Here is a 121,896-nt window from a genome sequence, read left to right as displayed (position 1 = left end):
CTCATATACAGGATCTGCTTATAGGGGGGAGTGCTGCCTCATATACAGGATCTGCCTATGGGGGGGAGTGCTGCCTTATATACAGTATCTGCCTATGGGGGGAGTGCTGCCTCATATACAGTATCTGCCTATAGGGGGAGAGTGCTGCCTCATATACAGGATCTGCCTATAGGGGGGGAGTGCTGCCTCATATACAGGATCTGCCTATAGGGGGGGAGTGCTGCCTCATATACAGGATCTGCCTATAGGGGGGGAGTGCTGCCTCATATACAGTATCTGCCTATAGGGGAGGGAGTGCTGCCTCATATACAGGATCTGCCTATAGGGGGGGAGTGCTGCCTCATATACAGTATCTGCCTATAGGGGGGGAGTGCTGCCTTATATACAGGATCTGCCTATAGGGGGGAGTGCTGCCTCATATACAGGATCTGCCTATAGGGGGGAGTGCTGCCTCATATACAGTATCTGCCTATGGGGGGGGGAGTGCTGCCTCATATACAGGATCTGCCTATAGGGGAGGGAGTGCTGCCTCATATACAGTATCTGCCTATAGGGGGGAGTGCTGCCTCATATACAGTATCTGCCTATAGGGGGGAGTGCTGCCTCATATACAGTATCTGCCTATAAAGGGGAGTACTGCCTCATATACAGTATCTGCCTATAGGGGGGAGTGCTGCATTATATACAGCATCTGCCTATGGGGGAGGGAGTGCTGCCTTATATACAGTATCTGCCTTAAGGGGAGGGAGTGCTGCCTTATATACAGTATCTGCCTATAGGAGGGGAGTGCTGCCTTATATACAGTATCTGCCTATGGGGGGAGTGCTGCCTTATATACAGGATCTGCCTATAGGGGGGGAGTTCTGCCTCATATACAGGATCTGCCTATATGGGGGGACTGCTGCCTTATTCTACAGGATCTGCCTATGGGGTGGTGCTGCCTTATAATACAGGGTCTGCCTATGGGGGGTGCTTTAAACTACAGGGTCTGCCTATAGGGGTGCTGCCTTGTGCTATATTGAGGACTATCTGGCACATTTACTATATGGCGGTTATCTATGGGGCCATCATACAGTGTGGGGATTACAGTGTTGGAGCCATCAAACAGTTTGAAGGCTACTAAGGTGTCAGTATACTGTGTGGGTGGTATTATACCATTAGGGGGCATTATACTGTGTATAGGGGAGCTGAACGGGGGGGAGACTCGGGAAATTATTAAATTTAAAGTGGGCACTTATTGTAATAGGGGAACTCAGGTTACTGTGACTATCAAAGGGGCACACAGAGGGCATTATTACTTTCTAGGGGGCAAAATGTGGGCTCTGTTTTCTAGGGCACTTGCACCCGGCATTACTATATTATAGAGGGGTGCTTTAGAATTTAGAGGGTACAGAGAACCACAGAGTAGGTGCAGTAATAGGGTCACATACGGCAGCAGAGGCTCAGTATTGGGGTATCAGGTGCAGTAATAGGGACACATACGGCAGCAGCGGAGCGGCTCTGTATTGGGGTATTAGGTGCAGAGGGACACATACGGCAGCAGCTCAGTATTTGGGTATCAGGAGCAGTAATAGGGACACATACGGCAGCAGCGGCTCAGTATCAGGGTATCAGGTGCCGTAATGGGGACACATACAGCAGCAGCGGCTCAGTATTGGGGTATCAGGGGCAGTGATAGGGACACATACGGCAGCAGCGGCTCAGTATTGGGGTATCAGGTGCAGTAATAGAGACACATACGGCAGCAGCGGCTCAGTATTGGGGTATCAGGTGCAGTAATAGAAACACATACGGCAGCAGCGGCTCTGTATTGGGGTATCAGGTGCAGAGGGACACATACGGCAGCAGCGGCTCAATATCAGGGTATCAGGTGCAGTAATAGAGACACATACGGCAGCAGCGGCTCAGTATTGGGGTAGCAGGTGTAGTAATAGGGACACATACGGCAGCAGCGGCTCAGTATTGGGGTAGCAGGTGTAGTAATAGAGACACATACGGCAGCAGCGGCTCAGTATTGGGGTAGCAGGTGTAGTAATAGAGACACATACGGCAGCAGCGGCTCAGTATTGGGGTATCAGGTGCAGTAATAGAGACACATACGGCAGCAGCGGCTCAGTATTGGGGTATCAGGTGCAGTAATAGGGACACATACGGCAGCAGCGGCTCAGTATTGGGGTAGCAGGTGTAGTAATAGAGACACATACGGCAGCAGCGGCTCAGTATTGGGGTAGCAGGTGTAGTAATAGAGACACATACGGCAGCAGCGGCTCAGTATTGGGGTATCAGGTGCAGTAATAGGGACACATACGGCAGCAGCGGCTCAGTATTGGGGTAGCAGGTGTAGTAATAGAGACACATATGGCAGCAGTGGCTCAGTATTGGGGTATCAGGTGTAGTAATAGAGACACATACGGCAGCAGCGGCTCAGTATTGGGATATGAGGTGTAGTAATAGAGACACATACGGCAGCAGTGGCTCAGTATTGGGGTATCAGGTGCAGTAATAGGGACACATACGGCAGCAGTGGCTCAGTATTGGGGTATCAGGTGCAGTAATAGGGTCACATACGGCAGCAGCGGCTCAGTATTGTGGTATGAGGTGTAGTAATAGGGACACATACGGCAGCAGTGGCTCAGTATTGGGGTATGAGGTGTAGTAATAGGGTCACATACGGCAGCAGCGGCTCAGTATTGTGGTATGAGGTGTAGTAATAGGGTCACATACGGCAGCAGCGGCTCAGTATTGTGGTATGAGGTGTAGTAATAGGGACACATACGGCAGCAGCGGCTCAGTATTGGGGTATCAGCAGGATGAGGGGTTTGTGCAAGTTGGGAATAGATGGTGATGGCTGGAATGTGAGAAGTGAAATGTGTCTTTGTTGTTTTCTCTGCAGACGAGTTGTAGCTGGAAGAAGTTGTCATGTCGGTCTGGGCCAGATGGAAAAGACGGGAAAAGTGACGGTTCCATTATAAAGAACGTCAATAGTAAGTCATTATCTATAAGTGTGCTGTGATCTCTTATATGTTCTGTAGGACTGGTATCTACCACTGACCATATGGCGGTAATATCCATGTTGGTCGTTATATAGAGATTATCTTCAGTAATAGCGCGGTCATCTGCTGAGGTTCTCCACTATTAGGGGGCGTCATCGAGTTGTAATCAAGGTTACCTGGTTAGGGGCCCACTCAGCTTCGCCCCCCTGGACCGAAACCCTAGCTACGCCTCTGCTTACCCCATATATTACAGAGCTGATCCCGGGTTTATTGACAGTGGTGCCCTCCATTCTTTGTCTTACCCCATATATTACAGAGCTGATCCCGGATTTATTGACAGTGGTGCCCTCCGTTCTTTGTCTTACACTATATATTACAGAGCTGATCCCAGGTTTATTGACAGTGGTGCCCTCCGTTCTTTGTCTTACCCCATATATTACAGAGCTGATCCCGGGTTTATTGACAGTGGTGCCCTCCATTCTTTGTCTTACCCTAAATATTACAGAGCTGATCCTGGGTTTATTGACAGTGGTGCCCTCCGTTCTCTTTGTCTTACCCCATATATTACAGAGCTGATCCTGGGTTTATTGACAGTGGTGCCCTCCGTACTTTGTCTTACCCCATATATTACAGAGCTGATCCTGGGTTTATTGACAGTGGTGCCCTCCGTTCTTTGTCTTACCCTATATATTACAGAGCTGATTCCAGGTTTATTGACAGTGGTGCCCTCCGTTCTTTGTCTTACCCCATATATTACAGAGCTGATCCCGGGTTTATTGACAGTGGTGCCCTCCATTCTTTGTCTTACCCTAAATATTACAGAGCTGATCCTGGGTTTATTGACAGTGGTGCCCTCCGTTCTCTTTGTCTTACCCCATATATTACAGAGCTGATCCTGGGTTTATTGACAGTGGTGCCCTCCGTTCTTTGTCTTACCCTATATATTACAGAGCTGATCCCAGGTTTATTGACAGTGGTGCCCTCCGTTCTTTGTCTTACCCTATATATTACAGAGCTGATCCTGGGTTTATTGACAGTGGTGCCCTCCATTCTCTTTGTCTTACCCCATCTATTACAGAGCTGATCCTGGGTTTATTGACAGTGGTGCCCTCCATTCTCTTTGTCTTACCCCATATATTACAGAGCTGATCCTGGGTTTATTGACAGTGGTGCCCTCCATTCTCTTTGTCTTACCCCATATATTACAGAGCTGATCCTGGGTTTATTGACAGTGGTGCCCTCCATTCTCTTTGTCTTACCCCATCTATTACAGAGCTGATCCTGGGTTTATTGACAGTGGTGCCCTCCATTCTCTTTGTCTTACCCCATATATTACAGAGCTGATCCTGGGTTTATTGACAGTGGTGCCCTCCATTCTCTTTGTCTTACCCCATATATTACAGAGCTGATCCTGGGTTTATTGACAGTGGTGCCCTCCATTCTCTTTGTCTTACCCCATCTATTACAGAGCTGATCCCGGGATTATTGACAGTGGTGCCCTCCGTTCTTTGTCTTACCCCATCTATTACAGAGCTGATCCTGGGTTTATTGACAGTGGTGCCCTCCATTCTCTTTGTCTTACCCCATATATTACAGAGATGATCCCGGGATTATTGACAGTGGTGCCCTCCGTTCTTTGTCTTACCCCATATATTACAGAGCTGATCCCGGGTTTATTGACAGTGGTGCCCTCCGTTTTTTGTCTTACCCTATATATTGCAGAGCTGATCCCGGGATTATTGACAGTGGTGCCCTCCGTTCTTTGTCTTACCCCATATATTACAGAGCTGATCCTGGGATTATTGACAGTGATGCCCTCCGTTCTTTAACTTACCCTATATATCACAGAGCTGATCCTGGGATTATTGACAGTGGTGCCCTCCGTTCTTTGTCTTACCCCATATATTACAGAGCTGATCCTGGGTTTATTGACAGTGGTGCCCTCCGTTCTCTTTGTCTTACCCCATATATTACAGAGCTGATCCTGGGTTTATTGACAGTGGTGCCCTCCGTTCTCTTTGTCTTACCCCATATATTACAGAGCTGATCCTGGGTTTATTGACAGTGGTCCCCTCCGTTCTTTGTCTTACCCTATATATTACAGAGCTGATCCTGGGTTTATTGACAGTGGTGCCCTCCGTTCTTTGTCTTACCCCATATATTACAGAGCTGATCCTGGGTTTATTGACAGTGGTGCCCTCCGTTCTTTGTCTTACCCCATATATTACAGAGCTGATCCTGGGTTTATTGACAGTGGTGCCCTCCGTTCTTTGTCTTACCCTATATATTACAGAGCTGATCCCGGGTTTATTGACAGTGGTGCCCTCCGTTCTTTGTCTTATCCTATATATTACAGAGCTGATCCTGGGTTTATTGACAGTGGTGCCCTCCATTCTCTTTGTCTTACCCCATATATTACAGAGCTGATCCTGGGTTTATTGACAGTGGTGCCCTCCATTCTCTTTGTCTTACCCCATCTATTACAGAGCTGATCCCGGGATTATTGACAGTGGTGCCCTCCATTCTCTTTGTCTTACCCCATCTATTACAGAGCTGATCCTGGGTTTGACAGTGGTGCCCTCCATTCTCTTTGTCTTACCCCATATATTACAGAGATTATCCCGGGATTATTGACAGTGGTGCCTTCCGTTCTTTGTCTTACCCCATATATTACAGAGCTGATCCTGGGTTTATTGACAGTGGTGCCATCCGTTTTTTTGTCTTACCCTATATATTACAGAGCTGATCCTGGGATTATTGACAGTGGTGCCCTCCGTTCTTTAACTTACCCTATATATTACAGAGCTGATCCTGGGATTATTGACAGTGGTGCCCTCCGTTCTTTGTCTTACCCCATATATTACAGAGCTGATCCTGGGATTATTGACAGTGGTGCCCTCCGTTCTTTGTCTTACCCCATATATTACAGAGCTGATCCTGGGATTATTGACAGTGGTGCCCTCCGTTCTTTGTCTTACCCCATATATTACAGAGCTGATCCTGGGATTATTGACAGTGGTGCCCTCCGTTCTTTAACTTACCCTATATATTACAGAGCTGATCCTGGGATTATTGACAGTGGTGCCCTCCGTTCTTTGTCTTACCCCATATATTACAGAGCTGATCCTGGGATTATTGACAGTGGTGACCTCCGTTCTTTAACTTACCCTATATATTACAGAGCTGATCCTGGGATTATTGAGAGTGGTGCCCTCCGTTCTTTGTCTTACCCCATATATTACAGAGCTGATCCTGGGTTTATTGACAGTGGTGCCCTCCGTTCTTTGTCTTACCCCATCTATTACAGAGCTGATCCTGGGTTTATTGACAGTGGTGCCCTCCGTTCTTTGTCTTACCCCATCTATTACAGAGCTGATCCTGGGTTTATTGACAGTGGTGCCCTCCGTTCTTTGTCTTACCCCATCTATTACAGAGCTGATCCTGGGTTTATTGACAGTGGTGCCCTCTGTTCTTTGTCTTACCCCATCTATTACAGAGCTGATCCTGGGATTATTGACAGTGGTGACCTCCGTTCTTTAACTTACCCTATATATTACAGAGCTGATCCTGGGATTATTGAGAGTGGTGCCCTCCGTTCTTTGTCTTACCCCATATATTACAGAGCTGATCCTGGGTTTATTGACAGTGGTGCCCTCCGTTCTTTGTCTTACCCCATCTATTACAGAGCTGATCCTGGGATTATTGACAGTGGTGCCCTCCGTTCTTTGTCTTACCCCATATATTACAGAGCTGATCCTGGGATTATTGAGAGTGGTGCCCTCCGTTCTTTGTCTTACCCCATATATTACAGAGCTGATCCTGGGTTTATTGACAGTGGTGCCCTCCGTTCTTTGTCTTACCCTATATATTACAGAGCTGATCCCGGGTTTATTGACAGTGGTGCCCTCCGTTCTTTGTCTTATCCTATATATTACAGAGCTGATCCTGGGTTTATTGACAGTGGTGCCCTCCATTCTCTTTGTCTTACCCCATATATTACAGAGCTGATCCTGGGTTTATTGACAGTGGTGCCCTCCATTCTCTTTGTCTTACCCCATCTATTACAGAGCTGATCCCGGGATTATTGACAGTGGTGCCCTCCATTCTCTTTGTCTTACCCCATCTATTACAGAGCTGATCCTGGGTTTGACAGTGGTGCCCTCCATTCTCTTTGTCTTACCCCATATATTACAGAGATTATCCCGGGATTATTGACAGTGGTGCCTTCCGTTCTTTGTCTTACCCCATATATTACAGAGCTGATCCTGGGTTTATTGACAGTGGTGCCATCCGTTTTTTTGTCTTACCCTATATATTACAGAGCTGATCCTGGGATTATTGACAGTGGTGCCCTCCGTTCTTTAACTTACCCTATATATTACAGAGCTGATCCTGGGATTATTGACAGTGGTGCCCTCCGTTCTTTGTCTTACCCCATATATTACAGAGCTGATCCTGGGATTATTGACAGTGGTGCCCTCCGTTCTTTGTCTTACCCCATATATTACAGAGCTGATCCTGGGATTATTGACAGTGGTGCCCTCCGTTCTTTGTCTTACCCCATATATTACAGAGCTGATCCTGGGATTATTGACAGTGGTGCCCTCCGTTCTTTAACTTACCCTATATATTACAGAGCTGATCCTGGGATTATTGACAGTGGTGCCCTCCGTTCTTTGTCTTACCCCATATATTACAGAGCTGATCCTGGGATTATTGACAGTGGTGACCTCCGTTCTTTAACTTACCCTATATATTACAGAGCTGATCCTGGGATTATTGAGAGTGGTGCCCTCCGTTCTTTGTCTTACCCCATATATTACAGAGCTGATCCTGGGTTTATTGACAGTGGTGCCCTCCGTTCTTTGTCTTACCCCATCTATTACAGAGCTGATCCTGGGTTTATTGACAGTGGTGCCCTCCGTTCTTTGTCTTACCCCATCTATTACAGAGCTGATCCTGGGTTTATTGACAGTGGTGCCCTCCGTTCTTTGTCTTACCCCATCTATTACAGAGCTGATCCTGGGTTTATTGACAGTGGTGCCCTCTGTTCTTTGTCTTACCCCATCTATTACAGAGCTGATCCTGGGATTATTGACAGTGGTGACCTCCGTTCTTTAACTTACCCTATATATTACAGAGCTGATCCTGGGATTATTGAGAGTGGTGCCCTCCGTTCTTTGTCTTACCCCATATATTACAGAGCTGATCCTGGGTTTATTGACAGTGGTGCCCTCCGTTCTTTGTCTTACCCCATCTATTACAGAGCTGATCCTGGGATTATTGACAGTGGTGCCCTCCGTTCTTTGTCTTACCCCATATATTACAGAGCTGATCCTGGGATTATTGAGAGTGGTGCCCTCCGTTCTTTGTCTTACCCCATATATTACAGAGCTGATCCTGGGTTTATTGACAGTGGTGCCCTCCGTTCTTTGTCTTACCCCATCTATTACAGAGCTGATCCCGGGTTTATTGACAGTGGTGCCCTCCGTTCTTTGTCTTACCCCATATAATACAGAGCCTCGGGACTTGGCTAGAGGCAGCTTTACCTGGAGGTATCAAATTGATGAGCAGCTGTCCAGCGGCGCTAAGAGACTGTTCTCCACCTGTACAGTCCCTGATGAAAGGACATGGCAGAGGTTTTCTCCACTTCTTGCTACTTTTCCTTCTAATTCCTTTTTTCTTGATGTTACATATCACTTGTGTTATCATGTGTTTTTGCTGTGCACTTGACATGAGTAGATAAAGCCTTGTGACCTGCAGCTGATAGTGCAGCCTGATGAGCCCTGGGGAGGAGGCTAAAGAGCAGGTAGTGGGGTGAACCCTGTTCTCCTCAGTGGGGCTCATCCTCCTGATAACACGAGGGTGAACTTTACCCACGGTGACTTGTATGAGTCCCTCACATTGTCGGGCTGCAGAGGAGGAAGGCAGAGTAAGGAGGAGGCCCCAGAAGGACAGCTCCTCCCAGCCTGGTGCCTGCTGCTACCCTGTCAGTGCCTCCAGTCAGCCTGCCCCTCAATGGTTAACCAGGGGCGGGGAGTGAGGAGGCGAAAGGTTGGTCCAGGGACTTTGCTACGTGTCTCCCTCTCCTTTTATACCTCCTTGCTCCGCTGCTGGAGCCACTGTCCTCCTGAGGCTCCGCTCCTGGCTCCTTCCTCTCCAGAAGTCTCACCAGCCCAGCTCCTGCCATCATGTCCAAACCGGTAGGAAACTTTGCCAGCTGTAGTTGTGGATGCCCAGCTCCTCCTGACTCCACAGCTCCTCCTGACTCCTGTGCTGCCCGCACGATCCAGCGCTGGGTCTTGTGATCAGGAGTCAGGACTTCTTCTCTGGTACACTGGGGCTGTGCCACTCACTCCCCTGCTCCGGAGTACTGTGTCTTTAAATCTGAAAGTAGGCTGCTAAGTAATGATTGACAGATTGGGTCTTTTAAGATGTTCTGCAGCAGCAGTTGATTTTTTCTGCTGTAAATATTTTGATTCTGTCTTCCTTCAGTGTTAGGTCAGTTTTTGCTTCGTGATCATTTTTAGGAAAGATGGGTGACCACCATATATATGAGCTGCATCACTTGTGCCATTTATCACCTAATTCAAATGATTTGCCATTCATTCAGGCTTCTCGGAAAGCTGGGTGATCATCTCTGCTGGATCTTACATGTCCGGCCAAAAAAAACATATGTAGTGATAAAATACAAGGGACGATTATGTTTACTGTAGATCATTTAACACAGAAAGAAAAGTCTGAAGGGTGCTGAGAGGGCAACATGGGAAACTGTTAGGGTAATTCATTATTTGCAAATATTTCATGGACTGTCATTATTGTAGTCTTCTGTAAGTGTGGGGTCAGACGGGTGTATTTTAAGGTCTATATACTCACTGCGATGCCTGGACTGACGTATATACTCACTGCGATGCCTGGGCTGACGTATATACTCACTGCAATGCCTGGGCTGACGTATATACTCACTGCAATGCCTGGGCTGATCCATATACTCACTGCAATGCCTGGGCTGACCATATACTCACTGCAATGCCTGGACTGATGTATATACTCACTGCGATGCCTGGACTGACGTATATACTCACTGCGATGCCTGGGCTGACGTATATACTCACTGCAATGCCTGGGCTGACCCATATACTCACTGCAATGCCTGGGCTGACCCATATACTTACTGCAATGCCTGGGCTGACCCATATACTCACTGTGATGCCTGGGCTGACGTATATACTCACTGCAATGCCTGGGCTGACCCATATACTCACTGCAATGCCTCGGCTTACCCATATACTCACTGTGATGCCTGGACTGATGTATATACTCACTGGAATGCCTGGGCTGACCCATATACTCACTGCAATGCCTGGACTGATGTATATACTCACTGCGATGCCTGGACTGACCTATATACTCACTGCAATTCCCGGACTGACCTATATACTCACTGCAATGCCTGGACTGACCTATATACTCACTGCAATTCCCGGACTGACCTATATACTCTCTGCAATGCCTGGACTGACGTATATACTCACTGTAATGCCCAGTCTGACCTATATACTCACTGCAATGCCTGAGCTGACCTATATACTCACTGCAATGCCTGCGCTGATCTGTATACTTACTGCGATGCCTGGACTGACCTATATACTCACTGCAATGCCTGCGCTGATCTGTATACTCACTGCAATGCCCGGACTGACCTATATACTCACTGAAATGCCTGAGCTGACCTGTATACTTACTGCGATGCCCGGACTTACCTATATACTCACTGCAATGCCCGGATTGACCTATATACTCACTGCAATGCCTGGACTGACCTATATACTCACTGCAATTCCCGGACTGACCTATATACTCACTGCAATGCCTGGACTGACCTATATACTCACTGCAATTCCCGGACTGACCTATATACTCTCTGCAATGCCTGGACTGACGTATATACTCACTGTAATGCCCAGTCTGACCTATATACTCACTGCAATGCCTGAGCTGACCTGTATACTCACTGCAATGCCCGGACTGACCTATATACTCACTGCAATGCCTGCGCTGATCTGTATACTCACTGCAATGCCCGGACTGACCTATATACCTATACTGACCTATACCTATATCCCTCACCTACTGTATCCTCACCCATCCCTTGTAGATTGTGAGCCCTCGCGGGCAGGGTCCTCTCTCCTCCTGTACCAGTTGTGACTTGTATTTTTCAAGATTATTGTACTTGTTTTATTATGTATACCCCTCCTCACATGTAAAGCGCCATGGAATAAATGGCGCTATAATAATGCTATGCGATTACTGCGATGCCCGGACTGACCTATATACTCACTGCAATGCCTGAGCTGACCATGGACTTCCAAACCTGAACTTAGAGCCTCATATACACATAAAAGGATGTAAGTTCAGGTCGGAGGTCCCACATCAGGTCCTGCATTGGAAACTGTATGTGTGAATTTGACCTCAGGCCCCTTTCTGATTTGCTCCCACAAGTTCCATCTGTGTTTTTTTTTTTTGTTGCTTGGATTGAACACATACTCATTTGGATGCGCAGACCCCCTACGGGTCTATGTATTGGAAAACTGGATGTGTTAATCCGGCCTTGGGCTTGTTTCTCACATCTGATATTTTTATTCCTCTTCTATTTGTGGTTTTCACATCAAGAAGACCTATCCATCATAGTCTGTAGGGCTGTTCACACATCATTTTCGCACGTCTCCATTTTTTTGTGTTGGTGTTTTTTTTAAGACATTCAATCCGCCCCCCAAAAAATGGAGACGTCCATTTTTCATCCTAGTCGATAACCAACGCAGTCTTTCCCAGTTTCAAGTGCTTCTCCAATCCTCTTCTCACGCACGGTATTGAAATACCAACTTTCCAGATCACAGAGTGTTGTGTGAATCGGAAGTAAACCAGGGAAGACGGCGGTAAGTATTTTCGTGGCACTACACTACACCCATAGTTAGACATGTTTAGTAGATCACATAGACTGTTATATGTGAAACGGAAGACGCTTTTACAATGTGAGTCTATGGAGTGTAAGAACGAGGCTCCATAACTTTATATTGTGACGAAAGCGACTTCTGGTTCTTACATAAACCCCTGGGTGATCCATAGAGTCAAAATTTGAGTGACATAAGTGAGAAGAGGATTAGAGCTGAGCTGTAAACCAGGGAAGACGGCGATCGGTAAGTATTTTCATTGCACCACACTACACAGGTATTTAGACAAGTTTAGCAAGTATTTTCTTGGGACTGATTCTTGATAAAACACTTATTTCTCAATGCTTGCCATTTCTTCATTTTCTTGATTTCTTTGGTAATTTCCAGTTACAGTTGACTTTCATAGTTCATAAATTCTGTAGACCATTTCTATAAGATAGGGCTAGATGAGGATGTTGGTATGCAGCACTAGTTGTCAATGGAAACACCTTAACCCTTTAAAATGCTCATAGTGGTCAAATGCATGGACAGTGTAGTGCAAACAACTATGACACATGTTACAAGATGGGCCTTCAAAAACCATAATGATAAAAATGTATAAAAATTACAGTTTATCACCTACACTTAGAATAGATCTTGCGTTATGGGTCATTGGGATGCACCAATCACAGGAATAAGGTCCGTATTCTTTGGTTTGAATCCCAGACGTAGCTGAGTACAGAACATGGTTATCTTCATCACTCACATAGTCAATGCGTAATAGTCACCTGACATATCATGTTCATGAAGACTGGTGACTCAGCTTTGGTTTATGTTACTGTATTCCTTTCACGTTACCCAAATGTAGACATACATGTGTAGGGCGACATATTAAGGAATTCCATTACATTTACTTATCTACTTTCTGATTATCTGACTTGCTTCCTCAAAAAGTAGGGTAATGCCATGATAAGATCTCAGGAAGGTTGACATTCCAAGCCAAATCTGTCAACTAAATGCTGAATTTAGTCTATTACGGTATACGGTATTTAATTATTTTTAGAGCACCATTGATTCAATGCGCAATGAACAAACGAACAATGACAGACTGGTGCAGAAAGGAGAGGGCCCTACGCTTGTGGGCTTAGTCTACAGGGTAATGGGGAAGGAGACAGTACTTTGCAGCAGCTCCGATCGTGGTGAGGTGGCAGGTGGTCATTGCAGGCTGTAAACTGCCCATACACTTAAGAACCAAATTATTGTGTGGACATTTTATTGGGCATTCATATCTCAGACATTCATGGGAGACAGTTCACGGCAATATCTAATTCTCTCGTCTGGCCACACTAGGATGAGACTTTGGACACAGATACGTTGGCTGCTCTGCTACCCTCTCTCCATGTCTCCAATACAAATGTATACGAGTTACATCCTTTTGTGGCCAAAGCAGGGAGATGTAAATGTCTTACATGGACATAAACAAAGAACAGTAGACAAACAAAGAATATATAACCTGTAGACACAGGAGATCTGCCAGTGGAAGGTGTGATAAGAGAAAAATTCAATTGACAAGTTTGTAGGAGCTTCTCACTCTGTTTGGCAGAACCTACAGAGATGAGTGGTGTTACCTGGTCACTGCTTCTCCACATGAATGGAGCAGCTCCCATGTGTGACCACGGCTCCATTCAAGTGGGGAACTCGGAACTGCTGTTTTTCAATAATGGTGGACCCCAAGCAATTTTGCAATGTATCATCTATTGGTTACAACCCCATCAAAATGATCAAACCACTCATTATTTGTTGTTGGTTTAAAACATCCTTCTGGTCCAACAGCTATTCCACCCGACATCGGCCACATGTACATGTGTTTTCCATAGGCTGAGAACATAGTACCAGGCTTGTTGAAAACAGGAATTTTGAGTTGGGACATCCCTATACACATTATTTAATGGATTTGGTTGACATTCACCTTCTGATGTGTATGGCCACCTATAGTGTGCAGACACATCATCTGTACGTGGTCAGCTGTGTCCTAGTAGACTAGTGCAGCTTATGACTGGCCCATTGTTTGTCTTTTTTGTTCTTTTTCCTCATTTACATTGAATCCATGGGGAACAGGAATGATAACATTTCTCTGCCTGGAGGGATGTAATGTGGGCTTTACACATTTGGACTTTAGGTGGAATTTACAGACTTCCTAGAAGTAGTGTTTGTTTAGTGGGCATAGCTGAATACATTGTATAGACTGACAAGCTTGCTAAAGGCTGGAAAACTAGAGACCTTTGTTAAAAGTACTATCTGAAATAGTTTGATAAGCATGCGATTGTCTTAAATGTCCTATTAATAGGGTTTTCTTGCTCCTCATAATACTATCCTGCAGGGTCCGCGCCCATATAGTGGTCAGAGCAGGGGGCTATGCTATGACGCTCGCATGTCTCCTTTATAGGAGATAACACTCTTGATATTCATGATACACAATAAAATAATCAGATTATCACGATTAAACCTCACTTGTTTGAAATCATAAATGATTGACACGGAAGAGCATCATTAAAGGGACACTGTCACCTGGATTTGGAGGGAACAATCTTCAGCCATGGAGGCGGGGTTTTTGGGTGTTTGATTCACCCTTTCCTTACCCGCTGGCTGCATGCTGGCTGCAATATTGGATTGAAGTTCATTCTCTGTCCTCCATAGTATACGCCTGCGCAAGGCAAGATTTCCTTGCGCAGGTGTGTACTACGGAGGACAGAGAATGAACTTCAATCCAATATTGCAGCCTGCATGCAGCCAGTGGGTAAGGAAAGGGTGAATCAAAAACCCCAAAACCCCGCCTCCATGGCTGAAGATTGTTCCCTCCAAATTCAGGTGACAGTGTCCCTTTAACCTTCAGGAGAGTACAGGTTACCATTTACTATAGCCTGTATTCAGCGTGTATTAGGAAATTGCTATATGTGCGGATGGTATAAATATCCTTATGCTCTGACTTTATGAGAATTTGTATAGTAATTTATATTTACTATGCCACCAAGTGTAAATCATTGTGAAGTGTAGTTCAGTGGGACAGGAACTCTGCAAAGTCCATGACATGGTCTCCTCTCCATATGTCATATACTACACGTAGGCCGCTAAAATGCTCATATTTTTATTATATTATAGGTTTAACACTGCTAAATATTTCAAGTTTCATGTAGAGAGGTAAGCATCATTGTTCAAGAAAGGCTATGAGGGCCTCTCGAAAAGAGAACCTGTCTTTGTTGCCCGTAGCAACTAATCGTAGCTCTGCTTTCAAATTACCAGAGCAGTTCCAAAAATGAAAACTGAACTTCGGTTATTATAGCAACATAGACATTTTTTTCCCTCATTGGATGGATTCACACATCTGTGTGTCATGGTCCGTGATGAACAGACTGGTCGCAGGTCTCCAGACTTGAACTTGGCAGTCTAATATACAACTGAGAGGCTGCTGATTTGGGGTCAGGATGCCCTCAGTGGGTCCACGCTTCACGGTCAGTGGTCGCGGGGCCGTGGAGTTGGTAAGCCAAACCTCCGACTCCTACTCCTCAATTTCCATGACACCGACTCCACCAAAATGGGCTCCAACTCCACGACTCCGACTCCACGGCCCTGCATGCTCGGGATGTGATACATGGTTGAGTGAATAAAGCCTAAGACATTTTTGATAAATTAGGCCCAATATCTTTTAAATGTAGACATCGGGAATAGAGGCCGCAGCAGAAGCCGTCACTGAACGGGAATATCCAGCGCATCAGTTCTCAGCGGCTCCTGACTCTTAACCTACATTTCTTGGCCTTCACATATTATTTACATGATGGCTGGTGACTCAACTTTGATTTATTTTAATGTATTCCTACTACTTTACCCGAATGTAGACATTCATGTGTAGGTCGACATATTAAGGAATTCCATGACATGTACATTTCAACTTTCTGATCATCCAACTTGTTTCCTGGAAAAGTAGGGTAATGCCATGAGAAGATCTCAGGAAAGTTCACATTAGTGAGGATGACCCACCATTGCATAAATACTATATGGATGGCAAAAATACATCATACAACGACATTAGATCATACCAGGATGTGTGCACCACCATAATATTCTGCACACAAAAAAGAAAAACTATTAAATTATGCAGTATAAATTGAACGTCATACCTAAGTTTTCACATGATGATGGCATGACAATAGACGTGAGCAAATAGACTTTCACTTTCCCAGAGCAACGTTCACTTAAAAACGATATCTGGGATTCTGTATATAATATATATATTTATATATCTCCCTAAAAAGAATGTGCCTAAGCACTAAAAGGTAGGCTTCTTCTCGAAGGGGTGTGACTACCATGCTGACTGGCAGCTGGCTTCCCAAGCTAGGCAGCCGGAATCTGGTGTAAGGCCGGTTTCACACGTCAGTGGCTCCGGTACGTGAGGTGACAGTTTCCTCACGTAATGGAGCCACTGACACACGTAGACACATTGAAATCAATGCATCTGTGCAGATGTCATTGATTTTTTGCGGACCGTGTCTCCGTGTGCCAAACACGGAGACATGTCAGTGTTCGTGGGAGCACACGGATTACACGGACCCATTAAAGTCAATGGGTCCGTGTAAAACACGTACCGCACACGGACGTTGTCCGTGTGCAGTCCGTGTACCGTGCAGGAGACAGCGCTACAGTAAGCGCTGTTCCCCCCCACTGGTGCTGAAGCCGCCATTGATATCTTCTCTGCAGCAGCGTTTGCTGTAGAGAAGATATGAATATTCCTTTTTTTTTTGTTTCTCGTGTTTACAATAAAGATCCATGTCCCAAGCCCCCTCCCACCCCCTGTGCGCCCGCCCGCTGTTCTTAAAATACTCACCCGGCTCCCTCGCTGGCTGGCGCTGCTTCCTGTCCTGGCCGCACCTTCTACTGTATGAGCGGTCACGTGGGGCCGCTCCTTTACAGTAATGAATATGCGGCTCCACCCCTATGGAGCTGTCTGTGCCGGCGAAAATGGTGCTGGGCAAAACAGGCATGTAGGTAGCAACTACTTGTCTGTTTGCGCTTAGGCACTTTTTTTTATTATTTTTTACAAAGTCCTGGATATTTCCTTTAATGGTGTATTCACATCTCAAAGATCCTATCCTAACATGTAGTAGGTGTAGTAATAATAATTATACTATTAGCAAATAGCATCAATTAGAAAATTAGTATAGTTCTTCTGATAACGTATGTCATTTACCCAATGTGCAGGGCATTGCAGTAGCTTAGGTGTCCATGGTCACTAGCAACTAAACTAACTGTCACTGTATGAGTGGTAGTCATAACCATGGATACCTAAGCTACTGCAATGCCCTGCACATGGGGTAAGCAACATAGGTTTTCAGGAGAACTATACTACATTTCTAATGTTATTTGTTAATATTTATACTACATATTGGGATAGGATCTTGTAGATGGGAATACCCCTTAAGTATTTTGTCAGCCAGACCTGAGAGAACTTCTTTAATTCATCAAGAACCTCTTTGACTTGTGGGCCTAGTGATCACAACAGAAGCCCAGGTTGCCAGCATTCCAGGGCTGTCTGAGGAAGTTTATATTGACTGGTCCGATTGCTACAGAGTACTGACGAGGACTCATAGATAGTCATGGATTCTCTACAGGGCTATCTTTATGGTAAGGCCTCAGATTATCACAGCACAAAAGCATTACCAAAATGTGGTCCCTGCAGTGAATGTGGAAATGTTTCATGATTTCATCCACCGTGTGATCTGGATGACTGACATTAGTCGGAATGAACCCAGTTTGGGAATCTCCTCACAATTACTGTAATTAATAGAAATCTGGAGACAAGTTGTAATCACAGAACTCCTACATGGTCCACTGAATGCTGCTATACTTGGATCTTTATACGTCCGTCATCGGCTCTCAGGCAGTGAAATACCCCGTTGTGGACATATTAATGTCAGCACGACGCTGTGTAAACGAGAGCATTCAGTCTAGGTGGGTCTCTCAGAGAAGTTGGAAAGTAATTGACACCGTTTCATATAAAGACTCTTTGTCACATCATATTTGGCACTGAGGAAAGGCAGCAGCCAGGTACACAGAAAGGAATTAAAAGCCAGCATGTTCAGTGGAGGATTAGGGGAGTACAAAGTAGAAGTCTTTGATCAGGGTAATTATATTTGTAAAGTTACTAAAAATACAGGGTTCCATAGGCACATAAGCCAGGATGCATGAGGCACTCACTGGGTTCAATATTTTTACAATTTACATCTACAAATCTTGACATCTTTAAAAAAATTGTACAACTTGTGAATATATAGGTTTATGTATATATCTTTGTGGTTAAAGGGAATCTGTCACCCCTGGGATGTACGGGTATAAGACCTATTAATATGGGCATACAGGTAATAGAATTGTGACACTAGTCTTACCTGTAGGCCTCATATTAATTGTCTTGTTGCTAAGAAATGTTATATTCTGTCTGTATGCTAATGTTTCTTCCAGCCTCTGGGCCATGCGGTGCCTGGAAGCAATTCCTGCCTCCTGTCTTCATTGTAATATTACCCCTCCCATCAGCGTCAGTTACGGCCCCGGAATCCCGCACCTGCGCCCTGCACTCCCTCAGGAATACATACCTCATCCTCCCTTCTATGGGCACTGCATTCAGGGATCTTCTGCGCAGGCGATGGAGACTTCCGCTCTTCACCCTCCCTCCATACATAGTCATCGCTATGTACACATGGTGCCTAGTGATGATGGGCAGGGAGGCAGTGGGAAGAACATATTATCGGTGCGCACACCGGAGGTCACAGAGACTCGCCTGCGCAGAAGATCCCTGAATGCCGCAACACAGAATGGAGGATGAGGTATGTATTTCTGAGGGGGAGTGCAGGGCGCAGGTGCGGGAATCCGAAGCCATAACTGACGTGCATGGGAGGGGGGTAGTATTACAATGAAGACAGGAGGCAGGGATCTCTGGGGTGTGCGGTGCCTGGAAGAAATCATTACAGAATATAACATTTCTCAGCATCAAGACGATTATTATGAGGCATGCAGATAGAAATGTTACACTAGTCCTACAGTATTACCTGTATGCCCATATTAATAAAGAATAAAGAAAAGATATAGTAAAATATTTTCCAAAATGTGAGGGGTGTACTCACTTTTGTGAGATACTGTAAATGTGCAGAACGAAGTCTATGTAGTAGTCAGGAGATAGCGATGCATATATATCTAGATGCAATAATGAATAAAATTCAACAATTAATGCTCAGTTTGTCAGCATAAAATGACTGTTCAAACCGAGCGCAGCACCTTGTGGGGTACGTGCCCTAATGGAAGTCATACCTTTAGTGTCCAAATCTGTTGCTTTATTCAAAAATACAAATGAGATGCTCCACCAGTACAGTCGCACGGGGCCCAAGAGGTAAAGGGGTCGACTACCACCTCCAAAGCAGCACGCAGCTTCTATCCCAGCATTTAAATAAATGGTGTACTATGATGCACTTTTGGACTGAAAAGGGGCCCATTTATTGTACTTTCACAAAGCACATCTTCAGTCTGTGTCCACCCCTGCACCCTATCAGTTGGAGGAAATGTCTTTCCCACTGCTCCCTGCCAGGAGATTGAATTGATAGAAATGCACCACCGATTGCAAGGGACGCTGCCAAATTTCTACAAACAATACATATTGTGGTTTTACCCAATGACCGCACTGCCTCATACTAGACAAATGCTGAGAACTACTTGAGTATTGTCAAGACAAGAGGTTTATTTGCCAATCTACTTTGCTTGTTTTCCTTGTTCCTGTTGTATTTGCTTAGCTGCTGTGAATCGGGTATCGGGTCATTGCCAAACATCTTTGATTTCCTAGAATGAAGAGTTTTGACTTTCACTTGGGAAGAATATAGAAGCCATCACCAGTAAAGACCCAGGCAAACCCTGACACTGATAAGGGGCATTGTTGCTCCATGGTGCTGTCATTGGGGGTAGTAATGTGGAGGTTAGACCAGGAGGTAGTGGTGGGAAATGTGATCGTGTGGGCAGGCAAAAGGGCCCAACTCAACCCTTAACGACAAGTCAAAGAGCGGCAATCCGGGGCTGAGGTCGGAATAACAGCAATTGGGAGGCTCCTGGACCTCACACCCCCAACAGGATTTCTTCTAAAAGTGTTTGGGCTGGTGAGATATGGGGATGACCCCAAGGGACTCTTAAGGTACCGTCACACTCAGCAACTTTGCAACGAGAACGACAACAATCTGTGACGTTGCAGCGTCCTGGATAGCGATCTCGTTGTGTTTGACATGCAGCAGCGATCTGGATCCCACTGTGCCATCGCTGGTCGGAGCTAGAAGTCCAGAACTTTATTTCGTTGCCAGGTCAGCATGTATCGTCATGTTTGACATCAAAAGCAACGACGCCAGCAACGAGCACAGGGCCCCTAGATGTGTGTCGGATCGGTACACTCCGGCTGTTTGACATGGAGCTAACAACCAGCGAGAATGGGAAGTGAGTCGCCGTTACGTCACTGGATCACTCCTGCATCGTTCTGGAGTTGCTGTGTTTGACGTCTCTACAGCGACCAAAACAGCGACGCTCCAGCGATCTAGTTTAGGTCGGCTCGTTGTCTATATCGCTGCAGCGTCGCTGAGTGTGACGGTACCTTAACAGTTATTAAGGTCTTAGAGACCAGAAGATCCTACAGTCCTATCTGGTGGGAAGTCACAGAAGAGTTGAGTTTATGGCTCCGGTAGTGGACTGTACATAGAGCGGTAATGTCTGTGCCGTACTACGGAGCTGCACCTACCAATGCTCCTTCAAAAATGTTCTCTAAGGAGACTGAACAACTTTTTATTTTTTTTAATGAATAATTACAATTACAATGAAAATCTAGTTTCCTAATTTTTTTCCCCAAGATTCTAGTGTATCTGCAGAACAGATGTACATAACGCCATTTCCTACAGACTTGTCTGTACACATGGATTTGGTTTCCAAATTATTAACATTTTGGAGCGGATATTGAGGCACGTGCTTCACAAATTGCTTTATTTCAGTGCTGCAGTCAATCTGTACGTAATAGGAAGCAGCTTGTTGTTTTGTTTTTTTTTTTACTTTGGACTAATGGAAACCCCATGAAATCAAAGTCTTATCTTGTAGGTGTGAAACGTTTCTGATAGTATCACGTAATGCCTTTATCGAGATAGAACATAATGATGAAACGTGAATTATAAATCAATTACTGGGGAAATAAAAAATAACATAATATCAATGTGAAACTATTGTACGATAATTCAGGACGGCTGCACTTCAGAGAATTGTTCTGATTGGGTTCAGTTGTCACAATTACCAATTTATTGGATTTCCCAAATCTAATATATAATTGCCTAGAATACTACTTCCTGCAATTTGTGCCAACTTCCGTGGCTTTGTCCGGAGCTAATGTCCGGAGCTAATGTCCGGAGCTAATGTCCGGAGATAAGTGACGTCAACAGTGTCCAGTGTCTGATTGGTTGCCGCCTGCTGCAAGCGACCAATCAGAAACGTGCCGTACTGTGACACACTCCGCCCGCCATTTTGGTGTGATTTTTGAATTTTTACCTCACAGCAAGTTTCTACTGCGTGGAGGCGGGCCCAGTGACGTTGCTCTTCAAGCTCCTGCCGAATTTCGTCAAAAAAATGATAATACCATTTACCAAAACTATATATATTTAGTTGTGAAGTCACACCAATTTTGAACTTTTGTTTGGTGTTTTCTCCATATACTGCCTATTATTTTTGTTCTTTCTTACTATTATTTATTAATTGTATTATTCTTACATTTGAATAAATAAAGTATATATGGATTCTAGACTCCCGATTCTTTAGAATCGGGCTGCCATCTAGTTTAGAATAAAGGTAGTTGAGGCTTCTGTATGTTCATCTACTGATTGGCCAACACCATATATATTTTACTAAAATCAACATGCTAACAGCAAAGAAATGTTTCTCTACTGTGAATTTAATGGAAAGCCTGCTAGATTATGAGCCAAGTCCATATTCGCGAGTGCACATCCAACAATGCTGACAACTGCAAGGAGCATTTTATGATATCGTTCATGAGTTGTCACTAGGATGTAGTGAAATAAAGGACTAATGCCTGTGCGTTATGGTGAACTCGGTCACAATTTTTTTTTTAAGCTACACAAATTAGCTTCCCATAAGCGTTCATTCATTCATTCATTCATTCATTCATTCATTCATTCAGTAAAATCTTGACAGCTCTGCAGCTTACTGGGCTCCAAAACTGGCATTTCAACTTACGGTAACTGTAATTTTTGCACAGTCCTAGGATAGTATGGGGTTAAACCTATAGTTATAGTTATTCTCTTACCACAATAAGGCTACATTCACACAATGAGCTTTTGATGCTGCAGAATTTCTGCACCTATTATTTAAATTATGCTACTTACGGTTTCTCATTGTTTTTTAACGTGCATTTCTCACATTTTTTGCTTAAGGTTTTTGTCTCTTGTTCATATGTCACGCTCGGTTTTTGATACTTCCTGTTATTATTTGGCTTTGACACAACTTTATTGATATACGGTAGTTAAGTGCAGATCGCATGCGTTTTTGATGCGAAACACCCTAAAACCGCATGTACGTTTTATTTATTTATTATTATTATTTTATTATTATTGAGTACTCTCAAAATAAATTGACATTTGAAACACATGCTGCAGGTCTGGTTACACATTACAAGGGAAGTAACAGACCAAGAAGATAATAAAATATAAGAAATTTTATTAAATATGATTAAAAGACAAAAATGCAATTCATATGTAAATGTATACAGAACAAGGGGAAACACGGCAAAATGGACCTAAGGCAATTCACAAAATGTAAATAAATGTAAAGAAGTAGATCACTAAATACATATGCACCAGCAGGCTCTGGATAACAAAGCATGAATGACCACGGATGAAATACAACAATGGCTCATATAAAAAGTCCCAACACACTGTGTAGATAGTCAAAAAAAGGCCACAAGTGTCTGTGGATGACAAATAGAGGTAGATGTGTCTTAATTAAAGACTACTATGATGTACTAGACGAGGGGCCATGTAGTTATACCCATATATGGTACTAGTGTAAATAAGAAGTATAGGACTGTGTCAGCTATCCGGTAACCACATAGGTCCGGAATAAAGTGTCAGTGCATAGTGCAAATAACGCAGAAGGCAATATCAATCCATATGGGAGCCATACTAAAAAGATCATAAGTAAGGTATCAGCGCTGCATGCATACCTGCTGGTGAGGGGATTTGCCGTGGGACAGGATAACCCCGACGCGCGTTTCGCAACGTGGCTTCTTCCAGGGGGTCGTGATGGTATGTGGGACACAGTGCGGTCTTATAGAGTGCGGCGGTTGTTATGGCGCTGGCGTCCATCAGTCACAGAACAGGAAGCGGCGGGTCCGGCGTCCCACGTGATCAAGTCCCGCCCAACTCCAACGCGTCAGAGAGGTGGGGAACAAGAAGACGCTAAGGGACACGTTGCCACGGCAACCCGAGGAGGCCGATAGACACGAGCGCACTACGCAGCACCCACAGAGCACCAATGAAAGGCTGCAGATAAGTGTGGGGGAATACCGGAAGTATGGAGGCTGAATGAATGCAGGGAGGTGGCCAAATACTGAAAGGAATGTGTATACAATGAAAAGCTGCAAATGAGTCTGATGAGATACCGGAGGTGTAAGACCTAAATGAATGCAGAGAGGTAACCAGATACTGAAAGGAGTGTGTGCTCAAAGTGAAATAAGGGAAAGATATTGTATATCCTATATTACTGTTAACACTTTAACCCTATGTGTATTTTACACATAGTTTTGCACCTTACATGCATATTAGCATTCCACTCCCCTTCACCCTTGGTACTAATCATAGTGTTGCCTTCTCTTTTTTCACTTAGTACACCCTCCTTTGCATATCTGCCAGTCATGTCCAATCTGGCACATACCCCTTTCCCTTATTTCACTTTGAGCACACACTCCTTTCAGTATCTGGTTACCTCCCTGCATTCATTTAGGTCTTACACCTCCGGTATCTCATCAGACTCATTTGCAGCTTTTCATTGTATACACATTCCTTTCAGTATTTGGCCACCTCCCTGCATTCATTCAGCCTCCATACTTCCGGTATTCTCCCACACTTATCTGCAGCCTTTCATTGGTGCTCTGTGGGTGCTGCGTAGTGCGCTCGTGTCTATCGGCCTCCTCGGGTTGCCATGGCAACGTGTCCCTTAGCGTCTTCTTGTTCCCCACCTCTCTGACGCGTTGGAGTTGGGCGGGTGTTATGGCTGGCAATCAGGCAACACAGCGTGCAGTAATCAGCGCACATACAGAGATCTGGCAATAACCAAAAACAATAGGACAAGCTCTGAGACGTGGAATCTCTGTAGACTGCAGTACCTGATCTATCCTCACACAACTATAAGCAGCAGTGGATTGCGCCTATAACTACCTATGCAACTCGGCACTGCCTGAGGAGCTGACTAGCCTGAAGATAGAAATACAAGCCTGACTTACCTCAGAGAAATACCCCAAAGGAATAGGCAGCCCCCCACATATAATGACTGTTAGCAAGATGAAAAGACAAACGTAGGAATGAAATAGATTCAGCAAAGTGAGGCCCGATATTCTAGACAGAGCGAGGATAGCAAAGAGAACTATGCAGTCTACAAAAAACCCTAAAACGAAAACCACGCAAAGGGGCAAAAAGACCCACCGTGCCGAACTAACAGCACGGCGGTGCACCCCTTTGCTTCTCAGAGCTTCCAGCAAAAGTTAATAGCAAGCTGGACAGAAAAAACAGAAAACAAACTAGAAGCACTTATCTAGCAGAGCAGCAGGCCCAAGGAAAGATGCAGTAGCTCAGATCCAACACTGGAACATTGACAAGGAGCAAGGAAGACAGACTCAGGTGGAGCTAAATAGCAAGGCAGCCAACGAGCTCACCAAAACACCTGAGGGAGGAAGCCCAGAGACTGCAATACCACTTGTGACCACAGAAGTGAACTCAGCCACAGAATTCACAACAGTACCCCCCCCTTGAGGAGGGGTCACCGAACCCTCACCAGAACCCCCAGGCCGACCAGGATGAGCCACATGAAAGGCACGAACAAGATCTGGGGCATGGACATCAGAGGCAAAAACCCAGGAATTATCTTCCTGAGCATAACCCTTCCATTTGACCAGATACTGGAGTTTCCGTCTAGAGACACGAGAATCCAAAATCTTCTCCACAATATACTCCAATTCCCCCTCCACCAAAACAGGGGCAGGAGGCTCCACAGATGGAACCATAGGTGCCACGTATCTCCTCAACAACGACCTATGGAATACATTATGTATGGAAAAGGAGTCTGGGAGGGTCAGACGAAAAGACACCGGATTGAGAATCTCAGAAATCCTATACGGACCAATAAAACGAGGTTTAAATTTAGGAGAGGAAACCTTCATAGGAATATGACGAGAAGATAACCAAACCAGATCCCCAACACGAAGTCGGGGTCCCACACGGCGTCTGCGATTAGCGAAAAGCTGAGCCTTCTCCTGGGACAAGGTCAAATTGTCCACCACCTGAGTCCAGATCTGCTGCAACCTGTCCACCACAGAATCCACACCAGGACAGTCCGAAGACTCAACCTGTCCTGAAGAGAAACGAGGATGGAACCCAGAATTGCAGAAAAATGGAGAGACCAAGGTAGCCGAGCTGGCCCGATTATTAAGGGCGAACTCAGCCAACGGCAAAAATGACACCCAATCATCCTGGTCAGCGGAAACAAAACATCTCAGATATGTTTCCAAGGTCTGATTGGTTCGTTCGGTCTGGCCATTAGTCTGAGGATGGAAGGCCGAGGAGAAAGATAGGTCAATGCCCATGCTACCACAAAAGGCTCGCCAGAACCTCGAGACAAACTGGGAACCTCTGTCAGAAACAATATTCTCAGGAATGCCATGTAAACGAACCACATGCTGGAAGAACAAAGGCACCAAATCAGAGGAGGAAGGCAATTTAACCAAGGGCACCAGATGGACCATTTTAGAAAAGCGATCACAGACCACCCAAATGACCGACATTTTTTGAGAAACGGGAAGGTCAGAAATGAAATCCATCGAAATATGTGTCCAAGGCCTCTTCGGGACCGGCAAGGGCAAAAGCAACTCACTGGCACGTGAACAGCAGGGCTTAGCCCTAGCACAAATGCCACAGGACTGCACAAAAGCACGCACATCCCGTGACAGAGATGGCCACCAGAAGGATCTAGCAACCAACTCCCTGGTACCAAAGATTCCTGGATGACCGGCCAGCACCGAACAATGAAGTTCAGAGATAACTTTACTAGTCCACCTATCAGGGACGAACAGTTTCTCGGCCGGACAACGATCAGGTTTATTAGCCTGAAATTTCTGCAACACTCTCCGCAAATCAGGGGAGATGGCAGACACAATGACTCCTTCCTTGAGGATACTCGCCGGCTCAGATAACCCCGGAGAGTCGGGCACAAAACTCCTAGACAGAGCATCCGCCTTCACATTTTTAGAGCCCGGAAGGTATGAAACCACAAAATCAAAACGAGCAAAAAATAACGACCAACGGGCCTGTCTAGGATTCAAGCGCTTGGCAGACTCAAGATAAGTAAGGTTCTTATGATCAGTCAAAACCACCACGCGATGCTTAGCACCCTCCAGCCAATGACGCCACTCCTCGAATGCCCACTTCATGGCCAGCAACTCTCGGTTGCCCACATCATAATTACGCTCAGCAGCAGAAAATTTCCTGGAAAAGAAAGCACATGGTTTGAACACTGAGCAACCAGAACCTCTCTGTGACAAAACCGCCCCTGCACCAATCTCAGAAGCATCAACCTCGACCTGGAACGGAAGAGAAACATCAGGTTGACACAACACAGGGGCACAGCAAAAACGACGCTTCAACTCCTGAAAAGCTTCCACGGCAGCAGAAGACCAATTAACCAAATCAGCACCCTTCTTGGTCAAATCGGTCAATGGTCTGGCAATGCTAGAAAAATTACAGATGAAGCGACGATAAAAATTAGCAAAGCCCAGGAATTTCTGCAGACTTTTTAGAGATGTCGGCTGAGTCCAATCCTGGATGGCCTGAACCTTAACCGGATCCATCTCGATAGTAGAAGGGGAAAAGATGAACCCCAAAAATGAAACTTTCTGCACACCGAAGAGACACTTTGATCCCTTCACGAACAAGGAATTAGCACGCAGTACCTGGAAAACCATTCTGACTTGCTTCACATGAGACTCCCAATCATCTGAGAAGATCAAAATGTCATCCAAGTAAACAATCAAGAATTTATCCAGATACTCACGGAAAATGTCATGCATAAAAGACTGAAAAACAGATGGAGCATTGGCAAGTCCGAACGGCATCACCAGATACTCAAAATGACCCTCGGGCGTATTAAATGCCGTTTTCCATTCATCTCCTTGCCTGATTCTCACCAGATTATACGCACCACGAAGATCTATCTTGGTGAACCAACTAGCCCCCTTAATCCGAGCAAACAAGTCAGAAATCAATGGCAAGGGATACTGAAACTTAACAGTGATCTTATTAAGAAGGCGGTAATCAATACACGGTCTTAGCGAACCATCCTTCTTGGCTACAAAAAAGAACCCTGCTCCCAATGGTGACGACGATGGGCGAATATGTCCCTTCTCCAGGGACTCCTTCACATAACTGCGCATAGCGGTGTGTTCAGGTACGGACAAATTAAATAAACGACCCTTAGGGAATTTACTACCAGGAATCAAATCGATAGCACAATCACAATTCCTATGCGGAGGTAGGGCATCAGACTTGGACTCTTCAAATACATCCTGAAAGTCCGACAAGAACTCTGGGATGTCAGAAGGAATGGATGACGAAATAGACAAAAATGGAACATCACCATGTACTCCCTGACAACCCCAGCTGGTTACCGACATAGAGTTCCAATCCAATACTGGATTATGGGTTTGTAGCCATGGCAACCCCAACACGACCACATCATGCAAATTATGCAGTACCAGAAAGCGAATAACTTCCTGATGTGCAGGAGCCATGCACATGGTCAGCTGGGCCCAGTACTGAGGCTTATTCTTGGCCAAAGGTGTAGCATCAATTCCTCTCAACGGAATAGGACACCGCAAAGGCTCCAAGAAAAATCCACAACGTTTAGCATAATCCAAATCCATCAGATTCAGGGCAGCGCCTGAATCCACAAACGCCATGACAGAATACGATGACAAAGAGCACATTAAGGTAATGGACAAAAGGAATTTGGACTGTACAGTACCAATAACGGCAGAGCTATCGAACCGCCTAGTGCGTTTAGGACAATTAGAAATAGCATGAGTAGAATCACCACAATAGAAACACAGTCTGTTCAGACGTCTGTGTTCTTGCCGTTCTACTTTAGTCATAGTCCTGTCGCACTGCATAGGCTCAGGTTTACTCTCAGACAATACCGCCAGATGGTGCACAGATTTACGCTCGCGCAAGCGACGACCGATCTGAATGGCCAAGGACATGGACTCATTCAAACCAGCAGGCATAGGAAATCCCACCATTACATCCTTAAGAGCTTCAGAGAGACCCTTTCTGAACAAAGCCGCTAGTGCAGATTCATTCCACAGAGTGAGTACTGACCACTTTCTAAATTTCTGACAATATACTTCTATATCATCCTGACCCTGGCATAAAGCCAGCAGATTTTTCTCAGCCTGATCCACTGAATTAGGCTCATCGTAAAGCAATCCGAGCGCCAGGAAAAACGCATCGACACTACTCAATGCAGGGTCTCCTGGCGCAAGAGAAAACGCCCAGTCCTGTGGGTCGCCGCGCAAAAAAGAAATAATAATCAAAACCTGTTGAATAGGATTACCAGAAGAATGAGGTTTCAAGGCCAAAAATAGCTTACAATTATTTCTGAAGCTCAGGAACTTAGTTCTGTCACCAAAAAACAAATCAGGAATCGGAATTCTTGGTTCTAGCATCGATTTCTGATCAATAGTATCTTGAATCTTTTGTACATTTACAACGAGATTATCCATTGAGGAGCACAGAGCCTGAATATCCATGTCCACAGCTGTGTCCTGAAGCACTCTAATGTCTAGGGGAAAAAAAAGACTGAAGACAGAGCTAAGAAAAAAAAATGATGTCAGGATTTCTTTTTTCCCTCTATTGGGAATCATTGGTGTGGCTCCTTGTACTGTTATGGCTGGCAATCAGGCAACACAGCGTGCAGTAATCAGCGCACATACAGAGATCTGGCAATAACCAAAAACAATAGGACAAGCTCTGAGACGTGGAATCTCTGTAGACTGCAGTACCTGATCTATCCTCACACAACTATAAGCAGCAGTGGATTGCGCCTATAACTACCTATGCAACTCGGCACTGCCTGAGGAGCTGACTAGCCTGAAGATAGAAATACAAGCCTGACTTACCTCAGAGAAATACCCCAAAGGAATAGGCAGCCCCCCACATATAATGACTGTTAGCAAGATGAAAAGACAAACGTAGGAATGAAATAGATTCAGCAAAGTGAGGCCCGATATTCTAGACAGAGCGAGGATAGCAAAGAGAACTATGCAGTCTACAAAAAACCCTAAAACGAAAACCACGCAAAGGGGCAAAAGACCCACCGTGCCGAACTAACAGCACGGCGGTGCACCCCTTTGCTTCTCAGAGCTTCCAGCAAAAGTTAATAGCAAGCTGGACAGAAAAAACAGAAAACAAACTAGAAGCACTTATCTAGCAGAGCAGCAGGCCCAAGGAAAGATGCAGTAGCTCAGATCCAACACTGGAACATTGACAAGGAGCAAGGAAGACAGACTCAGGTGGAGCTAAATAGCAAGGCAGCCAACGAGCTCACCAAAACACCTGAGGGAGGAAGCCCAGAGACTGCAATACCACTTGTGACCACAGAAGTGAACTCAGCCACAGAATTCACAACAGGCGGGACTTGATCACGTGGGACGCCGGACCCGCCACTTCCTGTTCTGTGACTGATGGACGCCAGCGCCATAACAACCGCCGCACTCTATAAGACCGCACTGTGTCCCACATACCATCACGACCCCCTGGAAGAAGCCATGTTGCGAAACGCGCGTCGGGGTTATCCTGTCCCACGGCAAATCCCCTCACCAGCAGGTATGCATGCAGCGCTGATACCTTACTTATGATCTTTTTAGTATGGCTCCCATATGGATTGATATTGCCTTCTGCGTTATTTGCACTATGCACTGACACTTTATTCCGGACCTATGTGGTTACCGGATAGCTGACACAGTCCTATACTTCTTATTTACACTAGTACCATATATGGGTATAACTACATGGCCCCTCGTCTAGTACATCATAGTAGTCTTTAATTAAGACACATCTACCTCTATTTGTCATCCACAGACACTTGTGGCCTTTTTTTGACTATCTACACAGTGTGTTGGGACTTTTTATATGAGCCATTGTTGTATTTCATCCGTGGTCATTCATGCTTTGTTATCCAGAGCCTGCTGGTGCATATGTATTTAGTGATCTACTTCTTTACATTTATTTACATTTTGTGAATTGCCTTGGGTCCATTTTGCCGTGTTTCCCCTTGTTCTGTATACGTTTACATATGAATTGCATTTTTGTCTTTTAATCATATTTAATAAAATTTATTATATTTTATTATCTTCTTGGTCTGTTACTTCCCTTCTAATTTGGATATATGCTACTTCTGGAGGTACGCCTCAGATATTGTTTGGTCTAACATTTTGGGTATATAGGTCTGGTTACACTGAGTAAAAAAAAAAGCACACTGGGCATGAGATTTCTATGAATCCCATCCACTTTACTGGAACTGTAAAATGTTACTTTTTAGACACAGCAAAAATACACAGCAACGAAATGCACCAAAAGCTCATTGAGGGAACATAACCTAACAGTCAGGTAACACCTCTGTTGACTTAATTAGTTCAAAAGTCCATTTGGGTGACTTAAATGGAATCTGTCAGCAGATTTTTGCTGTGTAATTTGAAGGCAGCATGAGGTAGCTGTTAAAGCTCAGATTTCAGTGATGCCTCTCTTATCAAATTTGGAAGTTTTGTTTGCTTGCAATGATTGTTTTAGCACCAGGAGCTTATCATTGCTGGACACAGCAGCATCTGCATGCTAGTCTGACTCCGCCCCTTCCTGTGACAGGCAGCTTACAGTCTATGGACATTGTACATGTAGAGCCTGGTGTGGGTGGAGTTAGCTTTCTCAGCTCTGCTTCATTGTTAGATCTAAAAACTCTGATTGTGTCAGAATGACTGCACCTATTAAACTAAGTGATACATCCTTGGATTCAGCTTCTCTTTTCCTTCATTATGCTGCTCTTAGATGAGATAGCAAAAACCTGCTGACAGATTCCCTTTAAGTTGTGCAGGTGATATCTGAGGTATAATTATTATACTGAATAAATTATCATCGTAATCAGGTGGCTGCACGTTTAGAAAATCTTGAAGTATCAAGCACTCAGGCACAACTGAAACATTCAGTAGTTTCCCACACAGTTTATTTCCAAGCCAATGTATTTGCATTGGGCAGTAATATTACTATTATCCTGGATGGACAAGAGGCTCTTTTTGCCTCTATTGATGTAATGTAAACTTTCAGACACAATCATTGAGTAGGTTTAGAAGTGTTCCAGCGTCCGTGCTAAAAGTAAATCATTGGCGCATGGTCTAAGAATCTACTATATAATTGTCTAAGTGTCACTTCCGTCTGTCTGTCTGTCACGGATATTCATTGGTCGCGGCCTCTGTCTGTCATGGAAATCCAAGTTGCTCATTGGTCGTGGCAAAACGCCCACGACCATTGCCACGACCAATCAGCGACGGGCACAGTCCGGCGGCAAAATGGCCGCTCCTTCCTCCCCGCAGTCAGTGCCCGCTCCATACTCCCCTCCAGTCAGCCCTCACATAGGGTTAATGGCAGCGTTAATGGACCGCGTTATACCGCGGTGTAATGCACTCCATTAACACAGCTATTAACCCTGTGTGACCAACTTTTTACTATTGATGCTGTATATGCAGCATCAGTAAAAAGATCTAATGTTACAAATAATAATAATAATAAAAAAAGTTTATTCTCACCCTCTGACGTGCGCGCTGTCCTCGGCAGTGCAAGCGGCAGGCTCCGGTGCCAAGGATGCTATGCAAGAAGGACCTGCCATGACGTCACGGTCATATGACCGCGACGTCATCACACGTCCTGTGATCATACTACCAACCCTGGGACCGGAAGCTGCCGCGTGCACCGCACACAGGCGACAGGACAACAAGAGGCCTTCGGAGGGTGAGTATATGTTTATTTTTTATTTTAAGTCTTTTTTAACCACGCATATAGTTCCCACATTGCTATATACTACGTGGGCTGTGTTACATACTGCATGGGCTGCGTTATATACTACATGGCTGCTATGTACTATGTGGGCAGTGTTATATACTATGTGGGCAATGTTATATACTGCGTGGGCTGCGTTATATACTACATGGCTGCTATATACTATGTGGGCAGTGTTATATACTGCATGGGCTGCGTTATATACTGCATGGCTGCGATATACTACGTGGGCAGTGTTATATACTGTGTGGGCTGCGTTATATACTACATGGCTGCTATATACTACGTGGGCAGTGTTCTATACTGTGTGGGCTGCGTTATATACTGCATGGCTGCTATATACTACGTGGCCAGTGTTATATACTATGTGGGCAGTGTTATATACTGTGTGGGCTGCGTTATATACTACATGGCTGCTATATACTACGTGGGCAGTGTTATATACTGTGTGGGCTGCGTTATATACTACATGGCTGCTATATACTACGTGGCCAGTGTTATATACTGCGTGGGCTGTGTCATATACTGTTTGGGCTGTGTTATATACTGCGTGGCCACTGTTATATACCGCGTGGCCTGTAATAACTCAACAGGTATTCAAGAATATGTCATGGTCTGTGCTATATACTATGTGGCTGCTATATACATACATATTCTAGAATACCCGATGCGCTAGAATCTGGCCACCATCTAGTTAACTAATAATCATGGTCCTGTTAACAATATAAGGTTTCAGCTCTTCTAATTGTGTTCATAAAAATGTAGACATAAAATCCAGGATATTGTGAACTTCCACTACTCTGTGTGCTCTAGGTTTTGTATTTGTTTGCTAGATACATTGTCTTGGTTTCCTAGATAGATGAGTGCATATACTGTGTAATGAGCTGGTACTTTGTATTATTTGTATTGGTTAGATTAAAGGGAATTGTTAACTCAGACAATCCATGTCACCAGGGGAAGGTCATAGTATGTAGACTTTTACTCTGAGTTTCATAGTTAAGGATCATTTGCTTTGTACTTCTTATATGTCACTTCTAGCACCTTATTGTAAACCTCTGACAAACTGAGATAATCTAGGTTGAATTGTCCTCTCAGTCCTCCCTTAAAATAAATAATGCCCCAAGTGTCCCTTAAGACAAATAGTATCCCCTAGTGACTCCTTCAAAAGTAATGACACCTCCAAAAATATTAATTATAACTTTTGTGTAACCGCCATAAAAAATAAAAATGTATACTCCTAATCTGATCTACTAAGGTGTACTACTGCAGAGTGGGCCGCACGGACGTCACAATGCAGTGACACACTTGTTTCATCTATGCCTGAATGCTGACTTCTTGAAGGTCACAGGTCTAAAGCGACCTACTGAATGGAGATCAATGGATCCAACCATATCTGTTACCTCAATGTCGATACAATTCAAAGTTGCGCTCTTCTAGACAGTAGGGGCACCTGACCAGAACTTCAGAACATGTGCACTTCCTTGTATTTTTGGCCAATTTATTTGTAAAATTTCCATAGTAAAAAAAAAAAGAGAAAGTGTTACTTACTTTTAAAATTTTGTACCCCTAAGATTTTGCACTTAAGGCAACCACTTATATTCCCACCCCACGGTCATGGCCGTCATCATCACCTGGCATGCCAGGGCCCTAAGCAGGTGGGGGGGACACCGGCGCACTATGGGGACCCTGTAACAGCGCCGGTGAGTGAGCCCTCCACTTGCTTGGGTTCCGATACTTGCAATACTTTCCTATCCAATTATTCTGTATGGAGAACTATGTGGTGCACATAATACTGTATGGAGCAATATATGGAGCTCATTGTTCTGTGTGGAGCACTATATGGGGCTCATTATTCTGTATGGAGCATTATATGGGGCTCATTGTTCTGTGTGGAGCACTATATGGGGCTCATTATTCTGTATGGAGCATTATATGGAGCTCATTATTCTGTATGGAGCATTATATGGGGCTCATTATTTTGTATGGAGAAATATATGGGGCACATTAGTCTGTATGGAGCAATATATGGGGCACATTAGTCTGTATGGAGCATTATATGGGGCACATTAGTCTGTATGAAGCAATATATGGGGTCATTATTCAGTATGGAGCAATAAATGGGGCTCATTATTCTGTATGGAGCATTATATGGGGCACATTAGTCTGTATGGCGCAATATATGGGGCTCATTATTCTGTATTGAGCAACATATAGGGCACATTAGTCTGTGTGGAGGACTATGTGGTACCCATAATACTGTATGGAGGGCTATACTATCCGGTTTTTGAGCTATTGTAGAATGTGCAATAGATATCACTCATGTAATGTAAGAAGTAAGTGAAGTCTTTGGCATTGCACTACATCTATATTTCTCTGCTGTATCTGTGCATCATGTATTATGGTATGTGTTAAAGGGGCCCACTGAGACTCTTTCACCCGGGGCCCACAAAAACCTAAAGCCGACCCTGCCCACAGTCATCATGTAAGAAAATTTGAAAGAAAAAAAGTCTTATTTGAGGAAATGTCCTTAGTCCACACTTTCTAAGGCAGCCCTCCAGTAGAGGTAGAGTGCTGCTGCCACCAGTAACGTGAGGTTGACCCAATAACTTAATATTAAGGAATTACTGTTTCAATAATTTACTAATTGTTTTGGGTGGTAGAGTCCCATACATATTACATTAAAGTTATTCCAACACTCATATGTTGATGAGACCGGCAACCATCTTAAGTTTATGGGGCCTCATATTTGAAAGGAGGACGGTTCAAATTGGGACACCCAATAACTTTAGTGTGCAGAGGTGGTAATCTGCTGGTTTGGCCCCTCTCCTCACTGAAAACACATGAACCGTTGTCTGAGCCATATGTTTGTGTATGGGGCAGTTGGGAGAGAAATCCCGGCTATGGGCACTTCCTTCAGTTTTAATGAGAAAATTCTGTCTATAAGATCTCAAAAATAAATAGCCATTAATTTCTGGATGTTCTTAGGATTTCCGTGACCTGTACAGCAGAAGAGCAATAGCTTTTAGGTCAGGGATGTTTTATGGGGAGTCAAAAAGTGACCCTACGCGTTAAGGTTATGGATAGAATTACCGGTAGATATAAATGGGTAACCCCACACTATAAAAACCCTGTGGCATGTGATCTGCTAGAAAATGTTGTGACGATAGTCTACACACAGCCTGGTTTGTTTCCATGGACATAGAGCCATTGAATTTCTTGCTAAAAGGCAAATGTCCAGCATCTCTTTTGGGTTGTGTATCAGGGAGGCACTTCATAAAGCAATGCTCAGGTTTACTGTGAAGGCTTCACATTGCTCTTACATAAAGGACCTTTGAGTTTTAACTCTAGAAGGCTTCTGCAGAAACCAGGCTTGGAGCCGAGCCAGGCCATGGGCGCATGAATAGGACTTTGTTGTGTGGATTTTGCTATCTTTCTGTCCACCTCCTCTGAAAACTAGACTTAATTTTAATTAATAGGTGGTGGAAATGGATAGATTAAGGTAAAAAATGTCCCTGCAGATCTTACACTTTCTATATGATCATATCCTTGTGATAGAACAGATTAATAAAATCTACTAAAGTATTCTATTGAATGAAAAAATGTATACGAATAGTAAGGGCAGTCTCACACGTCCAGATAATTCCGGTACCGGAAAAATCTGTACCGGAATTATCTGTGTCTGTGTGCCGGTGCGTTTCTGTGGCACACGTGCGGCACACGTGTGCCGCCCGTGTGCCCACTGGGTTCCACACGCACCGTGCCGGAGACAGCGCTAAAGTTTAGCGCTGTCCCCTGCATCGTGCTGAAGCCCCATTCATATCTTCCCTGTAGAGAAGATATGAATAATAGTGTGTAAAATCCAGATCCAGGTCCCCAAGCCCCTCCCACCCCCTGTGCGCCACCCCACCCCTGCTGTGATTAAAATACTCACCCAGCTCCCGGCTCCCTCGCTGCTTCCTGTCCTGGCCGCACCTTGTACTGTATGAGCGGTCACGTGGGGCTGCTCATTTACAGTAATGAATATTCGGCTCCACCCCTATGGGAGGTGGAGCCGCATATTCATGACTGTAATCGGCGGCCCCACGTGACCGCATACAGTAGAAGGTGCGGCCAGGAGAGGAAGCAGCGACAGCCAACGAGGGAGCTGGGTGAGTATTTTCAGAACAGCGGGGGGGCGCACAGGGGGTGGGGACATGGACCTTTATTTTATACACGAAAAACCACAAAAAAATGGATTATTCATATCTTCTCTGCAGCAAACGCTGCTGCACAAAAGATACGAATCGCGGTTTCAGCAACATGTGGGGGGACAGCGCTTACTGGAGCGCTGTCTCCTGCACGGCACACGGACTGCACACGAACAACGTCCGTGTGCGATACGTGTTTTACACGGACCCATTGACTTTAAGGCTATCTGCACACGTTCAGGAATTCATGCAGAAAATTCCTGTGGAAATCCGGACATTTCTGCCAGATTTTCGCATGAAATCCGCATGCGGTTTTTTTGCGTTTTTTTTTTTTGCGCGGTTTTGACGCGGTTTTTGCATGTTTTTTTGCGCGTTTTTTCCCGGACATTTCCCAATGCATGAGACAGTGGGAAATACGCGAAAAAAACCACAAAATTAATGAACAGGTTCATAATTTTTCCGCAATGCGTTTTTCATGCGGAAAAATGCACATCATGTGCACAGAAATTGCGGATTCCATTATAAATGATGGGATGCTTAATGTATGCAGATTATTTGCGGTTTTATAGCGTTTTTATAGCGCAAAAACGCTAAAAAAACGCAAATAATCTGTAACGTGTGCGCATAGCCTAATGGGTCCGTGTAATACGTGCGCTCCCACGAACACTGACATGTCTCCGTGTTTGGCACACGGAGACACGGTCCGTGTGTCAGTGTCTCCGGTACGTGTTGAAACTGTCACCTCATGTACCGGAGCCACTGACGTGTGAAACCGGCCTAAGAAGCGAGTATTGAAAAAGCCCCATACATACAAATGGAGAGGGATAGGGTGTGAGAATATTTTGTCATGCTTACTTGCTGTCGGCAAATATTTGTTTCATGGTTCTGGATCAACTGAACTTCAGGTAAATGTTTATTAGGTGCAGGTAAAATGACAAATGTTGTAGCTGTAACGGCGTCTTGTCGCTAAGGGTTGAATATAGAGGTAGAGCTTTCCCCTATATGCCAAATCTTTTTTAAATTCTCATTGAGTATGTACAGGACAGGTACTTTTACAATTTGGGTGTTTTTTGACCATAAAATAGTGAACTAAATACCACAACTGGAATAATTCTCACTGAGAAAAAATGTGTACAATTTTTTTTTGTAAAGTTTTTGTACAGTAGAATGGAATAATCATTATGTCTATGGCCAGCTTACGTGCCACTTAAGGTCCAAGAGTACAAATTGAGTTTAAAGTCTTGGAAGTGTTCATGATCTCAAAGTTTAATGTACGGTGCTTCAAATGAAGCAGGGATCTGAGTTTGCCTTCGCTCGGCCACAGCTGGAGTGTGTGTGCTGACAACATAGCAGCATTTCTGTCATCGACTGCTTAGGCTATGTTCACATAGTGTTTTATCATACTTCAGTGGCTCCATCGGGGCTTATGTCGAAAACCAGGAGAACGGGATGTGGGGGATGAGCTGACCGGGCCATCGAATATATAGATGAGTATGGGGCCATGCTCGATCAGGCATCATTTTCAGCCACATAGGCCTATCTGAGGTGAACAGCAAGATGTAGTCAACTGTGTCCTGGTTCCCACCTCAACTAGACGTATATGGCTGAAAATTATGCTGCCCATCACCAACCTCCAGAACCCACTGTCTGATTTCCTTGCGTGGCGGGGACCTTAAAGCAGCACTCCCATAAAGTTTTTTTTTTCCCTATAAATCTGTGCATATTTGTGGAGTGCGTGTTAAGATACTCACCTACTGCTGTCATAACCGGAATTCAGCATCGTTCCAGTCCTTTTCTGAGTGACGTTGCCGCTCTTCACACTCTTCAGCTCACACTACGCTCTGGTGACCCGGAAGTGGCTTTTGCAGCGTAAGACTAAGGTGTGTCAGAACAAGGCACTATAGGCTTACATAGTAAATTTGACTTCCAGCTCATGTATAGAGCATAGAGCGAGTCAGGTAGTCTGAAGATCTGAAGAAGCAGTGACGTCACTCAAAAGAGGACCAGAATAATCGGATAAAGGAGATGGCAGCGATAGGTGAGTATATTAACTCTCACATTAAACTCACGAGAAGAAAACAAGATAAAGCAGCACAGCCTTAAAGCGAGATCAGGTGCACAATCAGTCCTCAATACTGGAGACCCGACAATCTCGGGAGGTGCTCGTGTAGATAATAAGGAGGACACCACGTAACAATAGTAGAAAGAACGCGGCGACACTCACCAGACCTGTGATCAAGGCTTGTCTTTATTGGAGTATATGTGAACACATCTTCACGGCACCCGTAGAAGCGCCGGTTTGACGTGAAACGGCCGTCGTCCTCTCCCCGCTCACCTCTTCCTTCTTTTTTACTCCCCCGTGCCGTGAAGATGTGTTCACATATACTCCAATAAAGACAAGCCTTGATCACAGGTCCGGTGAGTGTCGCCGCGTTCTTTCTACTATTGTTACGTGGTCTCACATTAAACTACATACCCAAATGCACAGATTTAATTAAAAAAAACTTCATGGGAGGGCTTTTAAATTCTCTGTCACACACAGAGAGTTTGTTTTATTTGTATTTGAATTAAAATGCTAAATACTCGCGAATTCAGCAGCAGACATAATATATAAACCTGTCGATGGACTTGGATTTCAAAGAACTGCTTGCGCTGATGAAGGGCAAGCACCCCGAAACATGTGTCTGCAAATGGAGTTTCTGGTTTGCCTCGTTATCCTAGGTCATGTGGCAAGGCTCATTAAAGGGTCGATATTGACTTTTAGGAATGCTACATTCAATAATTGGCACTAGAGCTCCAGTTCTCTCTCTCTTTTTTTTATTTTTAAAAAGGCTATTTGTATATTTAATTTCCCAGAGGAGCATTGCATGGCCTATAAGTCTCCTTACTCCATCTTGGTACTCTCCACAAGGAGAACCATTATACATTAAGCCCAATAAAAAAGAGAAATACTACCGAGACGGAGGCCAGACATTGTCCACAGGATCAGTCGGCTCCATTCAAGTGAATGACTCTGTGGAGGTTCCTGTCGAAATACAGCATAAGGCCGGGATCACACATGCGAGAAACACGTCCGTGTCTCGCATGTGAAATCCAAGCTCTGGCGCCGGCACTCCAGAGCGGAGCGTGCGGCTCCATGTGTTCCTATGCGGCCACACGCTCCGCTCTGGAGTGCCGGCGCCAGAGCTTGGATTTCACATGCGAGACACGGACGTGTTTCTCGCATGTGTGATCCTGGCCTTATGAGGATTCCGAGAGGAATCCCAATGTAGAGCTCGGCATAGAGCACTATATAAGTGTGAACTTAGCCTTACCGGTACATATATATAGTGGATGTACTGTATGTAAAAACATCACTATAAAGATTTGACACCTTTCTGACAAATCATGTTTTTGTACTTATATCTGTAAAATAGCAACAACAAAGGGTTATTTTTCCTAAAATAGGGCAAGCCATAATTATGTGATGGATCACACTGATTAGGGTCACATTGAGATTTTGATAATTTTGCATTACTATGCTAATACGGTAATTAATTTACCAATTTACTCAACTTTGTATGTAGATTGTATTTATGTAATATGAAAAGATGTGTAATTAAGTAGTTGGATGTCATAATACTTTTGGCGTGGCTTGAAAAAGTAATTACTGTGTTTTTTATTTTTCTGGGTGCCATATGTTCTGTAGGGCACGCTAGAACTTGACTTTATAGGTGCAAAGGGTGAAATTCATAGATAACTGTTTGACTTCTACACCTGGTAATAAGGTAGTGTGTGTCATATGATGGCAGAAAGTATGCAGTAAGATATCTTGTGTCTACAAACCTTCCTCCTATCCTTTTATATTTTATTAACGTGGTTTTACAATTCATTGAAATATGTACGTAAGATATATCCGCCCTTCAAAATTGTTCCCACACGTAAAAGGAACCTCCGAGCCCAACCACAGTGGTCATGGCATTAAATTTACATACATGTGTTGTGTTGGGGAAACAAGGTCCAATTTGTACACCAAATGTTCAGAATCATGTTCTTGGGTCGTAAGTAAGATGGTAAAGTGGCATGGAGCTGACAATGTACAGCATGTACAAATTGCCTAACCTCCCCCCCCTTAGCTCCCATAGGAGTAGATCTTGCTCTCAGGTTCCTTTTGGGGTATGTACGTACGAAATACGAAGTCTTTAAAGGATTGTCTGCTCTAAAGCTACAAGTCTGCATTTATTCTAAGTGACTGCAGACGTGTGAATCCTCACATAGTGTGTACTGCGCGCTGTGAGGATTCTCCAGTGCAAGCATCAGGAGCGGCGGTCCTGTGACCCCAATGCGCTATGCATACTCCTGGCCACAATCCGACTAGATGGGTGCGGCCTCGCTCTATGCAATGTATTGAGCGAGGCCGGTTACAGAATTTGGCCGGGAGTATGCATATCTCACAATTGTGGACGCATGTATGCCTACTCTCGACGCCGACAGTGGTGGATCCTCAGAAGCGCTCGGTGCGCGCAATGTGAGGTTTCATAAGTCTCCAGTCACATATTGTGGCTGCAGACTTGTAGCTTTAGACTGGACAACCCCATTAGGGCATTGGGGTACCTGCCAATGTTTTCCTAGGCAAAACTGCTTCAGGAAAAAGTTGGTTTCACTGACGGTTTGGCTGGTGCCAACGCGTTGTCCCTGCGCTTTCAGATATAAACTTTTGGGGAACTTCCAAACGAATCTGCCTGAAGAAGGAACGTTAGTTGCTCCTTTTAACTGCCTCACGGTTTTCGAACCATGAAATGGATAAAGAAGTATAAAAAGACTGAACGTGTGCACAGCAATGTCGTTTTTTACATGGCTCTGCACTATGTTCATTTTTTGCGGCAGTTTTGCAGTGCTTTTTCAGGTGGGTTTCGAGGTGGAATCCTCCTGAAAAAGACGTTGTATGTACAAACATGCACATCGGTGTGTTATCTATTCCTATCCCATGAGACACATGGGTTATGTTTAGTGACTACATTGTAAAGCGTCTGTAAACTTGTCCGAAACACAAAATTCTGCAGTCATTAAGTAGTGTGCTGCAACCAGCAGTATAAAGAGTAAATGTTTATTTCCTCCAGAGGACGAGCGGGGAAAAACTCATTCTGGGCTGATATATGAGTAATATTGAGACAAGCCCTCCTTGTACTGCCCACAGTATATGGTTCAGGCCAGTTTTGCCACATCACCAATTTACTGACATTTGGAGCACGTAGGTGTCTGATAGTTCCGATCCCAGCGACCAGTCAGGAAGCAAGTAACCCACTACAACGCCACCATAGGTGCTGCCATTTGAAATCATTTGGCTGCTCTTGTAATATATAAATGTGCTAGGCCCTCTAAAAGTGAAAACTCTTTATAGCTGCTCTTTGCTCCAGCTAATTGATCTTCTCGAATTTAAAGCTCCTCTGTATTACATCACAATTTGAAAATAGGTTTTCTAAGCCAGGCAACCCCTTTAAGATGTGTTTGCCATCCATAACAATGATAATTTTTTTTTTTGCTAACAAAAAACGTGATTGCATAATTTGAATAAATCTGTGTTTTACTAAGAATACAGAAGTCTACAGATGCAAATGATCACCTTATATTGAATAGAATTTTGCTTTTTCTGATACATAGCTTTATGCTCTTGGGCTCTACCTCGACGTTCCACCCCAAATCACTGACATGCCTTTGTAAATATATTTATCAGTAACAGTTTTAAACAAAGTTTCTATAGAATGGAAAAGTATAAGGATTCCGAATCTGGAAAGTCCCTGACCATCACCAAGCTGGTTTACAAATGTTACTGTTCTCCATTTGCCTATTTCCATTGTTCAACGAATTTTCATGAACTCTTGGTAAATGTGTTCAAATGAGGTTATTTATATTACTATGACCATGAGGGAACAAAATATTGCTATATCGTTAAATCTTTAGCTCTAATATTTAAAATAGGAGATGAAATTAATGAAATACACTTCATGGTTACAAGGTGAAATTTGCAGAAACCTTCCACACGTTTATTGGGCATTTTTATGACAAACTATCATCACATGGGTTGAATTTATTGCAGTTTGAGGCTGGGCGCTTTCTCTTGGCCTGTCGTTTGTAGTGTGGCCCTGCAGCGTCTCCCTTGATTGTCCGGCAGTCGTCTCCTAACGTTGCCAGGCTCCATTTTCCTTCAAACCTTTTCTCAATGGCAGCAATGTCCTGATGGAATCTCTCACCGTGTTCATCACTGATGCCTCCACACTTCTCTGGGAAGAAGTCAAGATAGGAATGGAAAAAGTGACTCTTTAGAGACATGTGTAGGTTATGGTAGCACATGAGCATCTCACCACCAGCTCTTTGTAATTGGATGCACGTTTGTGTCCCCAAAATCTTGAACAAATACTCTGCCTTATCGACAGCCTGAAGTACGTCATCCAAATGAATGTCCTTGTAAGGCTCCCTAATCTGTAGGCCAACAAAGATACCCTCTTTCAACTTTCAATGGTCAACCTATTGTGAAAAAAGTCTTCAATTCCATACATTTACTGCATTATAATTCTCCACGATCAACACTGGTAACACATAAACTAGAGATAATTATCAATTTTATCTGTCATTTTCTTTTTTAGCAGCATCAGATCTGTACGAAATGGCCACTTTTGTTGAATTTACAGTTTTGTTGTTGAACAGTATCATTATTTTGGGGATGTGATATACTGTATCAGCATTAAGTGATAATTTACTTCAGTTTTAGGGGTGATACATATGGAGCGCCCCCAAGGGCTAGGGGAACTCGGTACCGAGTCCTTCGGTTCTCAAGGGGGATGTCACGGTGGCTGACCCGGCCCTCGGGAGGTCCGTTGATAAAAGGGAAAGGTCTTTAAAGGGATATGTTCGTGACGCCACCTGTGGTATTCGGTCAGGGTGACCGACGCTGCTTAGGGGTCCGCTGGAGTGATGTTATGGCAGCTAGATGGTATACCTTACCACAGGTGAAGTGTGTCCCAAGGGCTTCCCAAAAGTGTAGATGGTGGATGGTGAGAGGCGCAGTGAAGAACGAGGACACAAGGTTGCAGTCTCTTTACCTTTTACTGAAGGCTTCAGCGTCTACAGTCCAGAGCACCAGACCACAGGGCAGGCCGAGTCCGGCCGGTCTGAAGGCAAATCCAGAGTCCCCTTATCCAGGTGGAAATCAGAAGCCTTCGTCTAGCGCCTGGGTGTTGTAGTACCTTCCTGCTAAGCTTCTCATAATGTCCTCACAACTGATGTTGATGTTCTAGATGTTATGTCTCTCTCTGTCCCCCAGATGGATAGGAACAAACCCGTATGACAGATGGCCTGAGGCTTTTACAGGGACCCTAGCATGCCCCGGCCCCCACAAGTTGCCACCGTGCCTCCTGGGTAAAGGGCGGATCAGTAACTTGGAATTAGTTGTCCTGTCGGTCCCTGGAGCAAGGCATAGAGACTGTTGCTCCCTCGGTGTTCCGGATACCGGATCCTGCGCCTCAGAAGGAGGCAGCCTGTGTAGGGCAGAACTCCTTCTGGTTTTCTCTCCTTTTGCTATGACTTTGTTTCTCACCCTCTCTACAATACAATTCGCTGTTCGTGTTCTTAGGATGCTGCCCCATGTGGGGCAGGCGCAGCTCCGTGACCTTCTGTCTAGGCCTCTGACAGGATCCCACCCCTGTCAGGGACCAACCCTGTCAGCAACTACTAGATGTTCCTCCTTCCTCTCTGTCTGCCTGACAGGAACTGCCTAACTTCCTATCCAGACCACCAGTTTTACCTACCGTATTTTCTGATGTATAAGACGACTGGGCGTATAAGACAACCCCCAACTTTTCCATATAAAATATGGAATTTGGGATATACCCACCGTATAAGACGGGGGTCATCTTATACGCCCAGTCATCTTATACGTCGTGTGCGGTGCGTATGGTTCCCAGGGTCTGGAGGAGAGGAGACGCTCCTTCAGGCCCTGGGATCCATATTCATGTAAAAAATAAAGAATAAAAAATATGGATATAGTCACCCCTCCAATGGATCCTGGCTCTCAGCGGTGCAAGCGTCTGCCTCCGTTCCTAAGAATGCAGTGAGTGAAGGACCTTCGATGACGTCGCGGTCACGCGACCGCTCACGTGACCGCGACGTCATCGAAGGTCCTTCACTCACTGCATTCTTAGGAACGGCGCAGACGCTTGCACCGCTGAGAGCCAGGGTCCGCCGGAGGGGTGAGTATATCCATATTTTTTATTTTTATTCTTTATTTTTTACATGAATATGGATCCCAGGGCCTGAAGGAGAGTCTCCTCTCCTTCAGACCCTGGGAACCATCCAGGATCGCTCCTTGCAGCCGTACCCGGCGTATAAGACGACCCCCGACTTTTGGGATGATTTTTAGGGGTTAAAAAGTCGTCTTATACGCCGGAAATACGGTAATTGTGAAGAGTGCCCTAATAAATAGGAGCATAGCTCCCCCTGGTGGACTGGAGTGTGAAATGTGTTGTATGTTGGTGTTACCTGGTAAAGAGATCTCCTTTATTACCTTCAAACTTAACATCACTCCCCCCTAGAGGAGAATGATATTACTGCAACGACCAGGACCCTGGGGCGCTGTACATATAATCTACTTTAGTTTTCACGTGGATTCACATAACATTTGATTGTGCTTTGGAAGCGAAGAACAGTGTAGAGAAAAAGGGAATAGCAAATATAGCTCATGTCTAATGTTTCTCGTTTTGTCTAAGGGATAATGAGGGTGTCACCAGGAGTAAAGCCAGTATCTGATAACATTTGGATATGATTAAATTCTAGTTTTCTCAGATGGCCTATGTCCATGTAAACACTTCTTATATAACCCCTGGACTCCTCAAAATAACCAGCATTTTTCACTAGTACAAAATATATATATTTTTTTCCTTTTCTGCACAGCCCCCCTACCACACTGTGTGGGATCTGCAGACTTTATCCTGTTGTTTTGAATATTTGCCAGCCGGATAGCTAACCCTGACCAACCTTACCCAATAAGTAAACCTTGCATTTTGGCAATGTGTGTGTTTTTTTGTAATGTTATATCACAAAACCTGTAATAGCAAGTTGTGCTGTGTCATTGTTTTTAGTACTTACTTCTTTTGAGAGTGGAGAACAATTGTCTTTTGAAAATTTTGAAAGAAATAGGAAGATTCTAGTGATGAGTGAACATGCTGGGATAAGGTGTTATCTGAGCATGCTCAATTGCTAACCATGTGTCTTCAGCGTGCTCAAATTATATGTTTGAGTCCCCGCGGCTGCATGTTTCATGGCTTTATGACAGTTGCAACACATGCGGGGATTGTCTATTTGTTAGGCATTTCCTTCATTTGTTGCAGCGGTCTAGCAGCCATGAGACAAGCAGCTGTAGGGACTCAAGCATATTTTTTTTTGTGTGCGGATTATATGTGTGATTTATCTACAGTACATGCTTAAAAAATTTAGTTTTATCCACCAAAAAATGACGCACGACCAGCTTTCTACCATTTATCATTGCTTTCAGCTGTTCACATTGCATTTTTGCAGCGTTTTTTGCTATTTTTTATGCAGATTTTAAGCTGCGTTTTACAGTACGACAGCAGTCTATGGCAGCATGTCACCTCTTTCAGGGTTTTTTTTTTTTAAATTATATTTGCAGCGTTTTTTCACCCATAGGAAACAATGGGTAAGTGGAAAAAACGCAGGTATCAGTTTTTGCAGCGTTTTTGCTGGAATAACCTAAGGAATTTAAATCAGGCTTTCTTTTTGGGGCCACTAACCTTTATCAACATGCACAAGAGACAACAAAAATGCAGCAAAAAAAACTAAGTAACACCTGCTTTTTGTAATCAGCTTCTTTATTGCAGGTTTTGCTTGCAGAAACAAAAAAAAATGCAGCAAAAACGCAGCATGTGAACATAGCCTTAGGGTGAAAAAATGGTGAAAGAATTGACATTGTTGCAGATGTAAAATAAACGCTTCAGTGCTCAATTTCAGTCATGTGTGCATGAGAGTTGTGACATTTCTTAGCTTTTGCTGGTAATGTACAGTGCAGCTTTTTTTTTCTGCATAAAAAAAATGCAGCAAAAAAAATTCTGCGTTTGAACATGCCCTAATAGTACATAGTGCTGCTACAGTGTGAGGCTATGTGCACACGTCAGGATTTTTTCCTGACATAATCCTGAGAATTCTGCCAGAAATCCGCATGCTTTTTTCGCGCGGATTTCTCGCAGAATTTGCGCGTTTTTTGCGTGGATTTTTTGCGGATTTTGTGCGGTTTTTTAAATAATTTTCCGGAATGTCCTTTTTGATAGGAAATCCGCAAAAAGATAGAGCATGTCCGGATTTTTTGCGGTATGCGTTTTTTTTTGCGGAAAAAAACGCTAACATCTGCACAAAAAATGCGGAATGCATTCTAAATGATAGGATGCATAATGTTAGCGTTTTTTAAGCGGATTTATAGCGTTTTTATGGCGAAATTCCGCAAAAAAACGCTAAAAATCCGGACGTGTGCACATACCTTTAGTCCAGATTCCAAGGAACCTTGGCAGGAAGACTGCGGAAACCAGTAAAAATGACACATTTGTAAACCTACCTAGTTATCTTTCTGTGTAATTCTGGATTCATCTACTGTAAGTAAAGGACTTTTTACCTGGGCCGATGGTTGGGCGAATGAATGATGAATGCTTAAACGTTTATTCCTGACCATTGTCCCAGGAGAACTTGCCAGCCAATGAAACAAGGGATGTGCTGCTGACACCTGTAAGGCTATGTGCACATGTTGCGGAATCGTGTGCATATTTTTCCGCACCGTTTTTGCAAAATCCGCAGGTAAAACCCACTGCGGATTTACCGAGAATTTCCTGCGGTTTTGTGCGGATTCCACCTGCGGCTTTACACCTGCGGATTCCTATTGAGCAACAGATGTAAACCGCTGCGGAATCTGCACAAAGAATTGACATGCTGCAGAAAATACAACGCTGCATTTCCGCACAGTATTTTCCCGCAGCATGTGCACTGCTGATTTTGTTTTCCATAGATTTACATGGTACTGTACAACGCATCGAAAACTACTGCGAATCCGCAGCGGCCAATCCACTGCGGATCTGCAGCAAAATCCGCAACGTGTGCACATAGCCTAAGTTTACAAATGTTGCACTAGCGACCATTTGATCATGTACAGTACTGATGGTTTCCCCCGACTGGCTATGTAACTTGTTAGCACTCAATTTGGGCAATCTGTCTCTGTAAGGACCCTAACTCAAGAGGGCAACAGGTATTTGTCTATCTCTGATATTTAATATTAAATTGAACCTGACAGCTGATATGATCTCAGTAGGGTATGTTTGACTCCGAGACGCTGTGGTATTTCAGAGAGATATACCATACTTTCGAAGCCACCTGAGCGGGACCTGTAAATCTAGACCATCGTACAGGGAAGGAGCCACCATGGACTCAGCTGTGTCCTGGGACTTGTTGGATAGGCGTGTCTCCGGTGGCTTTTCCTCGAGAGCTTTTAAAGTATGTTTTTCTCGAAAGACTGCAACGTTTCAGAGTCAAACATACCTGGCTGAGATCGTACCGCCAGTGCCTGATACATGCTGCCCATGGAAAGGCCATCATGGATCAGCTGTCATGTTGTTTTTAAGCTTTGGAAACCTACAATTTTACAATTTTTAAGTTTTTTGTGGAAACATTTTTAATCTCTCCTCACACGAACATAAAAATCTATGAAAGAATCCTTCATAATTTGATGAATCCATTACAGTCTGTCATAACCTCGTTATGATAAGACCAACCTCTCGTGCAGTTCTATCTGCCATGAATAATGGACACACAATTGGAAAGAATGAACACTAGTGTGAGAGTCTCGGGACTTTCTAAAATACAAACTAATTAAAATCAAACCCATAATATGATACTTGATATAACCTTATGCAATAGAATATATTGTGACCTAGAACTCTTATAACCTAAAAACTTGGGTGTGAATGAAGTGCTTATACAGGCCACCTCACTACATCCTCTTACTTACAGTCTATTGAGGAAGTTGCTTTTTCTACCTCTTCCTTTCCTCCTATGTGGACCATTGCACTGAAGCAGACTATCCACTTTAGCCGCCCACCTATTCCCTCATTTGGGGAACACTATGTAAGTGTTCCCCAACAGTGACTATGTAAGTGTTCCCCAACAGTGACTATGTAAGTGTTCCCCAACAGTGACTAAGTAAGTGTTCCCCAACAGTGACTATGTAAGTGTTCCCCAACAGTGACTATGTAAGTGTTCCCCAACAGTGACTATGTAAGTGTTCCCCAACAGTGACTATGTAAGTGTTCCCCAACAGTGACTATGTAAGTGTTCCCCAACAGTGACTAAGTAAGTGTTCCCCAACAGTGACTAAGTAAGTGTTCCCCAACAGTGACTATGTAAGTGTTCCCCAACAGTGTCTATGTAAGTGTTCCCCAACAGTGACTATGTAAGTGTTCCCCAACAGTGACTATGTAAGTGTTCCCCAACAGTGACTATGTAAGTGTTCCCCAACAGTGACTATGTAAGTGTTCCCCAACAGTGACTATGTAAGTGTTCCCCAACAGTGACTAAGTAAGTGTTCCCCAACAGTGACTATGTAAGTGTTCCCCAACAGTGTCTATGTAAGTGTTCCCCAACAGTGTCTATGTAAGTGTTCCCCAACAGTGACTATGTAAGTGTTCCCCAACAGTGACTATGTAAGTGTTCCCCAACAGTGACTATGTAAGTGTTCCCCAACAGTGTCTATGTAAGTGTTCCCCAACAGTGTCTATGTAAGTGTTCCCCAACAGTGACTATGTAAGTGTTCCCCAACAGTGACTATGTAAGTGTTCCCCAACAGTGACTATGTAAGTGTTCCCCAACAGTGACTATGTAAGTGTTCCCCAACAGTGACTATGTAAGTGTTCCCCAACAGTGACTATGTAAGCGTTCCCCAACAGTGACTATGTAAGTGTTCCCCAACAGTGACTATGTAAGTGTTCCCCAACAGTGACTATGTAAGTGTTCCCCAACAGTGACTATGTAAGTGTTCCCCAACAGTGACTATGTAAGCGTTCCCCAACAGTGACTATGTAAGTGTTCCCCAACAGTGACTATGTAAGCGTTCCCCAACAGTGACTATGTAAGTGTTTCCCAACAGACAGGTTTATTTACTTAGTTTTCTGTGACTACAATGTATTCAAGGAAATATGCAGGCCCCCATACACATTCGATAAATGTTAGCCCCCTTTTTCTGCACAGAACAAAAGGATCAACCATTGAAATTCAAGACTTAGTCCTTCTTCCCTCAAGAATATCAGTTGGGGGAGAGAAGGGAGGCTCCCACAAAAATAAATGGTCAACGGATCCGGACAAAATCTTTGGGATACATGGGCCGTGTAAATCGAACTCTGGCTGCATTATTCCAGCTGTGTATCTTTTACTCTGAAATGTTGTGATGTTTCAGAGAAAACATACTTTGATAAGTTTGCCAGGAACTATGTGGCACTGATGACTAGTCCTCGGCTGGTCCCTGGTGGCTTTTCCCTGACTGTGCCACATGACTGGCGTGCATGCACAGGAAGGGACTGTCAGACAAAGGGATTGGGATGGGGAGAAGCTGCTTGGGACTAGCCTCAGACTTGTTGTTCGAGAGGCAGCGGAGACATAGTCCCTGGCAAGCTTCTTAAAGTACAGAATGTTCGTTTGGAAACACTGCAGCTTTTCAGAGTAAAGTATGCAATAATGAGGCCAGAATCTGTTTTGAGGAACAAAATTAGATGATAGGTTGTTATCAACTTTCAATTCTTAGAATGTCATCAATATGAGATTGGTAGGAAATTTGGGTCCTGGGTATCTTAAAGAAGCACTCCTCTTCCCATCAAAGTTTTTAACCTCTTAATATATTGCAGTTATCATTATATAGCACTGTGTACCGTACTTACAATTGCTCATTTTACCTTTTTGCCCAATTCTTCTCTTTTCCATTCGGTCTATGACATCATGCAATTAAAGGGAACCTGTCACCCCCAAAATCGAAGATGAGCTATGCCCACCAGCATCAGGGGCTTATCTACAGCATTCTGTAATGCTGTAGATAAGCCCCCGATGTATCCTAAAAGATGAGAAAAAGAGGTTAGATTATACTCACCTGGGGGGGCGGTCCGATCCGATGGGTGTCGCGGTCCGGTCCGGGGCCTCCTACAAAGTACGCCTGCGCCGGAGCATGAAGACAAGAAAATGACGTAATCGTAAGAAGATGGGAGGCCCCGGACCGGGCCGCAACGCCCATCGGATCGAACCGCGCCCCCCCCCCCAGGTGAGTATAATCTAACCTCTTTTTCTCATCTTTCAGAATACATCAGAGGCTTATCTACAGTATTACAGAATGCTGTAGATAAGCCCCTGATGCTGGTGGGCTTAGCTCATCTTCGATCTTGGGGGTGACAGGTTCCCTTTAATAACTGACTAGCTGAATCCTTCTAAGCTCTATGTAGAACAGGAGGTAAATTTTCTCTATATGAGTCATCACTGCACAAGTCCCTCGCGGGGGGGGGGAGCAGCAGCTGGGTCAGGAGAAGAAGAGGGGAATGATAAATGCAGAGAAAAGAGAAGAATTATCTGGGTAGAAAGAAAAAATGAGCAATTGTAAGTACACAGTGTTATAGAATATGGTGACTGTGAGGATAAAACGTTTGATGGGAGGAGTGCTTCTTTAATGATAGGTCATGAATACCAGCTATTTGCGGCTATCGGTTACATAGCCTAAGATAGATCATCAGCAACATATTGATAATGGCCTGTAGGTAATAGGATCTAAGCTGCAGTACCCGAGGGCAGCCCGCTACACTGTGCAGAGTAGAGCATCACAGCTGCATACTCCGCTCACTTCTGGACACTGTGGGACCTGGAAGCAGCTGATATCGATGAGGTATCCTTAAAGGGGTTGTCTGGTCTAAATAGATAAGTCTGCAGTCACTGTGTGTGACTGCAGATCTATGAATCCCGCCAGCGCACTCACTGTGCAATGTCCTGCGCAACCCTTTGAGATTGTACACACAAGGCCTCCAGTTTTATTTTTAACAAGCACTTGGAATATCTCAATAGCAGAAAAAATATTACAAAAGAGATCATCCCAGGTGACAGATTAAAATGTAACATGAGGACGATCACAGATATTTGCTCACTGCTTAGGAAAAAAACATTTCCAGGGACAGATCTATAAAGCCTTGGATCGCCCGTAGAGGGCAAGTGCAGCAGCCTTTATATAAATGCACGCGCTTTCACCTTGCAACTTTGGACTGTCCAGCAGGCTTGTAAGCATACGGATACAAAGATAAACTTGGAATCCAGGCCTTTTGCCTCTAATTTAAGCCTCATTAAGGCCCAGGTTCACATTAGCGTTTGAGTCCGCAGCGTGGTGCTGTGGACTTTGCTCCGCCTACTTCTGCATGCGTCCTGCGTACCTATCTTTAACATTGTGTACGCAGGGACATGCGTTGTATGCGGATGTTTTGAAGTGCCCGCCAACCGCAACATGTTGAATTTTCTTGCGTTCGGCGGGCACGTCAAAACGACGCGCGCAGACGCATCCGCATGCAACGCATGTCCCTGCGTACACAATGTTAAAGATAGGTACGCTGGATGTATGCGGAAGTAGGTGGAGCGAAGTCCGCAGCACCACGCTGCGGACTCAAACGCTAATGTGAACCAAGCCTTAGATATATTTTTTTTTGTCACAAGAAATCTGATCAATTTTCATCAATGTTTTGGATCTGATTTTCTTTTGCGTTTGGTCAGTGTCAGTTTTTCCCATCAGTGTTTCGTCAGTGTTTTTCTCATATGCGAAAAATGGAAAGCTTCTCCTATCCATTAGAATGGGAATCAATGGACATCACAGAGATGCCATCCGCATACTTTTTGTCATTTTCACAGGCCCATGGACATGAATGGCTGATTTTCATCAATGACTCGGATAAAAAAAAACACGTCACCATGATTTTTATTTTTTAGCCAACACACTATAAACTGCCCCATAGACTATATAGGTATGTGCTCTTCCTGGAGAGAACATATACATGTAAATGAATCCTTATACATAGCTAAATATATGATTCACAGTGGGGGTGATTCATCAAAGCTTTTTCGCTGGATTTCTGGTGAAACAAAATATTTGAAAATTTTAATTTTTTTTTGGCTCAACACTGGTTTGCATACAAATATGCGACTTCTGGTGTTTTCACGTCATTGTAGCCCCGGCTCTGACAAAGTGGGCAGAGCTGGGGCTGGATGGAGGCTTAACGGGGCATGGAAACTCTTGGCTCCAAAATACCCCTCATCATGACTGGCGAGAGAATTGCCATTCTTTATGAATCGCCCCCAATATGTGAAAGAAAATGGGCCAGTTAGGTTTAGGCTACAGGAGGAGAAAGCGAGAGTAGTTCTTTCTTTTCCTGATTCCTTTAAAGGGACTGGCATTACTATTTGATCATTATGAGGTCCAGCCAAAAGGAATGGGATCTTCTGCTAACAAAAAAAAGTAACACCCCTTTTGGATTTTTTTAATTCTCTTTAGGTCCTTATGTCAGGACCCAGGCACCCACTGCTCACTCGCGTGCGCTTACGGTTTGAGCGCTTCTGAATCCTGAGCTGCACACTTCTCAGCCATTCTTTTAGCGAGTGGTGGGGTCTCAGGATGCTGCTCTCCATCGTTCCACAAGGGATTAAAGAGTGTTGCAGTCAATCTGTACCCCTACAGCATCCGTGTTGTCGGCAACGCACCCCCTGATTACATGGGGCGATGTGCTGCTGGCGATAGGATCATTTATGCAGTCCAAATATCATTATCAGCCGATGAACAAGTGTATCTCCTGTGTAAATATGCTGATCAACAGCCCAATTGTATGAGCTGGGAGAATGTTTATTGGCTCCTATTAATGTGTAATTGCCCCTTGTGATGTAGAGAAGGTTGCAAGGATAGGGGTAAATAAGGATGTTTGGGGAAGTAAACATTAATCTGGATTCTAATGCGGATTGTCTCTATACACCTGAGGCCACGCACCATTTATCTCATCTTACTGTGCATCGTCTTTTCAGCTAAAGACCCATTTTATACATGTTGAAAAAAAAAAAAAAAATATATATATATATATATACATATATATATATATATATATATATATATGTATATATATATATACTAGCTGAAGAGCCCGGCGTTGCCTGGGCATAGTAAATATCTGTGGTTAGTTATAGCACCTCACTTCTCTTATTTTCCCATCACGCCTCTCATTTTCCCAATCACATCTTTCATTTTCCCCCTCACATCTCTCATTTTCTCCCTCACTCCTCTCATTTTCTCCCTCACTCCTCTCATTCCCCCCTAACACTTGTCATTTCAACCTCACATCTGTCATTTTCTGATCACTCCACTATTTTTCCTCACTCCTCTCATTTTGCACTCACACCTTTTCATTTTCACCTCACACCTCTCATTTTCACCTCATCACCTCAGTATATACATGTTTGTCATCTCCCTTATATATAGTATACATCTGTATGTCATCTCCTGTATATAGTATATGCCTGTATGTCATCTCCCCTGTATATAGTATATACCTGCTGTGTGTCATCTCCCCTATATATAGTATATACCTGAATGTCATCTCCTTCTATATATAGTATATACCTGTATGTCATCTCCTCCTGTATATAGTATATACCTGTGTGTCATCTCCCCTGTATATAGTATATATCTGAGTGTCATCTCCTCCTGCATATAGTATATACCTGCATGTCATCTTCTATATATAGCATATACCTGTATGTCATCTCCTCCTGTATATAGTATATACCTGTGTGTCATCTCCCCTGTATATAGTATATATCTGAGTGTCATCTCCTCCTGCATATAGTATATACCTGCATGTCATCTTCTATATATAGCATATACCTGTATGTCATCTCCTCCTGTATATATATGTACCTATATGTCATCTCCTCCTCTATATAGTATATACCTGTGTGTCATCTCTCCTGTATATAGTATATATCTGTGTGTCATCTCCCCTGTATATAGTATATACCTGTGTGTCACCTCCTCCTGTATTAGACCTCGTTCACACATTATTTGCTCAGTATTTTTACCTCAGTATTTGTAAGCTAAATTGGCAGCCTGATAAATCCCCAGCCAACAGGAAGCCCTCCCCCTGGCAGTATATATTAGCTCACACATACACATAATAGACAGGTCATGTGACTGACAGCTGCCGTATTTCCTATATGGTGCAATTGTTGTAGTTTGTCTGCTTATTAATCAGATTTTTATTTTTGAAGGATAATACCAGACTTGTGTGTGTTTTAGGGCGAGTTTCGTTTGTCAAGTTGTGTGTGTTGAGTTGCGTGTGGCGACATGCATGTAGCGACTTTTGTGAGATGAGTTTTGTGTAGCAACATGCGTGTAGCAACTTTTTATGTGTCGAGTTGCATGTGACAGGTTAGTGTAGCAAGTTGTGTGTAGCAAGTTTTGCGCATGGCGAGTTTTGCGCGTTGCGAGTATTATGTGTGGTGCCTTTTGAGTATGTGCAAGTTTTGTGTGAGGCAACTTTTGCATGTGTTGCAACTTTTGTGCATGTGGCAATTTTTCCGCGTGTGCAAGTTTTGCGTGTGGCGAGTTTTTCATGAGGAGAATTTTGTACTTGTGGCAAGTTTTGCAAGAGCCTAGTTTTTGCATGTGGCGAGTTCTGCGCGTGGCGAGTTTTGAGTGGCGACTTTTGTGTTTTCACTTTTATGTGGCGAGGTTGGTGTATTTGTGGTGAAATGTGTGCTGAGGGTAATATGTGTTCAAGCACGTGGTTAGTGTGTGGCGCATTTTGTGTGTGTTCATATCCCCGTGTGTGGTGAGTATCCCATGTCGAGGCCCCACCTTAGCAACTGTACAGTATATACTCTTTGGCGCCATCGCTCTCACTCTTTAAGTCCCCCTTGTTCACATCTGGCAGCTGTCAATTTGCCTCCTACACTTTTCCTTTCATTTTTTCCCATTATGTAGATAGGGGCAAAATTGTTTGGTGAATTGGAAAGCGCGGGGTTAATATTTCACCTCACAACGTAGCCTATGACGCTCTCAGGGTCCAGACGTGTGACTGTGCAAAATTTTGTTGCTGTAGCTGCGACCCTTACAACACTTTTCCTTTCACTTTTTTCCCCATTATGTAGATAGGGGCAAAATTGTTTGGTGAATTGGAACGCGCGGGGTTAAAATTTCGCCTCACAATATAGCCTATGACGCTCTCGGGGTCCAGACGTGTGACTGTGCAAAATTTTGTGGCTGTAGCTGCGACGGTGCAGATGCCAATCCCGGACATACACACACACATACACACACACACACATTCAGCTTTATATAGTAGATATTATTATTACTCATTTAAACAGGACTGGAGTGTAATATATGATTTTATTTTCTTGCAATAACTTTTGCAAAGTGTTAATTCCAGTTATACATGTATTACTGAGCACTTCTTGTTTAGAACGTTGCTGCACAGATGTGCGAACCTCGTTTGTTCCAAATTCTTAACCCATGGGTCAGTATTTTACCTCAGTATTTGTAAGCCAAAACCTGGAGTGGGTGATAAATCCAGAAGTGGTGACGTGTTTCTATTCTACTTTTCCTCTGATTGTTCCTCTCCTGGTTTTGGCTTAGAACGTGAATGTGGCCTAAGTGTCCCACTCATCTAGATTCTTGTTGGCCACCAATGATATGATAATAATGCTAATAGGCATGTGGAATTTAACCATTCGTTTCCCCGCCATGAAGACAAATATTTCCAGGGCCTGATAATTTGCACCCTTCATCAGTGATTCCCAACCACATTACTGGGGGAGTGGTGCATGGAAAAATGTTCCCACTCTTAGAGACCCCCAACAACATTCCTTTTTCATTGGTGTAGGGTTGGGTAAAGCTTTTTGTAATTCTCCTCTGGTGTTGTACTTTTGGATCAAAGTGCAAGCTGAAAATATTCTAAGGTATTATTTAACTCCTTCCAACTCCATGGATCATGCTCCATAAACAGCGTGTGCCATCTGTGTTATACAGCTGGCATCTGCTTCTGATTGAAGCGACTATCACTAGCTTCGATGTCGGCTAATTAAACATTTCATTGCTGTTATCGACCTCTGACAGCGGCCTTAAAGGGGCACAGTTATTTGGCTCAATTATTCCAGCGCCCATAACCACCACCATGACAATATAGTGAGGATCCATTGGGTTGCCATGTAAGCAGTGGAGCTGCTGTATTTCCCTTTCACCGCCATCTTAGTGCCTCTATGAAATCCTACCTGTGGCTGGGCTTCAAAGGAGATAACTCATTTTCCTACCTACTGCAATACTGTAAGATTGTAATATACAGAACAAGCAATCGGAGGTTCAGGTCCCCTGTAGTGACTAAAAAATAAAGCAAAAAGTTGAATAATATTAAAAAAATCTAAAAGTTTACATCCCCGCTCCCCTTTTCCCAGTTCAGAAATACATGTAAAAAACCCAACATATTTGGTATTGTCGTGTTCGATTTATCAAAATATAAAATTATTTAAATCATAAGTTAAACACTGAAAAGAAAACCTAGAAGTTCCAGAACTCTTTTCTTTTTAGACATCATGCCTCCCCCAAATAGATGAAAAAAAGAGCAATCAAACATATGTACCACAAAATGGTACCAATGAAACTACCCATGGAAAAAAACAGAAAAAGAGGTTATATGTCCCAGAAAATGCCAACACATTTTTTTTTACAATGTTCTGATTATTTTAACCACTAAAATAAATAAAACCTTATAAGTTTGGTATCACTGCAATTTTACTGACCTGAAGAATCATAGTTTCTGTTCATTTTTACCTCACAATGAACACCATAAAAACAGAACCCAAAAAAGAAAGGGTTGAATTTTTTTTTCTATTTCACCCCACTTGGATGGTGTAACCAGCACCGCAGTCATCTATGGTTTATTGGAATCAGCTATTGTATTTCTGAAGGGTCTTTCTCCTTGGTAGGACACCATACTTTAGTACTTTATATGTCAAAGATTTGCAGTACATCAGCAAGAACATGCCGCCATTCTTCTCAGAGAATATACATCGTTCTTCTTTTTCAGAGTATTGTTTATTTGTAGCCAAGGTTATGGTTGTGTCACTGAAATGATGAAAGCGGACACCTAAAACACATGACAAAGGTTACCCTAGTACGTGACTGAGAGCTCTCCCACGAAGAGGTCTGTGACTTTTAAGACCATGTCTACAAGGACATTGACTCTTGAATTTATAGACTGAGCTATTATCCAGCCATCGTTATAGCAAGATGTGTTATGAGGACTATCTTGATGGTGAAGTTCATTGAACTTCTGGCCTTTGTGTTGTAAATTGAGGTGACTTGAAGAGCTTCTATTTTTCTTCCTTTTGTCTCTGGTTTGTGGAAAACCAAAGTCCAGTGTCAGGAGATGTCAATAGGTCATGAGTACCTAGACCTTTCATTAAAACTTTCTATGTTATTCTATAGGGGTGAAGTGAGTGCAAATTACCACAAAAGCAAACATCATAACGAAATTCCACCCTAGTAAATTCTTTCCATAAATAGCCAAGACACGCGAGGAATTTTCTCTGGATTTTTTAATTTAAACTATTTATACAGACTTATCTCCAATAGGTGCTGTTCATCTGATTTTGGAACAGTTTTTCTTTTTCTTTGGTGCTCCTCCTTTCCAAAGTTATGCCCTTCAGTTATGATGCAAATTTTCCCTTCAACCGAGTTTATACCACAGAACCTTTCTGACTCTCTGTAGGCATCTGATTTTTCTCCTCTGGCACTGGCCAGTGAAAAGACGGCTGTGCTAATAGTCAAGAGTCAGCATTGACGGAGAGGGGGGCCCAATATCTTTGAAATGGAAAGGTACAGAAGAAAATAAAAACGGTTTAAAAATCAACAGATTATCACCAATTAGAGGATATATGGTACTTCATTAAATTAAAATAAAAAATCCTCTATTCCACCCTAGTAAATCCTTTGCATAAATAGAAAAAAACACAGTGAGTTGTTGTGGGTAGCACCCTTTACCTAAAAAAGGTTGAAAATGGCTGATCTAGGGACTTCACCTGGAATTAGAAGCTAAATGTTATGAGGTCTGTGTTGCACATTAAGGCTACTTTCACACTTCCGTCGCAAACCGTCGGCCCGACGTACCGACGGACGTTGTGCAAAATAGTGCACAACGTGGCAGCGGAAGCAGTTTTCAGACGCATCCGCTGCCCATTATGAGTTCCAGGGAGGAGGGGGCAGAGTTTAGGCCGCGCATGCGCGATCGAAAATGGCGGACGCGTCGCACAAAAAAATTACATTGAACGTTTTTTTTGTGACGATGGTCCGCCAATTACCGACGCATCCAGTGCACGACGTATGGAACGTGTGTCCATACGTCGCAATGCGTCAGTAATACAAGTCTATGTGCATCCTGCGGGCAACTTTGCAGGATACGTTTTTTGCACAGAACGACGCATTGCAACGTCTTTATAAAGACGGAAGTGTGAAAGTAGCCTAAGATAATTGAATGCTTGGTCCTTGGTTTGTAGTTTGAGGTGACTGGAAAAGCTCTAATCTTTCTTTTTTTTTCACTAATTTGTTAAAAAGCAAGCATCAGGGTCAGCAGATGTCAATAACCTTTGAATCATGGTTATGTGGGTCTTGAATTGAAGCTTTCTATGCCTTTTATAGGGGTGAACTCTGTGCAAGTGACCAAGGAAAGCAAACAACCTAAAGCAATTCCACCCTCGTAAATCCTCTCCATAAATAGTCAACACACTAAGCTGATGTTGGTAGCACACTGTCCGTAAAACAGACAGAAAGTGACTGGGCTGAGGATAAACTTTTTATGATGTATTTGGACTGCAGGTAATAATTATAAACACAATGAGAAAGTTTACATTTCATTTTTGAACCTATAGTGAATTGTGGAACCAGCAATTCCTTCATATAGTATTGCTGCAAATGTTCCATTGAGCAATCACATAGTAAGTTTACAAGGCGGCAGGTAATTTAAATCTCCTGACATTGCCTTCAGCACGTGGGCAGAACTCAGGCTCTTTATGACAGCTTTACCTCTCCGATGAAGCAGAAAATGGACTGTTGTAAACCTTCCAGTATGCTTTTGATGAACTGCTTGGGAAGCTCCTGGGAATTAGAAGCTATGGATATGGTATGAGAACTATCTTGATCATAAAGTTCATCGACCTCATGGCCTTTGTGTTGTGGTTTGAGGTGACTTCAAGATCTGTAATCTTTCTTCCTTTGTCACTAGTGTATTGAAAAGCAAAGTCCAGGGTTAGGAGATGTCAATAACCTTTAAGGTACCTTCACATTAAGCGACGCTGCAGCGATACCGACAACGATCCGGATCGCTGCAGCGTCGCTGTTTGGTCGCTGGAGAGCTGTCACACAGACAGCTCTCCAGCGACCAACGATGCCGGTAACCAGGGTAAACATCGGGTTACTAAGCGCAGGGCCGCGCTTAGTAACCCGATGTTTACCCTGGTTACCATCCTAAAAGTAAAAAAAAACAAACAGTACATACTTACCTACCGCTGTCTGTCCTCCAGCGCTGTGCTCTACACTCCTCCTGTACTGTCTGTGTGAGCACAGCGGCCGGAAAGCAGAGCGGTGACGTCACCGCTCTGCTTTCCGGCTGACCGACGCTCACAGCCAGTACAGGAGGAGTGCAGAGCACAGCGCCGGGGACAGACAGCGGTAGGTAAGTATGTACTGTTTGTTTTTTTTTACTTTTAGGATGGTAACCAGGGTAAACATCGGGTTACTAAGCGTGGCCCTGCGCTTAGTTACCCGATGTTTACCCTGGTTACCAGTGAAGACATCGCTGGATCGGTGTCACACACGCCGATCCAGCGATGTCAGCAGGAGTCCAGCGACCAAATAAAGTTCTGGACTTTATTCAGCGACCAACGATCTCCCAGCAGGGGCCTGATCGTTGGTCGCTGTCACACATAACGATTTCATTAACGATATCGTTGCTACGTCACAAAAAGCAACGATATCGTTAACAATATCGTTATGTGTGAAGGTACCTTAGGTCGTGAGTAGTGGAGATTTCCATTCAAACTCTTACATAAACCCTCATTTTATAATTTTATAAGGGTGATGTGGGTGCACCTCTATTAAGTGACCAAGGAAAAATACAATATACAACAGGGAAGCAAAACATTTTTGGTCCCAGGGCCACATTGCCATACTGAACAAATATCAAGGTCTGCAATTTTTTGAAAGGGGTAATTACATGAATACATCATCAGAATCACCATCAATACATGAATTCATCACTGGAACCAAATTTTGAGTATTTCAAAGGATTTGGAGAGTTTCTGCTCAGTTACACTGACTTTTTTTGGAACAGAAACTAATTTTGTTCGGGAAGAAACTCGCCAAATCCTCCTTATAATCGCAAATATCTACATTTTGCCATTTAAAATTTTTTAACATAGCCATAAAACATGTTATGAATTGCTACATGTGTACAAGATCAGAACCACTGTCCGCACGAGTGCAACACCAGAACCACCATCAAGCATGAATGCAGCACCAGAACTGCCATCAGTACATGAATGCAGCATCAGAACCACCGTCAGTACCTGATTGCAGTTTCAGAACATGACTGCAGCGCCATAAACGCCATCAGTGCATGAAATCACAGTGCATGAATTCAGTACCAAAACCACCATCAGTACATGAATGCAGCAAAATAAACACCATCAGTGCATGAATTCAGAGCCAGAACTACTGTCAATACATGAATTCAGCAAAAGAACCTCCTTCTGTACATGAATGCAGTGCCAAGCTTAGTACAGTGATCAACTGTAAATATCAGGTCAGCTCCAAATATATTTGTATTGAATGAACCTTCAATTCCCAGTATGTCCTTAACAATGGTTAGGAGATACTGGGAGTTGTTAGCAGCCATCATTAAACTGTGGACCATACAGGAAACACAGTAATGATGAGACGTAGTCATTATCACAAAAACATTTATATCCAGGTACCTTATAAGAGACATCTCTGCTTGGAGTCATTCCCATCCCCTTTGTATCCATGTAGCACAGACACCATGATGTGATTTCATGCCCAGAGTTTCTCTCTCCAGACTTGCCTGTTCTCCATCTTCAGCAGCACATCCCGACATTGTGCCCTTAAAAATAAAAGCATCATTATACTGCTCCAAAATAAAAATATCTCCCATGCTACACCCCCGAATAAATAATTGCACCTCACTGTGCTTCCTGCGCAAAATATTCCCCCCACACACTGCCCCTTTCCAAAATATACCACTCATAGTTCCCCTCTCTACTCCCCACACACTGACACTATAAAATACCCCCCATACACAGCCCTTCTCCAAAATATCCCCCCACTTTGCCATCTGTATAACATCTCCCCCACATTATCCCTCTCCAAAATATTTCGTCACACTGCCTCTCCATATAATTTCTCCCCCACATAACCTCCTCACAACCCCTCTCCATATTGTCCCCACACAAGCTTGTTCTTTCCATATCTCCTCCAAACTGCCCCTTTCCAAGTACCCCATCCTTGTAATACTATGCCTCCTTTCACATTCCCCCCTAATTGCCCCATAATGTCCCAAATTGCCAAATGATGTGATCTTGTAAGGCTACTTTCACATTTGCGTTGTTTTAGACCCGTCGCAATGCGTCGTTTTGGGAAAAAAACGCATCCTGCAAATGTGCCCGCAGGATGCGTTTTTTTCCCCATAGACTTGTATTGCCGACGGATCGCGACGTATGACCATATGTCGCGTCCGTCATGCACTGGATGCGTCATGTTTTGGCGGACTGTCGTCACGAAAAAGCGTTCAATGTAACGTTTTTTCGGACGTTGGATGCGCCATTTCCTACCGCGCATGTGCGGCAGGGAACTCCGCCCCCTCCTCCTCGGGACTTAGAATGGGCAGCGGATGCGTTGAAAAACTGCATCCGCTGCCCACGTTGTGTCAAATTTGCACAACGTCCGTTGGTACGTCGCGCCGACGCTTTGCGACGGCCGTGTACCGACGCAAGTGTGAAAGAAGCCTAACACAACCCTTCCGTTCCCTAGGCGCTATCATCTAAAATAACATGTTTCGTTTTTGGCTCCTCCATGGATCGCTTCCCCGTGTCCGAGGTCTCTGCTGCCTGTGCGGCAGCGGCAGCAGTGTGATGACATTAGCAGAGTGCTCACCTCATCACCCCACTGCACATCATGGCGAGGGCAGACTGGTGTTCTCCTGCCCCAGTCCCAGCACCACGCTGTTCAATTGTATTCGCATCTGAAAGAAGGAGCAGGCGCATGTTGATGTAGGGCCAAACTGGTGCGGGTAGAGTGACGGAGCACAGAATGGCAGTTCTTGCTTCTATTGAACCGCAACCAGGAATTTACCATCATTAATTTGCAAGGGATCACATGGCTTTGATTGATTTATCTTGGCATTCTGGAGGACCCTAATGGTGATTGCACAATTTCACTATCTATATGCTCACCAAGGGGCTTTTAGTCAACAATAGTGTGTCAAACAGTCCATGCACTTGGGGGACAAAATTGTTAAAAAATAAAAAATAAAAACTTTTGGAGATTGTGTTGCATAAATTTGTTAGGGTATTTCACTCTATCCATTACAAATGGTGATATCCGCTGTCAGAATCATCGGAAAGAATTTCCATGCTGTGGATTTAAAGTCAGCACGACTTGTCAGTATCCACAATTACTTTTTTTTTGCAGCATTTGGATAAGATTTGTTATGATCTCATTCACGTTGCTACTTCTGTATAATGCAGAGAATCTTCCCACATAATGGGAATGGAAAATTCACAACGTATCCTCCATATTTAATATGGGACTTTTTTAGGTTCATGTCACTTTAGATATAGGTATATTCTTCTACTGTATATGCAGAAACAAAAACTCTCTGAAAACAGAGGTCAGCAGAGTGCAGGCTGTTTATGGCAACCTCAAATATGGAGCAGATAACTGGGTGTTGTAAAACTTCCAGTATCCTGATGAGGAACTGATTGGGGATCTACCGGGAACATGAAATCACGATGACTCTTTGCTTTATTACAGTAATGCTAAAATGTGATAGAATGGTTTATGGGTATGCCAAATAGGCAGATTCTCCCATGATGGAGCCACGTCTTCATTGTCCATGACATTCCTTCCTGAATACTCCCATGTCCTATCAGGATTGCTACGTATCCAACCGGTTTATTCCCATTTACAAACATCATTTCTTAAATTTTTAAACAGGTTTATCGGGTTACTTCCATTACTTTTAGATTATTATTAAGAACTCCATACACATTACACAAATGTCAGCTGAATCTACCAATCTTGGCAAGCTCAGTTCACAGTCTAATTTGCCTCCCAACTTTCCCCCGGTAAGGGGAGATATGGATGTGGCATGCCCGATTTCAGGCTGGGTAAGGGGAGATATGGATGTGGCATGCCCGATTTCAGGCTGTTGATCTTTTGGTTCTCGGCAAGCTAAGCCGTCACCAGAAGAGTCTGGCAGCCCATGTCTCGTAGATTACACAAGGAGCACTCTCCTGTATGGGGAAGTCTGGAGGGATAGCTGTTGGCCAATCAATAGGTAAAATCATTGTGTGACTGACGGCTATCTATTGTGTATGGGACCCTGTAGAACTCTAGAACTCTTAGGCTACTTTCACACATCAGGTTTTTTGCATCAGGCACAATCCGTCGAATTTAAACAAAAAAAAAGGATCTGTTTTTTTTCCACCGGATCCGTTTTTTTCTCATAGAGTTGTATTAGCACCTGAGTGCGCCTGATGTCCCAACGTTTCATCCGTTTTTTGTCGGATCCGTCAAAAATAAATTTTCCGTCGGACGGAGAAAACGTCCAGAGCAACGTTTTTTCCGTCCCGTGCAAAACCGCACAACAACTGATCTGGCCGAAAACGTATGAAATACAGGTAGAAATGGCCGAATCCAAAATCCCCAGAATAGAACAGGGGGACATATCACTACGTTTGGGACCTATGTCCGGGAAGTAGGTATGATTGATTTATGGAGAGTTAGACATATTGGGGAAAGGACATACTCCTGCTACTCGCCAGCTCATGGTACTTTGTCTAGGATTGACTTGGCGCTGGGTAACTGTTTACTGGACACGATGGTAAGGGACGTGAGATATTTACCTAGGGCTCTTTCAGACCATAGTCCAGTTGAGGTGGAATTTCGGCCGGTGGGGACACGGATCGGGAGCAGGAAGGAGTGGAAGATTCACCCTAATTGGCTACACAGTATGGACTTGGAAAAGATAAAGAAGGAGTTGGTGGAATTTTTTGAGATTAACGAGGGAAGTGTAGATGTTCTTACAGTGTGGGAAGCCATGAAGGCGTACTTGAGGGGACTGCTGTTCAGGGATATTAGCAGGTGTAAGAGGAAATCAAGAGAGACAGAGAGGTTGGCGGTTGATGGGCTGAGGATAGCCGAGGATGAGATGGTAATAGCGGGTACTCCGGAAGCTGGGAGGAGGCTAAAGGCAGCTCAGAGTCAGTTGGAGGAGGTATTGCTCGGTAAGGCTGAAAGGAAGAGGGAATTAATGAATCTGGCTTTTTACCAGGAGGGCGAATCTGTGGGTCATTTGCTATCGATGGTGGCTTCTGCCCAGAGAAACACTTCCTTTGTTCATTCTTTGGTATCGGGGAGCGGTGTGGCTGTCTCTGAGACTTCAGAGATTTTGGACATTTTTGCGGATTTTTATGCGGACTTATATTCCTCTCAGGTAGATGGGTTGGTGGAGGACACGGTGGCGTTCCTTGAGGAATTGGAGCTCCCAAGGCTGAGTGACATAGATAGAGAAGATTTGGAAGCTCCCATCACGGAGGAGGAGTTGGGTCGGGCACTGCAGTCTATGGCTAATGGGAAGGCACCTGGCGTAGATGGATTTCCTGCTGAAATTTATAAAAACTTTGGGGAAGTGCTGATCCCTAAATTAAGGGTACTTCTGGAGGAGGCTAGGAGTGGCGGTCGTCTACCGGCATCTATGCGGGAGGCCATAATAGTGGTGATTCCTAAGGAGGGGAAGGACCCGACACAGCCGGATTCATATCGGCCAATCTCCTTGCTTACTACAGACGTTAAACTTCTGGCTAAGGTGTTGGCGATGAGGTTGACAAGTGTTATTTCTGGCCTGGTGCACTCAGACCAGTCCGGCTTTATGCCTGATCGGTCCACTGCGATCAACTTACGAAGGCTGTATACGAATTTGCAACTCAGATCCGACAACTGTGGCCAGAGAGTTATTGCATCTTTAGACGCCCATAAGGCATTTGATAGTGTGGAGTGGGGATATCTCTGGCAGGTGCTCCGGAGTATGGGGTTTGGACCGCAGTTCATATCCTGGATTCAACTAATGTACTCGATGCCGATGGCTAGGGTTAGGGTAAATGGGGAGTTATCACGGACCATACAACTGGCTAGAGGGACGAGACAGGGGTGTCCGCTCTCTCCTCTTTTGTTTGCTCTGGCTGTGGAACCACTGGCTGCTAAGCTTCGACGGTCTGATGAGGTGACTGGGTTTAAATATGGGATGATTGAAGAAAGGGTGGCGTTGTATGCGGATGACATTCTGCTATTTCTGGCTGACCCGGGTATGTCCTTGGAGGGAGCCATTGGGATTATTGAGCGTTTTGGATCGGTGTCGGGACTTAGGATAAACTGGAGTAAGTCTGTCTTGTTTAAGGTGGATGATGATGGTGGGGAGTCACTGGAGGATGGGCGACTGGAGGTGACTAGCCAATTTAAGTACCTTGGAATATGGGTATCTATGCCTGTTACTGACTACATACATAGAAATCTGACTCCAATCTTAGGTGTTCTTAAAGCGAAAGCGGATGCTTGGCTTAAACTGCATTTATCTGTGGTAGGTAGGGTGAATCTTATTAAAATGATTTTGATGCCAAAAATACTGTATATTCTTCATAATGCGCCAGTTTGGATACCACGCGGGAGATTTAGACAGATTAACTCTCTGTTCAGGAATTTGATATGGGGGAGACAGCATCCGCGTATCAAACTGGAGACACTTCAGCAACCCAAGGAAGATGGGGGATTGGCATTGCCTAACCCTGAAAAATATTTTCTTGCAGCCCAGAGTCAGCATCTAAAAGGCTGGGCGCATGAAGGGTCATCTGGGGCGGTACAGCGGCTGATGGAAGTGGTGACAAAAAGAAGGCCAGTGCTACAATGTTTGGAGGATGGATCCCTGGGGGCTCTGGGGAAATTATACCCGACTGTGTTGTTGATACGCAGGCTGTGGGGTAGGCTGAGACATATACGGGGGGTCACGGATTTGACTAGATTCTCACCGCTATGGCATAACAGCAACTTACAGGAGTTTGAGGCACTGGGGGTACTGACAGAATGGCAAGTCAAAGGGATTCAATACGTGTATCAAATAATTGAGCGAGGTGAATTGAAATCATTTTCCCAATTACAGGTGGAATTTGGTCTTGGGACTGTGGGGGAATTTCAGTATTTGCGGATGAGGCATGCTTTTGGAGCTCAGAGTAGAAACGGAGGTATTGGAATTCAGAGGGATATAGTACTGGAGTATGTGTGTAATGAAGGGACTACTGGGGGAGTCATATCTACTTTGTATAAAGATCTGTTGCACACTTTCCTATTGGGGTTTCCAATAATGGCGAGAGCTAAGTGGGAGAGGGATCTGGGTCCAATGGAGAATGAGACTTGGGAGTCGGTGCTAGAATGGGTCCCACGATTGTCACTGAGCGAACCGTATAGACTGTCACAGCTCTATGTGATACACAGGGTTTATAAGTCACCGATGGTGCTATATAAGGCTGGTTTGCGTGATGATTCTGAATGCCCGAGGTGTAAAACTGCAGATGCTGATATACTCCATATGATGTGGACGTGTCCGAGACTGGCTGCTTTTTGGGTGGTAGTTTTGAGTCGTATGGAAGGTGCGTATGGCTGTAAGGTGCCAAGGGATCCTATAGTGTGCCTACTGGGGTGTGTGGATGAGATTGGAGTGGATAACAACCTAAAGATAGCTATTGCCAGATTGTTATACATGGCTAGGAAGGTAATAGCTCGAAATTGGATTAGGGAAGAGCCGCTGTCAAGAGGAGAGTTCCTCCAGTATGTGAAGCAGGGCCTGACACTGGAAAAGGGGTTTTATAAAAAAAGAGGGAAAATCGAAATGTTCAATAAAATGTGGTCTCCGTGGATTGCTATGGGATAGGGGTATTATAGAGGGAGAGTTAATTAAGGTTCCTAATTAATGGTAATGTTAAATGTGGCTTATATTATTGGCCGAGGGATTAGATAGTATATTGGTCTAATGATGGAAGTGCTAAGCAAGGTGAGCTGCTTTGTTGGGTGGGGTTGGGGGGTGGTGGGATTGAAGGGGAATGTTTGAAGGGGGAGAAAAAAGCTTTGTATTGAAAATGAGAATGTAACATGTCATTTATCTTGTTATTCTTAATAAAAATTTATTTGAATAAAAAAAAAGAAATGGCCGAATCCGGGGACCGGATCCAGTTTTTAACAGAAATCATGCATTTTCCATTCTGGAATCTCTCTCTCTCAAAGTCACTGTATTCCCGGGTGAAAAACAAAAAACGGATCCGTCGCATCAGTTTTTCACTATTTGCGACGGATACATTTTTTATCAAATTTGCCGGATTGTGCCTGAAACAAAAAACCTGATGTGTGAAAGTAGCCTTAAGGTACCGTCACACTAGACGATATCGCTAGCGATCCGTGACGTTGCAGCGTCCTCGCTAGCGATATCGTCCAGTGTGACAGGCAGCAGCGATCAATCCCCTGCTGTGATATCGCTGGTCAGGGAAGAAAGTCCAGAACTTTATTTCGTCGCTGGACTCCCCGTAGACATCGCTGAATCGGCGTGTGTGACACCGATTCAGCGATGTCTTCGCTGGTAACCAGGGTAAACATCGGGTTACTAAGGGCAGGGGCGCGCTTAGTAACCCGATGGTTACCATCGTTAAAGTAAAAAAACAACCGCTACATACTTACCTACCGCTGTCTGTCCTCGGCGCTCTGCTTCTCTGCTCTGGCTGTGAGCACAGCGGCCGGAAAGCAGAGCGGTGACGTCACCGCTCTGCTTTCCGGCTGCCCGGCGCTCACAGCCAGACCAGAGAAGCAGAGCGCCGGGGACAGACAGCGGTAGGTAAGTATGTAGCGGTTGTTTTTTTACTTTTAGGATGGTAACCAGGGTAAACATCAGGTTACTAAGCGCGGCCCTGCGCTTAGTAACCCGATGTTTACCCTGGTTACCGGGGACCTCGGGATCGTTGGTCGCTGGAGAGCTGTCTGTGTGACAGCTCTCCAGCGACCAAACAGCGACGCTGCAGCGATCCAGATCGTTGTCGGTATCGCTGCAGCGTTGCTTAGTGTGACGGTACCTTTAGAGAATAATGTCACTGATCTTTTAGTGTGGGAGATAAAGAAAATGTATGGTTTGTCGGGAGCAGTGTCTTACGCATTCATCTGTTATCTCCTGCCCTTGGTCCTTGATGAAGATCTCTTCCTACAACATTCATACAATCTTTATTAACTATCACTCGCTGGGTTCAATGAACTTTGTAGTTTGAGATTCGATATCTAAGAGGGTAAAAAAAATCACTTTTAAACCATATGTAAAGTATTTTTGTCATTACACTAGAGTTCATTGATCTATAAACTGTAAATGTCTAGAATTCTGGTAGTCTATAGTAAATGATGATAGTAATGGTAGAGTAGATGTGTCGTACTATTGATTTATGGCATTGAATGAATATGTGTTAGGTAAGTTCCCAAGTCATAAGCAAGCTCTACAGGCTGCATCTCATTTGCTTATCATATTATTACGGTAAGTCTATTTGGCATTCCCAGGAACATGATATTTGCTGCCTGCATATTTTAAGCCTACTTATCATTTTTCCTCACCTTGCGCTTATAGCAAGTCTGATTATTTTAATGTTAGGGAAGGTGGCGGTATGGCTGAAGCTGGCAAATTACATCTTCATATTGTTTGTTGGATGTTACGCGATTATATCTTTTATCACAATAATCATGAAAGTACCCAAGTAATTATATAAAATTCTTATTAGAAAGAAATGAGTAAATCTGAAAAGTCCTGTGCCAGCCCTGCCAACATTCTACCTAATAGAACCTGTTTACGTCTTCTGGAGTATATGACTTGGGTGGTTCGCTTCATAAAATGACTTCGCACACAGAATATTTGAGGGGAATTTTTTTGTTTATAGCGTTTATTGCCATTTTTGGAATATTTAAATACACTGAATCCAGTTTTGTTTTTTTCTGTTGTTGTCTTTTTTCACTTTTGATATATATTTTTTTTAAATCAAACTTGGCACCCAAAACTTGGTTGTAAGGAATACTTGAACTTCAAGATCCTTTTTACAAATCTTAAAAAAATCATTAAAGAAGTCTCTGATGTGTTTGTTGTAGTAGTAATCCAGACATCATTAGTAGAGCACATAATATACATGATCCAATCAGGTTAGTGATGTCTTATAAACTGTGACCTAGTGATCTAATCTTACAGGGCCTTAAAGTCCCTTTACACAGGAAGAATCTGCTTGTGAGGAGCTCTGATCCCAAATGTAGCTGGTTGACCTACGCTCATTACACCTCCGTTTACATGAGGCAATCAGTATAGTTAGGGGAAGAATGATTGTTGTTATGACCATTTGTCCTCATACAGTTTGCCTATTCTCGGCAGCACATCCACTGTGTACATCTAGGGATGGTCTGTCTACAATCGATGATTCTTAGGCTTGCATAAAAGATATATTCATCTATTACAAGAGCGATTGCTACTTGGGCAGAAGAGTCATCGCATAGCTTTTTCATTTTAGGGTGCTCATTTAGTGATTGAGCGATCGTTAGAAAGCTTGTTTGCTGATTATCAGCTTGAGTAACATAAGTCGATCACCTGGCATATAGCCATTCGATGGATGTTTAATGGTCGCCGTTGGCAAGTGAAAATGAACCCTTACTGCCACTTTGCCAAACATCTGTGTCAAATGGGTGATCAATCACAATTTTGTGTTATCAATGTTAATTATGGTTTCATTTTATAGTGACTGTACTATAATAAGTATTTACTGGGTGGAGATCATTACATAAGTAATTGACATTAATTATTTATTCATAGGCTCAATATCAGAAGTCCACAAATGTTGTCTACCAGTCCCACCATGTGAGTAGGAACAAGAGAGGTCAAGTTGTTGGCACCAGAGGAGGCTTCCGCGGCTGCACTGTTTGGTTAACAGGTATGATCTGCCCAGTTTTACATGTAAATGTTAAGTATAGTAACTAGTGATGAGCGAGTGTACTCGTTACTCGAGATATCCCGAGCATGCTCGGGTGACCGAGTATTTATGACTGCTCGGAGATTTAGCTTTCATCACGGCAGCTAAATGATTTACAGCTACTAGCCTGCTTGATTACATGTGGGGATTCCCTACCAGCCAGGCAACCCCCACATGTACTCAGCCTGACTAGTAGCTGTAATCATTCAGATACCAGGATGAAAACTAAATCTCCGAGCAGTCATAAATACTCGGAGGTCACCCGAGCGTGCTCGGAAAACCCAAGCAATGAGTACACTCGCTCATCACTAATAGTAACACCTAAAAAGAAAGTGCTCCTAAAAACCAGGAGTGCTCTGCTCAGTTGATTGCTCCTGTGTTGTCTATGAGAGCTGCTGCCAAACATCTCTGAAAAAGTTGTCTGAAATCAATATACTGGTTCTTATTTCCCTATCACTTGAATGTGGTGAGAATCAAGAGGCAGGTTGAGCTGAGGTTACTCTAATGTGAATAGGTGACTTTATGTTCTTACATGCTATAAATGTAATCTATATAACCTTCATGGTTTGATCAATCTCAGGTTTGTCTGGAGCTGGAAAGACAACTTTGGGATTTGCCCTGGAAGAATACTTGGTGTCCCATGCTATTCCCTGTTACTCTCTCGATGGTGACAATATCCGTCATGGTCTGAACAAAAATCTCGGCTTCTCCTCCGAGGATCGGGAAGAAAACATTCGCCGAATTGCAGAAGTAGCAAAACTCTTTGCCGATGCTGGTTTGGTGTGCATTACTAGCTTCATTTCTCCTTATACCAAGGTAACAACCAATAGTGAGTCTATAATTGACCTAACCAGGGGCCTTAAGTCCCTTGAAATATATGGATATATTATTTTAAGGCTGGCCATTCACCTTTTAATTGTCCCTATTTTACTTATAGAGTACAGTACCTTTACCTATCCTCACATGTCTATCTTGGTAAATACTTTTACATTCTGGAGCCTACAACTCTTATTGTACCTCTTATTGTACTTATTGCTGTTTTGGGGTAATCCTTGACGCTGATCTCTCCTTCAAACCACATATCCAAGCCCTTTCCACTTCCTGCTGACTTCAACTCAAAAATATTTCACGAATCCGTTCATTCCTCAACCAAGAATCTGCAAAAACCGTAGTCCATGCCCTCATCATCTCTCGCCTTGACTACTGCAACCTCCTGCTCTGTGGCCTCCCCTCTAACACTCTCGCACCCCTCCAATCTATTCTAAACTCTTCTGCCCGACTAATCCACCTGTCCCCCCGCTACTCCCCGGCCTCTCCCTTCAGTCAATCCCTTCACTGGCTCCCCATTGCCCAGAGACTCCAGTACAAAACCCTAACCATGACGTACAAAGCCATCCACAACCTGTCTCCTCCATACATCTGTGACCTCGTCTCCCGGTACTTATCTACACGCAACCTCCGATCCTCACAAGATCTCCTTCTCTACTCCCCTCTCATCTCCTCTTCCCACAATCGTATACAAGACTTCTCTCGCGTATCACCCCTACTCTGGAACCCTCTACCACAACACATCAGACTTTCGCCTACCATCGAAACCTTCAAAAAGAACCTGAAGACCTACCTCTTCCGGCAAGCCTACAACCTGCAGTAACCACCGATCCACCAAACCGCTGCACGACCAGCTCTACCCTCGCCTACTGTATTCTCACCCATCCCTTATAGATTGTGAGCTTTTGCAGGCAGGGTCCTCACTCCTCCTGAACCAGTTATGACTTGTATTGTTTAAGATTATTGTACTTGTTTTTACTATGTATACCCCTCCTCACATGTAAAGCGCCATGGAATAAATGGCGCTATAACGATAAATAATAATAATAATACCATTCTTGTTCCTTTTCCTGGAAATATATGAAAAGAGTGACAATAATACTTTTCACCTTGTTGGATATCTCCCAATGCTGTCTAAAACAGTGTCACATTGGGTAGGGACATGCCTCGTTGACCAGAAGAATGGTGATGTCCATTCATATATTTTTAGAAAGAACAACAGAAGAAACGCACAATGCAGAAACGATCTTGTGGCATTTTTATTTTTTGCAGTAGGAAAGTATTTATTAAACTAGGCTTATCAGATGAGCTGTTTAAGCCTCCGTATTAGGGAACATACAGTAGACATTTTAATAGTGAGGATTCCATATTGTTTCAATAGGATCGTGAAGAAGCTCGTAAAATACATGACAATTCTGGATTGCCGTTTTTCGAGATCTTTGTGGATGCTCCATTATCTATCTGTGAAAGCAGAGATGTGAAGGGCTTGTACAAGAAGGCCAGGGCTGGAGAAATCAAAGGTATACTTTGAGGAACATGGACAATTTGTAGTAACAGTTTTGAATGTCTCCATGTACGTAGGAGTACACTGAATTGTTTGGGACTGCTCATTACTGAGATGCACGGTGTCACCATTTATTTGCAGGATTTACCGGAATTGACTCTGGATATGAGAAACCAGATGCCCCAGAACTGGTGCTGAAGACCAATCTCCACAGTGTAAATGAATGCATCCAGCAGATTGTGGAGTTGCTGCAGGAGCGGGTGAGGAAACTATAATATTGTGTAGCTGTATAATTGGCGGGGGTCTATATACTACAGGGACAGTTCTTATTGGATTTATGGAAAGGAGGATAGCCCCTATTCTCCCAGTGGGTGGTTTTGCTCAGCAGCCATCCCTGTATCAGTGTCCATACAGGTAAAGCTCTTACTTATTGAGCAGTATGCTCCACTGGGATCCTACATTTTTCTCAAAATGATAAATCAGCCAGCTCCTCTTGTTCTGAATCTATTTTATAACAAATAGTGTATACATGAAGATGTATCCTTCCTTACTTTCTTCTTGACTTACCATATCTCAAGAAGAGTGAAGCGGAATGAGCATCTTTGAAAAAAAAGTGATTTTTCGATACTGTGTTGGGAGCTTTTATGCTTTGATGCCTATGTTTGTCCTTCCAACAGTCATCATGTGAATTCCCACCTGTCGAGGATTTTGCTAGCCACAATGTATTGAGTTTGTATAGTGAGAAGTTGGAGTTCTTAAAGAAATTTGCAGGAGAGTAAAAAGTGGGAACATCTATATCTGGACTACAGCAATTATTATAACATAACTTGTGAATGCTGTAAGTGGTACATTCCTTTACCACTTTTGATGTCCATGTGTGAACTCAGCCTTAAAGCACCGCTAAAAAGCATTATGTTCTGGATTGCACACGGAAATCTAACAATTCTTAAGAGCTTATACAGTCTTTGTGCTAGCTGTGAGGCTAATCACTAATCAATGTGACGCTAGTCGCTACTCACGGACTTACCGTGAGGCAGGATAGTCAAAAGGTCGGGGTCAGTACCAAGAGGGCTCTTAAAAGTATAGTTAGGTAACAGTCTGAGGTCAGAGAATCAAGTAGTGGATCAAGACAAGTCAAACAGATGGTCAAAAAGGCAAATCCAAGGTCAAGAACGGAAATCAAAATACAACTCAGAGCAAACACAAATCACTAGAGCAAAGCAACAACCGGCAAACCTGGAGGAGATGCCACAGACCCATCCATATAGAATGGCTGAGTTGTCATTCCCAATGCTCACACCTCTGCCTCAAATTGGGCAGTAGAGCTGTCACTCACAAACCTGACAGCTCAGCAAGCCCTCGATCCCATATAGCAGCAGAGCTGTTATTCACAGCTTCCCTAGTAGAGATGAGCGAACATCGTTGGCTCCCTTCTTATTCAGCAAGCTATAGCGCTTACCGAAGAAGCTGCATTGGGAACCCGGCTAGGCTGTCCATGCATGTGTTGTGACTGTCACACAGCCGCGACACATGCAGCTGCAGTGCCAAACAGCTGAACATCGGGAGCGCTCCAGTTCCCGATGCAGCTTCTTTGGAAAGCGCTATAGCTTGCCGAATAAGGAGGGAGACAACGTTGTTCGCTCATCTCTAGCCCCTAGGACTCCATGAGTGGTGGTATAATAATATTAGCTACTTGGTTTAACAGGTACTAGGGACACTTCAGTATTCACTCATGTACAGGGATATGGTTCTCACCAAAAATGTCCCTTGGTTGCGTCCATGGAGTAGCTGCTGGCTGAGAAAGCGAGTTTACAGTAGAATAGTTTTATAGTTGTGTATAAACTAGAGGCTCTAAGACAGAGGTCCCCAACGGTTCTGACCTTGAGAGCCACATTCAGCTCTGAGAGAGGGTCGCGAGCCACATCCAGCCTTGAGAGAGGGTCGCGAGCAACATCCAGCCTTGAGAGAGGGTCGCGAGCCACATTCAGCTTCCGCCCCCCTTACAATAGTGGCAACCAAAGCCCCCATTATAGGCATAATGGTAACCAAAGCTTTTCCACAAAAATTAATCACCCCAAAGCAGTATACAAAGATTCAAAGTTTCCTACAAGACCCCCAATTCAGTATTCTCCTATCAACAGATGAACACATAGAAAAGTGACTTTACAAATAGGTGCAAATAAAAAGATGTATATGGTGGAAACAAAAAAAAAAAGGCACAAAGTGCTAAAAACAGGCGCAAATGCAATACTGAATCGTGCCCAAAGTGGCAGGGGAAGATTTTAATCTGTTGTGCTCAGTAATTGGTCTGTGTCATTGTCCGGACAACAAGACCTGATATTTATTTTACTAGCTTATGCAACGCCATCACATTCCGCAATGCTTAACAGACATCATCATTGCTGTCCCCACTGGGGCTCACAATATAAATTCCCTATCAGTATGTCTTTGAAGTGTGGTAGTAAAGAGGAGAACCCAAAGGAAACCCACGCAAACACGGGGAGAACATGTAAACTCCTTACAGATTTGTCTGGGTTTGAACCCAGGACCCCAGTGCAGCAAAGCAACAATGCTAACCACTGAGCCACCATACAGTGCTAACCCATGGGCCATAATACAGTGCTAACCACTGAGCCACCATGCTGCCAATCTATTTATATAATTGCCTTGTAATGTTTTCATTTCCTGTTCTGTCCAGATTTCACCGTATTCCAGAATTCCAAGCGGAGGAAGTTCACCGACCGCCATATTGGGACACCCAAGTGACGGGTGCCTCAATATGGAAACTGCTGCTGGTACCAGCTTATTGCGCGGTACCACCAGTGGAACACCGTCGCACCACACACACACACACACACTATACGCCGTATGCACCACACACTCACACTTTCATACACACACTCACACATTCACACTCACACACACACAGCCTCTTGTGCGCTACCACCAACGGAGCACTGTCACGAACACGCCGCCAGGATCAGCCGAATGATTCACTGACTGCCTCCATCTTTGTACAGGAGGAGCGCATGCAGTTTTAATGTGACCGCCACTATCTGTCTGCACAAAGATGGCGGCGGTCTGATTTACTGCTTCTGCTCGAATTCAGCGCAGGTGCAGTGAATCATTCGGCTGATCCCAGCAGCAGATGTGCGACGTGTCTACAGACAGAGGAAGCTGGTCACATTAAAGGGGTTTTCCCATGAACGAAAGTTCATTTTAAAAATTGACTGTGTCTGACCGTGTACGGGGCATACCACATCTCCTGGGCAGGGGAGGAAGCAAAAGATAATACTGTCATTACAGCAGGGGATCACAGTGGATTCATTTTGTGAGGTAAAATATTTCACTGACTGTTTTTAAAAAATATTTTACCTCACAAAATGTATCCTCTGTGATCCCCTGCTGTAATGTCAGTATTGTCTTTTGCTTCCTCCCCTGCCCAGGAGCTGTGGTATGTTCTGTACACGGCCAGACACAGACAATTTTTAAAATGAACTTTTGTTTTTGAGAAAACCCCTTTAAAAAGCAAATATCAACGCCAAAATGGCTCCTCCTAAAAAGTACAACAATGACAATGAAAGGAAAGCAGCAAAGGCACAACGTCAAAGACAACAAAGGGCAAATTAGACTTTTGAAGAGCAACAGCATCGCTGGGACAATAACAATGCCTATAAGCATAGGTGTCAAGCACATGAGTCCCCTGATGCAAAGTCATTTGATTATCACAGGATGCCATTAGGCAACAACAGCGCCGCATGCCTGCCCCCATCGTGACATTACCGTCCTCCCGATGTGATAGCATCGGGCCTTCATCTAGTAGATACATAATTAAAAATATAATAATCTATACAAAAAGAGATGTATTTGCAATGTCCCTGATACTAGATAATCTAGTGCCAGAATATATGAAACTAGAATGGCATTTACAGCTATATACAAGTCGGGGCAGATCGTGATCTGTATCTGCTGATCCTGAAGTGGCGGTAATGTTATGTACATGGACAGTTTTTGATATTACAATAGAAAAAGCAATAGCTATAGATGAAGATCCTGAACATTCTTATTAATGTGATCATCTCACAGTCAAAAACATTTCCATTGTTTCATCCATTGACTTTAAAACTACCGTACATGGATATTTGTTTGGACAAAAAAAATACATTTAATATTTTCGATGTACAGATCTGATAATCACCTAGATGTTATTCCTGTTGTTTTACTTGACTGTGATAGTATCTAGGAATTTTTGGTATTTGATCAGGTATCAAATTTCTTTTCTCCAGGAAATTGTCCCATCTGGAGCTGCAAAGGACATCCATGAATTGTTTGTACCTGAGAACAAGTTGAATCAGGCTCGGGAGGAAGCTGAAAACCTGCCCGCCATTGAGATCACTAAGGTAATAAAACTTCCGTCTACGGTGACCACGATCGATTATTATTTAAAGGCACGGTATGCTGAATCAGCAGTGATCATGAGGGAGACGCACCGAAACGTCTATATCACATGCCCAAATATATTGGGACACTCGTCTCCAATCACTGGATTCAGGGTTTTCCTTCAGTCCTATGGCTTCAGGTGTATATTGTCCAGCCCATCGCAGTCTGCCATTACTAACTTTTGTTTAGAAATGGGTCACTGTAAAGCTCTCACTGATACCAGCGTGGTCATGGAGTAGGAGCCACCGGTATAACAAGTCAATTTCTGAAATGTCTTCCCTAATAAACATTCCCCCATCACTTGTGATATTATTGAAAACTTGAAGTGTTCAAAGGACCTATAGGAACTCGCGCATGAAGTAGCAGACAATGTAAAGTTACAGAGCGGGACCCTCAAATGCTGAGGAGCACAGGCCCTGATTCATCAAGACGGATGATGCTCACTCCGGACGCGAGGAGACGTGTTGGGAGTCAGACGTTTCTCATTCATTAAGAAGCGTTTCTCTTTCATTAAGAGGCATGTAAGGAATAAGACTTCTGGCGTAATGAATGCCACAGCTATGACGACCTGTGGTGTCCCTCACCCCGGCTCCGGCAGTTTTGATGGAGCTGGTGAAACTGTGGTGAAAATGTCAAAAATTGCAAAAAAAATTGTACAACGCAGAGTCTCAACTTTCCAAAACGATTCACGCCAGAATTTAACTGCTTGGATGAATCTGGGTCGTAGTGCATAGTAGTTACCAACGCTCGTCTGGCTCCATAACTGAAGAGTCAAAACATCCTTTGGTATTAACATCAGCGCAAATTCTGTGCTTTGTGAGCTTAACTGCATAGGTTTCCAGCAGCTACATGCAAGCCTTAGGCCACACTCAGCATTTGGTCTGTATTTTATATCAGTATTTATAAGCCAAAACCAGGAGTGGGTGATAAATCCAGAAGTGGTGCATATGTTTCTATTATACTTTTCCTCTGATTGTTCCTCTCTGGGTTTTGGCTTACAAATACTGAGGTAAAATACTGACCAAATACTGAATGTGTAAATGTGGCCTTACATCACCAAGCACAATGCCAAGAGTTGAATGGAATGGTGTAAGGCACACTACTACTCAAATCACACTTTTCTATCATGCAGTTTGATGGACGAGACTGAGTTTGGCGAATACCTGAAGAACATTACCTGTCCAATTGCATTATGCCCTTTTCTGTTGCATGACTGTGCCCCACTGCACAAACCAAGATCCAAAAAGACATGGTTGAGAGAGTTTGGCATGGTGCACAGAGCCCGGACCTCAACCCCAGATTATGAGCATGGTCCTTTCGTATGAGCCTACAAATGTTCTCCCTGATGAATGGACAAAAAACCTTCCCTGAAAGGTGCATGCTGTTATAGCTGCAATGAAGGGACTGACTCCACATTAATGATTTAAAATGGGATTAATACCGGATGTAGGTGTAATGTGTAGATGTCCCAGTACTTGTCTACATGTATCCTATATCCACGTGTTAAACAGAGTGTATGGAGTCCCAGAGCTGGACCTATGTGATGTTAAGTAGTGATCATAGGCCAAGAATTTGTCTAGATTTTATATTCCTACATTATAATAGGAACCCAATTATAACCAGTAATACAATCACTGTCTCCTCACCCTGAAAATATTGTTACTAGACACCAATAAGTAACACTCAAAAGCTCAGAGATGAAACGAAGGCTGAAGTTTTCGTGTTCTTCTAAGTGGAGGACCTTTAAAGAAAATGGTGCGTTATACTGATAGTTTCTAATGATAGATTAGGGAAAACATAATAGTAAGTAACATGGCAGCGGGTTTAGTAGTCCTCTAGTGATAATCTACTGATGACTAAACAGTGATTTTTATATAAACTACAGTAAGCGGCCCAGTAAGTGACACATTGCTGGAATCAGGGTCTCCGTCCCTACATAATGCTACTTTCAAATTAGGTGGCAAAAACCTGTTGTCAGATTCCCTTTAACTTATAATATTTAACAAAACGTTCCGTGGTGTAAATGTGATTTCATGTGTCTTTACAGCTGGATCTCCAGTGGGTCCAGATCCTGAGTGAAGGTTGGGCCACCCCACTGAAGGGCTTCATGCGGGAGAGGCAGTATCTACAAGTTCTTCATTTTGACACCCTTATAGATGGTATGAATTATTTTATATTACGTTCGTTAGGCCCTCATGTTAGAAATGTCTTGTTCTAAAAAAGGTTTTCTGAAGGTTAGATTGCTGCCGGAGATGTACAGTTATAGGAGCACAATGACCCATGTATTATGTCTGGCTCAGAGCCTGCGGACTGTGCATGTAGCCCTGCGTCATGCCCCATCCCCTCGGGCCCTGCACTAAACATGACACAGGTATCAGATCTGTCTGGAATGCTTATGTCCGGAGGATCCGTCTCCTCTCCTGACTTGTCTGCTTTACTATATAATTCCCCGTGACGGTACAATTGTTTTGGATCTTTTTATTCCCCATTTAACCTTGTGGTGGCCACGTTCCTCTGCCACGCCTTTTGGACATAAATTGTGTATATCCTGTGTCTTTACAGAGTTGTTACTGATTGGACGGTGTCAGTGTATGCCGAGATACATTACACCAAGTGCTCCATTAATATATGCATTTCCAGGAGGAATAACAGGGGAACAACACAACACAGAGGAAAGCTGCCCCGTGTTATCTGGGAGATGCATAACAATTTTCTATAGATCCACCATTGTTGGCCGTCACATACAAGAAACAGATCGCAGTAAACTTAAAGGGGTTTTCCCATAAAGTACACTTCTCACCCAGCCGCAGATGATACATTTATGACTGCTGAGACCCCACTTATCTTGAGAATGGGGGTCACCAAGTCCCGTTTGTTAGTGTGCTGGTACTGCACATGCCTGATGACGGCTCCATGCACTTCTATGGAGCAGACGGTGGTGGCGGAGCTGCCATTTTAGTGGAGGTGCCCTCCGTTCTCAGGATGGGTGGGGGTCCTAGCAGGAGGGTGATATCATTCAGAAAGCCTCTTCTTTCAGGTTATAATTAGTTGGCTTACTAAAAGGGGTTGTCCGGCCATACAGTGTTGATGATCTATCTGCAGGATACGACATCTCATCAGTAATAGATCAGTGGGGTTCGGACACGCAGCGACTCCCCGATCAGCTGAGGTTTGTTCCAGCACCAGATGATGCTAACGCTTTGAATGAAGCCAAAAGAGCAGCCATCTAGATGGGAGATCAGGTGCCGGTCTTCCCCTGATCTGCTATTGATGACCCATCCTGTAGATAGTCCATCACTACCATATTCCTGGACAGCTCCTTTAAGGTCCCCATGTTTGTTCAGCTCGTCGCCATCTCTCCCATACATCAAATCACATAGCTCGGCCTACATGTGTCGGCCATTTCTCGGCAGTGGCTTATGAACCTCAGGATCAGTCACTGGAGTTCCCACCTTCCGGGTCCTTTTCCTCCCCAGGATCATCTGTTGGGGGAGTTGGGAGACCTCCATACCCATTAGACTGCCATCTGTTTCTGCCGATCTCTACAGGTTTGGCCGGCTCTAGTCTCACGTGTATGGTGGCCACTAGTAATGATCCGCATGATTCAGGGAGATGAATATTGGGCAGAATGAATTGAATCCCAGACGTTGTGCCACTTCCATGGATCGCAGGTTTCTTGTGCGTGAGCCTTTCTACTTAGGGATACCATGAATGGTTGTGTTGTGATTTATCAAACTGCGCTTCTCTTTAGATGCGAGGCATAACTCAGACTTAACATTCGCAAAGTCTCTTGGTGAGTTATTTTGTGTGAAGAGCATTAGTTCCGAATCATCTAATTACTAAGATTTATCTTCAATTTTCGCTACAATAATTTAGTGCTGCCGGTAAGTAAATGGCAGCCAATGGTTGTACTGGTTTGCACTTATGGGAAAGTCAATATTTGAACTCCAATGAATTATACGGAAATGTTCTATAAGTGCAACCCACCTAATCCTAAAGGATTGGAATACCATGCTATACACAGACGAATCAATGTCCTCAGCGCAGCGGATAAGAATGCCCCAGTGTCAGTGTGTGGCTGGTACAAAAACATCATGAGATTAGGTTTCTAAATTTTACTAGAACTGAAATCTTTGTGACCTTTTTGGAAGAAATGTACCATCCATAAACTGATTTCATAAGAATGACGTATCAAGAATAATTGCCTGTTATTATATGAATGGTATCATTGTCTACTTTTTGATTAACATTGGCCGTTTTGTTATCAAAATCAGTATTTTTCTAGTCTGTGGTATGTAGAAGAAAATCCCTATAGCAAGGAAACTGTCAACAAGCAGGCCGCTTTCACACTGTGTGCCACAGCGGGCATATAAGGTTTCTGTTTAATGGCGTTCATTACCCACAGGCTCGCATCTTAAGAAACTGTATATGCTTCGACATGGAATAGTGCAGTAATAAAATTGTCCTGACAAGACATAAACACTTTTTAGGCCTCAATCTAATCAAATTAACATATGTAGTATAAACTTTCCTTAACATACAGCAAAGAAACCCTGCAGACACAAGGCTGGAAAAACCTACATTTTATAATATGTATTTGGGCTGGTTTAGAGGGACTCTGTCACCTGAATTTGGAGGGAACAATCTTCAGCCATAGGGGCGGGGTTTTCGGGTGTTTGATTCACCCTTTCCTTACCCGCCGGCTGCAAGATTGCCTTGTGCAGGCATGTACTACGGAGGACAGAGAATGAACTTCAATCCAATATTGCAGCCAGCATACAGCCAGCGGGTAAGGAAAGGGTGAATTAAACACCCGAAAACCCCGCCCCTATAGCTGAAAATTGTTCCCTCCAAATTCAGGTGACAGAGTCCCTTTAAAGGGAATCTGTCATTCTATTCCCCCATCCCAAATGTGTGTAGTTTATAAGAATGAAAGTGATCCAGACCTTTTATTAAGCGGATCCACCTTTCTGTTACAGAAAAATCCACTTAAGAAGCCAATGAGTCTGGAAGTGCTCTGGGCGGGCGGCTATATTGTTAGCCTAACTCCGCCCTCCGCTGGGTGATTGACAGTTAGCACTGCTAGCACTGCTGCGGCCTCCAAGCTCCATTGTCAGCCTCATTCTGTCCTCTAAGTGATCGACAGGCTGCAGCACTGCTGTCCATCACCTAGTGGAGGGCGGAGTTAGGCTAAGAATAGAGAGTGAAGCCAATAAGTCTGGAAGTGCTCTGGGCGGGACAGCTATATTCTTAGCCTAACTCCGCCCTCCACTGGGTGATTGACAGTTAGCACTGCTAGCACTGCTGCTGCCTCCAAGCTCCATTGTCAGCCTCATTCCGTCCTCTAAGTGATCGACAGGCTGCAGCACTGCTGTCCATCACCTAGTGGAGGGTGGAGTTAGGCTAAAAATGGAGAGCGAAGCCAAGGAAGTGGAAGTGCTCCATGCTGGCCAGAGCACTTCCATTTATCATTTACTTATCACTTCTAACATGGATTCACTTGTGTTCTTATACCGTATACAAATGTAAGCGCTATAGGAGGGGTAGAAAGAGATACAGATTCCTTTTTAAGTACTAGAGACGCACACTACTCTCAGTTCTATCATCAGAAGCTAACCTGCTTGTTGATGGTTTCCATGTAACAGTCGTTGCTTTTTCTTTGCACTGAGTAAGTAGCCAATGTTAATCAAGGGTGTGACTTATAAATGTCTAATCACCCTGCTCCGTCCTTCAATGAATATGTGTCACTGCTGATAATACTTGTCAGTGGGACATTTACAGTGTGTGGTGAGGAGGGGGTGGCGGGACCCCCGGGATTATCCATAAGGTAACCTCACACTGTAAATGCTGCCTGCTGATTAGCGCTGCGCTGCATGTAATCTAAATGGTAAGACTGCTAATTAGAAATACTGCTCGTTAATGTCTCTCTGTTTATGTGCTTATGACAATGTCTATTTTATTTCCAGCATTCTGGCAGGTGAACTCGTAGTAAAACAATTCAGCTCCTTCCTAATCACCGGTCCCGATAAATATGCGCTGATCAGCAGACAATAAGCCGAACGCGCTTTCACTGGCTGATCATATCATTTACGTTGTCCTATGAATTATCATTGTCGGCAGCACATTTCCTTATGTAATCAGGGGATGTGCTGCCGAGAACAGACACCAGGCATGCTGTATGGGGACAGAACGATGGTCCCGATACAGTTTTGTGAACAAGGCCATAGATGAACAACGATTGAATTATATTTCTGCCCGTTGAATTAGACCCTTTGAAACGTGCATGCAATAGTCCTTGAGGGTTACTTCTCTTCCGACCCGGCACTGTACCAGCATGGTCGGTGCACTGTACCAGCATGGTCGGTGCACTGTACCAGCATTGTCGGTGCACTGTACCAGCATTGTCGGTGCACTGTACCAGCATTGTCAGTGTACTGTACCAGCATGGTCGGTGCACTGTACCAGCATGGTCGGTGCACTGTACCAGCATTGTCGGTGCACTGTACCAGCATTGTCGGTGCACTGTACCAGCATTGTCAGTGTACTGTACCAGCATGGTCGGTGCACTGTACCAGCATTGTCGGTGCACTGTACCAGCATTGTCGGTGCACTGTACCAGCATTGTCAGTGTACTTTACCAGCATTGTCGGTGCACTGTACCAGCATTGTCGGTGCACTGTACCAGCATTGTCGGTGCACTGTACCAGCATTGTCAGTGTACTTTACCAGCATTGTCGGTGCACTGTACCAGCATTGTCGGTGCACTGTACCAGCATTGTCGGTGCACTGTACCAGCATTGTCAGTGTACTTTACCAGCATTGTCGGTGCACTGTACCAGCATTGTCGGTGCACTGTACCAGCATTGTCGGTGCACTGTACCAGCATTGTCAGTGCACTGTACCAGCATTGTCGGTGCACTGTACCAGTATTGTCGGTGTACTGTACCAGCATTGTCGGTGCACTGTACCAGCATTGTCGGTGCACTGTACCAGCATTGTCGGTGCACTGTACCAGCATTGTCGGTGCACTGTACCAGCATTGTCGGTGCACTGTACCAGCATTGTCGGTGCACTGTACCAGCATTGTCGGTGCACTGTACCAGCATTGTCGGTGCACTGTACCAGCATTGTCGGAGCACTGTACCAGCATTGTCGGTGCTGTGTCTCTTGGCGGTCACATAGGTTCATAGTTTTTAAGGTTGAAGGTAGACATAAGTCCAAGAATTTCAGCCTATAACCTAACATGCAAAAATAATCCTTGAGGCGGACGCTGACTGCCCCACATTAGGGTAAAAATTTCTGACTTCACAGACAGCAAACAGACTAGTTTCCTGGATCACCGTCCCTGCTATGTTTTGCTTTATAAGCACTGCAGACAATCACTTTCTGCTGATTGGCTGCAGCCTTCACAGTTATGATGGAATTGTGAACGGCTGCAGCCCCTGAAAGACTGCAGTACCCGTATGACATAACAATGTCACATGACTGCTAGGAGACACAGCACCAACAATGCTGGTACGATGCCAGCCAGTGAGAACACTATGTGCTTTTTTTATTTTTTGGGGACTTTAGCATAAAAAGGTTGTTCTTTACTGGACATCCCTTTATAAAGGGAGCCTGTCAGTAAGATCATCTTTCACAATGCAATTATATTACAGGTCTCCCGATCCTCCTGAGCAGCGTTTTGGTCTGAATGGCCGACGCCGATGTTAGGTTTTGAGAGAAGTTTCTGCTGAGCGGCTCTTTATCTGTCATCCTCCCACCAGGCTCAGCATGCCCCATATGTCTTTGAAATCTTTAAGATTTTTGCTGCAGACTTTGCAGTTTATGTAGTAAGATCCCTGTGACGCTGAGTCACTTCTCACGGAAAAGCTATGACTATGGATAGTCAAGGAGTTCGTGGTCAAGAGCTAGGAGGGTATGTCATAAACCGAGAGAAGAGAGAAAGGCGTAGTCAGGTCACAGTCCGGGGGCAGAAATCCAAGGTCAGAGTGCGTCAAGGCGAAAGGGATAATACAAACAGGTAGTCAATAGGCAAATCCATGGTCCAGCAACACAAGATCAGAATATCTGAATTCAGAGCACAAAGCACAGAGAAAACACCACACTACGACTGTCAGCTCTCTGGGAGTGACAGCTTAGTAACATAGCTAGGTAATTATTAAGAACAGGGAACACTTGAAGTAAGCTCAGCACCTCCCAGTCTCAGATTGGACAGTTAGGCTGTCAATCAAAGTACTGAAAGTTCAGCACGCCCCTGCACTAGATTGAACGAATGAGCTGTCAGTCACTGCGTCCAAGACACACTGAGCGTTGCAATCATGACAATCCCCATCAATTAAAAAGGGCAAAGCACAGCTGCAAGTAATTTAGTACCAGCTATAGGGGCTGTAAAGGTAGCAGTCACACCATGGTGCATGAGGGGCACAAAGTCCCATCTATGAAATGAGAAGACACCAGTGCCATCAGTGGCTTTTCGTAGATGGACAAACCCTGTTATATATATTTATTCAATGAACACACAGAAAAAATATAGAAACACTGAAAATGGGTCCCACTTTTACTAACCCCCCCCCCCCCCAAAAAAAAAAATGGGTTGACAATTAGTAGAGTCTGATTTCTCTTACCGCCGTTATCACATGAGTGGCTGTCCTTATGATGGATGGATGTGCCAAATTCACTATCTCGGGAGCCAATGTCTCTCTGTCCTGGTACACACATGACCTCCATATGCCCTAATAGGACACTGAGTAAATGCGCTATAATAATAAATAATAATAATAGTATGAATGTGGGCTGTCCTAAAGAGACGTCTTTAATTAATAAAACAAGCAGCCACCACTAGGGGGAGCTCACCACTCACTATACCGGCAGGGGCATATTTAATACTAAATTAATGGATGCACAATGCAAATACTAATCATGAGCCTGTGTTTGTAGGCGGTGTGATCAACCTGAGCATTCCCATCGTGCTGCCAGTCTCTTTAGAGGATAAGGAAAAACTCAGCGACACCAATGCAATTGCTCTTTCTTACGAGGGGAAAAGAGTGGCCATTTTACGTAACCCTGAGTTTTATGAGCACAGAAAAGAAGAACGATGCGCTCGAGTTTGGGGCACTACCTGTGCCCAGCATCCCCATGTCAAGGTAAGCTGTGTGTTATGAAGTCATGGTGGTAGAGTGCTATTATATAGGCACTGGGTGGCGGTATTATTTATGGTTATGTGCCACATATTGTTCTGTTGAACTAGAAATATTAACCCCAAAAGTGAAATGACCTCTTTGGGGGACAGACAAATAAGGAAATTCTCCATTGTGGACTAAACTTGCTTTATGGCCCCAGCATTCCCGTTAGCTAGGAATGTACCGGCTGATGGTATGTGCGGTAGCGGCACAGTTATTTGGGAATGTATGACGGCATTACAGTATTTCTTGTTGAGAAATATGTCGGGATTACTTCTGATTTTCTTTCACTTGCCTTAATTTAGCTCTGATGGCATATGACTCAATTTTAGCTTGTGCCAAAGTTGCTAAAAACAATGCCCTGGTCCTATCCTTTGTATAAATAAGTACACCTGCTGCTACACACTATGACCCATCCAGACGGGTCCTGCAATTGTCTTCATGTGCTAGAAGCCGATACTGATAATGCCTTTCTTGGTTTTGGTTTCTTGGTTTTGTGATTTTACCCTCTGCAGTTAGCACTATATACAGGGTGGGCAACAAAAAATACAGAACCATTTTGTGTTGTAAGAGACAATACTGACCATCATGATGCTATCACGGTGCACAGACCTGCAGGAAGATGTACATGCCCGCAGCACACATGTTCACACTTCATCAACAAATATGGGACCTCAATCCGTGTACCCATAACCTCGCACCAAAATGCTGATTCCAGGATCATGACGTGGTTGTTGGTTCGGCTCCTGTGAATTATGGGTGTGCCAGTACCTATTGTTCTGCAAATTACCACGTACGTTAGATGAGTCCATGTGTCATGATGAATTGTGCAATGACCTAAAAGGCCATCTACAATCATATCCAGAAGACAATGATAATACACCACACACTTCAGCTTTTCCCCTCATTTTAAGAGGTTGCCCACCTTCAGGGAGTTTTTTATTTAAATTAAATGCATTTATTTGGGTATAAGATTCATTTTTGTAATTAGGTTCGTATTAAATACTAGATGGTGGCCTGATTCTAACGCATCGGGTATTCTAGAATATGCATGTCCACGTAGTATATTGCCCAACCACGTAGTATATTGCCCAGCCACGTAGTATATTGCCCAGCCACGTAGTATATTGCCCAGCCATGTAGTATATTGCCCAGCTACGTAGTATATTGCACAGCGACGTAGTATACAGCACAGAGCCACGTAGTATACAGCACAGTCACGTATATTGCCCAGCCACATAGTATATTGCCCAGTCACGTAGTGTATTGCCCAGCTACGTAGTATATTGCCCACTCACGTAGTATATTGCCCAGTCACGTAGTATATTGCCCAGTCAGGTAGTATATTGCCCACTCACGTAGTATATTGCCCACTCACGTAGTATATTGCCCACTCACGTAGTATATTGCCCAGCTACGTAGTATATTGCCCAGCTACGTAGTATATTGCCCACTCATGTAGTATATTGCCCAGTCACGTAGTATATTGCGCAGCTACGTAGTATATTGCCCACTCACGTAGTATATTGCCCACTCACGTAGTATATTGCCCAGCCACATAGTATATTGCCCACTCACGTAGTATATTGCCCAGTCAGGTAGTATATTGCCCACTCACGTAGTATATTGCCCACTCATGTAGTATATTGCCCAGTCACGTAGTATATTGCCCAGCTACGTAGTATATTGCCCACTCACGTAGTATATTGCCCACTCACGTAGTATATTGCCCAGCTACGTAGTATATTGCCCACTCACGTAGTATATTGCCCAGTCAGGTAGTATATTGCCCACTCACGTAGTATATTGCCCACTCACGTAGTATATTGCCCAGTCACGTAGTATATTGCCCACTCACGTAGTATATTGCCCAGCTACGTAGTATATTGCCCACTCACGTAGTATATTGCCCAGTCAGGTAGTATATTGCCCACTCACGTAGTATATTGCCCACTCACGTAGTATATTGCCCAGTCACGTAGTATATTGCCCAGTCACGTAGTATATTGCCCAGCCCACGTAGTATATTGCCCACTCACGTAGTATATTGCCCAGCCCACGTAGTATATTGCCCAGTCAGGTAGTATATTGCCCAGCTACGTAGTATATTGCCCACTCACGTAGTATATTGCCCAGTCAGGTAGTATATTGCCCACTCACGTAGTATATTGCCCACTCACGTAGTATATTGCCCAGTCACGTAGTATATTGCCCAGTCACGTAGTATATTGCCCAGCCCACGTAGTATATTGCCCAGCCACGTAGTATATTGCCCAGTCACGTAGTACATAACACTGCCCATGCAGTATATAACACCCACATAATATATCACACAGCCCACATAGTATATAACACTGCCTATGTAGTATATAGCAGCCACGCGGTATGTAACACTGCCCACGTAGTATACAGCAGTGTGGGCACCATATCCCTGTTAAAAAAATAATGAAAATAAAAAATAGTTATATACTCACCCCTGGGATCCACCGAAGCTCCGCCGAGCCGCTCGCGCCTGCCACCATCTTCCGTTCCCAGGATGCATTGTGAAATTACCCAGATGACTTAGCGGTCTCGCGAGACCGCTAAGTCTTCTGGGTAATTTCGCAATGCATCGCCGGGAACGGAAGATGGCGGCCGGCACGAGCGGCTCGTCGGACTACGGAGGGTGAGAATAGCAGGTTTTTGGTTTTTTTCATTATTTTTAACATTACATTTTTTTACTATTGATCCCGCATTGGCAGCATCAATAGTAAAAATATATCAAAAGAGAGAAAGCGGAAGCTTTTTGCCAATAAAAACACTTATATTTTATTAATTATAAATACATATAAAATCTTTTAACAAGCCCAGTAGCAGTCAGTGGAGGTACATGTGACAGAATATACTGTCTGCATAAGGTAGATACACCATAGCAAGCCTATAGACAATCAAATGATTTTAGAGATTGCTTACACAAATTCAACAAAAAAATGCCTAAATTAACATAAGGTGACGTAGTATAGTATACAGAGCCCAACCTATATCAATTAGACACAGCAGCTAATGGATTAAGGCACATACATAGTGCATAATGAAAATATACATACAATTTAGATCAACCTATAGTATGTCACAGTGGACAGATAGATGAATGTATATTGTATAACAAGCGCCATAGTATCTAAGATATATGGGTTATAGATTAATAATATACCTAGGGTATGTTGAAAGCAATAGTATGCCTTAACTCTAGCAAAAAATACAAGGTGGCCTATATGATAATAAAGTATATGGCAAAAGACTGCCTAAGGTGCTATATTAACGTCCTTGTGGTCCTATAATGGTAAAAAGTTGGGGACACACAGGGTTAATAGCAGCGGTAACGGAGTGCGTTACCCACGGCATAATGCGGTCCGTTACCGCCGGTATTAACCCTGTGTGAGCAGTGACCGGAGGGGAGTATGCGGGCGCCGAGCGCTAACTGCAGGGAGTAAGGAGCGGCCATTTTCTTCCGGACTGTGCCCGTCGCTGATTGGTCGCGGCTGTTTTGCCGCGACCAATCAGCGACTTGGAATTCCATGACAGACAGAGGCCGCAACCAATGAATATCCGTGACAGACAGACGGAAGTGACCCTTAGACAGTTATATAGTAGATTTCACTTATACGGGCTCTTTTTTTCCCTGTAAATTCAATTTTAGTGCAGACTACTATAGTGTGCTCACTGACAGATTCCCAGTTGACTTATTCTGCAGCCAGCAATAGCTAGCGCAACACAATGGCTTTAGAAGGAAATGGTGCGAAATGTTTAATGAAACGTCATGCATTTACCGTAAGTAAAAAAAAAAAAAAGACCATGTAAGACCATTGTGATGCCCCCAACACCCTGAAAACCAGTTTAGACTGGTTTAGATTAATGCCTGAGTCAAAATGATTATCTCATCTCATGGAAAAAAACAGCCCTGGGCGTAAGGGTGCTGAGACCCCCACCAAGTCCTGAAACAGAGGGGCTAAGGTGTTGGAGGCAGAGCAGGACCGCTTTGGCCGTGTTCAGAGCTGATCCTAGATTGGCAGGATTGGTGTTGTATCGACAAAGTATACACGTCTGTGTCTCTACAGCCAAATCATTTCTCCTACTTTGCACTGAGGAGGAGCAGCACCCTGAAACATGATTCTGGGTTACCCTAAGCCATGTGGCAAGGCTCTTCAAAGAGTACTACTAGTGATTACTAGTGATTTTTGCTACTGACACTATATATCACAGGCTTCCTCACAGTACGTGAGAATCAATATAATCTGAATTTCGTTTTCACAAAAGCTTGTCTTCCCTTTCAGATGATCCTGGAAAGTGGAGATTGGCTGGTTGGTGGAGATCTGGAGGTTCTGGAAAGAATCCGATGGGCCGATGGCTTAGATCAGTATCGGCTCACACCCCTGGAGCTGAAACAAAAGGCTAGAGAAATGAATGCCGGTAAGTCGCTGCTCTGCTGTGGGCTACCAGGTTCCTCCATAATATACTGCTAATAACCAAACTGTTCAAGTTGTCTAATGGGCTGAGCATAGACTGACCTATGTCACCAGAGAAAACAGTGTTGATTACTAGAGGCAAGGTCATAATTATACAGCTATAACGTTATGTGGGCTGCTGTAATTTAAAAGAAAGGCTTCTTTCCATCTTTAGTAGGTATTACTGATACTCTGGATTGGTGATATCTTACTGATTTATGTGAGTCTGACTGCTGGGATCCCCCACTGACCACACCACAGCGCTCTGTGTACAATGTATAGTAACAGAGAGCTGCTAATCAGTGCTGGGGGGTGTGGCTGGACTAAGAGGCATGAGGCAGCTAGTCCTGCAGTGATAATCTCCTGCTGATAAAACACTGATCCTTCTAAGCTAAGGGTACCGTCACACAGTGGCATTTTGATCGCTACGACGGAACGATCCGTGACGCTCCAGCATCGTAACAATATCGCTCCAGTGTCGTAGACTGCTGTCACACTTTGCAATGTACGACGCTGGAGCGATAATTTAATGACGTATGTGCGATGTAGAAGCCGTTGGTTACTATGCGCACATCGTATACAATATCGTGCACACCTTTGTTACACCATGCGATCATGCCGCCACAGCGGGACACTAGACGACGAAAGAAAGTTTCAAACGATCTGCTACGACGTACGATTCTCAGCGGGGTCCCTGATCGCAGGAGCGTGTCAGACACAGCGAGATCGTAAGTATATCGCTGGAACGTCACGAATCGTGCCGTCGTAGCGATCAAAATGCCACTGTGTGACGGTACCCTTAATGTAGAAACAGGAGGTCAATTTTCCCTGTATGAGTCATCACTGCAAGAGTAAACAGCAGGGAGGGAGCAGCTGGGTCAGGAGATGAAGTGGGGGTGATAAATGCAGGGAAAAAAGACTTCCTGTTTCTAGAAGAGACAAAAAAAAGAATTAACTGGGTAGAAAGGCAGAATGAGCAATTGTAAGTACACAGTGCTATATAAAATGATGGCTGCAATATATTAAGAGGATAAACACTTTAATTTAAAGAAGCACTCTTCCTTCTTCCATCAGAGTGCCTGAAGACCAGCTGTGTTCTGCACTCAGTTATCTCTAGCAGTCCCATGTAAAATTAATTGAACAGAGGAGAGCATGATGGATTACTACTCCATTCAGGGCTCCTTAGAGTATGTGCAGACGATCAGTAAACGCTGCGTGTTGGACACTGTGTATTTCTGCAGCATCAAACCCGCAGCATCCAGATGTTACAGCATAGTGGATGGGATTTCAGGAAATTCCATGCCCACTATGCGTTCAGACGCCCATGGATCACCCGTGGAGACAGACATGTGGCACGTCTTTACAGACCGCAGTATGTCAATTTATCTTGTGGAGACGCGAGTCTCCACAAGAGAAATGTCACCCGTACACTGTATTGTAGGCAGTGAATCAATGCGGTTCAGTGACCACATGTGGATTCACCTGCGTTCAATAGACAGCAGCGCTTTGGACGCAGTGAACATACGCTGAGGCCAAAGTGCTGCCATTCGCAGATCGTGTGCACACGGCCTTAGGATCAGTGGAGATCCCAGCGGGCAGACCCCAGTGATGGGCAAGTTTACCCCTAATGTATGGATAGTAGATAACTTCTAACTTGCAACAACCCCTTTAATGACATGTTTATGATCCATGTAAGATGCAGAACTCATTAAATGAGCCTCTATTTGTTTTGCGCTGTGCAGAGGAGGAAGGAGATATTGTATCTAGCACTGTACATACACTCTGTCCTCAAGAAACCTCATGGACTTGACCTCCCTATTGTGCTGTTTGCTGTGTGATAAAGCAATCTGGCACTGTGCTGCAAAGCTTTCTGGGCCAGCATGCCCTCATAAGACTCTTCTTAAGATATCGGGCATACACACCAACTGCCTGGACTAGGCAAATCAATAATACGTCAACTCATTACTCCATGTTGAGACTCCCACTGATTGCTGAGATTAGTGAGCAGAGGCGCTCCGCTGAGTGCTGCCGTCCACCGATGCTGAAATAAGTGTCAGAGGCGCTCCGCTGAGTGCTGCCGTCCACCGATGCTGAAATATGAGCACTGGTGCTCCGCTGAGTGCTGCCGTCCACCGATGCTGAAATATGTGAGCACTGGCGCTCCGCTGAGTGCTGCCGTCCACCGATGCTGAAATATGTGAGCACTGGCGCTCCGCTGAGTGCTGCCGTCCACCGATGCTGAAATATGTGAGCACTGGCGCTCCACTGAGTGCTGCCGTCCACCGATGCTGAAATATGAGCACTGGTGCTCCGCTGAGTGCTGCCGTCCACCGATGCTGAAATATGTGAGCACTGGCGCTCCGCTGAGTGCTGCCGTCCACCGATGCTGAAATATGAGCACTGGCGCTCCGCTGAGTGCTGCCGTCCACCGATGCTGAAATATGAGCACTGGTGCTCCGCTGAGTGCTGCCGTCCACCGATGCTGAAATATGAGCACTGGCGCTCCGCTGAGTGCTGCCGTCCACCGATGCTGAAATATGAGCACTGGCGCTCCACTGAGTGCTGCCGTCCACCGATGCTGAAATATGAGCACTGGTGCTCCGCTGAGTGCTGCCGTCCACCGATGCTGAAATATGTGAGCACTGGCGCTCCGCTGAGTGCTGCCGTCCACCGATGCTGAAATATGAGCACTGGTGCTCCGCTGAGTGCTGCCGTCCACCGATGCTGAAATATGTGAGCACTGGCGCTCCGCTGAGTGCTGCCGTCCACCGATGCTGAAATATGAGCACTGGCGCTCCGCTGAGTGCTGCCGTCCACCGATGCTGAAATATGTGAGCACTGGCGCTCCGCTGAGTGCTGCCGTCCACCGATGCTGAAATATGAGCACTGGTGGTCCGCTGAGTGCTGCCGTCCACCGATGCTGAAATATGTGAGCACTGGCGCTCCGCTGTGTGCTGCCGTCCACCGATGCTGAAATATGTGAGCACTGGCGCTCCGCTGAGTGCTGCCGTCCACCGATGCTGAAATATGTGAGCACTGGCGCTCCGCTGTGTGCTGCCGTCCACCGATGCTGAAATATGTGAGCACTGGCGCTCCGCTGAGTGCTGCCGTCCACTGATGCTGAGATAAGTGAGCAGAGGCGCTCTGCTGAGTGCTACAGTCCACCGCTGATGCCGAAAATGAGCTCAGGAAAAGCCTTTGGAGCCTGTCGTTAGTGGCGGAGGAGGGCAGCAAGCGCGTCATTTTAGTAATTGTTAGTGGTCTTAGGACCTGGACCCTACCAATCAAAACATGTCTCTATTGTATTAAATTCTCTATATTTCTCTTCTTTTCTCCTAGATGCTGTATTTGCTTTCCAACTCCGCAATCCTGTCCATAATGGACATGCTTTGCTTATGCAGGACACTCGGCGCCACCTTCTGGATAGAGGATATAAGTGCCCAGTACTACTCTTACACCCACTCGGAGGGTGGACCAAAGATGATGATGTGCCTTTGGACTGGCGCATGAAGCAGCATGCAGCTGTACTCGAAGAAGGCATCTTGGACCCAAAATCCACCATTGTTGCTATCTTCCCTTCACCGATGTTGTACGCAGGACCCACAGAGGTGAGCCGATAAAAAAAAATGGCAATAATATCACAAGTTAATGCTAAAGGGGGTCACCTGCTTTAGGCAGCCTCTTTCTTATACACTGTAGTTATGGGATGAGGAAATATACCATTTATGCCCCATTTGGAGCTGACTTTGGAGGCAATCACTGGGTGCTCTTCCATCTGGTTGATCACAGTTGATAACATATTTTAGGTGGACTTCATCACCTGGTGACCTCATCCATACATCTACTTCATGACAGAATTCAGAAACTTCCTACATAATGTGTTCCTCCATACATATATAAGCAATTATGTTCTTGACTGAGTGGATAGTGACATTTTTCTTACCATCACTTCAATATTCTTAGCTTTAAAGGGAATCTCCACGTTTTATTATTATGTCCAAGATACTTCATCAATTATTTTGTAATTTATCTTTATAGAGGTCATCATTCTGTATTTCTGATGTCCACCACTATGAGGTTACTACATATTGTATAATATGTTATTAAAGGGATTGTCTAGGATTGAAAACAAATCTATAACATAAAAAAAACCTTATGAATACTCATTTGTTAAATCCTCTGTGTCTATTGTGGCGCCACTCAAGTGGATCTCTCTGGTCTTGGTTAACTTTGCTGCAGTGATCCCGTGCTTCAGCAATCTCGTGTTCGTTAGGGAACACAGATACACCAAAATAAAAAGAATATCAGTGAATATATATCTATTATCTCAAATAAGTAATAACAGTGCTCTGTGTAAAAGTAGTGACTAAACACTAGGATGAGGACCAACCACAACAACTATACAATGGAAAGCCAAAAAGAGTGAACCCACACAGAGGATCAATATCAATAGCCTTTATTAAGGTGAAAGTGGCAACAATATATAAAAATTAAAAAATCAAGATAAAAAATAAACAAGTACGCAAATTTATGACGAAGGAAGAGATTCCGAAATGCGTGTCGGGGTGCGCGGTGACGGGACTTGGTGACCCTCCATTAAGGTATTTTGCAGATATAGGCATTATCGTTGTACACTTGTTTTTTGCTCTCTGCACTTTATTGGTGTGTTTTTTTTTGAGCCTGCAGCTGTGTGCTGTTCAATTCTGTGGCTCTGCACACATATATTGCATTTTTTGCACCAGGATTATTTTTTATATAGCAATTATTGATACTTTTGCACTCCTATTAATTATTCATAATTATCCTTTTGCACATTTTTTATATTGTTATATTTTTTATTGACTTTCACTAAATTTTAAATTTTATTTTTTGCAAATAATCTGCATCGGTCGATATTGGAGGTCACCAATTTATATCTATCATGACAGTTGTATAATATATTTTTTTAATTGTCCTGTCATAAATTCGCGTACTTGTTTATTTTTTATCTTGATTTTTTAATTTTTATATATTGTTGCCACTTTCACCTTAATAAAGGCTATTGATATTGATCCTCTGTGTGGGTTCACTCTTTTTGGCTTTCCATGGTATAGTTGTTGTGGTTGGTAGCAATCTCATGTTGTACACTCAAGCATCACCACTGCAGCTAGTGATTGGCTGCAGTGGTCACATGGATGTACAGCATGTCTTTGCTGCAGTAAAATAAACTGAGACCAGCGGGATGATTGGAGCGGTGGCGCTGGAGTAGTGGGGGTTTCACTGGAGGGCAAAGATCCTTTTTCTTATTTTCTCACACTACAGTAGGTGCTTAGACAAATTTCACAAGCCTGGAAAAGTTCTTTAAGTTTAATATACTGTATAGCAGTATGCAGGCAAGATCTTAAAGGGGTTGGCCACTAGTGGACATCACCTTTCAATGCCCCAGTGTGCTTAATGTAACAAGGAAGTCATATTTGCCTCCTGTTGCTTGATGATGATGATGCCGGTCCAGCATTGAAACACATTGCATGGACTCTTTCTTTACCTCCCATTTAATGCCCGTTTGTTGTTTTGTACCTTTTAATAATTCATTGCTCACTTATTCTTCATCCCATTGGATCCACTTTTCATTCCATTCTGACTTCCTCTACCATAAGCGCCCAAAGCTCAGTATTTTCCTCCAGGCTACGTCTTGAACCGGCGCCACTCCGAATGTTGTGTCCTCTGTGGACGTCTTGACATTGTTTATGTCACACGAGCGCTGCAGCCTGTCAGCGGCTGCTGATGGGCTGCAGCTTTCATAGTTCTGACGGATGGAAAGAATGGCTCGATGTAAAGAGCTTACTGAATTTGAGCCTTGGATATCACCGATCTTATCTCTTAAATAATCCACAATCAACTGTGTGTGCTTTTATTACAAAGTGCAATGTCCGCTATGAAAACGGCAGACCACGTAACGTTACAGAGCAGAGTTGCCGAGTGCTGAGGTGCGCAGTCTACAAAGGTCACCAGCACTTCGCTGACCCAATAACTGGAATTAACATTGGCACAATAATGGTGCACCAGGAACTTGATGGCATGGGTTTCCATGGCTGAGCAGCTGCATAAAAGCCTTACCGCCACCACTGGACTCTGGAGCCGCAGAAATGTGGACGACTCTAGGTTTGGTGAATGCCAGGAGAACGTTCCAACCCTGATTGCATTGTGCAGGCGGTAACGTTTGGTCGAGGAGTGACAATGTTAAGGGGTTGCTTTTCACCGGCTGGCATAGGCCCCTTTGATCGAGAGAAGAGTCATTTTAATTCTTCAGCATACAAGACATTTTTGACATTTTTCAACTTTATGGGAACGATTTGGGTAGGGCTCTTTTGTGTTCCCCATGACTGTACCCAGATGCAAAAAGTAAAGTCAATAAAGACTTGGTTGGGTGAGTTTGGTGTGAAGAACATGACTGGCCGCAGACCTCAACCCCATCAAACATATTTTGGATGAACTAAGATGGAGGTTGTGAACCCAGTTCTCTCTTCCAACATAAGAGTTTGCCCTCACAAATGTTGTTCTGGATGAATGGGCAAAAATGTAAGCTGGTGTATCTGCAAAGTGGGGACCACAGTTTATAGTGTGTCATGAACACCTAGGACTCCTTCTTCATAGATCAACACAGACTGAGCTGTAAGTTTGGCCAATCGACCCCATAATCACACGGAAAGTGGTCAGTGCCTTCTAAGAGAGCAGTGTGAAGTAGCGGACCGTGACCAGTTCCTTTTTGTCTGTCCATCGGATTTATTAGTTTTGTTCCAGAACAAGTCAGGGCACTGACAGCTATGAAAGAAGCCAAGAATGTTTAATCTGTTTAGATTAAAGAAATGCAATTCATGGCAGTCACTTTTAAGGTCCTGACTTCAGTAAGTGAACATGCCAAAATTCATCTGGCTGCACATATCTGGATCCCGCCCTATTGGCGCTGTTAGGGCAAGACTTTGGGATATTTCCAGTGAGGTTTTTTCAGGTAGCTGCACATTGAAATGCATGACGAAATCCGTACTGTAATAGTATAAAGGCTCAATTTTGGTTCCAAACTTATTCCCAGTGAACCACAATATTTGTCTGCGAACATATAACAAGTGTAATGTAAATTACTCTGTAGTTTTCCACTCAAGAATCTATAGAACAAATATGTATGCTGCTTATATGCGTAAAGTGGATTGTAAAAAGTCATACATGTTCCATGTTCTCTCTTACACAGGTTCAGTGGCACTGCAGGTGTCGCATGATCGCTGGATCCAACTTCTATATTGTCGGGAGGGATCCAGCTGGCATGCCACATCCGGAGACCAAAGCGGATCTTTATGAGCCAACACATGGTGGAAAAGTGCTGAGCATGGCACCAGGACTGACGTCGGTGGAAATTATCCCATTCAGAGTGGCTGCCTACAACACAAAGAACAAAGCCATGGAGTTCTATGACAGAGAAAGGTAAGTGATGCCCAATTAACAGCCAAAGGGTCACACATGGCCTTCCAGTAAAACACATTCAGATGTAGCCACGTCAGAGGGATGAGACTTGATGTACTAGTTTTTGGGGTCCTGCAGTATGCTGCCTAACACCCCCTGCAATTTCGGGGTCCCACTCTGAAGAACGCTTTCTACTAGCTATATGAGAGTTGTGCAGGATTGTCTAGGCTTATCTAAAAATACATTTCACCAATTTTTTTTTATGTTGATCTGGATGTACAATGTTTAGTGGCTTAAGAGCAGAATAAAACCTTTTTTAATACTATTATTTTACCTCTCCATTGTGGAGATATTGACAATCATAATATTTGGAACCTAATGAGTTCACTTTTCTTAAGTGCAAGTGGGTGTTATCAGATAGTTTTCACTTTGGGCGTGTACTTCTCCCCCCTGTATGAGTCGTCCAATCATAAGCAGACAGGAACACAGAAAAAGAACACGCCCCCACGATAATTTAGGTTGCTCATTGTGAGATGTAAGGATACAGCTCTGATCTCCTGGTCTATCCTCCTGTATGATTAGAAGGTGTCAGGAGATTAGAGCACAGATGACAGGCACCCTTCAGACAAGTTCTGCTTCCACTCCAGATACAAGATGCGGTGAGCACAACAGACGTAAGTGTGGCTCCTCTCCGAACAGGCGGTCTGGGGAACAAGGCAGTACGGAGAAGTAAAATTTTAAAAAAAGCTTTATTCCGCACTGCAGCTACTATTACATTGTGTGTCCTGTTAAACATGAAATACACTGGTGAAAGGTCCTCTTTAATTCAATTTTTCAAAGGTTAATTCCTAGTGTAATAAGGAAGCGCATAATATCAACTAATCCTGGGTCACCTCAGGTAGGACCCCCTTAATATAAAGGGGTGTTGCTGAATTCCTGTGATATTAATATTTGCGCTTACATGGTTTCTGTTTTCAATTTCAGACACAATGAATTTGACTTCATCTCTGGAACCCGCATGAGAAAACTGGCCCGTGAAGCACAAAACCCCCCCGATGGTTTCATGGCCCCCAAAGCTTGGAAAGTCTTAACAGATTATTACTGCTCCCTGGATAAGAATTGTTGATATGAAGCACCTGCAGAGGAAATGTTTTAGCTTAATATTTTCTATTTTATTTCTAATAATTAAAATGAAATCTATTTACATGATTATTTCTAAACTATTTTAAAGCTTTTTGTAATATTATAAGTATTTTGTTTCATAATTGGGAATAATTCGCCAGATAAACAATATATTGCACTTTTTTGGTTTCCAATAGATATATTCTCCATGGGTTAAGACCTCTGTTCTGTTCCTTGTAAAGCGGTTCATCTGGAAGTTAGCATGCCTCCGTGTAGATAAGAAAATATACAGGTGCTGCCAGCTACAGTAAGAAGGGCAGCTGTGAAGTACAAACTGCTGGTGGGTGACATATTGAGCAAATGAAGAGAATATGAGTAAGTACAACAGCTCTGAAGTACAAACTGCTGGTCCAACAATACTGAGCAGATGAAATACTGAGCAGATGAAAATAATTTAAACAAGAGCAGTCCTGAAGTATAAACTGCTGGTGCAAAAAGAGAAATACTGAGCAGATGAAGAGGATATTATCTTCATCTGCTCAGTATTTCACTTGTTGGACCAGCAGTTTGTACTTCAGAGCTGCTCTTACTCATAGTTTCTTCATCTGCTTAATATTTAACTTTTTGAACTAGCAATTTGTACTTCAGAGCTGCTCTTCTTATTCATAGTCTCTTCATCTGCTCAGTATTTCACTTGTTGGATCAGCAGTTTGTATTTCAGAGCTGCTCTTCTTAATAATATTCTCGTCATCTGCTCGGTCTTTCACTTGTTGGACCAGCAGATTGTACTTCAGAGCTGCTCTTCTTTATAATATTCTCTTCATCTGCTCAGTATTTCACTTGTTGGACCGGCAGACTGTACTTCAGAGCTGCTCTTCTTACTCATTCTCTTCATCTGCCTAGTATTTCACTTGTTGGACCAGCAGTTTGTACTTCAGAGCTGCTCTTACTGATATCTTCATCTGCTCAGTATTTCAGTTGTTGGATCAGCAGATTATTCTTCAGAGCTGCTCTTCTTACTAATATTCTCTTCATCTGCTCAGTATTTCACTTGTTGCACCAGCAGTTTGTACTTCAGAGCTGCTCTTCTTATTCATATTCTCTTCATCTGCTCAGTATTTCACTTGTTGGATCAGCAGTTTGTAAGTCAGAGCTGCTCTTCTTACTGATATTATCTTCATCTGCTCAGTATTTCACTTGTTGCACCAGCAGTTTGTACTTCAGAGCTGCTCTTCTTATTCATATTCTCTTCATCTGCTCAGTATTTCACTTGTTGGATCAGCAGTTTGTACTTCAGAGCTGCTCTTCTTACTAATATTATCTTCATCTGCTCAGTATTTCACTTGTTGGGCCAGCAGTTTGTACTTCAGAGCTGCTCTTCTTTATAATATTCTCTTCATCTGCTCAGTATTTCACTTGTTGGACCGGCAGACTGTACTTCAGAGCTGCTCTTCTTACTCATTCTCTTCATCTGCCTAGTATTTCACTTGTTGGACCAGCAGTTTGTACTTCAGAGCTGCTCTTACTGATATCTTCATCTGCTCAGTATTTCAGTTGTTGGATCAGCAGATTATTCTTCAGAGCTGCTCTTCTTACTAATATTCTCTTCATCTGCTCAGTATTTCACTTGTTGCACCAGCAGTTTGTACTTCAGAGCTGCTCTTCTTATTCATATTCTCTTCATCTGCTCAGTATTTCACTTGTTGGATCAGCAGTTTGTAAGTCAGAGCTGCTCTTCTTACTGATATTATCTTCATCTGCTCAGTATTTCACTTGTTGCACCAGCAGTTTGTACTTCAGAGCTGCTCTTCTTATTCATATTCTCTTCATCTGCTCAGTATTTCACTTGTTGGATCAGCAGTTTGTACTTCAGAGCTGCTCTTCTTACTAATATTATCTTCATCTGCTCAGTATTTCACTTGTTGGGCCAGCAGTTTGTACTTCAGAGCTGCTCTTCTTATTCATATTCTCTTCATCTGCTCAGTATTTCACTTGTTGGGCCAGCAGTTTGTACTTCAGAGCTGCTCTTCTTATTCATATTCTCTTCATCTGCTCAGTATTTCACTTGTTGGGCCAGCAGTTTGTACTTCAGAGCTGCTCTTCTTATTCATATTCTCTTCATCTGCTCAGTATTTCACTTGTTGTGTCAGCAGTTTGTACTTCAGAGCTGCTCTTCTTACTGATATTATCTTCATCTGCTCAGTATTTCACTTGTTGAGCCAGCAGTTTGTACTTCAGAGCTGCTATTCTTACTGAAGCTTGAAAAATTAACTTGACATCAATTTTGGTGGCTTTAGAGGCATGCCGTTAGCCCCTACAGACACCAACTGCTCCCCCACTATTTCCTTGTGCTTGTTTATGCATTAGTGAACAAGAAGGCAGTAATACACTTCTCACGACATGCCCACATGTATCTGGCAAACCAGATGTCGTACAGTAATACGTGCCGGTATGATTGGAACCACGTATATGTCCGTTATTAGGAAATCGGACAGATACGTGTGAAAAAAAAATAAAAATAACTTCTGAGATATTAATCAGTTTATAAGGAACAGAAAAAAAAAATATGGCAACAAGTTGCTTTAATTTCAGGGTATTAGTTATTAATGCTGTGTTTACTACCTGCCAACAGGCAACTTTTGGGATATATCAGACAGCCCTTTAAAATGACAGGAAGATGTAAATCTAATCAATCCCAAGATAATGTTTACTATTTGTACAGAATCGTGAAATATTTCTCCTTGTATGAAATCGTCTGCCAAGATCGCACTAGTCCAATGAAAATCAGTATTTTTATAAATTGTTTCCAGATATTATGTACTCCTCTTTTTTAGTTGATATGTTCATGTGTACACATTGTAATAAAGGACCAAATGTTTATTATTGGATTCGTATGCTAGGAATGACTGGCCACGTGCCACGGGGGATGACGTGTAGCAGTAACTGAAATGTCCTGGATCTCTGTGCTGGTATATATAGGACAGGACCTTGTGGTCACCCAAATAATGTCCAGAACCCATAGAGGTCATATAGCTCTGATCTGCAGTAATTATGAAGGATCTTTCTGCTTGTCCTGTATGATATTTTAATTATGTTGTGATTCGGGCTGTTTTTCTAAAGCCTATATTTATTATTAGGTGACATATGTGCCTTTCAAAATGAAATGTTGTGCCTTCCAATCTCTCTCAATGTCTTGAATATTGCTTATGTTAAATAGCAAATACATTTTTATATATTTACTTTCTCTTGTCGTGTCATTTTTTTTAAACAATTTTTTCTTGCTAAGTAAAGCACTCTGCGTTTTCCAACAGTCCCATAAACAATGAATGGAGCGGTGATGCAGGTCCAGCCTGTGCTCCATTCAGATGGGGCATTTTATAGCCCCATTCTTGAAATTGCTGAGAATCCCAGAAGATCAGCTGGTTATCACCTATTCTATGTATCGACGATAAGATATAATATATATACACTGCTCAAAAAAATAAAGGGAACACTAAAATCCCACATCTTAGATATCACTGAATGAAATATTCCAGTTGTAAATCTTTATTCATTACATAGTGGAATGTGTTGAGAACAATAAAACCTAAAAATTATCAACGTAAACCACAACTAATATTCCACGGAGGTCTGGAGTTGGAATGATGCTCAAAATCAAAGTGGACAACTCCTGGACAGTCTGTAGTGCAACGTGACGTTGGTGGATGGAGCGAGACATGATGTCTCAGATGTGTTCAATCGGATTCAGGTCTGGGGAACAGGCGGCCAGTCCATAGCGTCAATGCCTTCATCTTGCAGGAACTGCTGACACACTCCAGCCACATGAGGTCTGGCATTGTCCTGCATTAGGAGGAACCCAGGGCCAACCGCACCAGCATATGGTCTCACAAGAGGTCTGAGGATCTCATCTCGGTACCTAATGGCAGTCAGGCTATCTCTTACTGTAGCGCTGTCTCCTGCACGGCACACAGACTGCACACGGACAGCGTCCGTGTTTTACACGGACCAATTGACTTTAATGGGTCCGTGTAATCCGTGCGCTCCCACAAACACTGACATGTCTCCGTGTTTTGCACACGAACACACGGTCCGTGAAAACACGCTGACATGTGTAGAGACACATTGATTTCAATGTGTCTACGTGAGTCAGTGTCTCCAGTACGTGAGGAAACGGTCACCTCACGTACCGGAGCCACTGACGTGTGAAACCGGCCTTACACAGGTAATGAGTTCAAACAGGTGCAACTAATACAGGCAATGAGTGAAGAGGAGGAGGACTTCTTAAAGAAAAACTAACAGGTCTGTGAGAGCCAGAAATCTTGCTGGTTGGTAGGAGATAAAATACTTAGTTCATTCAATAAAATGCAATTTAAATATGTAAAATCATGCAATGTAATTTTCTGGATTTTATTTTTAGATTCTGTTTCTCACAGTTGAATTGTACCTACAATAAAAATTACAGACCTCTCCATTCTTTGTAGATGGGAAAACTTGCAAAATCGTCAGTGTGTCAAATACTTATTTTCCCCACTGTCAGTGGAGAAATTGTGCACAAGCCTCAAATCACCTGCCAAGTGTTAAAAGGGTTATCTTATTTTGTTCAATAGGCAACATTACAAAGAGCTTGTAAAAACAAGCAACTTTGCAGTTTACTTGCTATTAAAAATCCTCTATAGTGTATAGCTCATTGCATATGTTACGTTACGTTGCCATCTCTGAGGTGCGCTCCTGCAGAAAAAAAAAAAAAGTTGAGAAAACCCTTGGAGTGGTGTTAAAGATGCTGCCACTGGGTTTCTGAGGAGGGAAAATGTGTCCTGACTCACATTTCAAAGTCTGGTAATCAGTAAGATGAATTTGGCTTTGGTGGATTACTAGAAAATGCCACCGGCTGTAACGCACAGTGCCTACTGTAAAATCAGTGGAGGAGCTAGAAGGACTGAAATTCAGGATAAGGCTCCTTATTTCCAAGGAATGGTAATTTTGTGGAAAGAGTTTATGGGGGATCCTTTCCTGACTGAGTGCACCAAGACATAGTTGACATTTTTGGTGTGGAGGAACGTGAGTGTCTGAACAGGACTATGACCCACTGAAGGCCTTTGAGAGGATCTGGAAGTCAACTGTAAGACGAACCTTTTCGTCCAACATCACCGTCTGGTCCCAGAAATTCCCAAACACGCCAAAATTATAGCGACACAAAAGGGGTCAACCTCCATAATATTTACAGCATCCGACTGTCAACTTATACATAAAATGTTTGGAGGAAAAACAGCGCAGCTGCACAATACAAAGTTATGGAAAAAATGCTCTAGATTTTAAAAAGTTATTTTTAATATCCATTAAAACAGACCATGTCAGGAGAGGTGACCGCTCCTTTTTAGGGCTTTTAGGTTTGGTTGGTAACCACGTTTTATAAAACAAAAGGTTACGTTGTGGAAACAAACTATCTAGAAACATTTTGCTATTTTAGGGCTTGTTCATATGGCGCATTTTTGGCAAAGAAAAAAAAAAAAGGAGCATTTTATAGATCCAGCAAAGTGTGTGAGATTTCCAAAATGTTAGGCGAACGCTGCTTATATTTTCCTAGAAAAATATTTAGAATTGGGAGTCCTCCGTGGTTGATGCCATATTTTCAGTAAGCCATTAAAAAGGTAACAAATTGCAAACTTTCGAGATTTCTCCGGCCTCTTCATCAGACATAGAATAACACAATCTGAAGAATCACATATTTATGCACAACAGCACAGAAAGAAATAATGCAATAGATGAGGTGACGTGAAGCAGAACTATCATTATGGGAGAGTTGTGGCCATAAATATTGGAGCAGTTCTTAGATAAGGAGTGTGATTGTTTCATTGTCCTCTGATTCGGGTCTGGTTACCTTTTAATACAAGTAATCATGTCCATGGTGTTGTGATCTGGGATACAAAAATGTTTTGCCACAGGTAAATCTATTCTTTTTTCTTTTATTGTGTGGCGGTGAGAATTAATTCTTGTTCTAAGCTTTTGCCCCGTCTCCCCAACATACAGACCCCCAACTACTTGTATTAAAAGGCAACTTCAAATCTCAGAGAGACAGGAGAGTCTGGGAGTATAAACCCTTGGCATCCTCTGACAGTCTCAGTGCAGGAATGAATGTGTCGTATGAATCTATGTCTTTTTACATCAATTAAGGAATTTGCTCCTCAGACCTTGTTGGGGCATCACAACAAAGAACAAGACCCCAATCAGAGGACAATAAAACATTCACACTCCTTATCTATGAACTGTTCCAATATTTATGGCCACAACTTTTCCATAATGATAGTTCTGCTTCACATCACTTGTCTTATCTATTGCATTATTTCTTTCTGTGATGTGTTGTGCATAAATATGTGATTCTTCAGATTTTGTGTTATTCTATGCCTGATTAAGGGACCTGAGTAGTCTCGCAAGCTTGCAATTTGTTATCTTTTCAGTTAGCCATTAAAAGGTATCAACCACTGAGGACTCTCAATTCTAAATATTTTTCTATCTACTAGCTAACACGGTACAAAGATATATATCTTTCCTGTATATTTTCCTAGAATTTTGAAACATTTTTTTTTTCTAAATCTGCAGAATGTGAACTCGCTCTGCGGTTTTCACCCATTCAATTGAATGGAGAAAAACACATGCAAAAAAGCATCAAAAACACATGGAAAAATGCATGTACAAAGCTTCAAATAATGTGCACATATCCTTATAACGAGGTGGCACCTTAGGCACAGGAGATAACCCGAACAAACACCTTTATAACACGCTTTACTGACCTTATAGCAATTAGGGTAATGGTCAGTCATTACATAGAGTGCTGTCCAGGGCACTTCAAAGAAATCTCATTGTATATTGCCATCCTAAATCTGAAAGCCGAGTAATAAAATCCTATTTATTGATAGACTTATCACACTTGGATCTTTATCACATTTCCATCCAGTCTCACTTTATGGCTTCTGAAGTGGCATAACTAGATTTTAGCTCACCCACGATCCAATACCATGGACTTCTTTGACCTCTTCCCATTATGCCATACTGTAGACATGCTGCGTGGAGCCATCTCAGAAGACATTGATATACAGTAAAAATAAAGTTTATCATCTGATCAGCACACGACAAAAAGATTTCTTTGATGACCAGAAATGTGATAATGACATTTCTGATAATTGACTGGCAAGGTAAATCTACACCTCCTCACCTTCCAGGACCCCACCTTGCTGAGGCGCACAGACAGTAGGGCACCAATGCACATAGTGGTGTGTACCCGACATTGTAGCAGTCGAAGTAGATTGCCCAGATCTCAACCTTTTCTGACCCAAAGGTTACATTGTCAGATATATTACTCACAAGGGCCAGAATTAAACCTACGGGGTAACAATCGGAGACATTCAAGACACGTACAGAGTTAAGAAGCCCCCAAACTATAAGACATTTTCTGCCTATCCTGTGGACGTGGTATAAACGACTAATGGCTACAAGCCTAGGTTCTTCAGCTCGGTGCTCCACGCCATCAGGTTTCTTACCCACAGCCAACGCGAATCTGTCAACAGTCCTATATTTGTCAGGATTGTCATACAATTTTTCAGAAGGAACCAGAGCACATTCTGCCATACCCTAGTCATTGCATCCTCCTATGGGGTGCAGTGCAGTGAACAGATTCAGCGCCTGAAAAGTCAGCTCAGTATTTCACTTTGTAAGTCGTCTGTACAAGAATTGTTTTTGTCACATTTTTTGCAAAGATTTTCGTAGTTGTAAAATGACTGCTACATTTTGTTGAAAAAAACAACTATGAGAGTCAGACCGTTAATTACCTAACATTTATTGTTGACATCACATATCCCATGACCACACCTCTATTTTCACCTATGCTGATAGTTTTGTTGGAAAAGGTGGCAACCCCAAGGCGGGCACAAATACAGATTACAGTGTCAGCCCCAATCTCTCAGTATTAGTATTTGTCTATCTTACTCCAGATCATGTCTGTCAGCATAGAATATTGGAAACAAGTATAGGCGCTCAGTGCACCCTTGGTGTGGCCAAAAATTTAGGTGCACCTTCCCAGATACTTGTCTTTCCTTTATATCCACCTCCCTCTTATTTACAGCTCTGGCGTTATAGAGCTAGAAAAGGCAAAGAAAGAGGGAAAACATAGTTGGGAAGATGCACATAAATGTTTGGCCACACCAAGGGTGCACCAAGTGCCTGTGCTTGGTTTGAACAGTCATGCTGTGGTTAGAGACTCTCTTTAATTGGTTTTTAGATTACCATTGTAAATTGAACATTTTGTAAACTGAGGCCATAACAATTTTAATAATTAATGGATCTAAAATTTCTAATAGAAAAGGCTAAAAAATAATGATGACTTACAGCTTTAGTTTTCTGCATCAGACAACTTGTCACTATTGAGACTCGGACATTGTGAGCAGCGGACTCATTATTGGCCACTGTGGACTGTGTAGTTATTGGTGGAGGTCTTATGAGTTTATAGAGATGTCGTCACAACGTCAAAAGTCGCCATTTTTTGCTTATTTTACTTCCGTTGCTCTCTTGAATATTCATTTGGGTTTTTTTTTTAGATCCGCCACCCAGTTTGACAGACATGGCCCTTTTTATTTAGTGCAAATTTTTTATGGTATTTACCAGGGGGGGGGGGTGGCTCAAAGTAATTATGCAAAACAGCCAAAAGACACACCCCTTTGTAAAGACCATAATTAGCACTAAATAAATCATTGGAACAATATGGCGGATTTAAAAAAAAAAAGAAAGAAGAAGAAACAAACAGACCCCAAAATGGAATTTTCAGGGCAGCAGCGGGAAAAAATGAAGAGCAAAAACTGGCCACTCGATCTGGTGACAGGTCCTTTTTCTCATCAGTGTTGTCAATTTCCAAAGTACTCCTGAGGTCAACTAAAATATTCTTACGTCAACCATAGCTAGAAGTAATACCTCAGTATAACGTAGTAATAGACAGATAGACGCCTGGTGTCCCACGTAGACCTGCAGTGTGGAGGTCCGGCTGTTGCTGCCATATTCAAACTGAACGTGCACTCGTCTCTATGTGAAGGTTTGGGGGCGGCCTCCTAGCTGCCTTTACCAGAGCACGACGGGCCCCATCATGGATTGCTTGGGGATACTGTATGGCTGGAGATGCTCAAGCACAGGTTACGCTGATGTGGAAGACTGCCATCTGGTGGAAATGTTTGCCCACACTTCACCATTAAGGCTAAAGTTATGTACTTTCAATTGTTGTCTTTTGTAACTTTATAAACCAATGATAATACGAGGGGCGATCCTAAAGTAATGATAATCAATATTAAACACAATGAATATAGTCAAAAAATAAATTTATTTTTCTACATAGTCTCCTAACAAGTCTATACATTTAGTCCATCTCTTTTCTAAACTTAGAATTCCCTTCAAAAAAAATTCTTGATCTTGACCCTCAAAAAAATCCCCAACAGCGGTTATCACGTCGCTATTGTCGTCAAATTTCTTGCCCCGTAGGTGTTCCTTGAGCCGAGGAAAGAGAAAGAAGTCACTGGAGGCTAGATCTGGTGAATAGGGGGGGGTGTTCCACCAGTTCAAAGCCCGCTTCTTGAATGGTAGCCATGGCAACAGCAGCTTTGTGAGCCGGCGCGTTATCTTGGTGAAACAGCACTCCAGCCCGCAGTTTGCCACGCCTTTTCTCCTTGATAGCCTCCCGCAATCTTATTTGTTCCGCGTAGTAGGAGCCCGTAATAGTGGCTCCCTTCTCCAAATAGTCCACCATAATAATTCCTTCAGCGTCCCAAAAAACGGACGCCATAACCTTCCCTGCTGAGCTTGACACTTTGAATTTCTTCGGCGTCGGCTCGTTTCCATGTCATCGATTGTTGTTTAGTTTCGGGATCAAAGTGGTGGGTCCAGGTCTCGTCCATGGTCAAAAAACGTGACAAAAAATTTTCCTTGTCTGCTTGGAACTTTTCGAGATTTGCTATTGAAATGTCAACTCGTTTCTTCTTTTGTTCGTCGGTTAACATTTTTGGCACCCAACGCACGGAGACCTTTCTCATATGCAATTCTTTTGCAAGGATTCTTTGAATACTGCCATATGAGATCCCTGTGACCTCAGCTACATGCCTGATAGTCACTCTTCGATCTGCCAATACAACTTCTTCAACTTTTTTCACGTTTTCTTCATTGAGGGACGTGGATGGGCATCCTTCACGATGTTCATTTTCCGTCGATGTTCTTCCCAGCTTAAATTCCTTGGCCCAGCGTGCAACTGTGGAATATGGAGGAGAAGAGTCCCCCAATGTTTCCACCAAGTCGCTGTGTATGTCTTTGGTAGTCATTTTTTTCAAGCAGAGGTATTTGATGACAGTTCTGAGCTCGTTTTTTTCCATTTTGATGTTCACTCCTCGGCAGTTCATATTCAAATGAATGTAGCTCCCGGGAATCGTGGTCTATTTAAGTGATTTTTTTTTCCTGGACTAGTGGGTACCTAAGAGAGAAGAAAACATTTTATTTTAATTTCTGTGTGCAATAGAAATAACCAATTATCATTGCTTTTGGATCGCCCCTCGTACATGGGAAACTAGGCCTTAAAGAGGCTTCGTCGAGGCTAGACATTCCTGGCTGTCCACAATATAACTTATGGAAACAGAGTGGATAATTGGTCTTTTTAGGACCCTTGCTTGCAGTATCTCTACTGTTCTTGTCAGCAGGGTCCACATACGTATAAGCATCATCCCTAGCAATGTCCTCGCATCTCCACAGGAAGCAAACCTAACATGTATTTGGAGATTACCATGCAGCAAAAAAGCATATCTATATCGCAGTGCTAGAAAGGGTTAATCCTACAAAGTCAAACACTGCAACATTAATGGAACACAAAACAGACTGGCACCGAAGCAAACAAAGTAGAAGGCCTGTCCGGCCATCTAAACGTCTCTAAAGTGAGTAATATTCATTTTACTGATCCACGGCAACTCCCGCTCCAATGCCTTCTCCGAACTTCCTATTTCCGTTTGGATGGACATATGACCGCTGCAGCCAGTGACTAGCAGCAGCAGTTACAAGTCTATCCAGACGGAGCATGCAGTACAGAAAACAGCTCGGCTCCAGAAAACTGGCAGCATGGAAGAAGCAAGGGATCAGCCTCAGATACTTTACACAAAACTGAGCATTTTCTGTAACAAAAAAAATAAAGAAAATGTATTCAACTGGTGTACTTCTTAAATAAGTTGATATTGGAAATCTTTACAGAAGAGTAAGGTGAAGAACTGGTGTAGAGCTGCTTACACCAGTAAGTACTGCATGATCTGAACCCAAGTCACTTTGTAGCAGAACCACTCCTGTGGCCAGAACGATCCCACACTTTTAAGTGGTTGCCCATGGAATAACTGGTCTTCAGTCATGTGGTGGAAGCCTCAGAGGCCATAACAACGGAAGGCGGGGGTTCGTCTTGACGGCAGGCTGGGATGAGGTCAGGGGGGCTGTTCACATTCACCGATTCGTTGGTTAAGGAAGAAAATATTTTCAAGAAACAGATCAGTCACAATACAATTAATATAAGTTTTAATGTACAAGCAGCAGTGATACATTCAACGTGGAAGTTTAAAAAAAAAAAAAGTTAAATTCTTTATTTCGCTAGGACAAATAATTGTCACATAATGAACATATCACACGAACAATGCATGCCTTCCATGAAAACGTTATCTATGCTTAGGATTTAATTCAACGTGTCAATTCTTGGCCTTTGGGTCCTTTGAAATAAACAATCATGGTATCTTGTTCAGAGCTTGGAGTGTAACTAGAGAGACTGGGGAACTTGCAGATAGTGTTTTTAATTTTATTCCTTAGTCACAAGACCATGTATATGGTTCTGAAAAAAAATAATGGATCAGTGAAAAGTGGGTAGCACATGGATAGCTTCTGTGCGCCATCCTTTTTTACCTCCACTCACACTGAGCTCAATGAGTGTCTGGTCCGAGAGAACCAGAAAGGGACAAGCCGCCAAATATTCTCAATTTGGGTACAAGGACAAAAAGAAAAAGGATATATAAATCGCCTCATTGAATTGTATGCATCTATGAACAGTCGGCTTTTGAAACTGAGTACACATAGAAAAAAAACTTATGAATAAGCCCTAGATGACAAATATATTTACAAGGCATTTAAAAAGGCCATAAGAAAAATGAAAATGTGAAACTTTTCCATGCTCATATTTACAGACATCACTGGCCTGGAATCCCTGAAAAAAGCCAGCAGATACGGGAAAGCAACTAGTAAGTTACTTTAAAATAAATCAATATCCATTTTTTATTTATACATTTAGTTAAATACTGCCTACTATTATCAAGCACAGAAAACGTTCTCGATTGGTGGCAGATCTGTAATTCTTAGAAACATATTCAACACACACCTGGATATTTCTGGTAATAATCTCAGCAAAACTGAATCTGGAACCTTCACTCAATATTAAAATTGCAACACAAAGAAGGAAGATTTGTGGAAATCTGGAAATCCGAAGATCAATAGACATGAAAATGATATGCAAATCATGAAAGAAATACACAAACTTATGCGCTATGGCTGCGATCAATGAAGTTATAAATGGCTCTGAGAAATGTTTGGTTACGCTGAATGCACTTCGGCAAATCATCAAGATCTGCAGCTGGCAGCCCCCTTTGTCGACCAATGATGTCCGAGATGCGCAACAACTCTGAAGATGCTGCAGGCCATGGTAGCACGCTAAGGCCACGTACAGCAACATCAGACCAGCAGCTTGGTGTCCAGTGTTGAAAAATGGCTCCTTGGACACTTTCAAGTTCTCATGAAGGAGTTCTTATGACGTTGCCCTCGTGATCTCCACACCAATGTCTAGGTATCATTGCATCCAAGATAAAAGCGGGACTCATTGGTGAACAGGATAGATCTCCAGTTCAGCCTCCATTTTTGCCTTGCTCTGCACCATGATAGTCTTTGAGAGCACAACAAAAAAAAAATTCAGCTCACCCTTGATGGAAAGCAGGTAGGTTTCTGGTGTAGAGAAGCATTTAGTCTCGTCTCCGCCAGATGTTGGTATTGCTTGTGAAGGAAGTGAATCCAGCCTCAATCCAGAACATAAAATCCTTTATTTCATGATTAAAATAGATACGGCAACACTATGCCCAAGCATAGGCATGAGGGGATAAGGGGTGCAAGGAGATGAAACTGGATGCATTTGGAAAAACTACTCTAAAGACAGAGTTGAAGAACACAGTGGTTGATCGAAACTAGATTTTTTGGATTGAAGCTGGACTCACTTCCTTCACAAGCTCATAATTGTATGTGCACACGTTGCGGATTGGTGTGCGGATCTTTCCACACGGTTTTTGCAAAATCCGCAAGTAAACCGCACTGCGGATTACATGCAGATTTGCTGTGGTTTTTTTGCGGATTCCACCTGTGGTTTTCTATTATGGAGCAGGCGTAAACTGCTGCGGAATCCGCACAAAGAATTGACATGCTGTGGGAAAAAAGCTGCGTTTCCGCGCATTTTTTTCAGCAGCATGTGCACTGCGGATTTTGCTTTCCATACGTTTACATGGTACCGTACAATGCATGGAAAACAGCTGCAGATCCGCAGCGTCAAATCCGCTGCGGATCCGCAATGTGTGCACATAGCCTAATACTAGCAGCAGTTATTATACATTTTTATAGCGCCATTTATTCCATGGCGCTTTACGTGTAAATACGGGGCAAATATAGACAAAATACATTAAACATGAGCAAATAAGGCACACGGGTACATAAGGAGGGAGGACCCTGCCCGCGAGGGCTCACAGTCTGCAGGGGATGAGTGAGGGTACACTAGGAGAGGGTAGGGCAGGTTGTGCGGCGGTTCAGTAAGTTCAGGATCACTGCAGGCTGTAGGCTTGTCAGTTGGAGTTAATATTAAGGTAGCATGGCCAAGCGGTCTAAGGCGCTGGAGTAAGGCTCCAGTCTTCAGAGGGGTCTCTTCATATCCCACTGCTGTAAGCATTACGAGGTCTTGATACTGAATAAATTGAGATGTTTAGAAAAATGTGATTACATTTTTTAAACATTTGCACATCAGTTACATGTCTATTGATCCTGCCATTTCCAAAATTCCACAACTCTTCCTTGATGGTGCTGCAATTTCAATGTTGACAAGTGAATTAACATGGAAATTAAAAGAAATAAAAAGCTAGTCAAGGACACTGACATTAAAGGCCCCTTCACATTAAGCGACGCTGCAGCGATACCGACAACGATCCGGATCGCTGCAGCGTCGCTGTTTGGTCGCTGGAGAGCTGTCACACAGACCGCTCTCCAGCGACCAACGATGCCGGTAACCAGGGTAAACATCGGGTAACTAAGCGCAGGGCCGCGCTTAGTAACCCGATGTTTACCCTGGATACCATGCTAAAAGTTAAAAAAAACAAACACTAGATACTTACCTACCGCTGTCTGTCCTCCAGCGCTGCGCTCTGCTTCTCTGCTCTCCTCCTGTACTGTCTGGGAGCCGGAAAGCAGAGCGGTGACGTCACCGCTCTGCTTTCCGGCTCACAGCCAGTACAGGAGGAGTGCAGAGCGCAGCGCTGGAGGACAGACAGCTGTAGGTAAGTATCTAGTGTTTATTTTTTTTTACTTTTAGCATGGTAACCAGGGTAAACATCGGGTTACTAAGCGCGGCCCTGCGCTTAGTTACCCGATGTTTACCCTGGTTACCAGTGAAGACATCGCTGGATCGGTGTCACACACGCCGATCCAGCGATGTCTCCAGGGAGTCCAGCGACGAAATAAAGTTCTGGACTTTATTCAGCGACCAACGATCTCCCAGCAGGGGCCTGATCGTTGGTCGCTGTCACACAGAACGATTTCATTAACGATATCGTTGCTACGTCACAAATAGCAACGATATCGTTAACAATATCGTTATGTGTGAAGGTACCTTTAGGATTGTCAGTGAGCCATGTAAACACGTCTTAAAAATAATTGAAAATTCTTAAAATGTAGGCTGACATTTATGCAATGTTGACAGAAGACTTCTCACATTAAGGCTATGTGCACACGTTGCGGATTTTGATGCGTTTCCGCAGCGTGGAATTGCATTAGATCGGCAGTGTAGTACACTAACAATGATAGTCAATGGGAATTTGAGAATCGCTGTGCACATGCTGCGGAAAAATCCGCGCGGATTTGCTGCGTTTTCTTCCCGCAGCATGTCAATTTTTTTTGCGGAAACGCAGCGTTTCTGCACCCATTGACTATACATTAAGTAAGGCAAATGAGCACACCAAAAAACGCATTATAATCCGCAACAAACCCGCATCAATTCTGCATTAAATCCGCAAGCATTTTGGCATGCGTTTTCTGCCAAGAGATGCAGATTCTGTGCGGAAAATTCCGCAACGTGTACACATACCCTTAAAGCCGAACACTCATTCTCCTGGACGATGCTTCAATCTTGCCAATTCCAGATCGAGAGTTGAAAGTTCTACTGCTAAGAAAAACTCCAAAGTAAGCGTTATATTGGGTTTGTCCTTCAAAAGACGCAAAAATCCGATGAACAAGTGTCCGAGGTCTATTCCGTCACCTGTGCACACGCTGATAGCACATGAAAAAATGGATGGACTTCGACCACAGAATAAACTACACTGGTACATGTGAACACCACAAACATACTACAACATGAATAGAGCAGACTGGGCAATGTTGGTGAAGATTAGTAATCTCTCTACTACTGGTGAAATGTATTACCTCTCGCCTGCCTACAGCATATCTCCTTAGATGGTTCCTCTCGTCTATTCCTAGATATCAATCTTTTTTTGCAAAGTTTTTAGAAAAAAAAAATAAAAAAAGTAAATTTCGTTTCGAACTTTCTAAAGTAATGGAAAAATAAAGGCACTATTCAGCAAATTAGAAAAAACAAAACCTTTTTGAAGCGAAGAGTTTAAGGAAAGGAAATGGCCAATAACACTGCTGTATGCGTCCACGGGCCGCCGCCGGTGCCAGAGCTTCACACTGTTTGGCCGTACCTTTAGACCATAAATTGCTTTGATGGGGAGAAAAAAAAATTGCATTTTTTTTATTCACCCTTTTGGACTTAAAAATAGGACAGAATAGGAAGGTAATATAGAAAAATTATAGAATGTGATTTTATTTTTATTAACTTTAGTGTTGCTTTATACAAAGCAATTAACTATTGTTTTGATGTTATTCAAAAACGTTGATAAGGAGCCTGTCTAGAACTTGGACCCAAATACGTGGATAAATCATGACGTTTGGAAAGAGCTACAAAAACTGGGGATCCCTCAGTATTCCTAGGCCTAGTACAAATACATGTAGACACCTTTAACAGATGGAAGATGTGCTGGTGGCTTATGCCTTTTACACAAGAACAAAGCATGACTGACCTGCAAATAATCCACTATATTCAGTAGTCCCTTTACACAAGTTTTACCAATCGTTCACACAAGGACACAGACCCTTTAATACATGACAGTATCAGCAACTCACATCACGCTAGAGAGGTTTCTCAAGGCTCTTTACTTGGAGAATAGTTACTGTATGTCCAAAAGTGGAGGCTGAAGATCAGAAAATCTGCTCATCAATAAGGTCCATGCTGTATCCTTGCCGTCCACAGGATGTCTCTGCCTACATCAGCCAGGTAAGATGTGGCGACATAGGCTCAGTCCAAACTAACGTGCATTAAAACCCCTTGGCTTGTTGCACTTTTGGATTTCTTCATCTTGTCAATAGCCTTCATTAAATCTTGCTGCTGAATTGGTCGGATCTCCTCACAGGGGCTAAAAGGAAAAAATATTTCCAGGTAATTATTTTGGACATTAATAAACGTGTGAATTTATACACTGGAATGAAATAATGTGGCTGAATAGTCAGGCTGAAAAGGCCTCAGTCTAATACTCTTATAATAAGTATGCCCACGTGTGACGAGTGTCAGAGAAGGCCGGAGGGCACAGGCAAGGGGCCAGTTTATGGCCTCTGTCATGGCTTACACCCTACAGCAATGTTCACACGCTGTGTTTTTGCTTTTTTTATGAAAGAGCTGGGTTTTACAGTATCAGCAAAGTCTGAGATTTCAGAAATTTCATGCACAGTTTTTATTCCCCGGATTGAATTGGAAAACTGCTGCATTTTTTCCCCCATAGAAAGCAATGAGTATGTGAAAAATACTCAGGTTTTGCTTAGCAAAAAAAAAGCAGGTACAGCAGGATGTGAAACCCATTTATTGTTGTGATTTTCCCAAATTTAAACAATGTCTTTGCCTCCTCTCCTGAGATAGCAATTAGTAAAGTTAAATTAAATTAGTCATATACAGTGGGGCAAAAAAGTATTTAGTCAGTCAGCAATAGTGCAAGTTCCACCACTTAAAAAGATGAGAGGCGTCTGTAATTTACATCATAGGTAGACCTCAACTATGGGAGACAAACTGAGAAAAAAAAATCCAGAAAATCACATTGTCTGTTTTTTTATCATTTTATTTGCATATTATGGTGGAAAATAAGTATTTGGTCAGAAACAAAATTTCATCTCAATACTTTGTAATACATCCTTTGTTGGCAATGACAGAGGTCAAACGTTTTCTGTAAGTCTTCACAAGGTTGCCACACACTGTTGTTGGTATGTTGGCCCATTCCTCCATGCAGATCTCCTCTAGAGCAGTGATGTTTTTGGCTTTTCGCTTGGCAACACGGACTTTCAACTCCCTCCAAAGGTTTGCTATAGGGTTGAGATCTGGAGACTGGCTAGGCCACTCCAGGACCTTGAAATGCTTCTTACGAAGCCACTCCTTCGTTGCCCTGGCGGTGTGCTTTGGATCATTGTCATGTTGAAAGACCCAGCCACGTTTCATCTTCAATGCCCTTGCTGATGGAAGGAGGTTTGCACTCAAAATCTCACGATACATGGCCCCATTCATTCTTTCATGTACCCGGATCAGTCGTCCTGGCCCCTTTGCAGAGAAACAGCCCCAAAGCATGATGTTTCCACCACCATGCTTTACAGTAGGTATGGTGTTTGATGGATGCAACTCAGTATTCTTTTTCCTCCAAACACGACAAGTTGTGTTTCTACCAAACAGTTCCAGTTTGGTTTCATCAGACCATAGGACATTCTCCCAAAACTCCTCTGGATCATCCAAATGCTCTCTAGCAAACTTCAGACGGGCCCGGACATGTACTGGCTTAAGCAGTGGGACACGTCTGGCACTGCAGGATCTGAGTCCATGGTGGCGTAGTGTGTTACTTATGGTAGGCCTTGTTACATTGGTCCCAGCTCTCTGCAGTTCATTCACTAGGTCCCCCCGCGTGGTTCTGGGATTTGTGCTCACCGTTCTTGTGATCATTCTGACCCCACGGGGTGGGATTTTGCGTGGAGCCCCAGATTGAGGGAGATTATCAGTGGTCTTGTATGTCTTCCATTTTCTAATTATTGCTCCCACTGTTGATTTCTTCACTCCAAGCTGGTTGGCTATTGCAGATTCAGTCTTCCCAGCCTGGTGCAGGGCTACAATTTTGTTTCTAGTGTCCTTTGACAGCTCTTTGGTCTTCACCATAGTGGAGTTTGGAGTCAGACTGTTTGAGGGTGTGCACAGGTGTCTTTTTATACTGATAACAAGTTTAAACAGGTGCCATTACTACAGGTAATGAGTGGAGGAAAGAGGAGACTCTTAAAGAAGAAGTTACAGGTCTGTGAGAGCCAGAAATCTTGATTGTTTGTTTCTGACCAAATACTTATTTTCCAACATAATATGCAAATAAATTGTTAAAAAAAACAGACAATGATTTTCTGGATTTTTTTTTCTCAGTTTGTCTCCCATAGTTGAGGTCTACCTATGATGTAAATTACAGACGCCTCTCATCTTTTTAAGTGGTGGAACTTGCACTATTGCTGACTGACTAAATACTTTTTTGCCCCACTGTATGTAAAATTAAACATTGGCCGACCAAGGTGTGAAACTGTACAATACCTGATCAACTCCATGGCTGACCAAAGGGTGAAAGTAATCAGTGTACTACAAACTCTGCCAATGTCTTAGGTAAACTATTGCCAACAAATTCACCTCCCCCCGCTGTTATATTTGTAAGTGTACCGTATTTTTTGGACCATAAGACGCACTTTTCCCCCAAAAAAAATATTGGGGGACAAGGGGGTGCATCTTATGGTCGCAATATACTTACAAATCCTTGCGGAGGTACTGGAGGTCCCGATGCAGCTGGTGCGGCTGTAGCTGTGCTCTGTGGTGTGGTGGTGTCGGGGTTCTGTGGTGTGGCAGCAGCGGGGTTCTGTGCTGTGTGGGGGGCTCCACCGGCATTTCGTATAAGCCCAGAAGCCCCTGCAGCTCTGTTGCTGCGATGCGGTGGCCTCTGGAAAGCTGACCGCCGGGGGCAGCACATGCTCAGATTCAAATCTTGGCAACGAAATCTCGTTGCCGAGATCTGAATCTGAGCAAGCACCGCCCCCAGCAGCCATCTTTCTGGAGGCCACCGCACGAGACTGGACCACCAAACAACCTTTGTGACTACTTCTCCACCAGTGCTGAAACCCTTCCCCGGTAAACTGAACTCGGACTGTAAAACGGACCCCCATTTGACACTTTTTTCCTCCTATTTTCCTTCTGAAAATTTGGGGTGTGTCTTATGGTCTGGTGCGTCTTATAGTCCAAAAAATACAGAATATTTTTTCATGGACTCATGAACTTTATCTTCAGAATGGACACTATTTTTTCAAACAATCTTTTACTAACAAATTGCTTTTTTTCCCCAAAGACTGTTTTATGGTTTCACACATGTCTTGTATTGGTGACCTGTGTTCACAATTCTATGGTGGAAGCAAAGCTGAACTTTGGGATCTTGAAAAACACAGCAAAACTTTTTTTTATTTTTTATAAGCAGCAACTTTACTTCCAAGAGTGCAGGTTTTGCCTGCAGCAAAAATGCAACATGTGAACTTGGCCTAAACATAACAGAGATGCAGCCTGCATTTACAGTGGAAAATGCAAAAAGGGGCACATATCGCAGCAATGTTTTAGGCTACGTTCACATTGGCGTTCCGCCAATGTGCGTCGCTGTTGCGCCGGCGACGCAGCGGCGACGCGCCCCTATGTTTAACATAGGGGACGCGTGCGTTTTTAGGGTGGCGTTTTTCGACACTCGCGTCGTTTCCGACGCTAGCGTCGGACGCAAGAAAATGCAACAAGTTGCATTTTCTGTGCATCCGATTTTGGTCAAAAAACGACGCACGCATCGCAAAACGCGCGCGTTTTTGCGTGCGTTTTTTCGTGCGTCGCGCGTTGCGTCGCCGACGCAGGGCGGCGCAACGCTAGTGTGAACGTAGCCTTAGACTGGCATATCCTTTTGCTGATGAATATGTAAGCAGAGCACCACATGAAGACCCCCCACAGGCCGCCCCGAAGCACGAGCTTATCATTAACTCAAAACTGAAAATACAGATTCAACTACAACCACAAGACGGATTTCCTCACCAGGTATCATTATAATCAGTATAACGGCACCGACCTGACACTATGTGTAAGATACCGTGCACAATCCTGCTGGCAGATTCCCATACAGCTTCCATTCCTGCCCTGTAGTGATCAGATAGATCAGTGTCGGGCAGGGAGAGAGAGAACACAGAAGTAATATAGTTCTCTCAGTGATCAGGAAGGACACCATATGACCGTTCTGCTTCATCACTAAGGAAGCCGACTGTGGACTTGTAGAGGCACACACTAGTTAGCACCACTAGTCCATACAACACGCTTTTGGCATGGGACCAGACAAAACATTACACTGCTATATTTTTGCCTATCATGTCAAAACACTTCTACTTAGGTTCGATGTTCAATGCAATTCAGTGGTCGAAACATATCAGGCCTCCTTCACACTTTTGCACAAAACATGTACAAGAACAAATGATACCGGTGTCTGTTTTTCCATCAGTGGTTTTGCTGTATGGTTAAAGGAAGAATTGAATTACAAACCTTCTCCTATACTTTGCAATGTTAAACACGTCCAGCACACGTACCATCCGGGGTTGCCATCCATGTGCTGTACGTGTTTTTCATAGACCCATAGACTTGTGTTGCCAAAAAACATGGACATGTGCATAGCAGCATAGGTTATAATGGGTACGTGTCCGATCCATGAAAAACACACGTACATGTGAAGGAGGCCTTACACGGGCAGGCCAGCACTAGCACGGGTCAGGCTCCTGTATAGAACAGGCTCACCTTTCTTCAGTGTTGGAGAGGACACTGTCCCGGACACACAGCAAAGCTGCATCTCTGCACATTTCCTTCAGGTCACTCCCAGAGAATCCCTCTGTACAGCTAGAAATCTGCACCAAATCTACATGAAGGTCCACCTACAGGAGAAGAGGGACAGACCTGGTTAGTGAAACCAGAACCCTTACACACACTATCATCTACTGTCTACATTACTTGGTTATAGACAATATCCCAGGATTGTCATTTTATAATATACACGCTACCTTGCATTGTACCAGGTCACACCTGAAGAGTGAACTTCATTGTCCACGTTACTGTAACATGTCAGTGGTGACCGGCAGAACACATCACTGAGTGGAATCAGCCAGGACGTCACTTATGATGAGGACATAATATCAGTATAACAATCATGTGGTCAAATGTAAAGTCTCAAACTTCTCTCCTGATCATGTTATCTAGATAAGAAATTTTGCTAAAAAAAAAAAAATGCTAAAAACCCCCCAAAAACGTATTAGTCACCCAGCTCTCCCCTTGTTCGCCATGCAGCAATGCTCCACCTTCTTTGGTCCAGTCTTTAGTGGGCCATGTTCAGTGCTGGACAGCGATTGGCACCTGCTGTGCGACTAGGAGCCGCGACGATCAGAAGGGGGCCAGGCGC

At 43.6% G+C, this 121,896-nt stretch overlaps 2 protein-coding genes across 3 annotated transcripts in view; one reads left to right on the top strand and one right to left on the bottom strand.

Moving 5' to 3' along the window:
- The first annotated feature begins 9,046 nt into the window (after positions 1-9,046).
- Positions 9,047-103,224, top strand: PAPSS2 (3'-phosphoadenosine 5'-phosphosulfate synthase 2). Of its 2 annotated transcripts, XM_069753523.1 has the most exons (13): positions 9,047-9,196; positions 70,835-70,952; positions 71,572-71,807; positions 73,201-73,339; positions 73,465-73,583; positions 77,610-77,723; positions 79,811-79,922; positions 81,515-81,556; positions 86,704-86,909; positions 91,259-91,394; positions 94,769-95,037; positions 98,655-98,884; positions 99,848-103,224. In XM_069753523.1, the coding sequence occupies exons 1-13, from the start codon at positions 9,185-9,187 to the stop codon at positions 99,987-99,989; spliced, it is 1,875 nt and encodes a 624-aa protein (XP_069609624.1). In that variant the 5' UTR covers positions 9,047-9,184; the 3' UTR covers positions 99,990-103,224. The 2 variants fall into 2 exon arrangements, with proteins under 2 accessions (XP_069609624.1, XP_069609625.1); XM_069753524.1 differs by lacking the exon at positions 81,515-81,556.
- A 12,905-nt stretch (positions 103,225-116,129) lies between these two features.
- ATAD1 (ATPase family AAA domain containing 1) overlaps positions 116,130-121,896 on the bottom strand; it is a 19,597-nt gene continuing 13,830 nt past the window's right edge. The window contains exons 9-10 of the mRNA XM_069753522.1: positions 121,242-121,375; positions 116,130-116,796 (exon numbers count right to left, since the gene is read on the bottom strand). Coding sequence (XP_069609623.1) covers positions 116,679-116,796; positions 121,242-121,375 — 252 coding nt within the window. The 3' untranslated portion in view covers positions 116,130-116,678. The remainder of the gene's footprint in view (positions 116,797-121,241; positions 121,376-121,896) is intronic.

This window comes from Ranitomeya imitator, chromosome 2, assembly GCF_032444005.1.
Source record: "Ranitomeya imitator isolate aRanImi1 chromosome 2, aRanImi1.pri, whole genome shotgun sequence".
NCBI lineage: Eukaryota > Metazoa > Chordata > Amphibia > Anura > Dendrobatidae > Ranitomeya > Ranitomeya imitator.
The sequence above is the reverse complement of the archived record's forward strand: the minus strand, read 5'-3'. Positions and strand labels throughout refer to the sequence as shown.

Coding starts and splice junctions, on each gene's coding strand:
- PAPSS2 (XM_069753523.1), top strand. Junction 73,584..77,609: donor TGGAGTTGCTGCAGGAGCGG/GTGAGGAAACTA, acceptor TCTTTTCTCCAG/GAAATTGTCCCATCTGGAGC. Junction 81,557..86,703: donor AACATTCGCAAAGTCTCTTG/GTGAGTTATTTT, acceptor CTGTGTTTGTAG/GCGGTGTGATCAACCTGAGC.